The 144,179-nt window shown below is 39.2% G+C and overlaps 3 protein-coding genes, 1 non-coding gene and 1 pseudogene across 14 annotated transcripts in view; 3 read left to right on the forward strand and 2 right to left on the reverse strand.

Moving 5' to 3' along the window:
• Tnip3 (TNFAIP3 interacting protein 3) overlaps positions 1 to 15,981 on the forward strand; it is a 98,357-nt gene extending 82,376 nt beyond the window's left edge. For 5 of the 11 annotated variants that reach the window (XM_087659345.1, XM_087659349.1, XM_087659346.1 and 2 more), the window contains one exon: positions 13,780 to 15,981. In XM_087659345.1, the coding sequence (XP_087515471.1) occupies positions 13,780 to 13,811 (32 nt within the window). In that variant the 3' untranslated portion in view covers positions 13,812 to 15,981. The remainder of the gene's footprint in view (positions 1 to 13,779) is intronic. The other 6 variants (NM_001431918.1, NM_001431919.1, NM_001431920.1 and 3 more) reach the window with 3 other exon arrangements.
• A 26,876-nt stretch (positions 15,982 to 42,857) lies between these two features.
• LOC147994886 (uncharacterized) lies at positions 42,858 to 56,605 on the forward strand. The gene is made up of 3 exons (XM_087659544.1): positions 42,858 to 42,869; positions 50,996 to 53,663; positions 53,877 to 56,605. Exons 1-2 carry the CDS (start codon positions 42,858 to 42,860, stop codon positions 51,677 to 51,679), a joined length of 696 nt encoding a protein of 231 aa, XP_087515670.1. The 3' UTR covers positions 51,680 to 53,663; positions 53,877 to 56,605.
• Ndnf (neuron-derived neurotrophic factor) lies at positions 51,094 to 88,566 on the forward strand. The gene is made up of 4 exons (NM_001399535.1): positions 51,094 to 51,580; positions 79,191 to 79,379; positions 84,250 to 84,374; positions 85,806 to 88,566. The coding sequence occupies exons 2-4, from the start codon at positions 79,192 to 79,194 to the stop codon at positions 87,197 to 87,199; spliced, it is 1,707 nt and encodes a 568-aa protein (NP_001386464.1). The 5' UTR covers positions 51,094 to 51,580; position 79,191; the 3' UTR covers positions 87,200 to 88,566.
• An 11,246-nt stretch (positions 88,567 to 99,812) lies between these two features.
• On the reverse strand, positions 99,813 to 99,914 carry LOC120102726 (small nucleolar RNA SNORA17; annotated as a pseudogene).
• Positions 99,915 to 141,189: 41,275 nt separating this feature from the next.
• Trnal-aag20 (transfer RNA leucine (anticodon AAG) 20) lies at positions 141,190 to 141,271 on the reverse strand. Its single transcript has one exon. It is a non-coding gene; the product is annotated as a tRNA-Leu (tRNA).
• Between the last annotated feature and the right edge of the window lie 2,908 nt (positions 141,272 to 144,179).

The following is a 144,179-nucleotide window of genomic DNA, read 5'->3' on the forward strand; positions in this document are numbered from 1 at the left end:
GATTGTGCCCTGAAGGACAGGTGCAAACCCACAATCCCAGAGGCTCCAAGGCAGACTATTGTTTGTTCCGTTTTGAGACATGGTCTCACATAGAACAATAGCCTCTGTCTCATTGTGTAGCTAAGGATGAACTTGAGCTCCTAATCCTGCTGTGATGTCTTAAGAACCAGACTTACAGGGCTGGACCACCAAGCCCAGCAAAGCAGATGTTTCTAATGTCATTGGCAGAACCCCAAAGCTCAGAACTGCTTTCCCTTGGGATTTGATGCCAGACTCTAAGGAACAGTTCTGTTCATTCAGAGCTGTTTACAGCAACCTCCTCACATGGTGCTGGAAAAATACTAAATGCCATCTGTAAAATACTCACAACCGAAAGCGCCTGTAAGTCTTATTTTCCTTTGGTTTACTATTCTTCCCCTCTTTCTGTGGAATTAACCTTACTTTCTGCTTGTTTGTTCAGTGCCTTGAGGCCATCCAGGGATAGGTAGTATGAACTAAGTTATTCTTCTTCTCTTAGCCATTTACAGTCTCACATGACATACACTTACTCCACTTGGTTCATTTTCAGACATGGGACTTTTTCTAGAAACTTCAGTATAGTCTCTGTAGCTTCAACGTGGATTTGAAATGTTAACACATTTAATGCAAAGCTGAGATAATGATGTTCCACACTTCCAACTCTATCACTTGCAGTGGACAGAGCCTCTTTCTCAACCTGGCAACAATCCATGGCTACAGGTCTGCACAGCAAATATCCCATGTTCTTGGCATCTCTAATATCCCGGAGTCTCTCCTGCCACCTAGCTCTACCTTTGCGACTTCACACAATGTCCTCTTGAAGACTCCATTGCAGGGAGTTGGACCTGCCACACGTTGTCTGGGCTCAGCTGCTTTCTATAACCGTGAATGGACCAGGACTCCATGACACTTGCAACCTTGTCTTTCATGCTTCTAACCTAACACCATGTGAGTGACACTGTCAAGTTCTGTTCTCACCATTTCCTAGGATGCTTGGACCCAAGTTGCATAAGCTTCTGTGTGCTGACCTTGAGAAAGGTCTCTCCTAAGCTCCTGCTTTTGAGCAGGAAACTCCCTCAGCTGCTTTCTCAGTTTAGACTTTCTCCTTTCATGTAAATTTGCATTTTTATGGAGCCCTTAGTGAGTGGGTTTTTATCTAAAAGTCATCTTTTATATTGTTCCTTTGTTTGCTTCTGTGAAGCTATTCTCAAGAACAATTACGGCTGTTTTGTTGTCTGTACTCTGTGAAACTGTTCCCATTCCCTCCCCGGACTAAACAAATTAGTTCATTATCTTTAAGTTGATCTTTATGGAAGTTCTCGGGACATGGGCAGAATGTAGTCAGATTCTTTGCCAAAACGTCACATGAGTGCCTCCTAGTCTTTTTCTAATAGAGCTCCCATTCCACTTTGAGACCTCATGAGCCAGGTCCACATTGTCTTCATAGCATTTTTCTTTCTCAAGACCCCAGAAAAAAAGGGTCCCAGAAAATGGCTATTAAACTCTCTTCCAAAGCACTGAACTTGAATGTTTCAGTGATAACATTGCTCAAAGGACTGAAGAACCTCATTAGTGTGTTTATATTGCAATTGTCCCACTTCTTTTTTAGGTACTAATTTTTGTCTTAGTTTCTCTTCGGTTGTGATAAAATGATCTGACAAAAGAAAATTTAGAAGGAAGGGTTTATTTGAGCTCAGAGTTTGAGGTTATACTGTATGATTGTGGAGAAGCCACAGTAGTAAGAGTGTGGGACAGCTTCTCATGTTGCATGCACAGTCAATAAGCAGAAACAGAAATGAAGCCATGCTGCCCCTCAGTTCTTTGTCTCCATTTTTGTACAATATCCCAACCAGGGAATGATGCTACCCACATTGGGGAGTTCTCCCTATCTCAATTAATGTAACCAAAAGAATTTCCCCAGCCATACCTAGAGGCTTATCTCCCAGGTGATTCAAGATTTTAACACTAGGCATCATATATCATTACTGAGAGTAATAAAGGATGTAGGTTATATGAGCATCATAAAGAAACATAAAAATGACATAAAGATACATAAAAATGAATAATCTATAATAAAATGTCCAGATGTATTTTAGACACATACTATACTTGCTTTGATTTGCTTTCTACTACAGATAGACTGCAAATATAACTAGTAAGTTTTTGGTTTCCCCCCATAATGAAGAAGTGCTTTAGAAAGGCATCTTGTTAACCTAGGCTATTGTATAATGTTTGTAGTTTTGAAACCCATTGAATTGCTACATGGTATAATTTTCCACTTTCTACTCGAGGAAAATAAGGTATTATCTCCATGTGCTACAGTTTTAGTGATTAGAAAATAAAATTACTAATTCACTAGTCAGTAATCTATACATCCATAATGAGAACAAAAGAAGAAATATACCTGTAATGTACCAACTCAGGTAGTTTTAGAACATTGTTTATTTTAATCTTCTCAGAAAAATTATAATGTATGCTTATTTTATGCCAGCTCATATGTGAAGAAACTGAGCCTTAGAAAATTGCAGTAACATTTTAAATTTCACAGTGCAATTTAACACTCAATTTAGATTCTTTTATACAAAGGTTTGCAAGCCTTGGGATTTCGATTTCCATTACTATATTAAAATATTAAAAATGGTCTCTAATTTGGATAATTAGCTGGGTGATATTTAATTTTCAATAATTCTGTCTTCCTTTGAGCTCACAGCATGCATTATCTCTCCTTTTCATTCTGTCCACAATCCAGCCCATGAAATGGTACTGTCCACATTCAGAGTGCCTCTTCCCACGTCATTAACCTAATATAAAAATCCCTCACAGTGATGCCTAGAGCTCAACCTACTGTTGACCGCTCCAGTTGATTCTAGATTGTGTTAAACGACAACTTAAAGTGACCCTCACATACATCTCATAGTTTAATGACAGTAGTCCTTGTTTTAGTACATGATAACAAATTTATTTACTGGCCAACAATGTAGTTTGTCTCAGAGGACAGCCATGCTAGACTCATGTCTGCAAGCATAACAGAGAATCATTAATATTGTCAGGGGTTGGTGCTTGCTTATGGGCCATCTCAAGTTGGGGCAGTTACTGGTTGTCCATTCTCTCACTCTCTGCTCCATCTCCAGTCCCTGCATTTCTTTGTAGAGAGGATAATTTTCAGTAGGAAGTTTTATGGGTGGATTCGTGTCCCTATCACTTCATTGGCATCCCTGCCTGTCTCCAGGAGGTGGCCTCTTCAGTTTTCATACCCCCACTGCTGTGTCTCAGCAAAGGTCATCACCATTGATGATGGGAGCCTCCCCCATCTCAGGTCCCTGGCAAGTCCTCCAGATGCTCCAAACCCTGCCACCCCCAGCAGCTGCAGCTTTCCATTCGTTCTCCTGGCCCTCTGGCCCTCTTTCCTGCCTTTCCCCACACCTGATCCCAACTGCCCCAATTCCTCTCCCCATTTTTTTCTCCTACTCAGTCCCCACCCCCATCTGCCTCCTATGATTATTTTATTCCCCATTCTAAGTGATATTCAAGCATCCTTGCATGAGCCATCCTTCTTGTTTAACTTCTTTGGGTCTGTGGAGTGTAGGGTGGGCATTCGGTGTAGGGTAGCCATATTTCCTACCATCTAGTGATTACTATCATACACCCTTATGTTCTGAGATAAAAGAGTTTAGTTTTCTGATGTAGAAGAGAACATCTGGTGTTTGTCTTGTGTCTTGCTCATTTCACTTAATATAGCAACCTTCAGTTCTATTCATTCTGCTGTAGATGACAGGTTTCGTTATGTTGTGACTGAATAATATTCTATCATGTACATAATCCACATTTTCTTTATATATTTGTGTGTTAATAGGTACATAGGTTGAATCCTCTGTAGGTTTTGATACTGAGGTGTCTTTGTACTACACCAATTTGTTCCCTAGGTATATTTACAGTGTATGAAGTGATTTCAATCATCTGCATTTTTTGATTATACAAAGTTGTCCCAAATTAGAAAAATGAAACTGAATTTTTTCCATTTTTAATTGGATATTTTATGTATTTACATTTCAAATGTTATCCCCTTTCTCAGTTTTCCTTCTGGAACCCCTCCCCCTGTCTCATCCCACTCCCCCTGCTTCTCTGAGGGTGTTACCCCTCACACACACCCATTCCCACCTCACTGCCCTGGCATTCCCCTACATTGGGGAATGGAGCCTTCACAGGACCGAAGGCCACTCCTCCTATTGATGCTAGACAATGCCATCCTCTGCTACATATGTGGCTGGAGCCATGGGTCCCTTCATGTATATTCTTTGGTTGCTGGTTTAGTCTCTGGGAGCTACGGGGCGGGGGGGGTCAGGTTGGTTGATTTTGTTGTTCTTCCTATGGGATTGCAAACCCCTTCAGCTCTTTCAGTCCTTTATCTAACTCCTCCATTGGAGACCCCATTCTCAGTCTAATGGTTGGCTGTGAGCATCTGTTTCTGTGTTTGTCAGGCTCTTGCAGAGCCTCTCAGGAGACAGCTATAACAGACTCCTGTCAGCAAGCACTTCTTAGCATCTACAATAATGTCTGGGTTTGGTGTCTGTACATGGGATGGAACTCCAGATGGGGTAGTTCCATCCTTCAGTCTCTGCTCCACACTTTGTCCAGTATTTTCTGTAGACAGGAGCCATTCTGGGTTAAAGATTTGGAGATGAGTGGGTGGCCCCATCCCCAACCGGAGGCCTTGCCTAACCTTTGGATATGGTTTCTACAGGTCCTCCCTCCCCTTCATTGAGCATTTCAGTTAATCTCATCCCTGTTGTGTTCTGGGAGCCTCTTGCTTTCCTGGTATGTGGGACATGTTGGTGGCTACCCCCAGTTCCTCATCCCCCTTTACTACACACCTCTGTTCAAATTCCTGACCCACTCTATATCATCCCCGTCTCCTACTATACCTCCTGATCCTGCCCAGGTATATTGTTAGAAGTATGAAGATTTGACCATATGGCAGATATAGAAAAAAAATTTTCATGTGCCATTAATTGACACATGTGCTTTAAAGATCAGACAATAATGTTGCTATTAGTTTCCTGGTTGCTGACAAATTTATTTTTTACTTCTAATTAACAGAAGATTAATAGAAGTAAAAAATAAATAATACGTTATTTAATAAATTATTAAGTTATTTAATAAGTTATTAATAATAAATTAATAAGTTAAATAATAGGTTTTATTCATTACTTATCTAGTATCTTCCATTGTAATTATTCATGTCATGAAAATTAAAGCTAAAGTTACAGGGGTTTTTATACCTTGGATATTTATTTGTAAATTACTCCATGTATTTTATTTCATATTTTACAAGCAAGGCTACATTTAAAAATTTATTTTTAAAGTTAGTATAAACAGTAGTGGGTTTCATTGTGACATTTTAAAAACTATGGTTCATTATGTTTCATTCTTATTCGTTCCTTCCCTTGTTCCGACCTATATCTTCTTGTTCTCCCTTCTCCTCATGTGGCACTTGTACTCTGCTGTTCTCTCTTCCCCTTTCCTTACTTTTTGAAGACAATAGGTTTGTGGAAAATGCCTTTATTATATTGAGTTTTATTCCCCCAGTCATCATGTCTTTGGGACTTTTGTTATAAAGGAATGTCGATTGCATTTTCTGGGTTTATTTGATAATATTGTGTGATTTCAGTCTTGAAGTTTATTTACACTTATTGACTTGTGCAGCAAATGAAATGAATCCCCAAAATTAAGACTTATTGATCGTGGTGGATAATCTTACTAATGTGTCATTGAATCCACAAAAATATTGAGAATTTGTGCATATATGTTCATGAATGAAATATGACTATAGCTTATGCATCTGTAATGTCTTTATTCTGTTTAGGTGTTGGGGTAATATGGGCTTCCCTGAGTGACTTTGGTGTTGTTTCTTCCCTGTCTATTTGTAGAACAGTGCGAGAAATATTAGTGCTAGTTCCTTATTATATGCTGTGTAGGATTTGCTGTTAATGCATGCAGTCCTGAGTTTCTCATCATTGGTAGACCTTTTATTCCTTTTTTAAACCTGTGGTTTGTTTGGATCTTTTAGGTTTTTAAAAATATATCCTTGAAGTCATTTTGGTAGATCATATGTGTCTGAAAATGTACCTATTTTTTTCTAGAGTTTTCTGCTTTTCTTAAGTATAATTTTTTTCCTTATGATCCTCTAGATTTCACTGTCATCTGATGCAATATTCTCCCTTTTATGTATAATTTTTTTGATTTGGGCCTTCTCTGTACTGCTTTTGTTTAATTTGTATACAGTTTTGTCTTGCTTTCCACTTCTACAGCTTGATATATTATCTTTCATCCTTTGAGTCATAATCTGTAGGTGGTCTTACCAGTAAGCTGTATTTCCTGGAGACAACGGATGATTGGATCTAGTTCTGTAATTCAGTCATCCGGACTGGTCTCTCGATTGGTGAAGCGAGACCATTTTCATTTAAGGTTATCCGTGAGAGATATTTGCCAATTTCTGAAGCGCTATTGGTTATTTCTGCCTGTTTAGATTACTGCTTGATCTGTTCCTTCTGGCCTGTCTGGATCAAAGACTGGTTTGCTGCTTGGGGTGTGATAAATTTCCTGCTAGTTCTCCTTTGTTTAGCTACTCTTCTTATGACATTTATTCTTTCCTATGCTGTCATTGTTGAAGGGACTTGTGTTCGTACTTTCAAGGCCTCCTAAGGGGTGTAGTCACCCAGATGAAAAGATGCAGCTGTGGGTGTCAAGTAGACTGCAGGATTTCAGAATTTTCAGGTTCTACAGCAGTGATCAGAAATAGGTGGCTCCAGAGGTTGCCTGACCTAATCCTCAGGGCTATCAGACACCAGGTTATTTTCGTTCGTGAGATCCGCTCCTGGTAGTCCATCGCAGAGCTTGGTACTTAGTCTTGGCATCGTTTGCCAGCCAGGGCATCAAAACTGCCTTCAGAACCAGTCTATTGTCCTGTGGCAAATTATATTTAGGTGTCTGGGGTCTAAGGTCACTGGGGCAGCTGCTTTCAACAATAGGTTGTTGCTGTAAATGGCACCAGGCCTTTGTCTACCAAGCCATACTGCATTAAAAAATGAGATCCCTACACATTGCAGGAATCTCTGTCACACCAGAACCTGCAACTGGCTTTGATGTTGCTGAGGCCCATGGCTTGCCTGTAGAACAGAACTGCCAGTCTCTTTTTACAGAACTCTCCTGGCTGACCTTATGAAGGAGGTTCTGCTATGGGGAGCCACAAGGCTGAAACTATGGCTGACTTGCCCCCACAAGTCTTGCCTCTTGTCTTTTACTTTTAAAATATTCTATCTTTTTTCTTTTATAATACCCTATCATTACCTTTTTGAACTTCCAACTCTCTGTTTTTAAATCAGTCAATTTTTTTTTCTGATTCTTTCCTGTCACTGGGTCACACAGAGATTCATGTAGGGTGCCACCTTACATGGAAATACTTCATACAGTGTAAAAGATAAACAAGAGATGAATGGTGAAATTTTAATAGCATTATAATTCTTAAACATTCATCGATGGGTGCAAGAATAAATGCAAAGTTGCACATTATGAAAAATTTTTTAAATCACACTTGGAAACTGTTATAGACCATTCTTTACCTTAATTAGCATCTCCGAGATAGGCCAGAGTGGATTTAGAATGCTCTTTTTTTTTCTCCATCTTTATTAAATTGGGTATTTCTTATTTACATTTCAATTGTTATTCCATTTTCCGGTTTCCAGGCCAACATCCCCCTAACCCCTCCCCTTCCCATTCTATATGGGTGTTTCCCTCCCCATCCTCCTCCCATTACCATCCTCCCCCCAACAATCATGTTCACTGGGGGTTCAGTCTTGGCAGGACCAAGGGCTATTCATTGCTACCTATGCAGTTGGAGCCCAGGGTCAGTCCATGTAGAGTCTTTGGGTAGTGGCTTAGTCCCTGGAAGCTCTGGTTGGTTGGCATTGTTGTTCATATGGAGTCTCAAGCCCCTTCAAGCTCTGTCAGTCCTTTCTCTGATTTCTTCAATGGGTATCCTGTTCTCAGTTCAGTGACTTGCTGCTGGCATTCGCCTATGTATTTACCATATTCTGGCTGTGTCTCTCAGGACAGATCTACATCCAGTTCCTGTCAGCCTGCACTTCTTTGCTTCATCCATCTTATCTAGTTTGGTGGCTGTATATGTATGGGCCACATGTGGGGCAGGCTCTGAATAGGTGTTCCTTCAGCCTCAATTCTAAACTTTGCCTCCCTATTCCCTTCCTAGGGTTTTCTTGTTCCCCTTTTAAAGAAGGAGCGAAGTATTCGCATTTTGGTCATCCTTCTTGAGTTTCATGTGTTCTGTGCATCTAGGGTAATTCAAGCATTTGGGCTAATAGCCACTTATCAATGAGTACATACCATATGTGAATGGTCTTTCTAAGTCAGTTCTCAGTATTAGCATGAACCCTAGCTTCTTGCCCACAGGTGTGCTCTTTCCCCCCTTCTCTGCTCTATAGGGCTATTTTCCATGGGCTTAGAGACAGCACAGCTCACACAATCTGATTCTATCTCCACCCACCGCCATCCCACAAAATGTCTCCTGCAGGACCCCGAGTTATGCAGAGACTGGGTTTTTCCCGGAAGAAAGTTTAGGGACATTTGGGTAGGAATTTTGGAGTCAACACTTGCATACCAGAAATTAGTTTGGGAAGAAAAATTGCTCACACAGTGGGGTGGTGGTCATAGCTGGAGTGGAGCACAGTACCACCTGCATCATCTTCTGGTCACCTAACTTCCAGCCTTGATCTCATCTACTGTCTGGTTATTTTTGAATGCTTTCGAGGCACATTGAAGTCAATGAACCTTTCAAAAGCACTGGAGAATTTCCTGCCTCCTGACCAAACATCCCAAAACAATGAGCCTTTTCATGTGTGGGAATCCACAGATGTTAATGAGTGACAGCTCCTGTTTACAAAGGTGATTTTACAAAGCACATTTCTATCTCCTTTCATGTGCTGTTGGGGTGGGATGCAAAATTGCTTCCATATTTCAAAAATGACTATGGCATAACAGAATGAGTACATCTTGGAAACATGCTGTTTGTTTGCTTTCTTCAAATGAAGGAGCTCCGGCTGACTGCACTGCACGCCTGGCACTTGAGTGCATTGCCAACTTCTCAGGTGGTGCAGAATTAAAGTTTGCTTAATGCGTTGAGTTATGGAATAAGGAACTCTGAGAATGTGCTAGAAGTGGAGAAGAACGGAGCCTGAACATCATGACTGACCATGCGCTGAGTACTTAGCACTGACTGGATTTGTTTTGTAGGAATAGAAATACATACACCCAAAACTAGGTGGAAAGGAAAGAAACATTCTTCATAGTGGTTTAAAATTGGCGTATTGACAAGCTCACACTTCCTTAAAAACTTTAAGAGAGGTTCTTTCCTTTCCTCTTTCAACTTGGGGTAGTTCCTGGTATTCTGAATATTAATTGCTTTTTTTATCACTGTAACAAAATAGCTAACAAAAAGCAAAATTAAAGGGTTTATTTTGACTTAGAGTTTGATCCACAATGGCAGAGAGCACATGGTCTAGGGAACATGAGGCAGCTGATTTTCTTGTGCCAGCAGTTAGCGAGCAGAAAGAGGTGAATGCTGAGGTTCCACACACTATCGGTTTTCTTCAGTCCAGAACCCTAGCTCATGGGATGGCCCTAACCATATTCAGGTAGATCTTCCTAGCTCAATTGTATCTTTCTGGTTGTACCATCATAGACATGCCCAAGAGATTGCCTATTGAGTGAAGAAATATATAGTCAAGCAAACACTAGAACAGCCATTGTGGCCAAAGTATCTGTTTTCACCTTCACTTTGCCTGACCAACTTTCTCTGTGCTCATACTCAAATTCCCTCTTGCATTAAAAATATTGGTTCTATGGAGTGAGGGGTCACCCTAAGGAGTGCTGCCTTTTCTCTACCCAGCCACATAATCAAAGACCCCATGATATTTCCAGAACTTGTCACATAGTTTCAAGCTTTGGGAATTAAACATATCTTCTCAAGGGTATAGTTAAACCCATAATACTGACCGTGTGGCAAACATTATTCTAAGGGTTTTATATATACATACACAATTTTGTCGAAGCTTCATAGTCTGTTCAGTAAACACCATTATTGTCTATGTTTTTTTAAGTAGACAATTGAGGCAAAGATGATAACATAACTTCTTAACATGCTTACAGCTGGTTACTGGCTACCACATAGGAAAGCTCATGTAGCCTGAGAGCAAATTCCATATTAGGACCACCAAAAACATGAATGGTCCTGAGCTACACCGTAGATAAAAAAGAATCAAACATGAAGGCTTTTTATTCAAATAAATTATAATGATCTTATTCTGAAAGCCAGAATGTGTCATTTTAAGTTTCTATGTTTTTATAACTGCAATTATATTTCATCACTACAGATAATGCTTTTGCTAGTGAAAGTCTAGCTTACTTGGATATTTTTTATTCCTATCAATATGCAAAAACAAGGGCTCTACTATGAATAACAAGGCTTACTTTGAGATATAAGAAACAGGATGTTTACAATTATACTTAGTATAATATCCAAAACAAATAATTATAAAGTTTTCCTTATTAAATATATTTTTATTATTCTACTAGTACTTACTATACGAAATTGCTTATCAGTTAATGCAGCAATTTTGCTAAAGAAATAAGGTATACATATATAAACATAAAAGTATATGCATATACTTTACATGTACATACACATGCATAACAGTGATAAATATATTACTATTTAAGCATTGATTTGTAAGCAAATGTAAAACACTTTAATTAGAAACTACATAGATGTACCCAGTAGATAATTTTTATATATATACATGATAGATCAATGATGAATAGGTGGGTAAATAATAGAGAAATGATTGATGATAGATGGATAAAGAGTGGGTTGATAGAAGATAGGCGCATGGATAAATGATAGAGGATATATAGATATTAGGTAGATGTCAGATGGATTGACAGATGCTGGGTTGATGGATAGTAGATGGATAAATAGATGATATAAGCAGATAGATGAAAGATAGATATTAGAAAGATAATTCATAGTGAGATGATATATAAATAGATAATATACAGATAGATGATAGACTTTAAATATCTATAAAGATGAAGAGGGGCAGGTGACAAATATGTTGATAGATAGGTACATAGACAGAAAAACAGACAGATTGGGTTAGACAGCTTGATGATAGGTAATAGATGATAGATATATAGGTGACAGGTGCTTGGTAGATGGTTGAAAATAGATAATAAGTAGATTATATGTGATATATAAATAACAGAGATATAATGATTATAGTTGATAAGTGCTAGTTGATAATATTTAGACAATAGATAACATTATATAAACAGGTGACAGACAATAGATAAACGTACAGACAGCATACAGATAGATGATAGATGGATGAACAAGTATGATATATTATCAGTTACTTATATAGTAAATTTTTTATATTTGATCAAATAGAAACTAAACACTTTTAGGAAGGAAAACAAGCTGTATAATATTGTATGTCAACTGGAAAGGTGGTTGCTGGGGTTGGGGATTTGGCTCAGTGGTAGAGCGCTTGCCTAGGAAGCGCAAGGTCCTGGGTTCGGTACCCAGCCCCGAAAAAAAGAAAAGGAAAAAAAACAAACAAACAAAAGAAAGGTGGTTGCTTGCCTAAGTATTAGAAAAACTCTGCCTTCCCTTCAAATTTGCATCCTGCTATAGATTATTTAATGGCCACAACTCTTTCCAACGCAAGCTAATAAAGATCTCAGCTTTGCCTATCTCATAAAAGCACTGGCCAAATGGCAGGTGGACTATTTAAAGATGCCTGTAGACAGGGGCCATTAGTGCTTAGTCCTAACTGCCCTTGGTTATATCAGTAAATGATACTTCAGGGTTAAATTTATCTTCTGAATGTATGGAGAGCTTCTAGTTTGGGTTTCTCCACTATGACTTACTTGAATAAGTGGTGTGCCATACGACGTGATCACATGCCTCTTGTTTCTTGTTAAGACACGTACTAGATAACATTCCTGCATCTTGTTTCTGAGGGAGTGTGTGAGCACTCCTCTCACTGTCACGGCACGTCTTTAGATGGCCTTTTTATGATGGCCACACTTTTTGAAACATACTTTTTTATCTTTTTAAAAATAAAATATAGTTACATTGTGTTTACTCTCTTTTTCCTCCCATAAACTCTTCCCATGCACACCCTCACTCTCTTTCAAGTTCATGGCCTATATTTTTAATTGTTGTTACATATCTGTGTGTTTATACTCATAATAGAAACTTGTAAATATATAAGTGTATTTATAATATATTATATATATGTTTATTTATTCCTAATTATATTTATACACTTATATACATAAATATATATGAATATATATTCCTAAATACATAATTATAATCTGCTGAGTCTATATAATATTACTTGTTTATATATAATTTCAGGACTGACCATTTGGTATTGGATAACAAATTGGGCCCTGGCGAATATTACTTCTCCCGCTCTTGGTATACTTCGCTTGCCTATGGCTCTTCGTGTAGAGTTGCAGGACAACAAGCTTTCCCTCTGCCATGGTAGCATGCTCATTGCTGTCGTCTTTGTTCAGGGTATTTTAAGCAGGCATCCGATGGGACTTAATGTAATTTATAACATTTTAGGTGACACAGGCTCACAGCAAACTCCCTGTTCCTCTGGCTCTCCTAAGCCTTCTAGCCTTTCTCCTGCTAGGATCCCTCCATTTTACTTGCAGGCGTTGTGCTGTGGATTTATCTGCATTATCCCTTGTTCTCTTCATTTTGATTGGTTGTGGTTTTCTGGAATGGTCATTATATTGTGCAAAGGGATGGTTCATTAGAGAAAACATCTTCTTCATGGTTTTTCATTTGTTCTTAACCATGATGTTAGTTTCCCATGTTTTAGGTATCCTAAATTCAGGATATTAAATATAAATATTCAATATATCTTTATGGTATCATCACAAGACAGTTTCTTTCTGACATACTTTATGCCGGTTTCCTGTTGCCATGTGTAAGCATCTGATTCTGTCTTCTTTGTCATTCTTACTCACTGAGTTCTACCCAAAGCCTATAAAAATATGTCAAAACTTTCATCTTAGCCTTCATACCGCACTAACAAATCTTAAGAATATGGTAATTTTCCATGGCTTTACAATACAGCTAGTACCATTTTATCCTTCTTTTATTTTTTTTTGTTTTGTTTTGTTTGTTTTTTGAAACAGGATACTACTACTGTGTAGTGCCAGCTAGTCTAAAACTGGTCCTCCTCCTCCCTTAGCATCTCCATCACTGGATTACTGGCATGTACATGGCATTTAAGCATTAGCTTTTGTGTTCACTTGGCAAGTGCTCTTTCTTTGAGGGGTGGGGTGAGCCTGATTTGTAACAGTAAAAGTGACTTAGTTTTACAAGTCAAAGCCTAAGCCATTGGAATGCTGTTGAGAATGAGAATTCCAATATAGAACATTTTCCCCATTCATAACTAGGATTCGACCAGTACGGATTACCCCCTAATGGTAAGCATATGTTGGTACTTGAAACAATGACTATCTGTTTTCCACCTTTGAAAGCATGTGAGAAACTCGCGAGTAAAATATCTCCCCCTTTTGCCAACTCAGAAATTTACGTTATTATTCCTAAATCAGAAAAGTGAAATTTAAAAATTTAACCTGAATCATTTTCTTTCATAGGTTTCTCCTCAGAAAGCAAATTCAACCTGTAGAATTACATTAGCAGAGAAGAGAAGAAGGCTGTGAGCTCTCGGTTGTGACCGCTTTGCTTCTTCAGGACAGCTGTGAACATTCTCCTTCGAGATCTGCTCCCAGTTACCTTCACTGTGGCCCTTAAAGAGGAAAAGTCAGGACCAGCGGGACACAGTACAACTCCACAGACAAATCAAGCTTCTCTCCTCAAGTGACACAGGACAGATGATTACACACTGTTCACAACTCTCTTCAACTAACTACTGATGCATTTGCAAAGATGACTCCAGGATTAACATGAGTCCAGCTCTGGTGCCATGACACTGTATACTTATTCAGAACATGCAGATCTTAAGCCAGACACAGTGGCCCATCTGCTAATTCCATGGGAAGTTGCCACAGGAGGATTGCAGTGATTTCAAGGCCAGCCTGGGTTACCACACAAATGCCACAGAAGCCAATTTCTGCATCTTAAAAAAAAGTAATAATAAACTGTGTAGTCCCTAGGAGAAAAACCTATTTCCATAATGGCTAACTTAGTTCTTCAGTGGCTGACAGCTGAACTAGGTGAAATGTTCGTTATTATTGAACTTGAAACTACATGAATTTTAATAGACAGTTGAAAGACCCATAGACTCCTCTGACAAAAAAGAGTGAATCAAACTAAATAAAATGACAAGCATGAAACTCTCCTTCCAGCTTTTAAGCTTGTCATAGGGTATAAGCCCCTTTCATCTCTAGGTAAAAGACATTCTGAAAGGCTACTGTCCTGATGTCTCCACCCTCTGTCTATATGTAGTTAGCAAGAATTGCCAAATACATGTCTCTTTGCCTGTGGGTTTGAACCATGGTTTAAGAAACTTGACTATGACTTTTTGAACTAGTTAGCCTAAAAATAACGCATACATACATTTTATTGCAGTTGAATTACAATGTGACCTAGCAGATTGCTAAAAGCCAGCGGTTTTAAAGGCATTAAGCACGTCTTCCTCTGTAAGGTTTTCCTAGTGTCAACTTGAGCTCCTGTTTGTAAGGATGAATGTTCGTGACAAGAGTGTGAGAACTGCAAACAGCTAACACTTCTAGACGAACCTAAATAGACCACGGACATACAGGGCGTGTGCAAAGAAAACTACCGGATCTCTCTAGCTTCGCTTCCAAAATTATGCGGCTTGTCTAACTCAAACTATTTTTGTTTTAATTTGTGGGTACACACTGCATAATGAGGAGGTAAAAAAGTCCCCGGAAACTAAGCATTTCCCCTTTGGTCTTTATCTATGCTGTAACTTAAGAGAAGCAGAATGACCCGGCCACATTAGCTCCTTTTGCTTACACAACTGTTTATCAGAAAGATAAGTCATGGTTGGGTATCACTTCAAGTCAGAAAAACAACTGTCAGCTCTAGAAAGGCATCCTGCATATTGGAATTTTCCGTTTCTTCAGACTGTTAACAAGATCATTGTAATGCCTGTTTCTCCTGCTGAATTAAGTATGAAACAAAATATGGTTATAGAATTTTTTTAAAGTACACACAGGAAAACACTCTTTACAGATCGGTAACGTCTGCAGCAATAAAACATAGTTTAATTATTCAAACTGCCTCTACACTGTCAACAAGGTGCCAGACACTGGCAAGAATGCATAAATGTAACCTAGGTGGAGAATAGTCTACTAATAAGAACTAATTCCATTTTTCATCCAGGACTCTGTTTTTCATTCAGACTCAACTGTTACCAGAAAGATTTCAATCCCTCATTCGTCTTATGCCCCTTTCCCTGTAACATGTCTGGAGACTTCTCTGCCCAGGTTCATAATAAGGTTCAGACCCTCATCTGTGGGTCTATTTTATTTTTCACACAGAGTTTGTGGGCATTTGTGAGCAATAGCAGTGTTGCTTTGAAAGGAAAAGAGGTCATGACGCCTGTTTGAGGAAGGAAACTTGAAAGCAGGCATACTTCAAGAGTCAGGGTGATCATGGAGAATTTGATCTTTGACTTGAAGATATCACATGAAGAGAAACATGTGTTCACTTTGTTTTGGTAGCTACAACAGTTTAGAAGAAAACTGCAGGTCTGGTAACATCCGGGGCATAGGTCAGCCATGCCTCCTCCTTACTAGCTTTACTTTGTTTTATTGGCTTCAGGCTTTATTTTCTGTTTTGTGGTGTGTTCACTGAGCTCAGATACCAGCAAAAAAAAGTATAATTATGTTCTTGTGATGGGTGATTGATCTGAAGCCTACAGAGGCTCAGGCATCTTCCCTTTAGGTGACAGAGCCAAGGTTCAAAATTTCCTCAGAGGGGCAGCCCAGATATGTGGATGTCACAGCTCTGCTTTCTAGGTCCCCCCAGAAAGTTCTGTTCCTTGTGATGATCCGTTTGGTTTTCATTAAGTTCTATCAGAGGAGCATAGTTTTGAAAAAATTATTTAGAAAAAGTACTGCATGTTATGTAGAATTATTGTTACATCCCGAGTTAAGAGAAATATCTTATTTAGAATATGTGAGGAAAGAAATGTGCACAAAGTGTATGAGATAGTCCAAGTATGGGCATGTTTTATTTCTTTTAAATGGCTGCCCTCTTGCACTGCATGTGGGTAGATCCACATTCGGAAGCTACACGGCAGTTGCCAGCCCAAGACCTCTGCAACTTGAGGGTCCCATTTTTGCTTTTCTGTCTATTTTGTTTTTGTCATTTCTTATCCTGCTGAAATCCTCATGGTTAGAGTCTCTAGATTCTGTAGCACTAAAAGCTGCTGTATTGAGTTTTTTCTCTACCCAACTGCTTGTGTCCCAGTTACATATACATGCCTATATTTCTCATTCACAGTATTAATTTTCCCATTTTCTGCTCCAAGAGAGGAAGCTCTTGTACAAAGTATAAAGAATACTATATTAAGTTTGCTTCTGTCTTGCAGTGATAAAGCACTCACCAAAAGCGATTTGAAGAGGAAATGGTTTTATTACATTTACAGGTAATAGTCCATTCAGGGAAGCCAGAGCAAGATCTCCAGACCAAGAATTAGATGCAGAAACTGAATAGGGAGCATGGAGAAACACTAATTACTGCTGTGCTCCCCATGGCCACCTCAGTTTCCTTCTTATGTAATCCAAGGCCATCCAGTCATGTAGAACTATTCACAGTAGGCTGTGGACTCCAACAGAAATCAGTAATCAAGAAAACCTCCCAAATCCATGCCCACAAGCCAATTTGAGGGAGGCACTTTCTGATTTGAGGTTCCTTCTTCCCAGGTGACTCAAGTTTGTGTCAAATTGACAAAAACTAAAGCAGCATAGGCAATTACACTTCTTCTCTTTGTGATTCCACAGTAGAGGAAATATATAAATATATAAATATATATATATATATACATATATATATTACAACATACATTCACACTCCACATTCCCCATGATAATCACAGACACATACATGAAGCAAAGAACACTCTGTAACTCCCCCTCATCAATCTTGTATGCCAACCACTTTAAGAACTGTATCAAATAGTTATGGAGAGAATGGACATCTTTGTCTTTTTTCTGAGTTTGGTGGAAATGAGTTTTCCTGTTTAATTTGATTTGGGCTTTGGGCTTACAAATTTCCTTTATTATGTTGAGGTATGTTTCTTGTATTCCTTGTTTTTCCAGGAATTTTTTTTGAAGATTTATTTATTTATTATACACAAAGCATTCAACTTGCACGTATGCCTGAAGGCCAGAAGAGGGCACCAGATCTGTTATAGATATTTATGAGCCACCATGCTGGGAATTGAACCCAGGGCATCTGGAAGAGCAGCTCATGCTCTTAATCTCTGATCCATTTCTCCAGGATTTTTATTATAAAAGGATGTTGCATTGTGGAAGGCCTTCTCTTCATCTAATGAGATGGTCATTGGTTTTTGTCTTTTAATATGTTTATTTGGCAGATTAACTTTATTGATTATTGATTTACATATATTGAACTATTCTTTTGCCAAAGATCAGCCTCGGCTTGCCTTGGAGAGTGGTTCTGAGAAAGGAATCTCTGGGAGCTGTGAAAAACAGACTTGAAGTCAAATCCTAGGTTACAAACTGACAGCCTATGTTCTGCTAGAGGGACAGCTTTCCAGTTCTCTCTCTCTCTCTCTCTCTCTCTCTCTCTCTCTCTCTCTCTCTCTCTCTCTCTCTCTCTCTCTCTTTCTCGTCAGGTTTCTCTGAGGGTTTCCAGACAGCACTCTGCTCAAGTCATGTTTTTGTTTGTTCATTTGTTCGGTTGGTTGGTTGTTGGGGTTGTTTTGTTTTGTTCTTTTGAAATTCTAAAATTTCTTTGGATAGTTCATTTCTTGCAGACCAAAAACCTAATCTTTTATTTTAGAGTCATTACCCAAGGCTTTCTTTTGATTATCACCCCAGCTCCTTAATTCTCAGAAGGAGACAGCAAGTACATTTGTTTTTAATATTGCACAAGCACAAGCAATAAGATAGCTGGGTGGGACCCTGCACTGAAATTACCATTCCTATCACATGTGGGCTGGCCTGAACCTAAACTCCCTCTGTCTCAGGCTGACTTTGAACTCAGAAATCTGCCTGCCTTTTTAAACACAAGCAAAAAACTTAGCTGGGTGGAATCTTACCCTGTGATCACCACTCCCTAAACCTCCATTCTTAGTATCTTCCTGACTAGTTTACTCATGGTATAGTAGTCTCTATCCTTTTAAATTTGTGAAGCTCCTTATACAATTCATACTGCATCTTTATAATTTACAGAACTGAAAAATTACATATTTTTGAACTAATGTTTTCAGAGTTCTTTCTCACAGCCTTAAGGGCTGTGCTGAGGGTCTCAGTATTTACTATTTTGCTAAAATATAGACATACCCTCAAATCCTAGACTATGCTGATTCTAATTATAATGCAATCATTAACCTAGGCTGGGAGAATATTTTTTTATAATCGTGGCAGGGAGAATATTTCCCATATACAAACAAGCCTTATGCCTTGTTTACATGCCACAGCAACCATTGACACTTGTGGAAGCCCACACCCTGCTGGCCCTGTTTAGGGGCAGGAACTATGTCACATGGTCCTTTCCATAGCCAAGCTGGACTCAGCATCCCTTTGTCTTTGGAAAAGAGCCAAGTTAATCGTCTTTTTGATGTGTTCTTAGATTTGGATTGCAACTATTTTATTAAGAATTTCTGCATCTTTGTTAAGAAGGAATGTTGATGTATACCTTTCTTTTTTGGTTAGGTCTTTGTGTGGTTTTAGTATCAGAGAAGTAGTGGCTTGGTAAAAAGAATTATAAAATATTACTTTGATTTCTATTTTGCAGAATCATTTGAGGAGTACTGACATTAACTCCTTTTTGATGGTCTGATATAATTCTATACTGAATCCTTCAAGCCCTGGACTTCCTTTGGTTGGGAGATTTGTAATTACTGCTTCTATTTTGCTAGGGGCCATAGGTCTGTGTAAATTGCCTATTTTGTCTTGATTTAACTTCATTAAGTTGTATATATCAAGAAATTCATTCACTTCTGTTTGTTTTTCCATTTAGTTAGAATATAAATTTTCAAAGTATACCCTTTGGTTTCCTGAATTTCCTTGTGTCTTTTGTAATGTTCCCCTATTCATCTCTCATCTTATTAATCATATTTTCTCTCTGTGTCTTTAGGTTAATTTGGATTAGAGTTCGTTAATCTTATTAATATTCTCAAAGAATTAAATCTTTGTTTCACTATGTTTGTTGTCATTGTTTCATTACTGTCAGTGCTAAACTTGATTATTTCTTTCTGTCTATTCTTTTGGGTACTATTTATTCTTGTTTTTCTAGAATTTTCAGATCCTTAAGTTACTAATACTATATTACTCCAGTCTTTTTGTTGTAGGCACTTAGTATAATGAACTTACTGTTTAGAATTATCTTCACTTTGTCTTATAGGTTCAAGTATGTTGTATATTTTCTCTTATTCAAGTCTAAAAGTCTTTAATTTCCTTCTTGATGTTTGTCTTGACCCAATTTTTATTTAGTTGTAAGTTGGTCAGTTCCATGAGTTTGTATACTTTTTGATGTTTCTATTATTGTTGATATTAGCTTTAATCCATGGTGGTCAGACAGGATACAGGGTATTATTTCAATTTTCTTTTATCTATTGAGACTACTTTATATCCTAATATGTGCTCAATATTGGAGAAAGTTCCATGAGATGCTGAGAAGAAAGTATATTCTTTAGCGTTTTCACAAAATATTCTGTAGATATCAGCCAGGTCCATTTGATTTATGACATCATTTAGCTCCAGCATTTTTCTCTATTTAGTTTTTGTTTAGAGGACCTATCTATTGGCAAGAGTAGTACACTAACATCTCCCACTATCAGGGGAGGGTCAATGTGTGATTTTAACTGTAGCAGTTTTCTTTTATGAACTTGGGTACTCTTGTGTTTTGTACATAAATGTTTAGAATTATAATATCCTTTTGGTAGATATTTTTCATTTAATGAGTATATGGTATCCTTCCTATCTCTTTTGATTAGTTTTATTTGAAGTCTATATTTCAGATATTAAAATAACTATATTTGTTTCTTAGGTTTATTTATTTGGAATATCTTTTGCCATACTTTTAAATCAAGATCATAGTGAGATGTGTTTCTTGGATGCCACAGAAAAGTGAATTCTGTTTTCTACCCCACCATGTTGCTCTATGTCTTTTTATTGGAGAAATTGAGACTATTAACATGGAAAGTTATTAGTAAGCAGTGGTTTCTTTTATTATTATTAGTCCTGTTATTTTGTTGCTCTGATGTAGATATTATTTCCCCTTCTTTTGATTTGGTGTTTTTGGATTATTTATTCCTTGTGTCTTTATTGGTCTAGTTAATCTCTTTAGACTAAAATTTTCCTTCTAAGGCATTCTATAGAGCTGCATTTGTAAGTACAAGTTGCTTAAATTTGTTTTTATTCCTGAACAATTTTCTTTTTCCATCAATTTTGATTACTAATTTTACTAGGTCTTGTGGGCTGTCATCTCTGGTCTCTCAGAGCTTGTATAACAACTGTTCAGGCTCTTCTGACTTTCAGAGTTTTCATTCAAAAGTCAGGAGTTATTCTAATAGTCGTGCCTTTATATGTGACTCGGTCTTTTCCTGATGTAGCTTTTAGGTTTCTGCTTTGTTTTGGTTTGTTTTGTCTTGTGTGTTGTTGTTGTTGTTGTTCTATTCATTTAGTGCTTTCATTATTATGTGTAGTTGGGAATGTTTTTCTGGTCTTGTTCATTTGATGTTATATATGCTTCTTGTACTCTGATAGGTACCTGTTTCTTTAGATTGGGGAATTTTTATTCTATAATTTTGTTAAAAATATTTTCAATGCCTTTGTTGTGTGTTTCTTCTCATTCTTCTATGTCTGTTATTTGTAGGTTTGAACTTTTCATAGCATGCCAGATTTCCTTGATGTTTTATGCCTGGACTTCTTTTAGGTTTAGCATTTTTAGTGAGTGAGCTACCCATTTCTATCTGATCTTTAAGTCCTGAAATTCTCTCTGATATGTTGGTGAGAATTTTGTTTGACATCTTGAGTTTTTCATTTCCACTTTTATTTCAATTTGCATTTCTATTGCATTTCTAGTGATTCTATTTCTATGTTCATGTCTTGAAACATTTTTATTATTTTATTACACTGTATTTTCATAGTCTTTATTAAGGCATTTGTTTATATCTTCTGTAAAAATTTCTTACTTGTAATTGCTATTTTTAATACCTTATCTTGTACTTCAACTAAATTCCATTTCTAAGGTTCTATTGAAGTAGTTTCTGGCTTCTAGAGGTGGCATATTTTCTTTGACGGTTATGTTTGGGCTTTTGCTCTGGGATCAAGGCATCTGGAGTTACAATGTTTGGGATGTTTAGTGTAATCAGTGTCTGGTTTTGTCTTTGTTGAATTGTTGTTCCACTCCTTGGTTGTCGTTGACATCCTAGGCCAGTGTGATAGAAAAGTGTTCATGTGCCTACACTGGAGGTGAATGACCTAAAAGAATAGAGATGGGATTGGAGAAAAGGCTGAGAGGGGCATTTGAAGAAAGTTTGGGGGTGGGGGACCAAAGGGGGATGCTCTGGATCTGTACCAAGTGATTGCGTCCCAGGGAAAGGGGGTAGAGGAGAGGAGAGGATGCTCCAGGCAGGCTGCTGCAGTACTTGAAGTAAATCAGAAGAGGCCAGAACAGAAGACAGGAAGGGAAGTGTGGCAAAGGAATGGAGAGGACAAGAAGGCTGAGGGGAGTAGAAGAAAAGATCTTTGGGGACCTTGGATCCACACCATCAGACAGAGTCAGGTTTTATTTTCAAAGATCATTCTGCTTTTTATTTCTTTTTTTGATTCTTTACAATATCTTATCTATGCAATATCTTACTTCTTGTACCTCAGTATTTTGAAATCTCATCTTTTGGGTTGTATTTTCTTGTTAATGATGATGGTCATAGATTCACTGCTATAGGCAATTAGGTTGGTGTAGACTTAGAAAAAGATTGGTATTAGTTACTGGTATTGAGAAACAGACTAACTGAGCATGGGTCCATAACTTGTATGACTCAATGTGTCTTCTATAAAAAGAAGCATGCAGGCATCCCAAGACTAACAACACATTTTGACAACTCTAAAACATATTTAAATCAATAATAACCATAGTCAGTTTTGCACTTAAATACAATTGGAATGTATTTAAAAGCACAAGAGAAATATATTGAAAGATTGAACAAAATACTACACAACAAATCCACCAGGACCCCATAAATAAATTGGCATTGACTCTGTGACCATTAGACACTGATGTTTGGAAGACACATTGTAGTAGAGAGGTCAAATTTGTGCCGAAATGATTTCTTTGAAAAATTTGAAGAATTGATGAAGTTTTACTGTAGATAACTAATATTTTGAGAAGTTATCTGTCCTGCTTTATTACACTTAAAAAAACCCTTAAGGAATGTCTTCAAGGCCACAGACACTAAGAGGTTACAAAGGTAATCTGCCAATCTCATTACTGTTGGTGTGACTTCTGGTCATGAGACCCTTACTCTGCTGCACTCTTGTCTCTAGGTTCAGTTCTTCTGGTGCTGAAGCATTTCCAAGATGGTATATGCTCTAAAACTAAGAATCAAGTCTGGGTAAGATGTCCTAAGCCTCTTGAGAATGGTCCTGTAATCAGGGGCATTCATGTTTGAATCTGACCTTCTCCTTGTGCTAAACTACAAGGACCAGTGAGTGTACCCTCTAAAGACAAAGTAAACAGGAAACTAACCACTGGGACCAGCTGACCCTCCATGTTTAGAAAACACAGCTGCTAAGAGCTCAAAGCTGTCTAACTCACAGTACAGGCATAAAAGAACTCTAGTCAATCTTTCTTCATCAGATTATCTGTGGCTACCTAGATTGGCCTTATATGCAGAGTAAACAATGGCACCATCAAAATCCTGACATCCTGGAGGAGGGCTAATTGAAGTCTTTTTGTGGGTGTACAGTCAAATAATGCTTTGCACTGGTCTTAGCCTTTTGCATTTATATGGGCACATTCAAGACATTCACACCACATGAACCTAGCATATAACTGCAAGGGGGAACAAATAGGTTTCTTTTTTCTCCCAGTGAGAGCCATACTAAAGGGTGCTGCAGAGGCCATGTCACATTGATCTGGGCTAGGCTTTATTATACCATCTGGCTCCTTTTCTAGGGATATCCTTAACTAACTCATCAGGGCCTTCTCCCCTATACATCCGTCCACGTGAAAACAACAAAGGGAGTCAATTGTGCTGTTTCTCTGTGTGAGCCCCCATACCAGGCTTGTTAGCAGAAGCCTCCTTCACCCAGCCTGCCTAGCCTCCCTTTCTCAGTCAGGAGTCTTCATTTAAGTCCCTTTTAATGAGAGGAGCTGAGCACTAACTCAATAGTTCCAACCTTCCTCTTAAAGAAACTTGAAGGGTGAACTCCACCCTCCCAGCACAGCTACATCCAACAGCATTCCTAATAAGATTCTGTAATGTTTCCCTATGGTATTTATGCAGTGCCTACACAGTTTTATTTTCAGAACCACTGTTCTCCTTTTCAGAATAACTGTGTTATAAGAAACTTATTCCATTTGAAGTAGGACCCATCCCTTACTGCTTTCCCAAAATAGCTTGTGGATTTATATTATTATAACAACCTATGAGTAATATATACTGCTGGAAATAGTGGTCACTCTGAGTCAAATATTAGAAACCCCTTCAACCAACCAGCTTCTTCTACTAAGTCCTGGACTGACTATTACTTCATTGGGTAAAGCTTATTTACTGAAGAGGTATGTTTGGCAGTCAAAAAAGGAGGAACAGCTGTAGGAGTTAGTTGTGTTTCCATTGAACTCAGTGATTCATTTGGAACTATATAAGCCATTTAACCAAGAGGTATTTAAATAAAGTGTGGCCCAGGGTAGCTTGCTGACTTGTGGTGCTAATTCTTTTGATTTGAAAAGAATCCATATGGCTCTCAGACGAGTGAGTTGTGACATCACCGGGAAGTCTATTCTTCCTGTTCTTTTTGTCCTCGTTCCTGTCTTATATTTTCTTCAAATATAGAGTGTTTTGTTCAGTGATGTGTACAGGCAAATTTCACAGTGATTCATGTTGGGGCACATGACAGTCTTCAAACTCACCATCAAGAATCTTGTTATTATTAAATGGAAAAGTGAAACCAGTCCACATTTCCACATCTTTCCTTTACTTGGCACAGTCCAGTCAGGCTTGCTTAACACTAACAGTCAAACTTCTGCCTCTGCAAGACAGGGCTTAAACGCTGCTGCCGCTAACCTGTTCTGCATCAGACATCTTTAGAGGTCCACATGATTAACTCAGGGACTTCATCACAAGCTGTAAAACTTTGCCATTTCAATAATAATTTTGTCACTGTAACGAAGCACATCATTCAAGTTTACAAATGCTGTTCTCAAAATGATCACCAGCAGTAGCAGACCCACCTAGGGGCTTTCTAGAATTACAAACTCTTAGGCCATAGCACAGAATTTGAATACAAACTCAGTTTGAGCAGTTTACCAACCTGTTTTGACAACATCTCTCTGTGATGGTTGGTATAATGCCAACTTTCCCCAAAATAGAAGTACTTGAGCAGGGAGGCTCACCAGAACTGTTCTAATTGCCTTAATGGTTTTGAAAAGAGCCCCAGCCCCCAAGTGTGGCAGCACCATTTGGTAGCAGTCCAGATAAAAACAGATTGGGGCAGAAAGAAGATTATTTGCCTTCTCCCCATTGCTATTCCCTCTTCGTTGTTTGGACTTTTTTTCCTACTGCTGATTTTTATAGAGTTGTTCTGCTGCTAATTCCTTTGTTCATAACAGAACCAGTGTTTTAGACTCCCATTCTTGACTGAGGCCAGTGGCTCCCAGGAACTTCTCAGCTTTTCAGTTTCAGATCAGGACTGCTGAGGCACCCCCATCCCCTTGAAACAGGTAGGTGAGCACTATTTAGAAGCCTCTCGGTGAGCTACTATTTTAATGTAAGTTTATTTATTAAATTCTTTTAGAATATATTCATCCTATCAATTCTGTTTCTCGGGAGAACCCTGACTGGTCAAAGCTTCATTGACACATTTAGCAGAGCAGAGCTTACCTGCTCCTTAACCAAGGAAGTATTCACAAAGACATCTTCCACTTACTGTATATAACTCACAGCTTAAAAATAAAAGAAAGAAAAGAAAAATCACAGTAGCCAGACAGTACAGGACATATAAATAATCTTTTCTTAAAACCTTTGTCGTTAGTAGAAACATGCTGAATTTTAATATTATATTGTTCACAGTCGAATCCATTTCATCACATTAATCATAATCTTCTTTCTGGAAAGGGAGTGCTGTTGAAAGGGAGGGACCAGTGACGAAGCAGTAAGGCCATGCTGTGTATGGCAGGCATCCTTCCTCAGGTGCCTCTCAACTTAAAACCTGTACGTGTTTTAAATGTTTAGTCATAAGAATCTTCACCTGTGAGAATTTTTTACTTCTGCATTTCTAAGCTAAAGCACTTCTTTGAATGGTATCTCAAATGGCAAAGTTTCCACGGCCTCTCTAACTGGCTTTCTTCTCACATTGGTTTTGCTACTTTTACATTCTCCAGTCACCTTGACTGAGCCTTTTGGTCCTGTACAGTTTTCAGTCTGTCCTATAATTCATGTCTCTTTGTCTGTTTCTGCATCTATTTAATATCTGATAGTATCTCTTTTCTTCTGTTAGTCACAACTCTCTAGATTCAGAGTCTAGAAGAGCAGTAAGAGATGTGGGAAGAGCATTATAAAAGGGGATTCACTAGAATGAGCCTTGCATGCTAAAGAAGCTGAGACCCCAGTTACTGCTCAGTCCATGAAGCTGGATGGCCAGGATCGAAACCCCGTGAAAAATGCCTGGAAGATTCCTAGATAGCCACTATTCTTCAGGTTGGAATGTCCAAGGTGCTAGGTGGTGGCTGAAGTCAGCAGAGGTAAAAGTAGGAGCCACAAAAGGAGGGATAGATAATCTCACTCAGTTGGAAGCAAAGACAGGCAGGCAGGAAGCGCTGTCCTTTTCTCAGATCTCTTTGTAATCCAGACCAAATAGAGGAAGGCACTGTTAACTCAAAAATTCTCCTGAGTTAATCCTTTCTGTAAATGGCCCTGCAGATCAGACTAGAAGTGTGACACTTGAATGACTCCAGATCCTGTTAGGTAGACAATCAAGATAAGTCATCAGACCCCCCTTGTGAAGGAAAACCTTTAGCAAAGGTTCTCTTCATAGAAGAGTGTGTCAACAGATCTGGGAGAGTTTGCTTTTAACATACTGATTCGCCATTTCTGATTCTGTTTGCTTGTCATCTTTGCATATATCTTCCTGTCTCTGGCATAACTCATGTCTTTATCCAAGTTAGAAGTGGATGCTCTTGGCCAGATTAAGGATAAGATGATACAAACCAGAGGCCATACATAGACAGTGTCACCTACCTACCCCTCTGGATGGATATGATACAGAATATGGATATGTTGGTGCCCCCTCCTTGGGGAGGTTTAGCTTTGGATCTGACTGAGTATGAGGTGGGCTGACCTGAAAGCCCTATTCTCGTGCCACAGCCCACTCCAGTGCCTTTTCTCATGCCCAGCTCTTGTATAAGCTGATCCACAGCGCCCTGCTGCTTTCTGCTGAATCCAAAGCTATGTCCCTTAAAGCAACATTCTTGGTCCAGTTGTACTGTGAGCTAGAGACATGTTAAAACAAAAACAAAAAACTTTGATCTGCTATCGACTTGACTCAGGAAGCAGCAGTCTGTAACCACATCCTGCAAAGAAGACTGTGCTGGCTGCATGAGGGTCTTCGGGTACAGGGCAGGTCCTCAGTAAATATGAATATATAAGTACATTCCTCCTTCAAAGAAACCAAGCTTGAGTATGCTTTCCCTCTGAACCGTCCCTTCACTACATGTTTGCCTCCACCCTTTACTCTGTTCACGGGGCTCTGGACTACCGTGTGGTGAGATTTAACCACTGTGTAAAATCCTTAGCTCGTCTGGCTCTTCCGTGGCTTAACACCGGCACAGGAACTTGTTACTAGACTTCATTTCTGTTGACAGCGAGGAGTGCCCGGGCCAAAATAGAGACTGCAATGCATATGGAAGGAAGCAAAGAGGGAAGATGCAGAAACAAGCAAACAAGCCAAAGGAGACCCGCCTACCCGTCAGTTCAAAAGCCCAGGCCAAGAGACTGTCCTAAATAGGTACTGCTCCTTACTCCTTGATCACAAGTAAATCCGCACACTATGGTACAAAAGAGGAGATAAAAATTCATGATCACCTTAACACACAGAGAAAATGCCAGATAGGCTCGACATCCAGAAGATCACAGGAAACATTGTTTTTACTGGGGCAGCCGAAACGTTACCTGGTCCAAAGTGAGGGTTCTACCAAGCAAGGTGCCCATGTGGACTGCTTCTGTTCACCACATACCAGAGGTAAGGACAGGACAAAGAAATAAAAGTCTTTTGAATTGGAAAGAGCAAAGAAATAGCCTTGCTTATGTAAAAACCCTAAACCCTCATCATAAACAATGAAACAGCATAGAACTAAAAAATAGATTCAATAAAGTGGCCAAGTACGAAGTTGGAAGAATGAAAACCAGGGTATTTCTGGGTATGAAACATGAGCCATTCGAAAGAAAGCTAAGAGAAGAATCTTACTCATAATAGAAAAACAAGCAGGCAAGCAAACAAACGATGGGGAGGCAAAAACGCTCAGCAGAGTTTCTTACTAAGAAAGTCTGGACAGGTGAGATCAACCTGGGAGCCCATGGACAAGTGGAAGAAGAAACTGATTATACACAAATTCTTGTCTGATCTCCACATGTGTGCCACAACAGAAGGTCTGACCTATAATAATAAAAAATAAAATTAAATCAAATCCCAGACGGGAATCATAGCTCGAGTAACTGTTGTTGTAGTGTAATACCATGGCACAAACCAAGTGGGAGAGGAAAGGATTTATTTGGATTATGCTTCCACGTCACTGTTTATTGTTGGAGGAAGTCAAGACAGAAACTCAAACAGGGCAAGAACCTGGAAGTAGGAGCTGATACAGCGGTCATGGAGGAGTGATGCTTCCTGGCCTTCTCCTCATGGCTTGCTCAGCCTGCTTCCTTACAGAGCCCACAACCTCCAGCCCAGGGGTGGTACCACCCACAATGGGCTAAGCTCCATCATCAATCACTAATTGTGAAAATTTCCTACAGCTGGATCTCATAAAGGATTGTTCTTAATTGAGGTTTCCTCCTTTGAGATGTCTCTAGCTTGTGTGAACTTTACATAATGCTATCCAGTACACTGGATATGCTGATTCATACCTACAATTAATTCTGGCATTCGGGAGCTGAGGCAGGAGGCCTGTGAGTTCCAGATTAGCCAAAGGTACATAGTGAAAGACCTTGTCTCAAAACAACCTTTGTTCTTCAAAACAGTTCAGATAACCATTAAAAAATAAAATAAAAAGCTGGGTTTTTAGGGACAGGGTAAGCTTTATGGTAGAATACTTCAGTAGTCTGTGTGAGGCTCTGGGATTTGATCCTGAGTACCCTCTTTGGTCTGTAGAAGAGCAATTTCTATGCATTAGCAGTGGTGGTAACTAGTATTTCTCAAACCACTTACTTAAACCACTAGATTTTCCTATGAATCAACTTGTTTTCTTCACTCTGTTGTCACATCTGGATTTTATTCTTTTCTTCGTTTTGCTGGTTCTTGGGGATTTTATTTTATTTACTTACATGTGCCTCCACATCTCCCTCCAATTCACTAATCTGTAGCATTTCCCTCAAAGTTCTCTTCTAATGGCATCACTTAATGAGATGTTTTCAGGATTCAGAAGTATTCATGACGGTTTCTTTGCAACTCATATGTGGAAAGGTACCAACCAGTAACAAAGACATCCATCTAGCTACATATTGTCCATTCCAGTGAAAGGACTGGGCTGAACTCTTGAAGCTTATAGAAAAGATATCCAAGGACCATATCATTAGGAATGTAAGTTTGCAGGGTTTTTTTTGTTAGCCTGCAGATAGAGGGATCCTTAGAGAAACAGTGGCTCAATAAGCCTAAACCTAGGCTATAATTGTTCTCAGTACATAAAAAACAGATGCCATAACTTTTCCCTTAAACTGGGGTGGCCCTTCTGGTCAGGTTTCAGGCTGTGGCTTGAGTCATCTTTGTCCAGCAACGGAGTCAAGAAACATCATGTCTCCTCCAGATCTTGCCAAGAGAACTCAGGTTTGTACAATCTATTTCTATTGTTCTATTTTGAAACAAAATAGAAGTAAATAATAATCTAACTAACCATTTGAACTTTCAGAATAGAATTAATTCTGTATCTGTTTCATTGAATCACTCTTCCAGAGTTTAGGTTTTATGTTCACTGACAGTGGGTTAAGACAGGGGGAAATAAAGAAAAAATTCCTGTTGCTGCAGGGTTCTATACTCCCAGCATTCTAGTTATACTACAGGACTTCAGTTGACTTTTAGAGTAGTTAGAGACAACCAACATTCACCAGAACCAACCTAAGTTTTTCAAGTAGGTTAGTAATTTAGAGTCATTGGCATGGCTGGTGTTTGATTTAAACATCTGAACCAATTGACGGTTTCGAAGAACAGTGATTATTTGAGGCGAAGAGCTTTCTTCTTTTTTTCTTTTGTATGCTTCTCCATGGTTCACTTTGGACCAGAGTCAAGTTTCAGCATAAAGAGCCACACTTGAACCACTCTGCTAGAGCACACTTTAGTATCCACACAGTAACAGTAAACACTGTCCAAGTGAGTAATGAAGAAACAATCTTGTCCTGAAGTTTTTAGACAAGACACATTTTAAACAAGTTCCTTTGTTTCTGGTCACAGTCCCACTGGGCCTTTGTGTGGGTTTGACTATTTTTAGTCACAAATTATACAAATCTATACTAAGTATCGGTTTATTCCTAAATATGTGAACTTCTTATTTATAGGTAAATCATTTTGTTTTTCTGTTAATACCTTTGACTTTTCATTAATTATATATCTAATATTCTCTGTATTAGTTTCCTTTCATATTGATTTCATCAAAGAGAAAACATTTGGATTGAAAAGTTTGTTTCTACGTCAAATGTCCACTAGGTGGAACTATTGTCTCAAACGAATGAGACTAGAAAAACCATTTCCAACTTTCCCTGTTGTTAGGGCATAAAATCTAAAGGGTTATTTCCTTTCCTTTCTTTTTTTTAAATATAAGCAACATTAGCATTTAGAATGCATGCCGTCGGACAGCTGATAGTCAGAACTGCACCTCTATGAAGACCTCGGTTAAGATGACCCAATGCTCAACGCTTCATGGCACTACTGTGTTTCTTAGGTTTAATAATAAAAAATAAAAAGTACTTTGCTTAGAAACTATACCTTAAAACTAGAATTTTGGCAACTTCCTTAATAAGACAGTAATCAAAGGCTCACAGACATGTAAATAGAAATACGAAGTACCAACCAAAAAGTTGAGGAAGTCCTCAAGACTGGAAACATACCCAGAAGAGCAAATTCTAGTGTCTGTCCCATGTCTGTCAAATCCTCACAAAATACCATTGTGCGTTCATTCACACACTCGTACCCAGTGCACAAGTTACTTAAATTGTGCATCTTACTTAATGCAAAGGGCAAACAGCGAAGTTGCAGAGTGCATTTCGTTCCTATTTTTAGTTTCTGTCCTGAATATGAAAACCTCTCCCTTACTAAAATTTACCAGATTTGGCAGTAAATTAAATTGAAATACTTGACAATATTTAACATTTTTAAAGCTCTTATATTTTAAGTTTGAAGGTATAGTCTCCTTTACACTTGCAGTCAAAATAGTTTGCCCAGTTTAACCTAAAATTCTTAAAAACTAACAGGGATTCTCCAGTCTCCCTTTAAATCACTTGTCAAAATGGAATTTTGAACATAAGATTTTCATTTGTTGTTTTATACACAAAAACAAAAATAATGGCACTCAGTAAACTTCTCTATCCATTCTGTGCTTTGAAAAAACTAGAAGCTCACGTTCTGGGTTAGATGTTGGTGTCCTAAGAACTCAGAGGCCAGTGTGTTACTCCTGAGAACAGCATTGCTGTGAATGCAGACAGCAGGTCCTGGCTGGAGTCCCCAGCACCGAGGACATAAAGGATATAGGCCTCTGCCACAGCAGGCAGAGTACGATACTCACTTTCTCACCCATCCAGCTGCCTCACCAGTTATTAATCATTTCTATTCAATTATTTATGGCTTTATAAACACTCAACATTTCTATGTTTTTATTTTTAGTATAACATCATATCTTTTAAAACTTTTCAAAAGTTTCTTTCTTTCTGTCTTTCTTTCTCCTTGTATTTCTTTGCCTTGTTCTATTTATTATATCTATCTATCCGTTTATCATATCTGTCAATCTATCTATCAATCTATCTATCATCTATCTATTTATCTATCTATCTATTTATCTATCTATCTATCTATCCATCTATCTGAGATAAGATCTTGAATCACAGGCCTGGCTTTCTTGGTATTCACCATGTAGCCAATCCTGGCCTGGAATCTGCATCATCCCAAATGTTAACATTACAGCTTTGCTTCACCTTACCTGGCTAGATCCCATCTTCTTAATAAAGTTCAACTCAATTTCTAGTCAGGAACACCTTTCCAGTCTTTATCTTTGGCAGCTTTGAGTTGCCTTTCAGATCACTTATTGGTTCTATTTGAGCTGTTAGTGAGAGTTCAACTAGACACAAACTGGAGTCACCTAGGAAGAGGGAAACTCAGTTGAAGAATGATCTCCACCAGATTGGCCTTTGGTCTATTTCTGGGCATTTTTAAAACTAAAAATAGTAGGAGGACCCAGCTAACTGTGGGCAATTTTGGGCTGTATAGAGAAGCAAACTGAGTAATCCATGAGGAGCAGGCCAGTTAGCAGCACTGTCTCATGCCTCTGCTTTACTTCCTGCTTCCAGGCTTCTTCCTGTCCTCCTACCTTGACTTCCCACTGATGATGCACTGTGACAAGATGGCCATGTAAGCCACATGACTCCTTTTTTCCTCAAGTTGTTTTGGTCATGGTGTCTATCACATCCACAGAAAGAAAACTGAGTAACAATTGCAAATAGTCTAGTTTCCACAATAAAGGAAATGAGCTTGATAAATACTACTCTAACTATTCCTTGATTGAACACATTAATTACTCTAATGATTTAAAGGACTAAATTCAAATGCCTTCAGCTGGTTCTTAAGAGTGAGCATAATATGACCAAAACCCATTACCCTCAGCCATTTTCAGCTCAATATTCATGTGTGTTTAGCTTGACTTTCCTCAACTTACAGTGGACTTCGGCAGCCCTGGGTCTTTACATATCAACCACCCTTAGTCACAGTTCTCAATGCTAAGCATGACTAAGTTCTCATTTATCAGAATTTTGAGCCTGCACATCTTCCACAGCTACTAGCATTGTATCTTTGTCCAGAATGTTCTGTATCCTTCCAGAAGCATCCCACACTTTATAGACTGTAATTGGTTTTATCCATTTCCTCCCCATCTGCTAATAAATTTGTTTTTAAAGACTGTGTCTATCTCATGTTCAGCAACTATCAAACTGTTTTGAACACAGCAAAAAACACATACTTAAAAACTCTGTGGGGATATAATATGTATATATTATATATGCACATGTACATAATATTTAATAAATACTTATAGTGATCACATTTATTAGCTTTTTGGAGAAAAGAAATTCCATGGTTGTCTAGATGGTTTCTTATTTTATACTCTATTGCTGTAAACCAATTATAATGCCATGTAAGCAATTCAGTAATAAGTCGCATGTGTAGACCAATTCTTTCACATTTTGTTTCTGTAAGTGCACAGATGGTGTATCTATGCTGATTGTCATATCGTGACATTTATGTCATTCTCAGGTAACCAACAGTGATTCTAGAAGTGATAGAATAGATGCACTGGCCCAGAAAAAGTCTGTGCATTGGCCCACATGTATTAACATATCTTAACGCTTACATTAAGAATATGCATTTCTCATTGGTTAAATGGAACTCTTGGAGAAATCCCTTTACTCCCTGCTGAACTGCTCTCATCATTCACAAGTTAAAGTGGTCATTGTGGTTCAGCCTAAAGACACACATCAAATGGAACACATCTCAATTATCTGAAATAATTAACCACATAATACAAATCAATGAACAGCAGTTTGGCAACTTACTGAAAGTGTCTGTCCTAACCTGGACAAGAGCTAGACACAGGGTCATCTCTTCCACTTCCCGGTTTTACTCATAAGGCCAAGAGAGGTCCAAGAGAGGTAAGTAGCACTTTAAAGTATTTCCCAGCTCAGTAGTAGATTCCCCATCTAGCATGTGCAGTGTCATTTGTCACTCATACTCCCTTGTGTGATGTCCATTACACCCTGTTGCTTTCCTGACTACTCCCTTCCCATAGTCTGTGAGACAACCTTTGCTGGCCCCTCATGTTACAATTTCTGTGACAACATGGATGTTTTTAATATATATTTTGTGGGGTCGTAAGCAGACAAACAAAGATAATGAAGTGTTATATTGAACTGCAATATAAAATAGAATGTCAATGAGCAGATTTTTTTCAGGAAATATAAATCTTCTTTGTTAGTACAGCTTCACTCAATGCGCTTCCAAAGGACCCAGATATTTAAGGAGAAAATTCTGAAAATAGAGAGTTAGAGAAGAGGCTATCTGCTCACAGACATTCTGGATTCTGTTACCCAACCAGTCAAGTGCTACCCTTGGGCACAAAATTGACTGATATAACAAAATATACTTTCACTGAGGCAAGCAAAATATACTTTCACTGAGGCATGCTTTACCTGTTTTAACCTAACACACTGGTTATATGACATTTCTGAACCTCAATTTCTCCATCTGCAAAATATATATAAAACCCAGTGCCTGCGGTGTTTGTTTCATAGGCTTCTTATTAGTCCCAGAGGGAATTATGGGTATGAAAGGCTTTTAGAAACTGTAAAAAGCAACCCAAATATGAATTGAACATATGGTTTATTTTACTTTTAGGAGATAACACACACACATTAATGCTGCATAAACTTCCAGGTTTGCAGAATAAAACCAAATAGTAGGCAAGTCTCTCCTGTGAGTTCTGAGCCATTCAGATAGGCTCTCTTGGGACAAGACAAGTGATAATGTTCTTGTTTGTCCTCCCATAGGGCTACATATATGCAAGTTACTATGGAATTCTTCATAAAACACTTCTAATGCCCCCTCCATCTTTCTCCAGCCTGGGGCTCTTCTTCCAAATTTTAAAGGGTGACACCCATGGCTGACACCCACAGCTGGTCTTCTTACATGGTCAACTCATTTATTGTTAAGAGCTTTTCAGTCAAGAAGACAGAATCTGTCTGCAAAAGACATTATTCAATACACACAGGATCCCCAACCTCACAGGAAACTGGGTCAAGAAAACCCAACACGGTGGATCTCTTCTGCTTGGAACTATAACTAAGCTGTGTCTCTCTCCCCCACACACTCCAGTGGTGAGTGAACCTTAGTCTCCAGAAGTCAGACTCTTTTCTTCAATATGCCCTTGCTTGACTTAGTTGAATATAAAAATTATATATTTGTATTTCCTGCTATACTTGCTTGAAACAAAACATTTTTGAAACTATATTTTAATATTGTCCTGTGAAGTCGAAACTTAAGGTTTCTTTGAAAAGTCAGTTGGAGGATGTTTTACTGCGCAAACATATGAATTGACTTTTAGCTGAAGTGGACACAAGATGTAGGGAGACACATGAAGGAATGTTTCACTGAAGTAGACACATGAGAAAGAATGTCCTACTAAAGCAAGCACATGATGATGAAGGATATGTGATGAAGGATTCCTTGCTAACTACATGCATGTACTGATCTACCTTATGTTGTGCAGCTGAGCTGCATTTGTCGGGACTCCATAGAGAGAAACATACCAAAAAACTTGTGGTCGTGTGCTGCAGTTCCTTGCCTCTTCTAGTACTCAAGATGATTGACAGAGTGATGTCAGCTGAGACAGACAGACTGAGGGAAGACCTGCAGAGAACATGTGGTGTTTGGAGGGTATAAGAAGGGCTTGGTGGGCAGTGACAGAGGCTGTGCCAGGCTTGCTTATAGAGCTCACTATGCAACACTTGTTGGTCTCACATCTCCATCGATCTTCACTTTACTGAGAGAGGCACAGCTGAGAACTTCTCCTGGCATTTCTGTTGGTCCCTTCTGCAGACTTATGCTGAGGCTAAGGCCTGGCTGTATTTGCTAGGTAACACCACCACTGCTAGTTCGTGTTTGACATCTCAATTCTACTGAACTGGACTGCTTGTATATCTGTGAAGTGTTTGCAAGTGAACCAAGTTGCCACGGCTAACCTGTGAACTGAGCTTTGAATTTCCAGACAACACAGATGGGAGTTGCTCCAAAGAACCTTTCTAAAGAATTCCACTCCCCTGCCCCCATATTCTTTCTTTTCCACTTCCTCTGGTGGGTGGTGGGCTAAAAGGGTTGTTAAAAGTTTTAAGAACCATCATTAAAAATAGGCCTTTGAAAAAAAATTAAAGTTACAGTCCTGGTTTATGGGATCCTATTTATTTCACATCATATTCATGAGAGTAATAAGCAGATTTGCAGTCTACCCTTATGTTTTGTGTGTGACTATAATATTACAGTGTATCTAATCATAAAACACTTTTAGAATTTTTTTAGTCTCATTGCTTTCCCTTTAACTGTGTATGGTTACCAAATAAAAAAAGTTCACCAAAGTATAACATCAGGTTTTAATGTGCTTCTACATTGTGAAATCACTACACAAGACTCATTTCATTACACATATTATCTCAAATATTTTGTGTTGAGAATATTTAAGATCTCCTATGTTAGCTCCTTTTAAGTTGTGTATCGTTTTTTTGCAATGCATGCACTGAGCTCCAGAACAAATTCATTCCACTGAACTAAAACTCTGTATCCTTTGCCAGCCTTTCCTCCTTCCCACCATAACCCAAGTCCCAGGGAGCAGCCATTCTACTATTTTATTACAACTTCTCTCTCATTGAAACATTGGTGTTCTTACAGGCTCCATATGAGTGAGATCATCTCTGGCTTATTTCAATTAGTAGAATGTTCTGGGGGATTGTTAGAACATGGCCCATGTATGAAGCTGTGTGAGGAGTATTCTGAGAGCTTATGAGGGAACTCCAAGAACACAAGACTAGATAGAGTCTTGTGACCTCAGGTTCTTCAAACTGCAGAGCTGTTCTCGGAATGTACATCCATGCTCCTTATAGATGTAGCAGATAGGAGCTTACTCCAGTTATTATTCATATTTATTATTCATGTGCCTCTGCGGGGGGCATGTTTTTGTCACCTGTGGCCTTGTCCTTGTGATCTTAAAATTTATTCAGGTGAAGATTCTTAACTCTCAGAGTATAAAATGTCTGATGCTCTGAATAAAGTTGGCTATTGCATGAGAATTCAGTCTGTCTCATTTCTAGACCCCGTTCCCCCAGGCTCACATCACTACCTAGAACAACAGCAGAGGATCATCCAGGCTGCTGTGAATGACTGGCTAGATTTCATTTTTGCAGCTGCATGGTATTTTATTGTGGGGGGCATTTGTGTGTTCACATTTACTTTATTTGTGTCTTGGTGCCATGTCTTGACTGTTTGTAAATAGTGGTGCTACAAAAGTGAGAGTGCTAAATTTTGTGAGGTTCCTTTGTCCCATGTTTTTGCCAATGGTTATTACTGTCTGCTTTTCATAGTAGATATTTTAAAGAGTATTAGATGGTATCTTCTTGAGCTCAGGACTTTCTTTCAGTGATTAATTCTGTTCAGATCTTTGCTTGTCTGTTGATCATGTACGGTCCCACTCTTCTGAGAAACATCAAGCCCCTTGACCATGTTTAATAGGGTCACATATCATCTTGCTATTGAGATTTTTGAGTTCCTGGCATATTTTGAAGGTTGACTCCTTATCAGTTGTACATTTTTCTCCCTTTATACAGAATGTTTTTACTTGGTTTTTCAAATGATTGGCTGCAATTCAATTTAGCTATTGTTGCCCTTCTTTGGAAAGGTCATATCCCCCACATCATTGATCATATCAATGTCAAAATTTGTCCTTTTATATTTTTATAGTACCATTAAAGTTTCAAGACTGGGGTATGGAGCTATGGCTCAGTAGTTAAGCACTAGTTGCTCTTCTAGAGAACCTGAGTTCAATCCCCAGTACCAACACGGCAGCTAGCATCCATCTGTAACTGCAGTTCCACGGTCTCCAATGTCTTCCCTATAGACACTGTATACAGGTGGTATGCAGATAAGCAGGCAGCCAAAACACCTATGCAAATAAAATGAAAATAAATATATCTACAAAAAAGTGTCAAGATTTCTGTTTGTATTTTCAATCAACTTTAGTTACAGGTTTTTAGTATATGATATGACATATGAGTCAAATTTTATTCTCCCATATGTATTTTCCCAATACTATTTAATAAAGCTATTTTCTACCATGTAACCTTGGCATTTTTGGTTGAAGATCAGTCAGATATGTGCCTTTCTCACCTCTGCATTTTTATGTCTTAATGCCTTACTGTACTCTGTTTTATTAACAACATAGTTCATATAGTAAATAATACATATCTATTGGACTCCAATCTTAAGACAGAAGGCATAACCATTTTTAAGACAGGATTTGTTAGCAGAATTAAAAAGAAAAAGGTGGTCACTACATAGCCACACAGGGTGACCCTAGGAAAGCAGTTGCAACTTGTGTGATGAAGGAGAGAAAATGCCAGAACCCAGAGTCTTAGAGAGAGAGAGAGATGGAGACCCTGTGAGGTGCAGCTCTGATTTTCAAGGCTAGGGCATTGTTTATCTATCTCTGTTATCTCTGACCTTGGAAAGAACATTGGGCCTCTGAGGAGAGGGCACTGGTCATTTGTTATTGAAGTCTCTGAGGAACTCCCAGGAGGCTGGGAAGCAAACAACAAACAAAAAGTATCAACTGTAGCCAACTACTGTGTCCACAAAATATTGCCACTGCCTGAAAAGCCATCGATATAGAGAGGCAGATGGCAGCAGGAAGTAAAAACAGATTCAAGAATCCAATGGAAGGAATATGCTCCTCCTTCCTCCAGCCTCATTCCTCCTCCATCCACCCATTACCAGAAAATTCTAACAGAGCCGGCAATGCAGAAACACATCACACAGAGCTCATAAACATAAAATAAATAAAGGACACTTTCCAAAGTAGAAATAAAGTTTAAAACAAATTATTTCTTTTTTGCTTTAGGCAGACTTGGGGACTTTCTGTTACTAGTGAAATGTTGACACTGTCAGCTTTTTCTATGCTTCTGATGTGTCAATAGGAGTGTTCAGTGAAGTACTGTTATATTCATTAATTCCATGCTCAGGAATTAATAAGTGATAGCCAAGTTAAGCTATAGCTGCTGCTCTACTGATCCTTTCTGGTCAGGTAGCTAGGGCAACAGTTTACCCCATGGAGGGTCTTTAAAAACACAAGGTGTGCTAATAATGAACTGAACCTCTGAACCTGTAAGCCAGCCCCAATGAAATGTTGTCCTTATAAGAATTGCCTTGGTCATGGTGACTGTTCACAGTAGTAAAACCATAAGACAGATACCATAAAGATATACTACACCTACGTGTACAAAAAAAAATAAAAAATAAAAACACAAGGTGTTTTTGTATTTTATTCAGATTGAAATAAACTAAATTGACTATTAATTTGGTTCTTTCCATTTGTATTTTAAGTATGGTCTTCCACCTTACATAAACAAGATAATACCTCGAAGTTGTGAGTGTATGTCTACATGTAAGTGAGGATCTGAGATTAGCATCATCTACTAAACAGATAAAACTATAGAAATATCCTCCCCACATTATCTAATTCTGTAAAGCAAGGCGTGTCTCCAAAGGAATGGGGGAATTGGCTCTTTGAGTTATTAAAACCTCTTTCCAATCATGCTGCTGATACTGTATTCAGCTATACTGAGCTTCTAGCATATGATTATAGGAACTTGAGTAGATCAAATGTGACCACAAAGTTTTTGTTCTTCTCTTGGAGGTAGAGTCAAATTTCTTATGTCTGAAATCGAACCATCTTTGTCAGTTTCTTTGAACAGAAAGGGTACAGAAGGAATCAGTCCTGTCTATTTTCTCTACTAGACTTCAGGGGCCTTTCTCTTCAGCTCCATCCCCATCACCTCAGCCGTGCCCCCACTGTAGACTCAGTACTCTGTCCATAGCTCTGTATTTCTTGGTTCCTTAAACTTTTTCAGGGACTTCTCATCACTGCAGAAGCCAGACAGGAATTCCTCTACTCTCCTCTCAGCCTACAACCATCTCACCTCTAATGCATATAAGAAACAATGGCATGAGATATTTTAAGTGATTCCATTTTTTAAAATGTTTATTTTAGTGTATATGAGGAAAAGAAAAAAACATAACCAGCCTATGACACTGATATTGCTGTTTAGGTTGTTAATTTCCTTCTAAAATAAGCTATTTTATATAGAGAGGGTTTATATCTTAAACAAATCAATCACATAAGTAATAGTAGACGTTGTGTTTAAATACAGAAAACCTTGGGGAAATTCTACCTTAAGGCAAAATTGGCTTAAATCCCACTTGGTTCAAATCCACAATCTAATTTACTTTCTCTCTTTTTCACTGAAAAGACTCTTCTGACTCCAGAGTTTCTGCGTCTCCATGTTCTGAAGACCTCATTTGTCCTGTCATGCTTGCAGGGCCTTGAGTTTCTATTCTGTGTTCTTGTTGCATCAGTGTGAGCCTAAAGATGTTACTAGGACATTCTGGTTAAAGGTTTTACAGTGGTATTACTTCCCTATGCTGTACCTCTCTGCCATGTCTGTCTTTCCCTCCCCTACCCCACATTTTCTATTCTCAGCATGCTTCTCTGCCCTTTCTGTCTTCCCCACCCCACATTGCTGTCCTATGACCCCCTCTATGCCATATCCTTCTTTCCCTTATTCTACATATGCCTTTCTGCAATGGCTGCCTTCCCCTCCTCACCCCATATTTCCTATTATATGTACCCTTTCTGCCATGTGTGCCTTCCCACCCTCCCCACACTTTGCAATCTGCATGTCCCTTTTGTCAGCACTTCCTGTGGTGCTGACAAGCTATGTAGCATTGTTTTCTTTTGAACTTGTTAGTTGGCATGTGCTGTTGATGATGACGATGATGTATTGTGACTGGGGTGAGCTGAAATCTCAAAGTAGTTTCCATTTCCATTTCCCTGATGGATGAAGATATTTAGCATCTTTTCATTTATTTATTGGCTGTTTGTACTTCTTTTGAGAGACGTCTGCTCGACATTAATTTGCTCATTCCTGGATCTCATTGCATGTTATTTTGCCATTTCAGTTTGCATTTCCTTACACATTCTAAATATGAATCCATGTCAAATGAATAGCTGTCGAAGAGTTTCGTCCATTCTGCACACTGCTTACTTCTTCACTTCATTGTTTCCATTGCTGCGTAGACACTTTTTAATTTCATGAAATCCCATCCATCAATTCTTAATACTTTAGAGCTCTGTTAAGAAAGTTTCTTATCTATGCCAATGTCTTGAAATGTTTCCCTGAGTGGTTTGAGCTACTTCTTTGACCTTTATACATGGTAAGAAGAGGTGTGGGAGAGGGGAGTGTGTGGGAGAGACTTTAGCCTTTTCCTTATGTTTCTTAATATCTAGTTATTAAAGAGATCATCTTTGCTTCATTTCTACACATACAAAAGAATATCAGTTGCTGATGGTTTTACCTACTGTCTCATAACTACTGTAATTTCTCAATTATCGTCCCCTTTTCATCCTTCCTACTCCCTTTCCCCTTTGTAATCTGTTATGATCCACTGGGATTATTGTTGTCCACTTTGTGTAATGCCTTGCCTTGAAGTGAGGATGAGGAAATCGATTCACAAGTGTGTCTGCCGGTGAAAAGAGAAAAGGAGTCACACTGCTGTGGTTCTGATGTTGTCTGTATTTAAGGCATAGCTGGAATCTGTGGCCTCCTCCTTTGAGAATATCACACCCAGTATTAAAAGCACTGCCCCAAAGCTAACTGGCTCTAAGGTGGTCTCCAGTTCCTGAGTGACATTCCATTAAGCACTACTTGCTTGTTGCTCAGTAGGTGATTTGCAGTTCCTCACAAAGGTGAGGCGTTTAAAGTTTTTCTTCTTTCCTCTTACTTTTTCTCTTCATCTTTCTTTGTTTCTTCTTCCTCTTCCTCTTCCTCTTCTTCCTTTCCAAATTAAAATGCCTTTCCCTTGCTTTCACAGACGAACAAGTAAATTTAAGTTTCCTGTCACCTGAGTTTCATACCTATTTGGATTCTCAGTTTGCTACTTTCTTTTCTCAATTACTAGAAAACATCCTACCGTTGTATATGAACTAGGATCCCCTGGGGTTTTGACTGAGCTGTTTGAGCTTGGAGGCAAGAAGTGATAGAACATCAAGATGGTTGCATTACTGGAAATTCATGGCTTCAGAAGCGCAAGAACATATAGGAGAACAAGACCAGGAACAGAGAGATATTCAGGATTCACACTGGGGCAATGACAGAATTTCAGTGATTTCAAATGAGAGGGAAGACCACAAAGCTAAATAAATCCGTATGGGAGATTTTGACTGATTTAATCTTCTAGACTTGTGGTCTAAAAGGTTGTGGCTAGCATGATTATATAACACACAACTGGCAGAAACAGTACCTGGGATGAATTCACTTTTTATCAGATGCCAACAGGGGACTCTCAAACATATTTTGTGGTAAAGTTTTTTCTCTTTAAGCCTATTAATATGAGAAGATCAAGAAAACAGAAATGAATCTAAAAACAGTTGATACAGCAGCTCCTGGCAACTTCCCAGGACTGACACAATTGGTTGAGAACACTGTATTTGAAGTTATGCTGAGTGAGACTCGGATCCTGGCTCAACCACTGATGGCTGGAAGCCTCAGTTTCACCATCTGAGAAGTATAAATAAATATGCCTTTCTCACAACCTGTGAGGGATGTGGGGTCAACCTTGTAGAGATTGGAAAGAGGTCTCAGTGCATCTTGTCAAACCTAAAGTTATCATCTGGGTGTCCAGTGTGCCAGAGTCAAGCAAGTCCTTCCAACTTATTATTCCTTTATGTATTTTTATAATCTGGATGAAGTAGATGTTCTGTATGTTTAATTATTTACTATGTGCTTTAATTGTCAAAATCGTTTAATGCTGCTAATAACACTCTGGGGGGGATGTTACTTCCCCATTTTATAGATGAGTGAGGACAGCCTCTGAGAGATTCAATTTTTCAAGTTCACACAGTCCCATAGCCATTAGACTTGTGGTGTGTAGGATACAGTACCCAAACTCAAAGGCCTGTGCTTTATTTTCCCACTCCATTTGAATCCATTCAGATATATGACATTTAAAAATAAGTAGGCCTTGTGTCTGTGTGACCTTAAGGCAAAATGACATCACCGGTAAGTAGCTCTGAGGGTCTGGACCCAAACTTCTCACGTGAAAGACACTTTTTTTCTTCAGCTTCATCTAAACAAAATTGATCAAATAAGGCATCCTCGCATGAATTTAATTATAGAAACATTATTTGTCACACAATCCCTGATCCTACTTTCATGGAAGGGCACGCCGCCATCCAGTTCTCTCAGACCTCTTTATGCTCTAGACTGGCACTGTGTTTTTCTCCTCTCTTATTTGTGTGTGTGTGCCTATCCTCACACAGACCTCACAGAGATCTGCTAACTTAGGCTCTCATGGTCGGCCTTTGTGTTAGTAACACAGAGCTAGACTAGACCAGAGTGGGAGGACATCACAGGCTTCAACTCTGCCATCGCGGAGTCTAGAAGAGAGAAGGCTCTTGGGAAATATGATTCACATTAAAAAATATTTGAATGATTTTTTTACCATGTAATTGATAGAGTATAATAATAAATTAATAAAAATGTCCACAGGAAATGAGATGAAAGCAAGAGTATCTGCTTTGAAGTGGAACACATAGGAGTTTTATGTGTGAGAGTACTGTTACTTGAAAATAAAAACTATCTCTGTTATAAGTCACCAGGGTTCTTCTTGAGTGTAGAAAACGATATTTGTTTTCTTGCTTTTTATATTTAGGTTTTGTGCATTGCCAAGAGGATGAAGCCAAAGCTTTTAACATGGTATTTCCAGTGTGCCCAGCCTAAAGAACAATTTCTTCTTCTGTTATTTCCTCTGACAAAAATCTATTGCAGCAAAATAAGTCTATCAACTGCCTCTCAAATGTGCCTTACTACTTCCTGTCTCTCTCTTCTGCATATAGCTTTCAGGATTTCTGTACTCCCACTCTCTCCCCTACCCAGTCAAACAGTTCCCAGTGGGAACAAGTCATATCCTGTGTTCTTACTCTTCTTTGCAGTTACCATTTGCTGTTGGAGGCTGTAACCAGTAGTTAAAAGCCAGCTAGTCTGTTACGTTGTGTGTTCTCTGAAGACAAAAGCGACTCCTTTCGAATCCTATGTTCCAGACTCTGTAAGATAATTGATGCCTAATAGGCATTTATTAAGTGTCTGAAGGAATGAAATAATATATTTCTAATAGCACTTTACAGATTTCTGGGCAAAGTGTTGTTTTAGATATCATTGCATCAAGTAATTTGCATGAAGTACGCAGTTCAGCACCTTAAAAAATAAGAATTAAAAACTTTGTATGGAATGCCGAATTATCCCTGATTCACTATTTAATAAAATATTAGTATATTTTATTAATATTAGTATATTTTATTAAATATAGTATATTATAAAATATTAGTATATTTTATTAAATATAGTATAAATAAGATTGTATTTGAGGTTTTAAGTTTTTAAAAAATAATTTTTTGTTTTTAATGAAGTGATTTTTTTCCTAGAAGGTAATAGCATTCTGATTTAAAGTAAATATAATTGATTATACCATAATGTTTTTTAAAAAATCTTCTAATCAAATCAAGAGTCAATGAAATATGTTATCCTCATATTTGATATCTGATGGTTTTCTATAGTAGCGGTTAATTTTTCCAGTTTGTAAGAGTCTTTGAATGTGTCAAAGTCTAGGCTGTTTCTTGTTCTTTTTTTTATTATTATTAACTTGAGTATTTCTTATATACATTTCGAGTGTTATTCCCTTTCCCGGTTTCCGGGCAAACATCCCCCTCCCCCCTCCCCTTCTCTATGGGTGTTCCCCTCCCCAACCTCCCCCCATTGCCGCCCTCCCCCCAACAGTCTAGTTCACCGGGGGTTCAGTCTTAGCAGGACCCAGGGCTTCCCCTTCCACTGGTGCTCTTACTAGGATATTCACTGCTACCTATGAGGTCAGAGTCCAGGGTCAGTCCATGTATAGTCTTTAGGTAGTGGCTTAGTCCCTGGAAGCTCTGGTTGCTTGACATTGTTGTACATATGGGGTCTCGAGCTCCTTCAAGCTCTTCCAGTTCTTTCTCTGATTCCTTCAACAGGGGTCCTATTCTCAGTTCAGTGGTTTGCTGCTGGCATTCGCCTCTGTGTTTGCTGTATTCTGGCTGTGTCTCTCAGGAGCTTGCACCCCAACCCCCAATTGTTGCTTTCTTTAGCAATCCTTCCAGGATTTCACCCTCCCAAGCTTCCCCTAGATTTGCATAGCACCTCATTATTTCCCTCTACCACATGGGAATTATATATATTTCTCTTCTAGACTACAGGTTCTGCAAGGAAAGAGACTCATTTACTCTACCCCTCCCAGCTCAATAGTGTGCACATAGTTAAGTGCTGAGTCTGTTGACTGAACTTCCTCAGAAAGCCTGAATGTTGGCTAGGGTTTATTTCTCCTTGGCATTGGCTATATGGGTCAGAGTAATCAAATGATCATTTAAGTCTTACAGAACTGAAGAGAATGGGTTTATGGCCCCTGAGGTAGAGAGACAGTGTATGGTACTCGAGACAAGGAAACTGAACGCATAAACAGGTGTGAGTGACATCTGCCAGCAAGACCAAGAGTAAGATTCTATTTTATCCAAGCTTCAAGGCTTGGAAGATGGTTTGAATTTGTTTTCTTGTCCCACTGCCCCTCCCCCCAGAGGCGAATGTCAACTCTTACAATGTAAAGAGTTGAGCTTATTGAAGATAGACTTACATTTGGTGGACAGGTAACAAATGATGATGATGCTCAAGCCTTGAAGACCTTTACAATCCCCTTTTGTGACTCTGTTTCTTATCATGTGGCCTTCTTCACTGTAGAGTGGTCCTTTAATCATTGAATATGATAGAGGACTCTGAGGCGCTCTAGTTTCTTGAGTTATTTTTATCAATATGTATATTCTATAACTCAGAACAGAAAATTTAAAATATTCATTTCAAAATAACTTACAATAAACTTAAGCATATTAAATAAAAGCATGCTCTGTAAAATAACCATATTTTTCAAAGAAAACAGTGTAACCAAAAAGGGCATTATTTTTTGTTCTTTAAAAACCTCTTTAATGTTGGCTTACTAGAAAACAGTTGCATATCATTTCTGTATACAACCTTTGCAGTGCTTGCTTTTGTTTGAGGTAAATGAGGAGATTCTAATTTTGTACAGGTAACTTCTTCAGTAATTCAGGGTATTCTTTAGTGTTACACCGAAACCCAGTGAGAAATAGTCTCTTTAACCTGGTTACTGTAATGTGAATCCGGAAGCTGCTTCGCTTTAGCTCCTAATGCTGCTACATCCAAGCCCAGTGGTTTATTTTGCACTTAGAAAGACTCTTTCACTCGGGGCTTATTCTAGGATGCATCATTTAGAAAATACTGGCTCCCTGTTTTATACAAATCTCTTGCAAACAGTGATACATCTTGTTACACAAAAACCACCTCAATTTCAGGACAAAGAGCTACCGGGTTCACTGGGACTGACCCAAGTTCTCTAAATATTCAGATTTTGTTTACATTGAAAATAGATGCTGCTGGTTACTACCTTGAAGAGACAGGCATTTCATTTTTAAAAAAAGTCCATCAGTATACAAACTAAAATAGCACAGAATGTTTGTCAGTTACTCTTTAAGTCTATATTCCATGCAAAAGGCAACCAGTGCAGCTCAATTATTCAAATATGTCATTTCAGGATAGATACCGTGTGCAGGTTAGTGTGCAATGGAAGGGCTTATATGCATTGTCTCTTTTGCTACAGGGAATATTAAAAAGAACTAGAAATGAAATTTCAATATGTGAATAATTTTTGTTGTTTCATCAAAGGCATCTTTAACGGTAACTGACATTTTGACAATAAAACTGAAATAACCATGAGGAAACGTTTCAGGGCATGGCTTCTTTCAATCCTGTGCTAGTAGGTTTCCCCACCAGGGTCTTGGTGTGCTTAGTACCAACTACAGGACAAAAGGCAAATCAGTCTCTTACAACTGACCTGAAAATAGAAAAGATCACCGCTGAAAAGGAACCAGGGACACATTTGGGGCACTGTGTCTAAGACTTGAACTAGGAATCCTCCCAAATGAACTTAATGCTGACTCTGCATTTTCCAATTCACTGGGTATGAATTTTGTAGTTTTTACAGTAAATTTGGGCAAAAATAAGCAAATACCCATCAAATGATTTAATATGTAAAGCTATTCTTGGAAACATATGTTATTAATTGTTCTATTTTTATATTCTCAAAATATTAATGCTCAGAAAATTTTTGCTCTATAATGAAAAGTTTTCAAGACTAGAATTACATATGACTGTCAGGCTTAATAATGCATATTATATCTAATACAACTCTCTTTAAACATACAAAGATTCCATAAATGTGAAAATGCAAAGCACTGGTTTCACTGACGATACATTTCTTTTTGAGAAAATAAGTATATTGGTAAGTGCAAATCTTGAATTTCAGAATGAATATTTGTATGAATTTCCATTAAAAACATCTTTCACATGTTCTAAAAACAGAGTTTCTCACATGGACCCATGTCTGTGTATAAGAGACAGAATCAATAAGTGACTTTAATGCCTTTTAGACTGTCTTCCTACTGGAAGTTTAGAATAATTCCTCTGCTATGGACTCACTTGGGTACTCTATCCATCCTGTAAAACTGATAAGGCAGAACACTGCCTACCTGCCACTGAAGTGGGAACTGACTCTCAGAGGACTAGCAGGCACCTCTGGGGCATCCTCATCCATTCCCTGCCCACACCTTTTCCTCAGCCACATGTAATCCAGACCAGGTAACTCACATAAGATAAACAAAATGACAAATAGTCCTTGAGAAGGCCACAAAACAATGTACAGTCTTCTATACATCTCCATTGCTGTCTGCCTTCCCTTTATTTCCCAGTCACTCCCCTACTCTTACTTTATTACCATTTATCCTCCACCGTGTCTTTATTTCCCACTAAGAGCTCTTCCTGCTACCTTATGGTTTCATTTCTAGTCTTGTGATCCATAAACATACACATATGTAAATGCATACATATCTGCATACATATGGACAATGTCAAATCTAGGTTCTACATATGAGCAAAACCACAGTACTTATCTTTCCCAGTCTCCTCATTTTGCTTAGCATAACGAATTCCAGTTGTATCCATTTTTCTGTGTCATGATTTCATTTTTCTTTATGGCTGCATAAAATTCCATTGTGTGTGTGGGATATATATGTATATATGTATATATATTACATTTTACTGTCATGTCTTAACTCTAGTAAAGATAGATATCTATGGTATGTTGACTCAGAGTCCTTTGGGTCATACTCAAGAGTGGTATATCTGGGTCATAAGTCAATTCCATTTTGCGTTTAAAATTTTAAATGTATTTATTTTTTAATATGTATGGGTGCTTTGTCTACCAAGCATGACCAGGCACCACTTGTGTACCTGATTGTGGGTCCCCACACTTATCTGCCATTGGGCACCAGCTGGGAGGGGCTGGGGAGCAGGATCTCAGGACCTGGTGAATACGGCAGGTATGAGCAACCCAGTAGACTGTTTCAGAGGGCAGCCCCTGTATTGAATAGGAGGGCTAGCATATATAGCTCAAGTCAGGGAAGGGGAGGACCAAGATCAAGGGAGGAAGTACTGCAGTGGAGTCAGGAAACTTCCAAGCATATCAACTAGATTAGCAGAATGCCAGTCACATGGTTTCTCCCTTGTCTGCTAGGGAGACAAAAGGCTAACTGGCTTTATCATGGCATGACCTTTGTCCTTATGGAGTTGAGTCGGCCCAAAGCTAATTTGGCTAGGGAGTGGCCCCACTTCTGCCTTGCTCTCTGAGAGATGCGCTAGACTTGCCAACACTCTCCTGTCACTTATCTGGTTCAGAACCTCCATGTGATGCATAAGGAGACCAGAAGAAGGCGGGGAGGTGGGAGGGAGTCGATGGATGGGTGGGTGGGGGAGCACCCTCATGGATGCAGGGGGTGGGGGGATGGGATGGGGGGTTTCCGAAGGGGAAACTCGGGAAAGGGGATAACATTTGAAATGTAAAGAAAATATTCAATAAAAGAAAAGGAAAAAAAAGGACTATTCTTATGTGCGTACTGACACAGATGCACACCACTAATTATTAACAGTTTACAAACTTTAAAAGAATTACTTTTCCTGTTAAGCTAATATTTTAAAATGAAATCACATTTCGTGGGATTATACTGATCTGTCCAGGGCCAATCCCTTGTCTTCTTACCCTTGAAGCCTTCCTTCTTCCTCTCAGACTTTTAAAACACCCGGATGCTGATGATCCCTGATGCCAGCCTGACCTCTCCAGAAACCTTCCTCCCTCTCCAGCTGCCAACACAATGCTGAATTCAGACATTACCAGCACCCTTACTCCACACACATAAAGCAGAAAACATTACCATGTATGTACACAAATATACATGTATATATCTATACCTACCTGCGTATTTCTATATCTATAGCTATTTCCCTTTATTATTTCTCCTTGCTAATGGCACCAACACCTGTCTTGTGCCACCCAGAAAACTTAGAATTAACCCTCTTCCTTCACCTTCCTTTAAGGGCTTACTAACCCCTGTCAGCAAATTCTAACTGTGTCTGAAATGACACCAGCCTCTCAACCTCGTTGGTTGAGACCTACACTTCTTTCCACCTTGTAGAAGTCTTCTCATTATTAAGTCACTCCAATTTGTCTTCCTAAGAGGTGTCAGAGTGACCTTCCTAAATGTGTACCACATGATACAAACCTTATGATCTGCTTCCTCTTAACCACTTTAATCATTTTCCAAACAACAGTCACCTTCAGAAGTTCTGTCTCGATGATCCTGGAGCCTGGGGTGGGAGACCTTGCTCAGTGCACTGGCAAAGCAGCCACACCTAGCACCTAACTGTACTCTGTTCCCAGGCTCCTCTGTACTCTGACACTTATCTGACCTCTTCAACAACTTCTGTGTGTGGAATGCTCGTCATCTTCCCTTCCCTCATCCTTATTTGCCCCGACTTCTTCAATCCTCCAGAGTTCTGTACTGAAGTCTATACCTGAGGACCTTCTAAGCCTTTGTGGCTCTTATGAAGACTAAGTCACAGCATGGACGCATTTAACAAATCCACCAAGAGAGCAGTCTCCCTGGCCGCAGGGAAAAGTGGGCTGGATTGCATTCTGCAAGATGCTTGCTATTCAAAGGCATTTAGCAGTGTCCACAGTTCTAAATAAGGGTTCAGTAAGGTTGAATTTCATCTTATCTGTACTTTGGTGAAAATGGAAATAGATACGTGTTTTCATGTTTTCAGTGCTGACACTATTAATAAATCCTGTATGGTATATTCTTAGAACTTGATACCCTAAAAACCAGAGTCTGAAGAAAGAAAGAAAGAAAGAAAGAAAGAAAGAAAGAAAGAGAGAGAGAGAGAGAAAAAGAAAGAAAGAACAAGAAAGAAAAGAGACTTGCTAGTCTAGATTCTCAGCCACGAAAATGAGATTTCTAAATATCACTCCATAGCCCTACACACACCCAGGCTCAGACCAGGTTGCTAATTAAGAAAGTTCTTACCATAATTACCTAGTCAGTCTTAATGGCCTTACAAGTTTTGCCAGTCCTCACTGGTCCTGTAGGGTCATTTTTTTTTTCCAATTGTTAAAACAGCTGCTGAGTTTCAAGCCCCAGAGGCTGGATTTGCAAAGGCAAAAGCTCCCTAGTGAAAGCTGGGGCAGGCAGTCTGTGAGGAGTCGCATTCTCCAGGGTTCCAACTGAACCTTTTTGCATCCCTAACCAAGTCCAGAGTTCCTCTCCATTGTGCTCCCTTGGCTTCTGGACAGTGAGATGGTCCCGCGTGCGCGCGTCTGGTCGTACAGCTTTGTTGGGGGTCTCAAAGGCGCCCTCCCACCCCTCTCCCCACCCCCTGGTGGCAGGGACCTAAAGAAAGCAATGTGTCCTTTGACACTGTGACACCCCCCAACCCCAGGCCACCGCAGCCCCACTAGGTTCTTGTGTGAGGAGCTCTGGGTCGCTGGACCGGAATGTATGCGAGAGAGAGGCAGCAAAGGAACGCGCGCGCGCGCGCGCTTGAGTGTGTGTGTGTGTGTGTGTGTGTGTGTGTGTGTGTGTGTGTGTGTGTGTGTGTGTGTTGCACGCTGGCGCGCAGCGGGAGAGAGGGCGCGAGGCACGAAGGGGGAGCGGCGGGCAGAGGAAGGCGGGGCAGCGGGCAGCGGCGGGCGGGCTGGGAGGGGCAGAGGCTCAAGCTCTGCAGTGACATTAGGAGCCAGCGCACACTCCTTGCCCGGAGCGGCGAGAGAGCAGAGCTTAGTGAGCCGCGTACAGCCGCCGCCTCTGTCGCCGGTGCACCGGACTCTGCCTCTGCATCCCGCGCGGGCATTCAGCGAGCCAGCCTGTCCGGCAGTGCCAGCTCCATTCAACATCCCCCCGCCACCCGTCGCCCGCATCTGCCTGCGCTGTCCCGCGACCCCCGGCCCGGCGCTGCCGCCTGAGCCACTTCGCTGCAACTTCTGCGGCCGCGTGTCGCCGGCCTTCTGCCCGCCTTGGAAGTTTGCAGCGCTCGCCACAAAGTTCGGACACTTGGGCATTTCATTTTGCCCTAGCGTGCAGGTCCCCTCGGTTGGTGGATCCTGGTACTTGACATCTTGGTGGGATCCCGGGACCTGGGTTTTGTCCGCACAGCACACTCCCGGGGAGAAAAAAAAAATAACCAACCAAACAAACTTTCCTCTTCCCGCTAGAAAAAACAAATTCTTTAAGGTAAGGAGCAAGATCGAATCGATCCTCGCCTCCCCGACCCTCGTGCGCCTTGCGGACCTGGCCCGACTGCGTTTGCACCTACGGGCTGGTGTGTGGTAGGGGTTGAGGTGCATCCTCACACTGGAAGGGAGCGATCAGAGGTTCTCTAGAACGTGGACGTGGGCAGCTCTCGCTGGGCTTGTCTGGGTGGTCTGTGGCTGGGTCAGAGATGGATTAGGTAGGCAGACAGCGCCAGTGCTGGGGAGATGGACTCTGCTTCGGGCTGGAGTGGGTCCCCGAAACCGCTGTCTTTATCCTAGCCCTGTCTAGACAGACTTTGGCCTGTTGGCGGGGGTAGGGGGGTGGGGGTTCTTGCTTCTCTTCCCGGGTTCGAAGTCCTCCTCCATATATGCTAGTTCTGCCGGACTGTGTGTTGGGGCGGGAGGTATTCGGGGGCAGTAGCGTGGGTCTGCGAGGCTTGCAGGACTCGCGGAGTGCAGCACGACGGTGGGATCCCTGCAGAAGGTGGCTGCGCGGCGGGCGGTGGCAGGAATCTTCTGGGACTAGCCTAGCGACCCCGTGCTCTCTCCTCATTTGTCCTCTGCCACGCAGACCAGTATCCTTAGAGAAGCTTCCCTAAGCTGGGTGGTCTAGGTCCGGCTCATACTTTCCACAGCTTAGCAGAGTAGCTACAGAGGTCAGGACACCCTCCCGCCGTCTCAGCGGCCACTCTGTGTGGTGACCTCTCCAGAGTGTGTGGCAGACCGGACTCTCTAGTCCGAGCCACCTTTCTCTTCGTCGCGCAGGGAGCCTCCAGAGTTAAAGTACTAGCTTTCACACCCGCTCCGCTCTTCCCGGGAGCTTCGCAACTGTGATTTGGGGTGCTCTTTCACTTTGTCACTCGAGCTTCATTCCCACTCTTCCTCTCTTCCCAGTCCCAGGCCGAGGTGTGAGAATTCATGAAGTCGGTCGCTCCAGCTGCAGTAGGGTGGCTCGGAGCTGGCTCACCCCAATCCCATAGGTCACCGCCCTCCTCCTTGTCCCTGCAGAGCGCTGTCCATTATCTGCTCTGGGGACCGTTAGCTCCCTGAAACCAAGACCTGGAATCGGAGAATGAACCTTTAAAAGTCTCCGCTTTTGATTTTTTTTTAAAACGGAGTTCTTTTAAGCAACTTAGCGTGGTCATTTGTTTAATTCTTGTCTTTAAGTTCCGCTAAAGTGCTTTGTTTATTTGCCTTGAGTTGCGGGGGGGGTCTCCAAACCATTACCTTCTCATTCTTTCTCCACCCTCCCCCTCCTCCGCCACTTGCTTTGTGGCCCCTTTTTTTCTTTTTCTTTTTTTTTTGAGAGTCTCTATTCCTCCCCATCTCCTCCACCGGGTTTCTGAGTGCCTGTGAGAACTGGGAAGGGGAGTCATCAATGGCAATAAACAGGACCCCCACGACATTCCCTGTCCCATTGAAACTAAATAAAACCCTCCGGAGCTCACAGAAGTGGAGATAAAACAGATAAGACAGCCCTCCCTCCCGAGAGAGCAGCTGCTGAGGATTGGATGCTGCGTTTGAATTGTTTTATTATCCTGAAAGAGTGATGGATGGATGCAAGAAGCAGTACGCATTCTGAGCAGAGTGTGCTGGGGGACGGTGGTATTTATTATTATTCATTATTAAGTATTAAGAGTGCTAATAAGGCCATCACCCCAGCTGAAGTCTGTGTTTACACTCACTTGGTTTTATGTCAGGCTCTTATTACAGTGGTTTCGGAAAGGGCCAACACCACAACTGTATTCATTCCCCACACTCATTCCGCATATGGAATTAATCAAACTGTCAAAAAAGATACTGTCATTTTACCAGTTTTAACTCTGGAAGTTGTAGAGGCTGCAACCCTACGAAATGTCATTTTCATCGCTTTGATTTTTCAGAGTTTAAAAAACTTGGCAACATAATTAATTATGGTCCCAATTCCCATTTTCAATCTAAACCTATATTCAGGATTGTATTAAAATATCCCACCACTCATTCTCTAAAAGTGACTCTTGTGAAATTAAATTCCAATTTGGGGGATGGTGGAACAACTGGGAATGTGCCCCCCCCCCCACAATGTAGAGAGATTAGTACTGTTTCAAATTTCCACCAAAAACTTTTCTTCCAAGGGTTGGAGTGATGTCTCAGAGGTTAAGAGCTTTTAATTCTCTCACAAAGGGCAAAGGACATCAGTTCTGTTCCAGCACACACGCACAGACACACACACACACACACACACACACACACACACACACACACACACACACACAGAGAGAGAGAGAGAGAGAGAGAGAGAGAGAGAGAGAGAGAGAGGGAGAGAGAGAAAGAAAACTTTAAAACCCTTCTTTTTCACTTAGAGTAATTCTTTTCTCCACAGCTCTTTCGTGACTGTTCTTAATCTTCACCATACACTTGAATCCCAACAGCTTGCAACTTTATATCCCTATTTTAATTTTTATATCAGAACGTTTTATTCATTAAACCTTTATGTCAAAGAATCAGGCAGCATTTAATTAGCAACCATCATAAAAAAAAGAAGCTAGAACTCTCTGATGGGACTAAATTGTTATGAATTATATGTGGCTTATTATGCATTTATTTCAGTAGAAATGACAGCATCCTTTAATCACTTGCACACAGAGCTTTTATCTCTGAAGATGTCACAAAATGTGTAATTGCAAACCTTCCTTGTACGAACAAAAAGTGCCCGGCTTTTAGTTTATTTGTCCTGGGTCTTAGCATCCGTGTGCTAAACTAGGAATCTTAGAAAAAACTCATAATATTATCATATAGTGCAAGAGGATGTAACATTCTAAGCAGCCAAAACAGGTCATCTTCATGTAATTTAGGGACTTTCCATTGACATCATGAATTTGGCCTTTCTGACTTTAGGCTTTCTCATATGGACTTATGAGCAGGACTCTGTGGTGGAGAAAGCCATGTATTTTTAAAGCTCTAACAAATTATTAAGAAAGATCTCAGGGCTGGTTCCTTAGCAGTTCTATTGTGCCTAACCAGAGGTCAGAATGCTCTATCTGTTTTCAAACTGGTTGACTTAATACCCCAACCTCCAATCACTGTGGTGAGAATGAAGCTTTTCAGGTTAACATGAAAACAGATTTTGAGTAATTATCAGAAAGCACGAATGCCATGTGAATCCCACATAGTTGCACAGATTCCTTTATTTTAGTGTCTCGTCCTCAGTTCGCCTGTGATGAGATGCTTGATACGCTCTCGTAAGTGTTCATTTCCCCCGTTTTCTTGTCATGTCGTATTGGAGGAACAGTAACCCGCTGAAGCACAGTTACAGAATAGTCCTTGCTAATCACCAGGAGGAACGTATATGCGCAGTTCCTTGTTCTGCTTCAAAGGAATACGAAGTCACTCCACTGATTCATTTCTATGTTCCCTACGTTATTTTTGGAGTGATTATTCTGAAAAATATAATTTGTCCATCCTCAGTTGGCTCATTTCCTGGTTAGTAGACACAGCACAGATGAGTTGTTTAAAAATTAACAACACAAAACATTGGCTTCAAAACTGATTTTAAATCACAACTTTGCTAGTATTTAAATATTCCCCTAAAACACACTCTATATTAAGGCTAGAGAGGTGGCTCGGTGACTAAGAACACTTGTTGCTCTGGCAGAGGACCTGGTTTCAGTTTCCAGAACCCACCTAGTGGCTCACAACCCTCTGTGATTCCATGTCCATGGACTCCAATGCTTTCTTTGGACCTCCAAGGGCAAAAGACACATATGTGATGTGTATACATATGTGTGGGCAAAACTCTCATACTCATAAAATAAAGACTCGTAAAAATACTCCATGTTTTATGCCCTGGGTCCAGATAGCTTTTATTTCTTCCCTATATATTAAAAGTGACATACACACACACACACACACACACACACACACACACACACACACAAAAGACAAATAAAATGGCAAGATGTATAGAGTCAAACCTCTTGGTTGAGTTTCATCTAGGAAGAAAACTAAATTCAGGAAATATAATAGTTTGTTATATTTCACAGTAGTACATAGACCATAACCTCAGAGTGTGGGGCACGGTATTATAATGTGTTTGTGCATGTTCACATATTTCTTAACACATTGAAGATATCACCTGGCACTTGCAAAGAGGTCCATTGTAAGCTCTCTTTGTAGAATAATAATAACAATAACAATAATAACAATAACAACAATTAATAATAATAATAAAAACTGCAAAGACCAACTCCACAAATCTCACTCTTCTGAAAGATTTGAAAAGCGTATATTGTATATAACATAGATGTCATAAATAAAACCATTTGCTTCTTTTGCCCTTTAGAAATTAAGAATAGAGCATCTGATGGGTGCAGAGAAAGGGGAAGCATAGGTCTGCGTCCTCATCCTGTAATTGAAGGAACAGGTCTGACCACAGAACAGCTGAACACTGGGCCCTGCAACAATGCCATTGTTGCCGGGAACTCACGGAGCAAGGCTCCATGTAAGCTTCGCTCTAAACGTCCTCAGTGCTATAACAAAAGCACAGGGAGTTCAGGATTAAGTCTTGTTATTCTTTCAAACTTTTGGAAATAGACTTTAGATAGTTGGTGAATAAATTTGAGCTTTTGTCATTTTTTATTCCAACTGCAACTTTGAATAGCACGTATTTGCCATTTTATATATTTTCCTGAAGTGTATTAGACTCACACATAAAAATTCTGAAGCAATTATCCCCTTTATTTTTATTTTCTTTTATTAAGTTATTTATTTACTTTACATCCTGATGGCAAGAAACATGTTACAACCCCAAAGTAGTAAAATGTATATGGTTAACATAATTAACTCAACAAACATCTGCTTTAGGTTTTGTTGTTGTTGTTGTTTTGTAAATAATATGTGGCCCTTTTGTTGGTTGAGAATGATAAAAAGACTTTTAAAAATAACAGGTTAGGGGTTGGGGATTTAGCTCAGTGGTAGAGCGCTTGCCTAGGAAGCGCAAGGCCCTGGGTTCGGTCCCCAGCTCCGGAAAAAAGAACCAAAAAAAAAAAAATAAAAAATAACAGGTTAGTAAAGTTTGGAAGGCCGTCAAAATTTGATTATTCGTTATTAGAAATCAACTCATTAAAGCAAAATTCTTCGACACTGTGCAGCATGGAAACTTTTAACATGGCCAAATTACAAACCTGTGATTCCGTGCCGCACAGGCACGTGTACCTGCTTCCCCACTGCAGCAGAGACTGCCGATGCCACAGACAGTGGGGATGCAGTGCGGTGAAGATCGTGCTGTTTACTCCAAGAGGACTCCGGGTGAATGCTGTCTTCCAGCTGCCGTGTCTGTAACAGTTTAAAGGCACTGTAAAAAAGATGTATTTAAGTGTACATTTTACCCATAACTAAAAGTCAGTATTTCTGGTAACTTCCCTAAATTCGTGGCCTTGTGGGCTTATCTACAAAGATGAAGGTATCATGGAACGATACAATTAACATTTTATCTTTCCTTTCTTTTGTCTTTTTGTTGTTAATGTTTTTGTTCAGTTCGTTTTGTTTTTGTTTTGTTTTGTTTTGTTTTGTTTTGTTTTGTTTTGAGATAAAGTCTCACGATGTTGCCCTAACTGGTCTAAATTTGCTATATAGACTGGGAGGTTCTACAATCTCACAGAGATGCATCCGACTCTGCCTCACGAGTGCTGAGATTAAGGGCATGCACTGCTGTGCCATGCCTGGCTGAAGTTTTCGTTTTATAAAAGGAACAGTAATCTCTGAGCTCATAATTAAAGCAAACTGTAGAGGATTATTGTATCCTGTTTTATCAAGGAGCGTGCGCACTTTTAAATTATAACAATATCAACTGAACAAAGTGTTACACGTAAAGAGTTCTACTCAGATCACTGGCAATGAATATTCAGTGTTTTGCTATTTACTGCCAGCAGGCGTGTTTGAGAAAGAGTGCTAACTTTAAAAGGCCTATTTGTTTAGGATTGGTGGTCTCTCCAGCTTAGATGCAACAAGTATCAAGAGACTGTTGGAAAATGAATAGTTACAGGGTATAGAATATTGTGGTAAAGCACAATCCACAACCAGCTTATACATCTTGGCAGGTTGCTGCTGCTCCTCATTTGCACACAAAACATATAGGCATGGCCAAGCAGAACACTGCAGATTTTACTCCAAAACTAGGATGTATCTCACAGTACCATACAGGGCAATTTGCACAATATAAACATACAAGATCCATTTTAGCTTTCAAATTCATCTTAAAGCCCGTATACTAAATATAGTTTGAATGGGAGAGATGTAGCAGCGTGTGGTTACATGGCTTCCCATAGCTCTAAATGTCCTGTGCTAGTCAGTTTCATCAAGTGTAAACATTCGCCGGACTTCATTATTGAAAGGTTTGGGTTGGGATAGATTCTGACATTCATGGACCAACTAATTGAAGAGACATTTATTGCCACAATAGTGACAAAGATCAGGGGCAGGGGGTTGGCTCCCTGATGGGCAGCTGGCTTTGTTTTTTTTTTTTTTTTTTTTTTGCTTTATTGGTGACTGTTCAAAGTTTGTGGAAATCTGTTATGAAAATTTAATGGGTTTTATGGAAAAATGAAGTTGCTTCTTAAATAGCTATCGACACTCACAGCATCGGGATCAGGATTCTCCCTTAACAAATGAGCTAAGAGGTAGTGATCTGAGGAAAGTGTCCCTGCCCAGCTGTTAACAAGGTGGAGATAAAAGGAAAAAGAGCTTTTTATTAATTTAAAAGGAAATTTATTTTTCAGGGCCTTCTATAATAGTAAAAATACCCCAACAGTAACAATAAAATTATATCATAATTATAATAATAAAAATTATAAGCTAAGATCTGAAAGGATAAAACCAAGTAAAAAAGAGACCAATATAACACTGAAATTTAGAGAATTGAACATATATGCATGTATGTGTGTGTATTCTTTTCTTTCTTTCCTTCTCTCTCTCTCTCTCTCTCTTTTGAGCAACCTATCTTTCCAATAATTTCCTTTGCTAATAATTCTACCTCTTGGCCATCTTCATGGGTCACACATACAAATACAATGACCTCATGTTTGGTTGATGCCCTCATTAAATTAATGATGCTCTTCATTCTGATCCCAGTTTCTCTTCTTTCATTTTCTCCCAGATCCTCCCCACCTCTGTACCTATCCAACTCTCTCTCTTTAGAAGACAAACAGGCAAAACAAAACACAAAACAAGCAAACAAAAACCAGAATGAAGTAAATAGCACAAGAAACATACATACATACGTACACACACACACACACACACACACACACACACACACACACACTCCATTGAAACACAAAATTGGAAATCATAGTATATAAGTATATATTACAGTTTGAAATCACTTTCCACTTTTTCATGCACTACGTGTTGCATTTTGAGCTTTTCCTTGAAAATTTGGTTTTCTACAAAGTTGTCAGTTATTAACTGATATTAAAGTTGTTCCTGTATTTTGAATTTTAAACATGGATGACAATGTTTTTACTCATTAATATTATTAGTCTTCTATGTAAGATTTGTTGTTTACAAAACATTTCCAAGTCCCTTGATTTCTGTAACATCCTCCTGCTAATAGGAAGTCTGAGGCATCAGCTCAATGAAGACACACAAACTCACAGGAACTTTTAAACATAGCACTAATTCTTTGACTCATGAGCAAAGTTGATTTTTAAAATTTTACAAAATTTGAGTTGAAATTAATAACTAAGTTAATTTGTATAGATAAACTTTGCACATTTTTATATTTATTGACCCAGGAATGTTATTTTCTTATAAAGTCTGAGGCCCTGGGTGCTAATTCTGGGGTCCTACATAGTGAAAGGAGAGGATGAAGCTTACCAAGGTGTTCTCTAACTTTCATGTTAGACATGTGTACATCACACCTTCCCCCCCCATGCACAAAAAAATAAAAGTAAAACATTTAAAAATTATATTTCTAGCTTAGGTTGCAGGATCACAGTGTTGAGCTGTTTACTAAATGTTTTGTTTGGTTTAGGGATGATTTGTTAAATACTTTTAAGAAAAAAAAATTAATTGCTTATGATTAATTTATCTTTAGTTTGAAAGTAAAAAGTAGTCATTCTGGTTCCAAATAGCACAGAAGGTATCTACGGTGAATAGACAAATGTTGATTCATACCTATCTTTCTAGAAACTTAGCTTGTTTTTTAGACAAGGGAAATCAACTGAAAGTAAAATGACCTCTATGTGCATTCTGACATAATCTTCAACATCCCCTACGCAATATTGAAGCAAATAAGTCTTCATACACGCTGCTCCGTGGGGAAAGGCATAGCAAATTTCAGTTGCTGTTAATCCACGAGTGTTTGGGAAATTGATTCTTGAAGGTGTTCTATTTGTTTCTTCTTCCTCCTCTTTGCTCTCACTGACCAGCTTTGGAAGTCTCTGGGTATTGAGTACTGCCAGATCGCTATTTTTTTTGCCTGTCCTCTGTGTTTCTTTATGTAAATGTCTACATGAGTACTGCCAGACATGCTATTTTTGAGTCAGTTCTCTGCATTTCTTTATGTAAGTGTGGTCTTATATGAACATTCATATACATGTATGTATAATTGAGAAAGAAATTCAAATACCTTAGCATTCATCGGGGAGGTAAGAAATAAAATGATTGTTTTAAGTAAGTAGAAACTAATAAGAAATGTTAGGATTAGAAAAATGAGTTGGACATTTATTTGAGACATGTAGTCTACAGTACTGAGATGTTTAAGTTTTGTATAGTAACTTTATCACTGGAAAACAAAAATACAACCTCTTGCAAATTAATTGTATTTAGTAGTTCAGCAGATATTTTATTCCTTTAACTGTAGTGTTCTTAAGACATAGGACTAAAGGTAGGTCAGGTCTGTGATTAAACAAGAGTTTAAATAAAGTGACTCTATTCGAGAGGATAATGCCTCTCCCAAATGTCCTATGCTTTCAAAGGAGAAGCCCAATGCTCTGTGTAATAATTGCCTTCGCTTCAAGTTGTTAACCAGTGGGCAGACTTCCAAAACCAATACAGACAGGTTATTGTGTTGTTCTTAGTTACTATCCAGTACTTGATAGTAAGACCCTGTGGTGTTGAAGACACCATAGACTTGAGTCCTGAGATACAAAGCAATTCATCTGTCATTGACCTGGGAGCTTCATCTTTACTAGAGAGGTTTACATAGTGCTGGAAGTTGCTACTAGGGGAGAAAAGTCATCAGTTAGCTGTGACCCATGCAAGCTCTGAAAGTGAATAGCCTCGGCAAGATATACGTATTGGTATAATAGTGTCACAAATATAGGAGTAACCAATGATTTTCCAACTAGATTAAAGGCTTGCAACAGAAAATGGAGGCCAGGCATGTTCTTTTCAATATGCTAAGAACCTGTACCTGGATAGGCCATAGACCCCCAAAAGAACTTACTACCATTATCTAGCTAAATGGACATAGTATTCATCCCTATCCTAAACATTTACCTTTATACCCATAAATTAGTGCAGCGCTCAACCTTTGTCACAGGTGCTTCTTTTTGCAATATATGGCATTTGATACAGAGACTTACAATTGGTCCAAATGCAGAGAATAAGAGACTGTGAAGTTCTTAACCCTAAGTGGGACATTTTTATCACTTGTTCCAACCTCAAAGATTAGGGACATCACAGACAAAAAAAATGGTAGAATATGTAAGAGTCAGGAATAATAGAGGACCTTTGTGACAGTGTCTTCCGGTCATGATAGAAATGTACTAAGACATAGATCAGGTATGACTTAATGCTCTAAGACTCCACAAGATCAAACCAGCCAAAATTCCAGCATCAGTGGTGGTCGGGGACTCAGGCAGCCCCTCCCCAATATGAAGAGCTATTGGCAGTTGATAGTTGCTGTGGGAGGGAAAATTAGATTATTTCAGATGTGACCTCCTGACAGGCAACCCATATTCAAGCAAATGGCCCTACACCATTACACAAACTGATAACATGAACGGACTTAGTGGATTTAAAGTGCACATGAATGTGGGAGGGAAGAACTGGGGAGGAGAACGAAGACCTGGAAGGGAGAGATAGAGGGGGTGGATTTTACAAAATCCAATAGTTTCATATATGAAATCCTCAAGCAAAGGGTTTTCCAAATTAAACTTAAAAGTACCTTTTAAGTGCATAAAAGCTTTTTAATCCAAGTTACTAATACATAGGGGAATTAACTTTTTCCTTTGGAAAAATAAGGACATATATCATTTTCATTCTGTCAGATGAGTGAGAGCATCGGCTGTAAGCTTGTCGGATGAGTGAGAGCATAGGCTGTAAGCTTGTCGGATGAGTGAGAGCATAGGCTGTAAGCTTGTCGGATGAGTGAGAGCATAGGCTGTAAGCTTGTCGGATGAGTGAGAGCATAGGCTGTAAGCTTGTCGGATGAGTGAGAGCATCGGCTGTAAGCTTTAAAGCACAGATGTAGATGAAGCTGCAGGGAAGAGCTCTCCTGTGAAAACTGAGCCCTTTTGACCTACTATTACGTACAATTATGTCATCTTTGATGAGGAGGAAAAATCATATCCATGGTTACAAACACACACACACACACACACACACACACACACACACACATACACACACACACACCTAGTATCTTGACCCTTCTGCTTCTATACCATGTGTAATTGAATAATGACATAGCCATTTACCTGACAGGTAAGCCAGCAAAGATAGATCAGTTCGCCTCTGAAACTCCTCCTATGTGCATTTATTAAGAATATGGTAAAAACATGTCTTTTCTTATTTAATCCAGTTTGATGCTCAGTGGCAGAGTGCTTGCCTAGTGTTAATAAAGTCCTGGGTTTCTTCCCCAGTCCCCAGTGTGTGGAAAAAGATTCCATTTGTACAGCTAGTCTAAGCAGATACATTTACACGATATGTATATAAATCGAGAGGATCTTTAATTTAAAAACATTTCTGTTTAATCTGAGGCATCTTGGTCTCCATAGTAGATGAGGAAATGAAGACTGAGGCTCAGAGTTACACTCAAGTTCAAGGATTAGCCAATTCTTCCGCACCTCGGATCTTTTACCACATGTTCAGTCCCACTTTTCTTTTCTTTTCTTTTCTTTTCTTTTCTTTTCTTTTCTTTTCTTCTCTTCTCTTCTCTTCTCTTTTCTTTTCACTTTGCTTTGACAGCCTTTTAGCTCTCCAAACTTGAATGAACAGAAATTTGCGGGAAAGGTAGAGAAGGATGAAAAAGAACAGAGAACAGGCCTAGACTTAAATCTGTAGGAGATTTTGGTCTTGAATTGATGGGAAAACAAGATGTGGAAGGAGTTCACCTGAGAGGCTGGATGTGAGCTAGATGAGAGAGCTAAGTAGAGAAAGTAAAAGAGAGCTGTGTTTGCACCAGGTTCTCTAAATGACTAGGAGGCCCGGAACTTCCTCCTCAGAGGATATTATCTCATCTTTCCAAAATGTGCCTTTGTTCGGGGAAAGGGGCTGGACTTCTGTAAAAGAAAAATATATATTTAACAATTATTACTTTCAGATTCTTTTTTAAAAAGGTAACAAGACACATTTCTACGTTCTCTTCTTTTTTTTTTTACAGACAACAATTTAGAATTTCACCAATTTTAACTATCTAAAGCCTCCATTTATTTACTCAGTCTCTACGGCATTCATTATCTTTATTTTACTCACTTTGAGAAGATGATAGAGATTAATGTTTTGAAAGTTTCAAAATAAAAATTCATGAAAATCAAAAGATTCAGAGGGACAAAAGCAGCTATACCTGAGTGTTTGGTGCAGCCCAGGAGTTATCAGCATCCTTAGGTTACAGGACCAGTCTGAGGACACACCCCAGACCTGCTTAACCAAGATGATTTGCGTCTGTTAGTTTGAGAAGATGATACTTCTTTCCTCAGATCAGAATGTATTCCAATACAGTTTCAAAGGAAAATAATAGCTACTCCCCACATAAATACTGCTCTATTTACTGCCAGAGTATTTCTATGTTCTTTAGGAGAAAAGACATCTTTCTAGCACATATCTGGGTCATCTTCCTCATGCCCCTCTGGACACAGCAGCCTTGCGAGTGCCTGCCTTTTTGATATGTACCTCAAAATACTAAGGATATGCTTCTAAGCTACTTCAGGTTCATATAACAATCTGTTGTACATTTGGCAAATTTTAAAATTGTCAAAAGCAGACGTTCCTTTTTTCTCTTCAGCTCATGTTATTACTTGGTGAAAGAGCTCTATTTAATAAGGAACCCATTTCAATATTCTCATTTTCATTAACTTATGTGTTCCTACAAAATCAGCTTGATGCTGTGCTCTGTGATTAGCATTATTAGCTGTTGAACACTTGGGGATCTCATATATACAAACAGAATTTAAGATGGTTGTCAGTAAAAGTGTGTGAATGGATTTCCCTGTTGTTATCAATGTTCTTACAGAAGGTACGTTTCAGCTCAGGACTAGCCTGTGCTGGGAGTATAAAGCAGGGTGGGAGAAAGTTGGAGAAATGAGTTTTTCAGAGTGAGTAGGAGCTAGAGGAATAGACGCCCATACAACTGGAATTTTAGCTTCACCGTAATAGAAAACAATCTGGCAAACAAATTTTTGACGTGGTTGTCATGTGAATATTGTGCAGAGTATAAAAGCAGGCCAGAGCATTGATAATTTTTGGCATTGGCCATTTGGATAGGAGAAATGACACATGAAGTAGGTGGGTTGACAGGATTTGATGGTTAACAGAGCATGGATGTTCTCAATTGATAGCTTCAAAGACTATTGTGAGTGAGGCACACTCTTCCCTTAACACAGCATATCACTCCTCCAGCTGCCTAATAAGGACTTCCATGACCTAATACTGGACTCTGAGGCTCAGAGCAGGGCCACACATTCCCTACAGTCATAATGGCACAGGAATGCTCTGCCAGAAGAAGGAGATTCGAGTTTGACTTTGGAGCCTAACTAGAAGAAGTCATCACTATGCCATTTTCCACTGCTGGGTGATCAGAACGAACATGGGTCTGAAGTTCAGATTGAGCTGAGAGGCTCTAGCAAGCTGCCATCCCTAAGTTCCTCTCACATGATAGAAACAATTGGGATTTTTCTGATAGGAAACAGTCTAGATTGCTTTGGTCTTTGATATTATCATTTCAGAGGCAGACATTATAACTCGGCAAATATTCTGTGACCATTTTGTGCAAGCAAACTAAAAATAACCACCTAAGGATGTCAAGGTAAATAAAAAGAAATTTATTCTCATAAACTTGTGGAATTAAGTCTCATGAGAACACTTTTAGAGAAAAAATACATATAAAAAGCCTTACAATTCAAAAGAGATGGGATAGCACAATAAGAATCAAATTCAGGATTCTTCCAAAGACTGTGATTCTGCCTTATTTACTTCTGGAGCACCCTCCCCCTGGGGCAGAGGACTAACAATAGGAACCAAACAAACACAAGCTGCTTTACTGACATGTACAGAGAAGGCTTAGATATCAAACCCTACAAGTGAGCAGCATCTTGCTGCCATCCTGAGACTCCTGGAGTCTACAGAGCTCTGTTTTGTTGTCTGGCTCCAGAAGGTGGGAAGGCATCCTTGGACTGTTGCAATAGTTCTAACATTAATGGTCTTGCCAGGAAATATTGTTCTTACTTCACTTAGTCTCATCTGCACTTCCTTCTGGTCTTTGGGATGAGTTGGGGGTGGGGGGTGGTTCCCTTTGCTTCTGATATGTGTGGTAATGGACCTTGGAGTCGCTTTGACTCCAGCCCATTATTCCTCAACTGATCTGAGCCAAGACCTGTTTTCCTGGCTGTGTTACCTACTGTAACAGCTATGAAACCATTTCTTCCAAGACTGAAACATTCCATCATTCAGGAAAGCTCCTTAAGTCAGAAGGTAAGTAACTCAAAACTGCTCCAGGAAGTCCCTGAAACTGATCAGATTCAGTAGACTCCTCCCTGCCACAGGAAGCAATAAAGGCTAAGAGTCCCATTCAGATGGAAGGAAACTGAGTTGCAAAAAATGGTCTCAGAGAAGTTAAACAACAAAGGCAACTCACCACTGTCCAGATGCCTGAAAGAAGCAGAAACCATCCAAGCAGACTACCATAGGTTGAGACAACCAAGGCATCTAGAAATGATACTCTAACCTGTTGAGCTGCCTGAAGACTGTGCAGTGTGTTCCAGGTTTCCAGTTTTGCTGACTGTCATTTATGCTGGGGTGGGCTTGGATGATGAAGCTATCCTTGAGTAATTTCAGCTCCTGTAAGTAAGCCCTCACCCATATTCCTGTAAGAAACCCCAATAAAACTCACTGGAGCACCAAGTTGGATTTAGGTGCTCCCTCTCTGGAACGAGTTTAATGCCTCCCTGGGAAAATTTCTATCACATAATACTCTTCTTGACTGGTAGTTGCAGTTAACACAGATATGGACAGATCCCTAAATATAAGACCTGAGAGATGACCAACAGTGCTGCCCATATTCCTCAGGTCTGAAGTCCCTTCTAATTCCAACACCCCCAGCTTTGCATAGCTTCCTCTTTATTCTAGCCTTTATTAAGACCCCTGCTGAGATGTTCTTCCTCACAGCTGTCCTCTCTGTCCTCAGAGCCTGGAAGACCCACCATATCCCTATGTTCTCCAGCCCCTTTGGTGGGTCCATTTTCTGTTCAGGGTCCATTGTTCTCTGGAATTGGCATATTAATCCAATCTAATTCTTTCCTTGCTCTTTGTCTCTCTAAGCACAGTGTGAGCCTGACAGGTGCAAACACTTCACAAGAATTGTTCATTGCTGTTTCAGGGTTCCTCAGCCAGATCTTAGCGAAGCCTCTGTACCCAAGCAGTGCTTGGCCAGTTGCCCATTGAACACTGTGGTTCCACCATGCTTGCTGTTCTAAAGCAGCTTCTTCTTGTTGGTGGGGCTTGCTTTTAATTTCACCACTAGGAGCTGGATTATAAAAGCTTTCTTTGATCAAAGCGTTATGGAAGATGCGGCCCATGTGTTTAGCAGACACAGCTGGAGAATCACCAAAGCAATTTTCAAAACCAGGTTTGTCGTAGAAACAGGAATATCTTTGAAGTTGAATAATTTAAATACCTCCTTCTTTTTGGAGATTAGAATGTTTCTGGTCTTTTGAGAAAGTGACACAGATTACCTGAATTTGACAGAAAGTAGGTGAAGATTTAAGGTTGTTACTTATGGATGAGAAGAGAGAAGAGTCCGTGTGTTTTTGTAGACTCTTCTTTCCTGTTATAGTTTTTCTATTATTCTAACTGTCATTGTGTTCTCACTCACAAACAAGACTAGCGTTGTGTGTGTCTAAGTACAGAGGATTCAGTATTCAGTCCATGAGGCCCAGCAAGACCAGTCCATCTCAGCATAGGTGATCCGGTAGCTAGCCAGTTAGGCCACTCAATCCAGCAGAGCTTAGTTAGCACCTGGCTCTACTACAAAGCATGATTTCCCATTTGGGACTGTCCACCTCCTCAGTGCATTGCCATTCCATGAGGCAGCCAGTTGATCCTTTTCTGTCTTGGGCCCTGATAGCATTTGATCCCTTCCAGTCTTTATGAGGCAGCCATCTGCTTCCTCAGTGAAAATCTAGTTCTAGAAAGCCCGATAGATCCATGTCTCCCCACACAGCCTGTTCTGTGTGATTCCTCAAACTGGGACTGCCTATATAAAAATGCTGCTAAGTACAAGTTAAGTGACATAGGGCAAATACTGATTTGTAGGTGGGCTCCTAATTTTTTTTTTTAGCTATCTGTTAAGACACAGTCAGGAAGAGAGCTGGTGTCTGTTATGTGCTTCAAGTCAGTTTTCTTCATAACATCTGTGTTCATTTTTCTTGTTTGTTTCTGACTTACTAGTATTACACTAAGCTAAGATACAGCTTAAGGGCTCTTGGTTCTCTGTGTCTTTTGATAAATTTGATAAATTAGAACACCTGGAGTATTTTGCATCCCTCCACTTGAAATATAATTTCATTAGGTACAATCATGTGTGTGTGTGTGTGTGTGTGTCTGTGTGTGTTCATGCATTCTCAGTATGTCTCATCAGCCTTTTCTATTTCTGGATCCTATTTTGCATTATGACAATTGAAGTCAAGACTTTCACTTTTTTTAGGTCACACATGTCACCACTGCATACTTGAGTTTTTCCTCCCCTCCATAGAATTCTCATCACATTTTATTTGGCATAAGAATTACTTAGGCTTGGAGAGATGGCCTTGTGGATAAGGTGATGACTGCCAAAGCTGACTATCTAATTTGATGCCTGGAAGGACAGTAGAAGAACGGAATTGACCCCTGCAAATTTTCCTCTGACCCGTCCACATGCACTCTGTGGCAAGCACAAATAAAAAAAATAGATGTAAAAGTTAAGAAAAGAATTAGATTTAAAAGTTGCATCTTAGATAGGTAGTAATTTATTATGACATTGTATCAGTTCTACCTAATTTAAATTCTCTCTGATTTCTTAGGTTGCACCCTAGTATCATATCCTCAATTCTTCACCATAATCCTGTCTTCACCTCCTCTGTACTCTCTGTAATCTAGTTTGTAAAACATATCCTAAAGCTGCTCCATTATTCTTTGTCTTTCCCTCCAAGTCACCTATACTCTGCCACTGGCATCCACTAGAGCCTCTATGGTTTTAAGAGACTAGATTGAATTTTTTTTTAATTTCTATAGTCACCCTCCCCTTACAATTGGTTCCCTACACAATACAGAGTTATTGTTAGATGGATAGATGGATGAATATAGAGAGGTAGGTAGATAGGAAGATGATAGATAGTTAGACAGACAGACAGACAGACAGATGATAGACAGACAGATAGACAAATAAACAGATAGTACAGATTAGCCCAGGGACTTGTTCTACTTACAGAGCTTTTTATCACATTCAGAATAGAATCCAAAATCTTTGATATGGTGGTGAGGTTTTTGTGACCTGCGTTTTGCCTCCCTCTGTCTCCCTCTTCCTCTATGTTCCACCAGTGACCTTTGCCTTTGTCAATACCCCAAGCTTAGTCCCACACAGGACCTTAGCTGCAGACATTTCTCTGTACAGGATGCTCTTTCCTTTGGCCTTTGATTCTCGGGCATTCTCTTTCTGTTTAAATCTCAATGTAAATGTCATTTTCCCCATGAAACACTCTAAACACTCAGGATGAAGTTGCTTTCACCACTGTTCTTTAATACAGGCCTATTCTAATTTTCTACATGGCAATGAATAGCAGCCAACATTGTTTTCCTGTTTGTATTTGTGTGCTATTTATTACTCTGACTACAATATGCACTTTATGATATGTCCCCATGTGAGAGAAAATACCAATGCTTTTGCATTTGTAGGCGATTTTGTTATCATTGTTGAGTCCCTTCATCACCCAGCTCAGTTTGGAGTACTAAGTTAGCAATTGGCAAGGCACTTATTAGCAACTTGGCTTTTTAATATTAGTTTTTGTTCATATTTCATTTTTGGTAAGTCCATGTCTCAGAAGTAACTATGAAGTTAAATTGAGTGTGTGTGTTGCTGTCTCTGCTTCTCTGCTGACATGTGCTTGGGCTAATGGTCTCTGTCCCATGGGTCTCTGCAGAGAACGAGATGTGCAGGGAATAGACTGCTTGGGAACACTGTACCGGAAGCCACTTTCATTCTGCTGCAAACGGACAGGAAAATAAAAAGCAGCATAGCTGTCAAACACAAGCAAGAAAAGCAACTGCATACTTCTTCCCTCTCCACAGGTTCTCTTCAGTCTATGAATTATTAGCTGCTCCCGAGAAGGCAGGAACTCACCCAGTTATCTCCCATCCAGAGGACGTTTTGATAAGGATACAGCGTCCTCTCCTTTGTTTCAGTGTTACTTTTCATTATCCTACACACTGTCCTTGGACTTGGCCATATCTTGTGGTCCCCCATCCACTGCAGTTTAAATCTTCTTTCATTTGGTAAACTAAGTCTGGTTTCCCACATCAAAGACTATGGCTGTTTAAGGTGCATTTATTTGGGCCATTTTTGTTGCTATTGTGCTCTTTTTGGCCTTAACAACAGTAAGAAGGCAAGGTTACTTAATTTAAAATGTGTTCTTCTCTCAAGTAGTTCTGACTCTGTACCCTTGGCCATTTAAAATTAGAATGCCCTTGACTTTGGCCCTGTCACTAACTTCTTACCAGGAGGATCTGAGCGGATGATAACCGCATGGAGACTTTATTTAAATCTTTGGCAGGTTTTAATTTTACAGTGCTTCTTATATTAATTCAATTTCCCTTCAGAAAGTTGGCAGTCACTGGGGGAAGTGCTTGAGGATGTTGGAATCACTGGGGTAATGAACTCTAAAGCCCTTCATAATTGTGGCTCTACGGAGTGACAGCAGATTCTGTTAACAGGGATGTCCCCACAAGGACATCTTTGCATGGGAGCACCGTTGTCATCTGCTGAGACCACACCACAGGACACACTAGGAGCCTCCTATGCAGGACTTTCTTTTTACATATGGAAATCCCAAACTACAGTGCATTAATTTCTTTAATATTCAACCAAATCAGGGGATATTTTTGTTTTATTTTGTTTTTTATTTATTTTTACTTTTATTTATTTATTTTTTTTGCAAACTATCAACTAACTTTAGTCAACATTTTTGTTTTTTGAAAAGACAACAAAATCAAACCACTTCTAGGAATTTAAATATTACTTTTTGCGGTTCTGTCTTGAAGGGACTATTGCATCCAAAAGACAAGCTCTGGCACACTAGGGTACCAGAGCAGTCTCCTTGCTGACTGCCTGCAGGTTGGTGCAGACACAAGGACCAGTCCTTAGACCAACACCACATTTTCCTTTACAGCTAGATCAATCACTTAAATATATTATCACTTGAGCTTAGATGATGTAAATAAAAACAAACGCCCTCTAGTTTAATAATAGAAATTTAAATGACTAAATATTTGCATGAAAGGAAAATAACAGAAATCTTTGTGGAGTGCCATTCCTTAAATTATCCTCACTCAATTATAATCATGCACTTTCTACTCTGTAATTAAACATTAAATTTCATTTATTCCAGATGCATCTTCTTCAAGTCATTCAGGATAGTCTTCCCTTTGTGGGGCTTGGAGTTGCTTTGAATTTATTTCAAGTACTATAAAGGAAATCTCGATGTGGGTGTTTTAAAATTGTATCCTTTGTGCAGCCTGTTTACACCAGGAATTTGATGTTATGATTTATAGCACAGAATGGCTATCATCACCTGATGCCGTTCTTTATAAATATGTTCATGTTTTCTGCAAAGATATTACAGACTTTGATTACCATCGAGGGAAGTTGGACATGTTCGCTTTCATTCCAGTAACACCACTGAAGAGAGCTGTTGGTGGCAGTCCTGAGGAAGTTTCGTGTCTTCATTTACATCATGCTGCCACTTAGTAAGAAATTCTTGGTCGGATTTATCACAAACCACACAGTTTTTATTTACCAGACTTACAGATTACCGCCAACAATAACATAACTAGCAGTAGGTCTTCTGATTAGTTCGTAGCTAATTTAACCCAAGCTGGAATCATCTTGGAAGAAGGGAACTTAATTGAGAAAATATTTCCATCTGATTGACCTGTAGGCAAGTCTTTGGGAACCTTTTGTTGATTAATGATTGACCGGGGTAGGGCCCAGCCCACTGTGGAGTGTCACCCCAGGGTAGAATGCCCTAGGTTATGGAAGAAAGCAAACTGAGTAAACCATGAGAGGCTAGCTGGTAAGGAGAATTCATTCTTCTATGGCCTCTACTTCAGTTACTGCTTTGTGGTTCCTGTCTTGAGTTCCTTCCCAGACTTCCCTTCATGATGAAGTGTGACTTAGAGTTATTAGCCAGAGGAACCGTTTCTTCCACACGTTACTTTGGTGATGGTGGTAGGACAGTAGTCTATAAATACTAAAGCAAGACTTCTAGTCGCTTAAAATGGTTTCTACTCAAGATTGCTGTTAGAACTTGTGGTTAAAATCCATTGAATGTATTTGTATAGCAAAACCTCATCCAGTGTATTTGCTTTTTATTACTGTTTAAACAGGTTAAATAGTAAATAGTGTTCGCCTAACAAGCCAATGGTTTGCTCAGGACTGGCAGGTGGGTGAGTCCACCCACGGGCTGTATGTAGATGCTCTAGGTGTCAGACTGCAAGCTTCACTTGTTTGCGTATGGAATCAGTTGTGGACTTGGGCTTAGACAGTGTGCTTTAAGGTTTTACTTTGCTTATGTCTGGCCATTTAGCATTTCTCCAAGTTTATAGAAAAGAGGGATCAGTTTGACTTTATTTTTACTACACTAAAGGATCCATAGGATAAAAATTTGAAGGTCAGAAAGATGGCTAAGTTGGTAAAAGCTCTTGCTAGCAAGCTGGAATGTTTGAGTGGGATTCCTGGGATCCACATGTTAGAAAGAGGAAACTAAGTCCTGGACATTGTTCTCTGGTCTCCACACATTCATGCAACAACACACACGCACCAAGACATACCTATCCCCACACATAGACAGCACCCACATACACAAATAAATGATTGAATAAATATTAATAAATCAAAATTATAAAAGGAGAATTTCAAATTAATGTTGAATGTCTCAGACTAAACGGTGCATCTTCAGTTTCCCATTATTTGCCCTATTCCTTAGTTTATGTACTGAAAGCAGCTCCTATTTCTTCATTGGTTGTGACTGGAGAGGTGTCTCAGCAGGTAAGAGTGTGTACTGCTCTTTCAGAGAGTTGGAGCCCAGAACTAACATCAGGTGACTCACACCTGCCTATAATTGTAATGTTATCAAATCTGGCCTCTGAGGGTACCTGTACTTATGTGCACATACCCATTAAACAGACACACATGTCCCAATAATTGAAAATAAAGCATCTACTTATTTATTGACTTCTTCTTTACAACCTGTCTTCACCTCATCCTGTACTCTTCCGAGTCCAGCAAAGGTGAAGAAAATGAGATAGATGCATGTCTGCACCCAAGTTCTAAAACAAACTATTATCACATCAGCCTCACTGTAGTGTGTGCCTTCTCACCACACAGCAGCAGCAGATGCCACATTTTGCATTGAACAGACTCATCCTTTAGGACAACTCCTCATTGAGTTTCACTTCTACATCACCATATATTTCTACATACTTTGACCTGAAAAATATATGCATGTGCTTACAGCACACAACTAAATATAGATCCTATTGTGTATTCTTCTTGGGCTCTCCCCATCATTGTCAGTATAGAATGCATGGTAATCTTGAGATGATATTTCAGAACCAATGTATCTTCACTCATCAGTTCCTAGGAAAGAGCTGGATAGAGCTGGGGCTGACAGACATGATGGAGATGAGATGGAGATGAAGGAGGTGGAACAGTCATAGAAATAGTGATAGAAATAGAGGTGGAGTCACGGATAGAGAAGGAGAAAGAACTAGAGATGGAAACAGAAATGGAGTGAAGAAGATGAACGGGGGAGTGGAAGAGGAGGGGAAAAGAAAAAGAAACCTTTTTTTTTGTAACTTCTAATCTGACATATATTGTCCTTCCAGACAATAAGATTATCTCATGTGTTTGTAGCCTGTAATCCCAAAGACTTTGGGACATCCAGACACCCAGATTCTTTCTTTAGTCTCCACAGGATTTAAAGGTGCATGCTGTTAAGGTGAAAGGCTTTCGACAATGTAAGCATTGGCAGAGAATTGTTAACATCTCTCTGATCTAGACAACAGAAACTTCCAGTCCATACCGTGACAGCAACCCTACTAGGTATTTAGAATAGCAGCGTGCAGTTTTTCTGGATTGTTAGTCGTCATACAGCCATGTCAACTGACATTCTTAGTGCAGCATATGCATGTGCATGATTGCATATGTGTTTGCATACATATTTGAGGTAGATGTGGAACCATCCTGGCAACTTTTTACATCTGATTGAGCTATACACATGCTGTGGTAGAAGGAAAACAAGATTCCTTGCTACACATGGTCACAATCCACACATTACCCTCCAGATGGCCATGTAAGAAGTCATTCTGAAAGTGAAATTCTGACAAGTGAGTTTTTAATTATTGTTGCTTGGGGGCTTGTGTTGTTTTATTTTGGGAAAGGGAGGGATGCTATTTTTGTTTCTGTGAGTAAAAAAAGTCTCATTGTAGCTTAGGCTAGCCATAAACTGTTATGTAGCTGAGGGTGAACTTGCAGTCCTGACCCTCCTACTTCTATCTCCCAAGAGCTGAGATTATATGTATATGCCTCCTTGCCTGGCCTGGTTAATGCTACTGAATTCAAACTTTAAAGCTCTGGCTATGGAGAGATAGCAGAGAAGCAAAAGAAGTTATGCCATTAGAGGGCACTTCTGTAATTTTAGAAGTCTGTTCTTAGAGACTGACTTAGCAAGGCTTCCTCTGAAAAGGAATGCATTTCCAGTTGTTTATTTAAAGTGGCTAATTGCTCACAAGCAACATGAAAGCAGGATGATAAGTTGAGGAAGGAAGGGGCCAGGAGGATGGGAGAAGAGATGGGGGGTGCCTAGAATGATGGAAAAGTGTAAGACAACATGTAAGTGAGAGTCTGGCATCAAAACCTATTATTTTGTACACTATTTTTTTTAAATTGAAGTAGCTAATCCTTAGAATGAAAGTTTTAGAGAGAACACATGGGTTAAAGAACTATAAACTTTAAGCCTTCCATTTAAACAATCTCTAAATAAGTCCATTTTCGATCAGAGTATAAATTATGCATTAAATTCTACATATTATGTTTGCAAAATAATGGTTGATTGCTCCTGGCTCTTTCTCAAAGTGTATTTTATTAAAAATAAATCCTGTCTATAATCTGATAACATTGAGAAAATGACTAATATTCATCACAGGAACTTTCCCCTTCCCAACTATTTCATGTCCATTATCTAACATTTATCTAGATCTAGCGTCTGCTTTTATTTATCAAAATATCATATTTTCTTAATATAGTTCTACCAGATATGTTTTTGGTTTCTGACACCCATTGTATTTGTCATGTCAATTATGATGATCGGGGCAGACTGGTTTTACAGAGAAGAGTTTGAAATGAATATAACCTCAAAACACGGAATTTATATTATGTCACACACGATGGTTCAAAAGTCAGTATTTTAAGCATACTTTATTTATTTATTTATTTATTTATTTATTTATTTTGTGTGGAAGTTTCTACCATTGGTGTTCTAGAGAATGGACTTAGGTTGTCCAATTCACTGATCATCCCATATTTTAACATGGAAGAAACAATACTGAAGATGGCAAAGCAAAGTGGATATGTATTGAAATAATTCAGTAAATGCATCCTACGAACTAGAAGAAAATGTCTGAATGTTCCCGACATACGTGCATAATAGAAGTTTAAGAATATAAAAATGTTAATTATTCTGACTTGATCAGTGTATGTTACATACATGCATCAAGTTACCATCCTGTTTGTCTTGAATGTATATAACTGTTATGTGCCAATTTACTTTTTAACTTTATAGAGTTAACTCTGTTTTCTCTTGGTTGGAGTCTATTTCAATATTCAAGCTAATAATTAGTTTGTCATAGTTAATGTGGCTATCTAAGGAAGGAGCAAGATTCCTGGGCTAGCATCCCCCAGAGGTGCAGCCTCAGCTCTAATACCATTGTCTTCAGGTGGCTTCCTGACCTGTGACTCCTACAGATGAAGAAGGAGGCAGCTAGGTTTAGGGAGCCCTCAGCCTTAACCACTGGCAGTGACTACTCTCACTTTTGTATCCCAAGGCTTTATCCTCCAAGGATGCTAGGTTGACAAGTCCCTGATCAAATCAAACAAACAAACAAAAAACTTTGAAATGCTTCTAAAACTTTTTGAGCCCCAACATGACCTCACTCATCAAAAATTTCACACAAAAAACTTTACTTCATGTACAAAATCATTAATTTTTCATGCGAATTTACCATTTATAAATTTGTGCTATTTCTAATAGTCATGGAATGCAGCTTCTCTCCATCCCAGACTTTCCTAAACAGACAGTCAGCCTAGGTTCACTTAGTGGAACTGGACAGTTGACAGCTTCATGGGCAGGCAAGGAGGCTACTGAGGTGTGCTGCCCTGGAGTAGTCAGATCCTCACATTCTCAAGACACTTAAGCAACTGCCTCTGGGGAGGCAAAGTTTAGGAACTGTACTACGAAAAGGAATGTCCAAATATGTTTTATTTGGTTAAAATAGGCAATCTTCCTAAGCACATTTTAAATATATTTCTTAAAGATTTATTTATTTATTTTATGTATGTGAGTGCTCTATCTGCATGTGCACCTGCATGCCAGGAGAGGACATCAGAACTCATTATAGATGGTTGTAAGCTACCATGTGGTTGTTGAGACTTGAACTCAGGACCTCTGGAAAAACAGGTTCTCTTAACCGCTGAGCCATCTCTCCAGCCCCTAACCACATTTGATTTTGTGCTTAACAAATACCAAATGCTATTCATGTTTTCCTTTCAGTGAAGGCAGTAGTAGGGAAGAGCGAAGGAACAAGGCACCTATCCATCTCAACCCACCATGTCCCTGTTTGCTAGGGACAAGCTTCATGAGTTTGACTTGGATTCATTCAGTTGACTCTTGTAGACTTCTATCAGGATCTCACATAAGCTTGTACTTATACATCAGTGTCCCTTCTGTTCCCTTTGACAGTCACCTTAGTATTTGAGAGACTTTTTTCTATTTATTTTTCTTTAATTTTGCATAATATCTTTATTTTTCCATAATTTTTTTTACTTTACATGTCAATCTCAGCTCCCTCTCTCTCCCTTCCTCACTGTCCTGCCTTTACAAATCGCAACCTGTGTTACCCCGTCCATTCTCTGTGGAAAAGAGGAGGCCCCCACTTGTGAACCACACCACTCTGGAACATCTTGTTGCAGCAGGGATAGGCACATCCTCTCCTACTGAGGCTCAACCAGGCAGTCCAGGTAGGGGAAGGGGATCCAATGGCAGGCAACAGAGTTAGAGAGAGCCACCGATCTAATTGTTAGGGGATCCACATGAATACCAAGCAGGCCATCTGCTACGTATGCATAGGGGGCCTAGGTCCAGCCCCTACATGCTCTTTGGTTGGTTGTTTAGTCTCTGTGAGCCTCCACGAACTCAAATTAGTTGACTCTGTAGGTCTTTCTGTTATGTCCTTGACCTCTCTGGTTCACTCAATTCTATCCTCTTCTCTTTCACAAGACTCCTTGAAGCTCAGCTAATGTTTGGCTGCAGGTCTCCGCATCTGTGTTCATCGGCAGCTAGATAAAACTTCCCAGGAGATTGGTATGCCAGATTGTTGTCTGCAGTCATAGCAGGGTATTAGTAACAGTGTCAGAGCTTGGCTCTCTCCCATGGGATAGCTTCAAGCTGGGCCATTCCTTGTTTGGCCATTCCCTCAATCTCTGCTCCACCTTTATCTCTACACATCTTGTAGAAAGGACACATTTTGGGTCAAAGGTCCTACCTCCTTCTACTGAAAGTCTTGCCTGGCTACAGGAGAGATACCCAAGGGAGCCTGGTGTTTTCCCAGTGTCATCTAGTTCAGGTGATGCATTTAAGGCTCACTAACAGAATCTCTGTCCATTCTGAGTTCAGGGATCATCCATCAAAACCCTCCAGAAAACTGAGTTCCAGAGCAGTTGAACTGCCTAAAATCATACATCTAGTTAAAGACTAAAACTGAATGCTAGCTTTTTCAGTTCTCTGTCAAGTTTTCCTTCAATTATAGTGAAACTAAGTAAGGATAGACAATTTAAACAAAAAACGAAAAACAAACCCACAGCATTCTTGAGAGATATTGCAAAGTTTAGATTCTTCGGCCAATTCTACCTGAAATTGGATCCCTCTCTGGCAATGTAATTGAGGTTTCATTTGTATGATAATACAAATACTATATTTGTATTGACCTACTTCATACTATATAATGATTCTGACTGATGTAGTAACCCAGTGTAGGCAAAACTTTCATAACATTTACTAAATATAGTAATGAAAGCAGCAAACAGGGCATTGCATGTAGTAACTCCATTACGGCAGACATTTCGAGTGGCAAAGTAGATACAAAGCAGGCAAAAACATGTAGAAGAAGTTAGAAGAACTTTTTGAGCAAGACGACTGTCTTATAAACTACTTATATCCTCATTATAAAGATTACTGTTTTCAAAACCCATATTTAGATATCTAAAAAATTTTAAATGTTTTTGTGTGTGTGTGTGTGTGTGTGTGTGTGTGTGTGTGTGTGTGTCTGCAAGTGAAGGCCACAAATGTGTGGGTGTCTCAGAAGACCAGAAGCATTACATTTGGAGTTACAGGTTGTTATGAGTTGCCCTGTGTGAGTGCTGGGAATAGAACTTGGCTCCTCTAGAAGAACAGTAAGCACCGTTAACCATTGAGACATCTTAGATGGTATGGATGGTATGGAACTTCAAAAACAGAGAGACAAAATTATTTCAAAAGTATATATTTGACTTTCTCACAATGTGAAGTACTTAAGTGGAAAAAACCTTTATATTTTTCTGATACTTGAATTTCTAAGAAATAATTCTTTATAAAATTTTGTAAGAAAAATATAGTACAGTTAACCAGAGGAACTGAACCTCACTTATCATGTCAACACTTCTTCCTATCTAGGCCACCCTACAGAAAACAAGAAAGACAATGGTCTTAACAGCAGCCTTACATGTGTGGGCAGTAGAGAGTGAGGCCCTTTATCTGATACAGAGCCTTGAGAGAAGTCAGTGATAAACACCACAATACAATTCAGTTGGAAAGATCCTTCAGGAAGTTAAGACCAAAGACTTAAAGATCTGAGTAGCTTGTTCTACAGCTGATATCTAAGCCCTGGATCTCAACATGCAAATTTGTATGCAAATGTGCTTCTGTTAGTTGTAACAATTAGATATCAATAAAATCACTTCCTTTGAGTCTTTGAACAAATTGTTTACAGATGATAGAGCTGAGCATTTTAATCATTTTTTAACAATTTATGAAATTCTAGTGTTAAGTAAAATATTATAAAAATTTCTGAATCAATTTTTCAACAAGAATTTTAAAACTGTGTAAAATATTTCTGTTTTTCAGTGGGTCCCTATGGCTTAGGTTGGGATTGCTTGTTCAACTCTGTCAGTGACTAGTAACTTGGTTTCTGAGCAATGGCTCTGACCAATCATGGGCATACATTTTGTAAAACTTGAAAGGACTGACCCTTGATGATCCTCCAAACTTCTGGACACTCACAGGATGTCTTTAGTAAGGATCACATTGGCTTCTGTCACAATGAAGTGAGGACTTTCTTTCTTAGGACTTTGGGAAGTTGATGCATTAAAAAAAAGTCCTTTCATTACAAAACATTTTGTTTAATGTCTGGGATTCTAGTAAATCTACTCTCAATGTTATGAAATAGCTTAAATGAAACACAGTTGAATTGCTTCGAAATTGTGTGTGTATGAGACACGTGCTATATCACTGATTCTGTGTAAACGAAGAGTTCTGACTTGTCAGAAAGTTTCCTACCAGCCCCAATATCTGCTTGCAGGACTAATTGAAAAACTTGTTTCTGTTGCCCAGGATGGAGCTGCTCTACTGGTGTTTGCTGTGCCTCCTGTTACCACTCACCTCCAGGACCCAGAAGCTGCCCACCAGAGATGAGGAACTTTTTCAGATGCAGATCCGGGATAAGGCATTGTTTCACGATTCATCCGTGATTCCAGATGGAGCTGAAATCAGCAGTTACCTATTTAGAGATACACCTAGAAGGTACTGTCCTTGTAGTGATTAATGTCTTAAAAGAGGCTGCATAGAAGACAGCAAGCTTTCAAATGGAGTTCTGAAAGGCAACTTATTAACTGCATTGTGTAGTTTCTCTAAGTAAGGCAGGCATAGGGGTCATGCAATGTTTGCTCATTGGGTGAGGCTGGCTCGGCCTTCTTTCTTGTGCTCTCTTTTTTGGTGCAGAAGGCAACACTGGTATTCATATGTTGAAATGATTGCTTTCTAATTTCTATGAGAGTAAAGGATTATAAGAAAGGCTCTGTAGGATTAAACGGAAATTAATTCAATGTGTTAGAATGGAGAGAATAGAGATAGAAGGAAATTCTGAGAAACTCAAATACTGAAAAACTGACAACTACTATGTCTTTCACTCCACTGTAAGCAACTGACCTTCTGCTCTGTTTCTAAATATGCCCATCTTTGAAAGTTGTATACCTATATTCTATATACCTATATGATATGCTTGAATTAGTACATTTGAAGTTATCAATCTGTCATGCTTTAACATTTCTTTGCCTTTCATTGTAAATCTTTTGAATTAAAAGAAAAAAGATGTCCTATGGGGTCTGAGATGGCTTGGGATTCCAAAACATAGAATTGTGCCACATCACTAACCCACTTTCCAAAGACTGAGATAAAGGATCTTTATATCGTATTTTCAACTTCATGGAGGAAGAATTGTATTCTAAGCCTCTTCTATTTAATGCCCCCATTATTTCATTCTCTGATCAAGAATGACCACAGATGACCTGTTTCCAGAGGTGAAACGCGCATTGTTTCAAACCTGTAACAAAGTAACTTGTGTGAAGGAAGGCAGCAGAGTAAGAACTGGCTGGAAGTGTGAATAATTATGAAGCCTTAAATGGTGTTCATGAGACTGAAGCCATAAGATGAAATGTTTACGTAGTACATGGAGCAGCTGGCTGCCCCAGTCCTCACAGAGGCTCAGTCTGTGAGAATAAGGAAAGATACCCAAAGCCATGCATGACTTTAGAGGAATAGTAACTGAATTGTCATTGAGCATAGTTAGATTTGTGTCCTTGAAATATTTTAGTGAAGGAGACCAAACCAAAATTTTTCTTTAGGCGTGTCTTTCTTTTCCCAAATATACTTGGGTTCTGTTCCTTTTGTAGCATTCTTTAGATATAGCTTACCAATTATATAATCACATCACTTAATCAAATAAATGACTTACCCCTGCTCTTCTAAAACTTAAGTAAGCTGTACTTCCAAGGGTGGTATTAAAAATAACATTTTCTTTAAAACAGGTTTTCATTATGTGGCATTACAAAACTGTCAATAAACATTCCTTCCCCTTTCTTCCATTTACTAATTTTTTTTATTTCCAAAAAAAATATTTTAAAGGCCCCTTGTATCTACACCTGAGAGAACCGTTTGCTTACACTAGTTAGGCAGAGTTATAGCTCCAAGAAGCAACGTAACTTCAGAACTGGGGTTATACAGTGGTGTGTGCACACAGCCATGTTGATGTTCTACCTCGGATGATTGTCCTAAGGAGTAGAAAGAGACACCACATGTACATTGTTCTCATGTTTACATATACATTGCAAGGGTGGGTGGTTTGTGGTGTTCATCCCTCCTTATCCATACTTTACATCCATTCATATCATTTCTACCAACCTTACTTGGCAGGCCATGTCCTATCCCTTCTTATTGTACCTCTCTCTGTTTTATGTGCGTTTTGTGTGTGCTTAACGAGGGATGCATGGTATATGGCTGGGTCAGGTTCTCGCTGGTCCCTAACTTTCAAGCTTTCAGATGAAGCATTGCCTTAGAGATGTCCTGCTCCTGTACATGCATGATGGTCACCCTGGGCAGTGCAAGCATCCTCCTTTCTGTTAATAGGTACAGTCTGTCATCAAATTACTAATACACCATTGCTTAGCTAAGGAAAGAAACCGCTCTCTGAAGGAAGAGAACAGCAAACACATCAGATTGTGTTTGCCTCTGGCATTGCTAGCCTGTGCTGCTCCAATGAAATCCAAGAAACAAATCATGAAATTCCACACACTATTTGATACTATGTCTCCTTTTCTCTGTGATACGAAAAGGCTCAGCTTAATATCTCTGCTAAAGGATTAAAAAAAAAAAAAACCCTTCTCTTCAGAAAGTAGTCAGAACTAAATGAAAACTATTCTGACACATGTATGGGTGGCCATAGTAAGTAGTGTATCAGACTTCACACAGTAAACAGTTAAATTATCAAGCTGTCATTTTAGATAATTGTCCACTATTATTTTTAAGACACTGCATGAGCTTAATATGTTTCTCACTCTGTCTTTTCTTGCTTCTCATCACCTGCCATACCTAAATTTATCTCTGCATAGTGAAGAGAAAAACTATTTTTGTTCCAATTCTATGGATTCAGATAGAAAAAGATTCTGGATATAATGTCCTCAGGCTAGACTAATGAGATTGCTGTTAAGATTCCTGAGTTAGCTCATTGACTTAGAATTCATTCATTCGAAATTGTCCAGCAAGTGCTTGCTCTATGCAGAAATCTGTGCCAGCATGCTGAGAACAGGGCACATTACAGTGACATTGAAAATGAGCCCTAAGTGAGCCTTGGGGGGAATGTGAGATCAAATAATCACACAAATGCATACCGGCACAAATTGCAGTAAATGTGACAAGTGGAGAGCATAGGCCCTGAGAGAGAATTTGCAAACCTCTTCTGGAATAAATGAGGAAAAACATTTCTGAAGAAGTAGCATCTAAATATGAGTAGAGCAGAGAGGGAGTTTTCAAAAAAAAACCACATCTCAAAGACCCTGGAATGGGAAGTGTTTCAGAGATCACCAGAGTCCTCTGTGGTTACCACACCAATAAGCTGAAGGGATGGAGACAAGAGCAGAACCTGATGAGGAAGGTAGGACCTCACTGAGGAAGCTTGACCCAATTCTAAAATCTGAAGCTGTGAAAAGGTTCGAAGCTGAAAAAGAAAACTTATGTGGTTTACACAAGTACAGTGCAAGGGGCATGACAATGATTTGTCTCCTTCTAGGAAACCATAGCTTAAACATAAGGGCCTGACAACTGCTATTGTGTGAAGGATGTTTTTGAGTTGTGCTTGGGGAGTGGTGTGGAATACCTGTGAGAAATAATAAGGCTTAGACATAGGAAAGGAAATCTGACGTCATCAGTGATGAGTTGATTGACTTTTTCCCTTCTACTGGGAAAGAGAAATTCTACATACTTCATTTTCAATCAGTGGTAAAAGTTGGAAAAGAATGGTTCTTTCTCTGGTCACCCAGTGCTTCACCAGGTTCTAGAAATTTGGAATAGAACTTTGAATAGAGATTGCTCCTGTTTCAATGGAAAGAATAGCTGGAAGTAAAATGATTTAACAGTGGAAATCACAATTGGTTAGTTGACTCAACAAATATTTTTTAATTATTTCAGTGTCTGAGTATATACCAATGAAATAAATGAATACCCACTTGTAGCTGTCAGTCTAGTTGAGGGAGACAGAAAAATTAAAAAGGAATAAATGAAACATAATATGCTAGGTGCCAATAAATACTTTAAAAATATAGTGAAAGGGACACTCATTGGCAAGAAGGAAATATTTTACATATGGAGTTGAATGGATGTTCATAATGGTACTGGAGTAGAGAGGAGAAGTAAGAGCTTGAGCACATCCTGGCCTCTGTCTCAAAGAGCACTGCTAGGTGGGGGAGGTGTAGACCATACACATAGGAAATGGCATACATGCACCACAGACAACAAAGCACAGAGTGAAATGGTGGCAAGGCACATGCAGTTGAGTTGGACCAGGAGGGGACTTGATAGATACCATAAGCTCTGTGGGTCTAATTCTGCAGCGCACAGGTCTCAGAAGGTTTTCAGCCAGGGGAAGTGCAGTGTTTGAGGTTTACAAAACCAGGAGCCTGATCAGGAGGCCACAGCAGGTCTCAGGCAAGAGGGACACTCATGTGAATGCCCAGACTCACTAGAGAGACTGGCTGCAGGAGAGGCGATCAGAGAGAGTACAGTAGGAGTTGGGTACTGTGGTCAGCCTGGCATATGTGTTGGGGGTGGGCATGCGGAGAAGAATATCTCAAGGGAGGTTGAGTAATACAGCCTATAGGAAATAAAGCCCATCCACCTCCTTAACTGTAGAGCATGTGAGCTAGCCAGCACCTCTAGCAGTTTCCCTGATTTGCAAGGTTACAGCCAATGAAAGATAAGTAAAGTTATGAAGGCAATTTAAAGTTAGAATTTGACCATTTTTATAGGTTACTGATATTTTTATTCTCCATGAAATATCTCCTGAGGTACATGAAAAATGTCTAAGGTAAAAACAAAGAACAGAATGCTTTTATTTTCTTTTTAATTATGCTTTAAAATTCTTAACACACTTAATTCAACAGGACATGTTGGTAATAAATAAATGAATAATAAGTACACATGCTGTGTTATCTTGCAAGCCAACGGTACTATGGTTTTGGGACTATGATGTTGGAAACTGATCTTTTGACGTAGCAGGTGACGTGTCAGAGTACCATCAAGGTAACACAAACATTTGTCAAAGCATAATGCTATAGGGCACATAGAGAAGGCTTAGTGGCTATGACTTATTTCATGGTGGGGGCCCCTACAGATGGACAAGAGTTCATCTTCAACCCTGAACAGTTGGTTGAATCTTCCTTTGTTACCTTCATTGTATTATTTGATATAAAGTGTGGTTGCCTATTTGAATTTGAGCTTTAAACTCATGGACTTTCTTTTCTCTGAAAAGTATTAAATGAATAAAGCTGAAAACCAAGTGCCTTTTCTGATAAGACTTAATTGTAGTTATTAGAATCATCATAGAGTCTCAACTTTCCCATAGGTATTTCTTCATGGTTGAGGAAGATAACACCCCACTGTCAGTCACAGTGACACCTTGTGATGCGCCTTTGGAATGGAAGCTTAGCCTCCAGGAGCTGCCTGAGGAGTCCAGTGCAGATGGGTCAGGTAAGCAGCAGAATCCACCTAGCGTCAGAACTCTTAAAGTTAGTCAAAAGCCCACATAGGCTTCTGAAAGTAACAACCTGGAGCCTGAAATGGAAAAATGGCATGAGATGATACTGATCCAAGTGAAAGAAAAGAGGCAAATGGGGGTGTGTAGGTCAGTGGTTTGGACAGCCTCTGTGTCTAGTCTCTGCAGGCCTGTCTACTTACTTGTAACATCTGAAACCTTAGGTCCTTGAGTTCAGCCTCAGATGTTCATTCTGGCTTAGTTGTTGTAAGGTCTAAAATCTCTCCATAGCTGTCATTGAGGCTCAATGAAGATGAAGAGTGTTTCATCTCTAGGGAATAAAAGGTGCATTAAAGAAGTAGAGAGGCATTTAGCAGTGTTTAATGGCCAGAATGAAAAGCAAGTTAGTAGGAAAAAAAAGAGTTAGTCACCTAACAATGACAGAAGGTGGAAAGTAGATAACAGAAATCGAGTGAAAAACAGATATAACTCTTTCTAAGGGAAATTTAACTGAAAGATAAAGGCCTGCCAGATGTGCCCATGAGAAGGAAGCTTGTGAATTATAGTACTCCAGCAATTTTGGAAGAGCCCACGGGCAAACAATAAGACTTATAGTACAGGATCTCTGAGAATAACAGACATGGTAGTTCTGTTCTTCCCAGAATCGTGAAATAAGTTCATTCTGCACACTTTTAACTTATGTTAATAAGCTGGAAAACAATTATTTGCACTGCTCACCCAGTGTTCTACCAAATTCTAGAAATTGTATGCTTATATCTACATTGTGTTGATGTTAACAACAGCTTAATAATTTTTAATGGAAAAAATAGACTTCCTTTGTACTATCTTGAGAAACAATTCTGAACACCGGTCCTTAAACTCCCTTACTGGGCTTTATATCCTATATTTTAATCAGGTCATCCAGATCCACTAACAATCATGGAATTAAAATAATGGCTGACCATCTGCCAACATGTTTGATTCATATCTCTGAAATGTTTGGTCTTTGACTTAACTTTTCCTCAAACCTAACTGGATTCTGTCCCAAAGAAGAAAAGTCTTGCTCATATGTGGGCATCATTTACAATAATAAAAGATAAACTGATAGTATTATTTTATGACATAAGCCAAAATAGGGTTCTAAAACTAAAGAGTTGTGTAGATTTATATACGTACAACAATATATTTTATTGAGCTATTAATTGTCCTCAAAAATGTAGAAGAACAAAGACTGGAAGGATGCACAGGAGTAAGAAGCTACTCTGTGGTGAGAAATTAGTGACTTCATGTTCATCTTTCTTCCATTGGTGCCATTGTCTCTGTTAGAAATATGTCATGTCTTAGACATGAAGATATGATGTTTGAAAACAGTCTAAGACTGGCAATCCACAGTAACATGCAGCCTATATTTCTCCCTTGTTCCCCAGGTGACCCAGAACCACTTGACCAGCAGAAGCAGCAGATGACTGATGTGGAGGGCACAGAACTGTTCTCCTACAAGGGCAATGATGTAGAGTATTTTCTGTCTTCAAGTTCCCCATCTGGTTTGTATCAGTTGGAGCTTCTTTCAACAGAGAAAGACACACATTTCAAAGTATATGCCACCACCACTCCAGAATCTGATCAACCATACCCTGACTTACCATATGACCCCAGAGTTGATGTGACCTCTATTGGACGTACCACAGTCACTTTGGCCTGGAAGCAAAGCCCCACAGCTTCTATGCTGAAACAACCCATAGAGTACTGTGTGGTCATCAACAAGGAGCACAATTTCAAAAGCCTTTGTGCAGCAGAAACAAAAATGAGTGCAGATGATGCCTTCATGGTGGCGCCCAAACCTGGCCTAGACTTTAGCCCCTTTGACTTTGCCCATTTCGGATTTCCAACAGATAATTTGGGTAAGGATCGCAGCTTCCTGGCAAAGCCTTCTCCCAAAGTGGGGCGCCATGTCTACTGGAGGCCTAAGGTTGACATAAAAAAAATCTGCATAGGAAGTAAAAATATTTTCACAGTCTCCGACCTGAAGCCCAATACCCAGTACTACTTTGATGTCTTCATGGTCAATACCAACACTAACATGAGCACAGCTTTTGTGGGTGCCTTTGCCAGGACCAAGGAGGAGGCAAAACAGAAGACAGTGGAGCTCAAAGATGGGAGGGTCACAGATGTGGTCGTTAAAAGGAAAGGGAAAAAGTTTCTACGGTTTGCTCCAGTCTCCTCTCACCAAAAAGTCACCCTCTTTATTCACTCTTGTATGGACACTGTTCAAGTCCAAGTGAGAAGAGATGGGAAGCTGCTTCTGTCACAGAATGTGGAAGGCATTCGGCAGTTCCAGTTAAGAGGAAAACCCAAAGGAAAGTACCTCATTCGACTGAAAGGCAACAAGAAAGGAGCATCAATGTTGAAAATACTAGCCACCACCAGGCCCAGTAAGCACGCATTCCCCTCTCTTCCTGATGACACAAGAATCAAAGCCTTTGACAAGCTACGCACTTGCTCTTCAGTCACGGTGGCTTGGCTTGGCACCCAAGAGAGGAGAAAGTTTTGTATCTACAGAAAGGAAGTGGGTGGAAACTACAGTGAAGAGCAGAAGAGAAGAGAGAGAAACCAGTGCCTAGGACCAGACACCAGAAAGAAGTCAGAGAAGGTTCTTTGCAAGTACTTCCACAGCCAAAACCTGCAGAAAGCAGTGACGACAGAGACAATCAGAGATCTGCAACCTGGCAAGTCTTACCTACTGGACGTTTATGTTGTAGGACATGGGGGACACTCTGTGAAGTATCAGAGTAAACTTGTGAAAACAAGGAAGGTCTGTTAGTTACCTTAAGTGAAGATCAGTAGAACTCCCGGAGAGATATGGAATCACACTGCCTGTTACTGACTACTCTCATGACAAACAGAAGTTGTACTTGAAAGAAAGGATAACAACATGTGTACATTGATGCCTGTGTAATGTAACGTGGAGACTTGTATTCACGCACACCTGTGGTACTTAGGGTCCATCTGTCTAATGCTGGCTAATGTCAAAGGAAGAGAGTATCTTGATGGATGCCACTCCTTACTTTGACCATTGCATGAACTTCTTCTAAATTATTTTATTACCTAAAATTTTAAAATATGCCATTCGTTGCACACATTCACAAATGCAAATCATTCCTCTCTATAGATGTTAGGGGAAATTTATATATAAATATATAAATATAAATTATTTTATAAAGTCTGTTTTAAATGTTGGTGTTTCTATTATTGTAAGCTATTAAATTTTTTCTCTGTTAAAGTATAGACCTAATCTAAGATCGCATCATCCTCTAAGCAGTAATATTGTTGTAAATTCTTATTTGTTCAGTAAAACATTTAAATGCTGTCAGTATGTATCCCATGTAAAAACTTGATATACAATATATTCATGTACATAAAATTAAGAATATTAGATTATTACACTATTCATTTTTCCAAGCAGTACTGTGGTATATTCAATCTCTTACCTGTCCTTAAAACTGCTTTTCTGTAAGTTGGCACCAAAATTTAGTCTTATTCAGTAGCTAGGGGAAACGTTGCCTGTCTTGACATTGACTCTGCAGGCTCTACCAAAGCAGCATGAGGGCACTTTTATCCTCTACAGACTTTACTTGGAAATCCCAAGGCATCATGGAACCACAAGATTCAGAAACACTGGTCATTGTTAATCACCTAAAACAATATGACTTTAGGAGGATGTTACTGCCCACTATTCCCTTTCCCATTGACAAAGTTAAGGAAATGGTAGGTGTGGACACAATGACACCGTGAAATACCTTCTATCATAAGAAATTGTCATTTGTAAAATCCTGACTCTAAACCCTTGTGTTCTATGGCTACAGTGGGGACAGGCACAATGGTGCTGTCCTCTGCATGCTGGCACAGCCTTGGCTGTCAAGAGTTCACCAGCGTCATTGCTATGGAGTATAGGAATACTATGGCTGAGACAGGGCTACTTATAACTCCCTATGATGTGTGCTCTACCTTACCTTAAGAGAAAATAGACTGTTGTGCCATACTCTCTAACTTCTTAGCAGTAACTTTCAGCAAAATTAATGCATCCATGCGATGCAGGAACAACATCTGAACTAATTTTTTGAAAGCTGACGACTATATACCAATGCTTTATTTAAGTAGCTTCAATAAATGGAGAAACTGACAAATGAACACCCAGAGAAATTCTTCATCTACAAATGTGGGGAAAACAGCTTCCTAATGTTGCTGAGGAACTTGTAAGTGGGACTGCAGTGAATCAGATTACTGTTGCTCTGAAGGTCTGGGATCCTGGATACTGCCTAACTCCCAGCATCTGGGAACCAGACTGAGCTGATCTAACCAAGCTTTGAGTTTTCTGCTAGGTGTGATGGTAGTTTCTTCATATTGTGGACAAATACAAGAATCCTCTACTGACGCTAGGGAGAAAATTGCCTTTTAAAAGTAAGGAAAACCAAACACATAATGAAAGATCTACTGCTCACAACAAAAGGGAAATACATGAAAACTGTGCCTTGCTACACATTGATGCACTAAGATTTCAAGAGCATCCAGGTAGATGAGGGCCAAGACTCATTCATTCCCACTTTAGAAATAACTACAATATGCTAATATGAAAGCAAAACCTGGCCGACGCTGATGTCTGAGTGAGCAATAGGTACTGAGGGAGATGACGCCCAATGCCGTGTGTAGACAGACATTGAACAGAGAAGGTTTTGAGATATTTAGCTCATGATCTTTCCTTTTCAAGTGCAATGACTGAGAAAGAACAGAATATATTTAAAACAAGAGAAAAAAATAGGAAAGTTTCGCCCAAGTGTGGTGGTACACAAATGTGTACCAGGAGACGGAGGCAGACAGAGTTTTGTGAGTTTGAGTTCAGCCTGGTCTATTTAATGAGCTACATCGTGAGACTCAGCCCAGAAAAATGAAACAAAGCAAAACAAACAAATGGTTTTAGAGTTGCAAGAGGTAAGCACGTTACTATGCAGACTGAAAATGTTTTCCAAATACAAGTCACCAATTTTTGGTTGAAACGAAACATTCATTTATAGGTTAGTGTTTAAAAAGTAGTCTTTTAATGCCATAATTTCTTAAGTGTCTTAAGAACTGATGACTGTAAGTGATCACTTCGAAGTTCTAAGAAAAGAATTTTGAAGATTGGAGTATTTCTAATATGTTTGCATGTACAAAGTTAAGATCAGAAGTTTATTAGTCCATTAATTAACATGTATGCAAACATGCATTCTTCATCTCAAAAACACATAACAGAATTTTAAGAATTAATTTGTAATCAGTATGTAGATTAGTCAGTATGCAGAATATTTTGTCTGCATGCATATCTCTGTACCAAGTGTGTGCCTGGTGCCTATGGAGGCTAGAATTGAGTGTGGATCTCTGAGGACTGTGGGTACAGACAATTGTGAGCCACCATGTGGGTACTGGGAAATGAGCTTCAGTTCTCTGGAAGAGGAGCCAGTGCTCTTAATCACTGAGCCATCTATCTAGACCCTAAATCAATTTTACACATGTATTCAAAGATTAGAACTAAAAGGACATATGCAATGTTTGATTTTGTTGCCCAAAACACATCTGAAGTAGCTAATATTTCTATGTCCTCAATAGTCAAGTGAAATGATGAGTTCAGTTTAAACTGACAAATTACAGAATTCAAAGTACAGTTAATTCTTCTTTTAAAAGTTTAAAAATATGTTTGTGTATGTATAGAGGCTCTATGTGCATACATGTTTCATGTATCTGCAGAAGACTGAAGGGGGCATTGGCTCCCTTAGAACTGGAGTTACAGGCAGTTGTGACCTGACATGAGGATGTGGGGCGTTGAACCTGGTCTCCTGGAAGAGCAGCCAGTACTCTGATCCACTGAGCCATCTCACCAACCTGATAACCTAGTGTTCATTGCTTACTTTGTGAGGTTGGGGGTGGGTGCACTCAGTGAAATCAGACACAAACACATTTTGGCATACAGTTTGCTGATTAGGTGGACTTTAATCCAGAATCCCTTCAGTACTTTGCCACCACTTTGCATAGGTAAACTAACCCTGCCATCTGCCTTACAATGGGGGTCTACTCAGGACACCAACCCATGTTTCTTAACACCTTGTCAACAGTTCAACAGATCACCTAGTGATAACATCCCACTTTACAAGGAGGAAAGTGATGTCTCCCTAGGACTGGAACACAGCTTCCTTTATTCCCAACTTACTGCTTTCTCAGGACTTGGTTTTAAGCATGAGGTTTTATCATAGAGATAAAATCCTGCTCTCAGCTTCTCTTCCCAGGACCAAGCTGATAGGGTTCCATGAAGGTGTCAGCTGTCATCTATTTTTTCTGGGTGGTCTGGGAGACATCAGGTCACCCAGGGAGCTTGACTCAGAAGAGTATACAGTACTCTACTACCTCAGCCTTTGTTGTTGGTTTGAAAACAGGAAGTACCAAAGAGAAGAGCAGCCCAAACAATAGAGTAGAGAAGGAAGGACAGGTTTATCCAATTTGCTTCTCTCAGAGGCCCAGGAGATGAAGAGAAGTGAGAGTTGTAAGACAATTCTATTTTATTAAGATTTTGCATGCTGTCCCACATGCAACTCACCCTGGAAATTCTGACCCAAGTCACCATCCTATGATAAAATTGTATCCCACTGACAGAAACTTAATTTCCTAGGTGTACCAACCGTGTGTGCAAACATGATTGATTTGAGTTACAGTCTTTCAGAGCCTGCCCATATTTCTTTCACAGATACTTTTATAGTATTCTTCTCACTTGCAAATAAGAAAGAAAGGTTGTTGATGCACTGCCTGAAAAAATAATTGGCCCACAATTGAAAAGCTGAGTCGTAGGCATACCAACACTGCTTCACTGTCCCTGTGCAGGTCTCCATACAGATAGGAAGGGACCAGTTTTGGTGTGGGAAGGTGCCCTGGGTCCTAGTCAAATCCAAGGATGTTTATACTATTCTGCACTACCGTGTTTCATAGTTGTAGGGATTACATCCAGAGGTATTACAGACCAAGGATGTTACTGGAACGTAGCCACTACTCACTATGCTGCCCAGGAGAACTTTCCGGGAAAAGAGCTGTTCTTGAAACTTGTTAGGAATGTATTTAGACTAAACCAAGGGCAGACATAATAAGGCAACCTCCCAGAACAGAGTCTTGCCCCAAGAGATTAGGTAAAGGATTTATGTTTGAGTAAACACAAAGGTGTAAATCAGAGGGATTGGAGGAGATCAGGGCCGATTGAGGGTGACAGGATGCAGATATTGCAGTCTAAAAAACAAGACCAAATTGAAAATGCAACTGGAATGGGCCTAGCATAAAACTGGGCTATTTAAGCAGTAGTTTCAAATCACAGTCTCTGGTTGTTTTGATTTGCATTTTCCTGATGAATAAGGATGTTGAACATTTCTGTAAGAGCTTCATTACCATTCCAGATTCCTCTGTTGACAATTTTCTGATTAGCTCTGTACCCCATTCTCTAATTAGGTTATTTGGGTTCTTGGTGTCTAACTTCTTGAGTTCTTTATAAATTTTGGATGCTAGCCCCCTATCAGATGTAGCGCTTTTTCTTTTTTTCCCAATCTGTAGGTTGCCATTTTGTCTCATCCTTACGGATGCTTTCGGTTTCACGTGGTCCCATTTATCAATTGTTGATTTTAGAGCCTAAGCCATTGGTTTTCTGTTCAGGAAAAATTTCCCTGAGCCAATTCATTCAAGGCTACTTCCCACTTTCTCTTCTATTGGATTCAGTGTATCTGGTTGTATATTGAGCTCCTTGATCTACTTGGACTTGAGCTTTGCGCTCTCTACCTCTTTTTCTCCTTCCTTCCCCCTTTCTCTCTCCCTCCCTTTATCTCTTTAAAACCTTCTGCTTCCTCTCTTTTATCCTTCTCCCCCTCACTCCACCTTCTCACAAACTGCCTAAAATTAGTTCCCATTCAAATTATCATGATTTGGACATAAGCAAATATGTAGTTCTTTTATGTAATTGCCTCTTGGTATAATCTCTCGACTGTGAAAACATGGTAGCACCGGATAATATAAGCAGTTTTCAGGGTGAACCTTTCAAAATCCCAAGGTATACATAATTAGTCATTATTATAAAAAGGTATTCCTTCTGAAAAAATTTATCTATACTAAGCAGAACCAAGCATATAGTACTTGGAACACAGAAGGTTGATTAGAGTGTTCTAGAAAATGCACCCTGGACTCTGGACTGTCAAGGAAGATTTAGCATAGGAGTGCTTTTATCACAGTGTCTGGAATAGTCATACAGTGCTAGTCAGATACCCAAAGAAGCACAGGAGAAGGTCTGCTCTGAATATTCTCTGTACCTGAGTCTGGGGAAGTGGCTCTGAGGCTAAAACACCGACTGTTCTTCTAGAGTATCTAGTCTAAGTCCTAGCACCTACATGGCAATTCACAACCATTTGTAACTTCGGTCTCATATCTAACACCCTTTTCCTGTCTTTGCAGTCACCAGGCACAAATGTGGTACACAGACATCATGCAGACAAAACATCCATACACATAAAATAAATATATTACTTTAAAACTTGTCTGAATGCAAAATAACCAGACTATAATTTACCCATACCCATAGTAATGACAATAGGCACAGCTAGCTACAAGCAGTTAATAGCACCTCTGTAGTCCAATGCTTGGTTTCCATGTGGGTCAGCAATGGCTAAGCCTTAGAACATTTCATGCTTTCTGCATTTTCTGGATATGGTAAGTGCTTTAAGTGGGACAAACAAGCACACATATATTCGCTTAAATACAGAAATAACATTCCAGCCATTTTATCGTGATGAGTGTTTTATAAGGCATTTTAATTAGTAGCATTAACTTTCTATCTCCTTACAGGAGCTTACCATTTCTGTCTCCCAGCTATAAGGTGCAGGTTGTTGAATTCCTCAGCCTTTCACCAACATAAAACTCAATGCTTGGGTACAGAGAAATGACAGGAATCTGAAAGAAAGGTACTGAGTCACAACACAAACAATTCATTGTTGTACAGGTATGAGTGACTAATGATAGACACTGGACGGTCAGTACAGTGGTGTGCTGGACATATGTAGCTGCTCTCAGTATCAGATGCCAGTTAGTTAGCAGCTCCCATGGGCAGGCATTCCAGGAGGCCCAACTTAAAGTGGGCAGATGTATACTGTGTTCTAAAGATTTGGGTACCAAAGCATACAGAATGTTCATGTTCTGCTGTGGAGATCTTGGAAGAGCAGAACTACTGTTTTTAAGAGTTCTTAGATTGCGATTGTCCTTCATGATGCTCATTCCGACTTTTAAAGTCTCCATGGCTTATTCATGTGAAAAAAAAAGAAAATATTCCTTTATTCAGCTAAACTGATATAATACTGAGAAGTCATATAAATATACTGAGAAGTCATATAAAGAAAGAAGGAGAAATTAGCATGCTTGAAGCTCGCCTGGACATTGACAAAACATCAGTGAGATGAATAAGTGTGGGCAACCTGAAACAGAAAAGAAACCATTGGCAAATAGTTGCTGAGTTCTTTATAATGTATAGAATTTTCCTATCTTATACTGTGTGATACGCCACCACAATAAACTGGTTGGTACTTGATCCCATCTATTAGTCTCTAGAATTTGCTGTGATACTCATATATGGTATGAATGTCTGTGATATGCATTAATAAAGGTTTCTTTAATGCTCCGGTTCAGTACACAAGCAGTTATCTGTGGTTGTCATTTCTGTCCTGCTGTGTGTATATTGCTTTTCTCTGTCATTGCTTTCTTTAATAGAAAGTATTTGGGGATTTTTCACTACATAGCTGCCAAGCCTTGTGTTGAGGGCTTGGCAACACAATCCAACACTGGACGGATTGGTTTTGATTTGCTTCCTTGGAGAATGATCATCCAACTGCCTTCCATGAAGCTCACTAGCTCTAAGTTTGTTAGGCCACTTCCTTTTCTAGAAGACTACCTCAGATGACCTATCCTGAGCTTGCTGGAGACATTCCCATTTGCTTCATTGTGCCTGTGTCCCCACACTCTTCCATGCCTGACCATGCTTGATTTAAGGAGCTCACACACAAACACTGCCTTTGATCTAGGCCGAACTCGGGCTTGCATGGAAAAGGAGAAGGCCAGAGACAGGATTTAAGCACAGCCTTTGCAGCTTTTGAATCCATCACTGTGGTTTAATGGGTTACTTTTTCTGGAAAACGATAAACACAGAATGCTGACACATGGCTGCCTTTCTTGCTCTCCACAATTGGAAACCATTTTTGATTGATGAAGTGTATGTAGTAGATATGTGCAAACTATGTCATGCCCCTAGTGTCAGAAAACTTGATTCTTCACTTTAATTCTTCTCCACAAAGACAGTTATTTTAGCAGTTCAATTTGAAATCTGACACTTTCCCTTCTATGCACACACATACACATACACACGCATTGCAATTTTAGCATATATAAAATTATACTAAATAGACAGTTCTTCTGAATTTTCCAGTTTTACATGATACTTTGACCCATATTCTATTCCAGTCTGATTTCATTTTTAAGCAATCTCTTTTTCCCTTCCCATTATTCTCATTCATTCACACCATGTGTGTTTTATGACCACATGGTGGAGGCCTGAATCAGTCACATTTCTAACCAACCTCTCCTATGCTCTAACCAACCTCTCCTATGTTTGGTAACAGAACCTTCTTCTGCAGAGAATTAAACTACTTCCAGAAAGTGCATTCGTTTTCAGTCTTTTAGCATATTGGTAGGGATACTTCTCTGACAATGATTCTTAAAATCAGACTTCTGTGCTCAGATGTCAAATCTAAAAAAATTACCTGAAGGCCCCAGTTCAGCGATTTTTACTTTAACATTAAATTACATTATTGCCTGCGGTGATCCTGTGTCTCTGGTTCATACTAATCAAGTTGGCATGTAAAGTTGACACTTTTGGTTCCATTATCTCCTGTATGCCTGTGACTTAGATGCTGAGGTAAAAGCAGGCCATCCCCTGGCTTCTCGTTCAACATTCACAAAGCCTCTACGTTGCACCCAAATACATTCCAATAAGGGCAAAACCATGCTTTTTATCTCTCCATTTTATTTCACTGTGGGAAAACACTCAATGTGAGATCTAGATTCTTAGTGATTTTTTTTTGAGGCTAACCATGTACTATTGTTAACTATTTGTACAGTTTTGAGTAGCAAACCTCTAGAATTGCATCCATCTTGGTTAACTGGACTTGACCACTGATGAGTGTCTCTCAGTGTTCCTTCTCCACAGTCCCCGGTGTCCCTCCTTATGCTCTGCCTTTTGTGAATACTCCTAGTTTAGCGATCTTATAAGTACAATCAATCACACAATTATTTTTTGAGGGGGAAGCCTGGCTTTCTTTAACTTAACAAAATTTTCATAAAGTTCACTCATGTGGCTCTATATTGAAGAATTTACTTGTTTTCCCAAGTTTGAGTCACGCTCCCTGACACAGACTTGCTACGTCATGCTTATCTTCATTGATGCCAGGGTTGCCTCAGTGGCTCAGCTGTTTTAGCATCCTAAATGACCAGAGGCTATGGTCTCATTAACACCCTTTCTTTCCTTTTGTAAATGTAAAATTACATTTATTCATTGGGAGATAATGCCATGTCAGGTCTGTTGAAACCAGAGGACAAAGCCAGAAGTTAGTTCTTGCCTTTTACCATGTGGTGCCTGGGGATCAAACTCAGGTCACCAAGCTTGATAGGAATCTCCCTCCCTCTAACATCCTTTTAAGGCCTGTCCTCTGCCTGCATGCTAGTTTCTGGACTGTTCAGGTGAGTGGCTGATGTGTGTAGAAATGCAGCCTCACATGTTTTGGAGGTTAATGACATACATCTCATGACTTCTACGACTGTCGAGAGCGTACATGAAATGCTGGCCTACACTGCTTTCTATTGCTGAGCACCATGACCAAAGCAACTTGGAAAGGAAAGAATTTCGTTCGCCTTACAGCTCTCGGTCCACTGCAAAAGGATGGTAAGGTCGAAAACCCAAGGCAGGGACTAAAGCAGATCCCACATAGAAACACTGCTTGGTTTTTGCTTGCTATGGCCTGTTCAGCTTGCTTTTCTTATGCCACCCAAGATTACTTGTCCAGGGGTGGCAATGCCTCAGTGGACTGGACTCTAACACATCAATCATTAAGCAAGAAAACACAAGGCAGAGTTGCCTACTGGCCAATCCGATGGAGGCACCTTTGTGTCAAGTTGATAAACAACCAATAGAGCAGAGGCCTTTAAACTTCCCATTTCATGGCCCTACTAAAGTTGAGTTATGTAAAGGGACAATGACATAGTAAGCAAATGTGCTCTTGAGAAAAACTCAGAGAAACCTGAACAGTTGAATAAGAGTTATTTAATTGTAAGCACTTCATTCATTTTGAGTAAGATAAAATACTAGATGTTAATACTATCATAGTCTGTTAACAAGTTTATAAAAAATACTTTTTACATAAGCAGAGGATAAAAATTCAGTCATAAAATCTCATGTGGAATATGATAGTTGGAATATCCTTGACTTGGAACTGTAATTTCCTGGTCCAGGACTATGATGTCTGTTGGATTTTGTTCCTGATAGTGCTTTTACTGTTTTTAAAACACTCTTGTTAAAGAAAATGAGTGGAAACCAGTCTCCTAAGAATGCCTTAGTTTTACTAAAATAAGTTTTGAAATGGCTTATATTCTCATACTTTGAGATATTATCACTATTTTTATTAATATTATTTTTATTATTTGAGATGTTATGGCTCCATTATTCCATTATTTTGATTCTCTCTTATACTAGTTTTCCATTTTTAGCTTAAAATTTTAATTTATATTTTCTTTAAATTCTGTTACTTTCAAGTTCATTATTCAGAAGTTATTCTTAGCATGCTCTAGTCTTTATGTGTGTTCTCTATTAATGACTTTTTTCTTGTATTGCTTTCTGCCTTCTTTAAAGCTTCGTATTGGCTCTTTGTGAATTTCACATCATGCACCTCAATCCTTCCCATCTCCTTTTCCCCTTTTACCTAACCTCCACCCTTATATTCTTCCCCCTAACAAAAGAGAAAAAAGTTCTGTCTGTGGAAGCTGTTATGTGTCACACTGTGTTCCACAGTACACTCTTGTATCCACACTGTTTGCTTGTTTATGTTCATTTCAATGATTCCTTGGTCTGTTAGGAAGCCTCTGGATTCTGCTACCCAATCAGTACTGGAACCTCACTTGGACTCCTCTTGGACATGCTGTTGTTGCACTGTGTTGTGCAGTTAGACTTACTGGACAAGTCTCCTCATGCACTCCAGTGGTTCATCAACTGGATAGATATTGAGGTGGCCAATTCAAAACCCTGGATGTGGGACTGAGAGGAATTTGAGCTGGTCAGCCCACTGGCTCTCCTGCTTTCCAGGTTGGCTCACCAGTAACCCTGCCACCAGAGTCAGCTCTAGTCTGCTCTCCATGCCATTGCAGGGCTTGCTCTCCCAAATGTTGCAGCTTGTGAGGTACAGGGCCAGTTCTCCCACTCTCATCTCTCCCTCCTCTAAGCCACCACACACCAGAAAAGAGGCAGGGCTGGCTCTCCTATGCTCATGTCCTCAGGGGTGGCTCACCCTCAGCCCATACATTCAGATCCATTTGTATTGTGCTGCCCAGGCTAGGTAGAGCCTCCTGAGTTCTGAAGAAGGTGACAGGCAGGGCCAGCTCTCCCTCTTTGATAACCTCAGGGCCTGCAGTAAGTGGCAAGGAGCAAAGAGGGGCATCTTCCCCTCACCCATGTCACCACATGGCAGATAAGTGGTGAGGTCAGCTTTCCCACCATGTCCTTGCCACCCCACTCTGGAGTGCTATAGCTGTCAAGGAGCAGGACCAGCTCTCCTGCTCCCATGACCTCAGCACCAGGTCAGTAGTGATGGGAGGAGGGTATCTCTCCCTTGTTCATGCCACCATACAGGAGACCAATGGCAAGGTCTTCTCTCCGATGTTCATACCTTCTGGGCTGGCTCACACCCCCATGACAAGCCTTCCCACATGCCCAGGTAATGGGTGGGAAAAGTTGTGCACAGCCCTCAGACATCAACATGTTCTTGGGTGGCAACCCAGACTAGGTACATCTACCTGGACTTTGGTGGTAACAAGTCCCTGCAGACTCAGAGGTAGACCCCAGTAGCATCAAAAGCTAGGACTCCATGCTCTCAGGCATCACCAGGTACACTCACGTAGGATTGTTCCTCACTACCTTCAACTGTCCAGTTCTGTCCCTCTTCATTGTGCGCACATATCCTTCTGTTTCTCTTTCTTTTTCATTTATTTACCACTTACTTGTTCCTCTTAGTGGCACCCCAGGTCGCTGAGTGTCTGGTGTCACCTCAGGAATGGTTTTAGGAGTACTATGTCCCACTCATGCATTATGGCACCAGGCAGTAGTCATCTCGGGCATCATCTTCAGTCCTCTCACTCAGGCCTGCGTGATGCCCAGCGGGTGGTCATCTCAGGCTCACTCCTCACTTAGACTGCTCACGTGGCCTCAAGAAAGGGTTTTCTGTTTTGGAGGGATTCTTCTAATCTCAGGCTCACTCCCATCCTGGAATCCTGTCTGGGTCTGCAGGACTGGTGGTCATCTCAGGCTAGCTTCCTGTCCAGGCCCCTGAACAAATATTTAATGGTTTAAATTGTCTAATATTTATACCAATAATGACATTGGAGTTATAAACTGAGGCAGCGAGGTAACTTTATTTTCTTAACTATATACAAAATATCTAATTCTGATGTTACAACTACACTGCTAGCTCTTTAGAAATCTTTATCTGTGTCATTCTATCATAGGACCCTTTAGCTCTCTTTACAAGAATACTGTTTTACCTGCATCCTGTCAGTTCTTCTCATGGTTTTCCTGTATGAAGAGAAAATCCCCATCTCTGACCTGGAGCTCCTTCCATGTAGGCTCTTCCAAGCCAAAAACAAACAAACAAACAAACAAACAAAAACCAAAACCAAATAAAACAAAACATGAGAACACTTGGCAGAAGAAACTACGTTACCATCATGGTGGGTAGGGGGTCCAAGCCAAGTCAGTAGAGGCTGAACCTATACAATGGGGTAGCTTGAAACCACATCAGACTTTGCTTCAGGTCATAGAGCAGAGACCACAAGCCCTCTCCCAGGCAACTTGCCTTAAAATAGCTAGAGTAAAAGGCTTTAGTATTCTTATCTATGGAGGCTTTTGGAGCCACACCCAACTACATCTCTTCAGGGCACACCTAACTGCATCTGACTAATGCAATATTTACTTAAGTTTTTATAGTTTGCTAACAATTAGCTTTTCTGTGTACAATAATCAAATATCCTGTAACACCCTGGCACCGGACTGTTGGTCATCTCAGGGTCTTTTTTCAGGGAGTGTTAGGCTACTAATCATTCAGAGGTTTGCAGGTCAGAGCACTGAGGACAGACAGAGCTCCTCTCTGCTCTGCCACATCTGTAACACCTCTAGGGACAGCTTCTCCACTTTTTAAAACCTCAGGAATTTGTCTGCTTCTTTTTTTTCCCAGAGGGTTAACAATGCTCAGACTGACATTCAGATAGATTATAGATAGTAGAAGGTAGCTCTGGGAGGGAATTAACAGAGAAGATGAGGCAGGAGCAAAAATGAACCACTGCTAATACATTAGAATCACAGACATGTACTGTGCTTAAATTAATATTAATGTAGATGATTCCTCATAAAATGCTTGTCAGTGTATACACACACAATGTCCAGGATATATACACTAGTATATGTCCATATATTTCTATGCTATCACTTAAGAGAACATAAAATAGCATACCTTGACTTCTGAAGGGTCATAGTACAATGAACATACCCAGCACCTAGAGTTTTACTTTTGTTATTGTTTGTATTATTTTTAACTAATTAATCCATCTTTTATAGATAAATTTATTTGTTATCATATGAAAATGGAATTCACTGTGTAATTTTTCATATATGTATCATTATATTTTTCTTATCTACCCCATTGTCATCTCATGCTGTTCCTTCTTATCTTTTTCTTCCCCTTCATCCCACAAATAACTCTCGCTCTGCTTTCATGACATATATAATGTATATATACATATGTATGTGTATATATATATATTATGTGTGTGTGTATTCTCACATATAGACACACGTATATGCATTCCCTTACCCTTTTGTGTTCCTCATTCCATCTTAGATTTAAAGGAGAAAAGCTAGGACAGAGGATAGAGAGCGTCTTAAGATTAATCCCCCTAGGCATGTCTGTGAGAGCATTCACAGAGAACTAACTGATGTGGGAAAGCCTATCCTGGGTGTGGCAGACATCATTCACAGACTGGGTAAAAGGTCTGAGTAAAAAGGAGGAAGAGAGCTGAGCAGCACTAGTTATGTCTTTCTCTGCTTATTGCTTTGGATGCAGAATGGGTCATTTGTTACACACATACACACACACACACACACACATACACACACACACTTCTAAATTCTACACATGAGATAAAACATTATGCCTGTCTTTTGGAGTCTAGCTTATTTTGCTCAATAAATGATTACTACTTCCACCTATTTTCCCCTGAATATCATTACTTCATTTTATTTTACACTTTTACAACAAAATCCTATGGTGTCTATGTACTATACATTCTTTATCCATTTGTCTGTTGATGGATAGATTCCATACCATGACTATTGTGAATAGGGAGGAAATAAACCAAGGTAGTGGTCTCTATCATTATTCTGAGAAGAGGATTCATATTTCTTGGAGACAATAATTTCAGTGACCAACACAAGAGAAAAAAAAAGACAAGAAAGAATCACCATAAGCTACCACAAAGTAAGAATGTCTTAAACAGTGAGGAAGTCAAAACTTCACCATGGTGAGGGTATAGCAAGCATAGAAAGCAGACAAAAGATGTTCAATGACGAACCTAGAGTGATTATTAAGAAGCTTTGGATTATACAGCAGAGTATAAGCCATTAGCACAAAATCCATACTGCTATGAGTAAAGGGTCAAATGAATTACCAGGCTGGGGATAAGAGACAATTCTTCCAGGAAAAATCTTAAATAATTTATGTGGATAGTTTTCTTTTAGAAGATAAAGACACTTTCCTACTCGTGTGTATGGTGGACGATGACTTCCTTTCAAAAATATTGGCTGGAAAATGAAGGGAAAGCAGTCATAGTAGAAAGACCGATAAGCCTACCATGGTTGGATGAAGATCAACATCCAAGGTACAAAAAAGCTTTGAGAAAGTTTCCTGGTGCATGAAAAGAGGGGAAACCACAGTTACTTTTGTGCTCTTCCTAAGGCCAATCAGCTAATATTTTATTGCCATTTATTTATTTGTTTATTTATATGTGTGTATAGAGGTCAGAAAACAACTTGTGGGAATTGTGTCTCCCCTCTCAGAAGTTGAGTTCTGGGGGGATCTGACCCAGTCATCAAGCTTGGCAGCAAGCACCTTTACCTGCTGAGCTCCCATCTGCCAATGTAATCATGAAAAAACAATTCAAATTACAACTGAAAGACTGTAAAACCTCTGACCATAATTTTCAAGGTCATTCAGTATAGAACAACCTGATAAAAGCAATTGAAGAAGGGGAAGGATAAAGAGAAGGTGGCAGGGGTAGGGCATTTAGTTTGATGCACCAAGTGTATTCAAGTGTAGATAAAGTGTAGAAGAGACCAGAATACTCAGCACAGTTCTGTTTTTTAAGACGCACCCCTCCATTTCTGAGGCTCTCTTACCTTAGCTTCAGGAGACTCTGCCTGCTTGGATTCGTGGATCAACAAGCTTACAGCATGGCCTGCATCACATGAGTCAATCAGAAGTACAGATAGGCCACAGCCTCAGGTGTCAGAGGTCAGAACCAAGGACTGGAGGTATGTCTTGGTAAGATGTGAGAAGCAGACAGCCTTCTGTGTTGTTGCATTAAAGAAAGAAGCAGAGTCTTCTGGTAAAATCAGTGACTACACGTGGCAAGTTCTCTATATGAGACATACATTTTTCCCAATTAAATAAAAGCTAAATTAGAATAGGCTTAAAGTCAGATAGACTGAAATTTCACATGGATGCTTTCGTCTACTAACTGTGTCGCCTCCAGTAAGTTGCTTTATTAAAAAAATTCGAGGCTCGGAAAGGTTAAGACAAACAGCAGAGCTCACACAGCAAAGCTGAACTTTGAACTCAAGTGGATGTCCAATCCCAGGCTCAATCAGCCTCCAAACTTCCTTCCTGAGCGGAGTGCCCAAGGGCCTGAGCTATGTCACTACCAGGATCAGGGTTTCTTCCTCGTCAGAAAAATGCTGAAAGTGGATATAAAGGTCTGCATCTTGGTGAAATAAAGTGTTTGTTATCTTAGGACAAGAGACTTGGTCATTGTGCAGTAAGAGCCTCTCTCAAGTCACAAGTGCCTCTCACTACTTAAAGAAAATGAAAATGAAAAACAAGAGTCAGGTCCTAAGGTTATTTTTCAGTCAGCGCACTCTTGTTCTGGATTTTTCATTTTACTGTCCTGAACTCATCAGAAACTGGCTCCTGATTGACCTTATTGACCAATATGATAATATTGTAGATAGCTAAGCATATATTCAGATGTACTATTGAGCTGGTTAATAAAAGCATACTTTAGGTTCTTGAACAATAATCTTCACAGAGAAAGAAATAGTAATATTAAAATATACTTCTAAAGAAAGAAGAAAAAGTAAGATATAAGAAAATAAATAATAAATGATAGTTTATTTCTATAATGGGTCATAGTTTCAAAGGCTTGTTTCATTTCATATGTGAAAAAATATATAAATTTCTGGGGTACCCATCACCTTGATTTCTCAAATTATGACTGCAGTTCCTGGCAAACACTACTTCTTATTTAATTAATTAAAGATCAAAAGTGTCTACACACACAAATTTCAGACACACATATGTGCATACACATACAATCACACAGAAAGACATATTCTCACACACATGTACACACATAAATACACATGTACCCACGTATACTCTCTCTCACACACATACACACATGCACACATACATGCACTCCACAAACACACACACACACACACACACACACACACACACACACACACACACACACACGTGCCCACTGGGTTCAGAAGCTCTAGAGAAGTTTGTGATCAGCACTATTACCAAGTGAAGGGCCCTGTGTTCTCTCTCATGTGTTGTTGATTGCTTGGAAAGCCAATATTTCCAGTCCATTTACTCTAAATTCATTCCACTCCAAGGTGTTATTTTGCATGGCCAGCACTCTTGTGTTACCCCTGGCACATCTGTTGATTTCTCTGTAATTAAAAGCTTTCTGGAAAGGCAGAAATCTGGCCTTTACATCATTTTCTCATTAGTTGAATTTTTTCATTCCCATTGGTTCATTGTTCAGGCTTGTCACAGCAAACTCTTCATTAGTCTTTTGGCTGCAATGTTGTTTTAACAGAACAAAGGGAATTTAGAAACCCAAACAAATCAATATCTTTTTATCATTTTCCATGGATAAAGGAAAGATGTGACTACCAAGATAGTTTTAACTGATAGGATATGTGTCTTCACAATTAGGAGAACTATCATTTAAGAAATGTCCATGAGTGTTAAATCAAACTTTAGTGGAGTCGGTTGAGTTTAATTACTAGGTATAGATTCAAAGATGTCAGGAGCTCAAGAAGGAAGACTCTAGCAGTGCAGATAGCCTCCATCCATCAGTCAATGAGTGTCAGTGTGAAGAGTAGGATTAACGTTCCACAATTGCCCTATGGAAGAACCCTGTAATTCTATGTCTTTACTTTTTTTTATGTCAGCCCTCTCCTTTGGGCTCTTCAGGTGCCAACTTAAGTCTCTACATGAATGACTAGGAAAGACAAATGTGTATGTCCATATTCAACAGCCTGATGGTTGCTAAGCCATTCTGGGGTGAGGAAACTAGCTACATCTCTTCATAGTTGTGTTCTGGGTTGACCCACGTGTCTAGGGAAGCCTTGTACCAGGCTTTAGCTCATAGCTACATCATAGGCCCAGGCCATAAATAAACTCAAGGTTGCTAATACTGTTGCAAACAGCAGGATCAAATTTTAAAAAAAAGTCCATTAAAATGAAACAACCCGATTTCAGATAAAAGACATCTTTGGCCTCCAAGCTCGTTCCTTTGTGTCAATGTTATTCCTCAAGCTTCCTCTTGCATTGGCTTTGCTTACTTATAAACCTGACTGAGTTCTAGGAAACACAGCTGTAGCTGTGAAATGGGGAAGTACAAGCATCCTAAGATTGTACAAGTTCAATGACTTCCCTTGACTACATAGCAAAGTAGTCATAGAGAATGTTATCAATTTGATTTAAAAAAGAAAGAGAGAAAATTCAGGCTAACAACACTGCCCATGTACCAGGAGCCAGCAAGTCCTGCCCTTTGCTTTGTTATCCAAGCATTACATCTAGCACTGAGAATGCCTCTTTTCACCAGCGTGTAAATACCACTCTTTCAGTTCTGCTTAATATAACTTGCACTTCTGTGGCTGGTGTCTTTAACACGTGCTGTTCTGAAATGCTTATGTAATGCTCCATTGTTTCAGTTTTAATGCATTAAAAATGTTCTGTGACCATGCACATTTGTAATACAGATAACACCAATGCTTTTGAAACTGGCTATAAATCTGTATTATTATGAAACACATGGGCTGTAATGATGAAATGAACAAGATGACTCATATTTTCAGAAGCAAAATGGAAACAATCTCACTCTTCTACACTTAGTAGTTGCTTGAAAGTCATAAAACCATAGTTACCGAATACTCTAGTAAGCATGGGAGAGCCCTTGCATCTAGTCTGATCTAGCATCTTCATTCTGACTAAGGCTGGAAGCAGTTATAAACATTGTCTCTACATACATTCTTACTTGAAAGTCTCATTTTAGCATGTTTCCTTTGGCACTTCCTTCCACTGACACAAAAAAATTAGTCAATAAACTGTGGCCCAACAGTCATAGTTTTTCAAAGGTGTCTTTAATTATTAAAATTCCATGCAAATCAAAACTTCAGACTTAATCATTAAAAGTAGTAGAAGTAAACCCTTACATTCCTCTGTATTGTTGCAGCTTGCAGTAACATTCACCATTAGAAATCCATACAAAGAGTTTTACTTTAGAAATGCCAGATAACAGAACCAAGGAAATGACTTGGTTGTCCAAATGATTGCTACCCAAGCATGAGATCTTGAGTTTGGATTGCCAGCACCCCTATAGAAAGCTCGGTATGACAACATACATCTATAATCCCACCGATGGGGAAACAGAGAGAGGAGAATCGCTGGAGCTTACTGGCGAAACTCTGGAAATATTGGGAGAAATAATCCATAAAGACCCACAGTATTGATCTTTGGCCTTCATATGCATGGACACAGACGCAAATAACATCCATCAATATAAAGTAGTAACTTAAAGACTGGCCTATAAATCAGTTTGTTAGTTGTGCTAAACATAGCCCATGCCTGATCAAAATCTAATTTCTTTCTTTTAACAAGCCTACTGCGGTACTGCAGGGCTGCTTCTCCAAGGCCATATTGCAAGGCTGTCAAGGCCTTCTTAAGAAGTCCCACCCTTGCAGAGTGTGATCTGGGTCTCCTATATAGTGCAACCAGAGCTGGAGAGAAGCTGAATGAAATAGAGTCTGAGATGTTTTGCTGCTCTGCTGAATTCACCTTGAACTGCAGAACCTGGCTGTTCAAAGGGAACCATTGAAGTGACAATTACTACATCTGGAAGTAAGAGCAAGCTAAAAGACAGACTTGGGAAGACTAAGCTGAGAAATGCCACAGCTCTAAGGAATAATTCTCGTGCCACCTTAAGGAACTATGACTTCCTTAATTACAATGTGCCCTGACCAAGGCATCCTGGGGACTTGGTAAAGGGGAATAAATACCTAAAGGGCAGATTAATGAATGGGAGCTAAGCTGGTAGTGAGGATCAAATGTCAAGGGCCAGATACTTACTCTCTCTCTCTCTCTCTCTCTCTCTCTCTCTCTCTCTCTCTCTCTGTGTGTGTGTGTGTGTGTTTGTGTGTGTGTTTGTGTGTATGTGTGTGTTTGTGTGTTTGTGTGTGTTTGTGGTTAGAGAGAGGGAGGGAAGGAGGGAAGAAAGGAGGAGGAGAGGAAAGAGAGGGGGAGGGGGAAAGGGAGAGGGAGAACTTGATTATACAAAACTTGGTCTGGATAATGGTTGATATTCCTTGGTAGAGTAAATGGATTCAGAGTGACAGCACACCCTCTTTATGTGGGTAAGAACACTAGCAAGTAATATTTGAGGAAAGGTTTATATATTGAACAAGGTTTCAGGATACCTCACATTTAACAGAATTTTAATATATCTGTCAGAATTTAAGAAACCTACTTTTAATGATTAGAATCTAATACCTTTCTGAGAAAACAAGCATCTGAGCTTTATCAGAAAGCCCTTTAATGTTCTCATTCACAGACCACAAGAGCATTATTGGACAGCACAACCTAATATAACGAGAACAAGGCACGTCTGCCTTCATATCACTCTGGGTGTCTAAAGGATTCTGACAACAGGGATTTGAATACAAAAGTCTCTGGTTCTTCTATGGACACAGACATGGTTCAGCATAAAAACAGTTTAACAATATTACCCTCTGACTTGAAGAGACTTGCATTACCTCATTTATACATTTAACAATGAAATAGCCTCTCAGAGCACTCATACACCTGTTGTTGTTGGTTTTTTTTTCTTAAATCTTCACTGGCACTGTTAGTATTGTGTTGTATCAACACTTCAGGGGAGGATACAAGAGTTCAAAGATATAAGCTGATATCCTAATACCCTCATGGTTACAATAACCAGAGTTGTGACTGGGTCTCCTTTCCTTTCCTTTCTTTTCCTTTCCTTTCCTTTTTTTTTAAAATTAGTTCTTTGAGAATTTTGCATAATGGAGTTTGAATGCATTAGCCCCCTACCCCAGTTCCTCTCCCAGATCAATATTCTCTTTTCTAATGTTGTGTTCTCTCTCTCTCTCTCTCTCTCTCTCTCTCTCTCTCTCTCTCTCTCTCACACACACACACACACACACACACACACACACACACACACACACCAATCAAGTATAATCTATGCTGTCCACTGCTGCATGGTAGACTTACCAGTGGCAATACACTCAAAGAAAACTGACTTTCTCTCTCCATTAGCTGTCAATAGCCAATAGCTCATTGGTTAAGATAAGCCCAATGATCTGTTGTCAAATCTATTTTGGTCTCCCTTTCCTTTTTAACCAAGTCTGTGGTTCTTTAGGACCCATTCATAGTGGGTTTTTGTCGTTTATTTATTTTTGTTTGTTTGTTTGTTTTTGTTTTTGCTTTTGGTTTGTTTTGTTTTGTTTTTTGTTTTGTTTTGTTTTTTTGTTTTTTTTTTTTTGGTTCTTTTTTTTGGAGCTGGGGACCGAACCCAGGGCCTTGCGCTTCCTAGGTAAGCGCTCTACCACTGAGCTAAATCCTCAGCCCCTGTTTTTTTTTTTTTTTTTTTTTTTTTGAGGCAGGGTCTCTTACTGGGGCCTGGTACCTGGGACCAACAGATTGGCATTGGCTGATGGGTCAGGGAGCCCCACAGGTCTACCTGTCTCCATCTCCCCAGAACTGGGATAGCAAATACATGGCACCATGCTCAGCATTATTTGTATAGTCTATAGCGATCAAACTCCTGCCCTCATACATGAGTGTAAGCAGTTACCAGCTAAGCCACTGCTCCACTCCTCTGCCAGCATTCTTTGACCTCATGTCAAACTCTTTCTAAGGACTTATCTAATTCTAGATTGATTACCATTTATGTGAAATGTTTGAGACTGTGAGAAGAAGGGCCAGTTCAGGACATACAGTAGTTACCTGTCTGTTATCTTGACAAAATTCCATGACTCAGACAACTTATGGAGTAGAGAGTTGATTTTGGCTTCTGCTTCCAGAGGGATGGCAAGGAGGTGTGGCAGCAGGCAGCAGGCTTGACAGCAGGTTCAGGAAGCTGAGAGGTGGCACCCCTTGCTATATGCTCAAAGCTTACAGTAAAGAGAGTGAAAACTGGAAGTGAGGTGAGATGATAAATGCTCGGACCATCATCAGTGGCAAATTCCTCCACTAAGATGCCATTTCCAAATGTCCCACAATCTCTCCAAATAGTGCTCCCAATTGGGGATCAGGAGTTCAAATGTGGAGCCTCTGAGAGGGACATTTCTCATTAAACCTATCACAAGACTCTGACGGCATGCTGTTAAAGGGATGTAGAGTGAATAAATTAATTAATGGAATAAAATAAAATGTAAAACGAAACAAAGATATTTCTTGTCTTCTGTCTGTTTCCCAGCCTCCTTGACGTGAGCAGAGTAGCTCTACCACAGTGTGTCTGCCACATCTTAGGTAGTCCCAGTACTGAAGCCAGCAGACCACAGGGTAAACCTTTGAAACCATGAGTCAAAATAAATATTTTTCCCTTTAAATTCCTCTTCCCCCAAACATTTGGTCACAGAGATGAAAATTTTAGGAGAATTATATAATGTTATTTTATGACCAGATCCATCAAGCTCAGATACACATAATTATTAAAGTCTGTGCTGTAGCTACAAATCTTCTAGGTAGGCTTTGTGATACTGATTCAAGTACAAGCAGAAAACTAGAAACCTGCCTTTTGTCCTCTGGGCAGTGTCTATCCACCCTCTATAAAATGCAGCCCTGGCAGACCTTGGGAAAGTCCTTTCTCCACATATAATTTCCCCATCACAGGAAGATTTTGAGCTCTAGTGAGCTGAACCCTTATTTCCTGTTGAATCTTGATACTTTCAAATATTTTTTCTACTCAATGCTAATATCCCAGAATTCTCCCTTCTCTGCCTAAGGAAAGAAATCGTTTCTTAATTGTTTGAGCTCTGTAAGAAAATTGTGAAACTTCCTCCTTAACAATTCTGACTTAGTGTTGTTGTACCTAAGAGTTAGAAGTCCGGGGTTGGAGACATGGCTCAGTGGTCAAAGTGCTTGCTGCACAATTGTAAAGACATTAGCTTGATACTCAGCACTCACACAAGAGCTCAGTGTGGAGATGTGCACCTACAACCTCATCCAGGAGTGAAGGCAGAGACAGGCAGATACAGAGGCTTGGTGGCCAGACAGTGGCTTCCACATATGCTTGCATAAGGTAAGTACATCTATCTACACACATGTGCACAATTCACATTACACGCATTGGGTGGCAGCACCTAAGTATTAAGCAAGTTATATTTACTTCAATCGCTTATCTAAATTTACCATTAGAATATGAGCTTTTACCCAAACTAGTCAATTTTATCACTAAATTAAACACTGCCAAAACTGCCAAGTAACAGGAGCTGAGCGACTAACAGTCTGTGCAGTCAGCAAGCCTGCTTGTTTCCTGGCCCCTGCCATGCTAATGCTTTACAACCAAACACATGTCTCCATCTCTCCAGAAACTTGCTTGAAAGATGGAAACAAATTAAACTTTAAACCGTAACAGTGGAGCCTCATTTAAAGTCTAATGAGCTAAAAATCTCAGCTTAATGATCTCTCTTGCTGCCACTCAGGTCAAACAGCATCTCCTGAAATGATTACACTCCCAGCCACTTCAAGAGGAGGATCCTTGGGCAGATTTTTAAAAATGGCATCATTAGTAGCCAAAGATAGGCCTTGATCCCCGGGGGGGGGGGGGGGAGCAGGAGGAACTGGGAAGGTGACTCAGATAACAAAGACTTTAAGTGCAGACTGTCCAGTATCCATATAAAAATAGTTTAGGGAAATGGTGTATGCCTATCACACCAGGACTGGGCAAGTCATGGGGGACAAGAGGGAGGGCAGAGACAGATAGGTCCTCATGCCTGCTGCTTAGACAATGTAGCTCAAACAGTAAGCCCCAGTTTCAGAGAAATGCTGTTTTAAAATATACAGCAGACAATGCTAGAGGATGCTCCCAATATGGCCTCTGTCCTTCATATTCTCACACCCAGACTCATTCACACACACACACACACACACACACACACACACACACACACACACACACACACACACATAAACACGTACACACACATGAGATAAACACAAAAAACCCACACATATTAAAATCAGAGAAACAAGAACCCATGAGAGCATTCAAAAAATGCATTGCTTAAAAATAATTGTGGTCTCCATAAGCCGGTACAGGGACATACCAACTGATCTGCAGGTTAGCCAACTGCTTCAGTGTGTTATCCACAGGCACGTTCTTAAGTGAAGCATGCTGTTGAGACATCACTGGCTATGTATCTTGAAGGGGACTGCTAAGGTCATGTCCAGGATATGCTTGTCAACAGCATAGTCCTGGCAAAACTGTAAAGAAAGGAATGGAAACCATCAAATTTCAAGGTCCCTTTGGACACTTACAACCCTGGTTGACCTACAATTGGACAGTGAATATATTTCCCCTTGTTTACTCGGGATTAAATGAGACATTTTCTTGAAGAAAAAGGCTCTTGTGGCAGTGGAAAAATATTTGATTGTTGTTGTCTTGTTTGTTTTTTGTCTCTGGTGTGGGGAAATCTAAATACATCCCTCATCATCATAGGACATCCATTTCACAGGAACTCTCCCTACAAAGCCGCCTTTAAAGGCTTCTACTAACAAAAATTGTATCTACCATTGTCATGAGAAGTAGAGCAAAGGAATGAAACGCTACAACTAGAGTAAACAATGTTTCCAATCCCTGGGCTTCCCCCCACCCCACACTGGCACTTCACAGTTTTAACAAAGTAACCACCTGGGATTAATCAGCTTCTACCTTATGAGTAGTGGGTAACTCTGTAGTAAGGAATTTCATCTTCAATTTCCCCTGAAAGTTGATAGGACCAAGCACAGCAATGAATTCAAGCAGTCTTAGCATATACAAGCAGAGGCATCACAACATCCTACCGTGGATACACCAAACAACTCAGTCCAGAGATCATAGCTACTGGAAGAACGTTGCTCTGGAGCTTTGCTAGACGGCACCAGGCACTGTTGACATCATCACCATGGTAAGCTCCTAGTCATTGATGCTTAGACCCATGTCCTCAAACTGTCAGAAAATCTTAAGCAAGCAAATATTCTTAAGACTCTTCCAAAGAGTAGACATCCAGAACAGGCTTGTCTTGTCAACCACAGATCTTTAGGTCCAGCTAATAACAGTGGCTCCAAGGTGATACAATTGTTCATTATTCTGGAATTAGTATTTTCCTGCTTAACATTCTTTATTGTTAATCTTATTTGCTCTTGGATTTTATTGACACCCTGTGACTTTTTCCAGAACATTCATCAGTACCTTTTTATGTATGCTATCACTTTTCAAGATAAACATCACTTTACCATCAAAAGTATGAAAACCTAACAGGTTATTAGACTTTGTGTCCAACCTGATCCTGAGAGCAAGGCTTAACAGCTATCTAGGTAAAACATTAGAATATATTTCTCTCTACTGCCCTCTTCAGGTACCTGAAACCTGAAGTTTCCTTTCATTATAAAGCCCATCTTCAAACTTTATAAAAAAAAATCTGAATTTAACCAAGAAACACACTGAAATGCATATAGACCCATCAGTAACATTGACTTTGTGGTTGTCTTAGTTGATGTTGTAGTTCATAATAATAATGACAGAGTGGTATAACTCATAAACAGGAAGGGTTTTTTTTCCTCAAAGACAGGGAAGTGAAGTGACAATAAAGACTTTCTTGCTGTATTTTACAAAAGCAGAATGGACAAGAGAGAGCTAGCTAAGAGCTGAGTACCCTATGTAGTCTTATCCATGGGCAGGGCGGGGTGGGGTGGCGGTGGGATCCTTCTTTATCTTTGAAGGTCCTCCTCATGCTATTACATTAGCAACCTTTGAAACTGGAATAGATGTGCTTTAAGTCACAGCAAGCACTAAAAATAGACATAAGTCACTGCGCTGTGGTGGCTCACACCTTTAATCTCAGCACATGGAAGTCAGAGGCAAGTGGATATCTGTGAGTTTGAGGCTAGCCTGGTCTACAGAGAGAGTTCCCAGACAGTCAAGGCAACACAGAGAAACCCTAGACATAAGTCTATCATTTTTGGATACAGAAATCATTTTGTTAGTATTTTTATTAAGATTATTAAGTGTTTTTCAGGAATTATTTACTTACAATAAAGCAATCATTCAGCTAGTGTAAGAGACCAATAACAAATCTACTCTGATTATACTAATTTGCACACTATTATAACACTAATTCTTGTAGCTGTGTGTATGCATGTTTGAGTATTCAGGTGCATGTATGTATGTGTGAGCTTACGTGTGAGACTCCAAAAAAAGGCTCAGGTATTATTCCTCATGTGCCTTCAACCTTGTGTTTTGAGACAGGGCTTGCATGAACCGGAACTCACCTGTGGTCAAAGCTGGCTCACTAGAAAGCACTAAGGCTCTGCATAACTCTGCCTCCTCAACACTGGGATTATAAGCGTGTATCACCACACTAAACTCTTCTTTCCTTGTTCATATGGTGTCTGAAAGTTAACTCAAACACTTTACCAACTGAGCTTTCTTCCCATACAAAATACAATATCTTTCTGAATATTCTGTTAAAGAGGCACACAAAGGATTCTCTGCTTTCCTTTTTAGTTCTTAGTGTCTTGACATTATTAGTAAGGAGTAACTAAAGTTGGAGGTTGGAGTCTGTCAATTAACCTTCAAAGTAAAAGTTTTAATACTTTAAAAAATTCTTGCCATATTAGGAAGTATATTCTAATCTAGTACACTAAAAGTCTGTCAATGAAATACTACTTACACTTAAAATGCGTAATAGACAATAATTTTGTCATATTTTAAAATTATATTTCATTTACTTTGAAAATACTAGACATCACATAGTAAACTGACTTAGTACTAATGGGTTGTAACTCAACTTGTGAATAGTATGTTACCAGACTGGTGATACTTTGTAGGACATTTTAACCAAGTAGAGTCAGTTGAACAAAAAATTTATGTTTTGGGAAAAAAGTTTTTGCTTTTTTTTTCTAAAGAAGCCTTGGGAATAGCTACCACAAATAATTCCCTCTGAGAATTGCAATTACACACACAGAGATTCAAACAAGTTAATCCCAGATGTTTCAATACTAAAGCAAAAGCACAAGAAATACAAATAAAAAGTCCAAGGCAATGTTACTCTTTTGAAAACTACTAAATCCACAGTTAAAGAACTCCAAAGAGTGGTAATTGAATGAAATATCTAACAGGGAATTTGAAAGATTGATTATAAGAATGTTCAATGTAATTTTTTAAAGGACACAAAGATTCTAAATGAATTCAATGAGCTGAGGAAAATAAAGTCAATAAAGGATCTGAATTTATTATCTGAATAAATAATAAATTCAAATAAATTTGAATTTAATAAAGAAATATAAATGCATCAAAATTCAAATTGAAAGTTTTGAAATTAAATGTTGAATTAGTCAAATGGAAATCTAGTGAAAAGTTTCTGGTAGAAAAGATCAAGTAGGAGACAGACTTTGGGCTGGGTGACAACGTTGAAGTGTCAGCGACTTCAGACAATGGCAAAGAGGAAGCACCGGGGAAGCATGGACAGAATGTATGAGATTTGTGCAACACATGAAAATGTCAAATAACTACACATAGGAGGTTAATTCACAGGCACCAAATAGGCTTTATTTTAGGAATGGGAGAGTGAGCTAACATAGAAAAAAACAATAAATGTAAGACATCTGATGAATAGGCCCAAGGACGAAAACCACTTGGTCACCTTGATAGAAATAGGAAAGGCCTTTGACAAAGCTCAATAACCCTCTAAGATAAAAGCCCCGAGAGTCTGGGGAAAGATTCAGGGAAAAGACTCTGAGAAAGAAGGAACATACATTTTTTAAAAGTAACCAATAAATCATCTTGTCTCTCCTGTCTTAGTGCAAGTCTTGATCATACTCAAGATTTGATAATAATTTGTTTTCTAGGTATTAGCTGCTCCTCAACTCTTCTCTCTGACTCTAAATTGCTCCTTTTCTCATTAATTTATTTACTTACTCACTTTACATCCCAATTACTGCCCCTTCTCCTCCCAGTCCCACCTTTCTACCTCCTTCTCCAATTCCCTCTCCCCTTCTTTGAGGAGAAGGGGAGACCCCAGTTAACACTCTTCCCTGGCACATCAATTCTCATCAGGACTAAGCACATGCTCTCTCACTAAAGCCATACAAGGCAGCTCAGTTAGGGGAAAGAGATCCAAAGGCAGGCAACAGTCAGAGACAGCCCTTCCCCTATTGTTAGGGGACCCAAATAAAAACCAAGCTGCACATCTGCTACGTATGTGTAGCATCTTAGGTCCAGTTCATGCTCTTTGATTGGTGGTTCAGTCTCTGTGAGCCCCCATGGGCTCAGGTCAGTTGGCTCTGTAGGTCTTGTGTTCTTGACAACTCCGGCTCCTTTAATCCTTTCCCCTCTCTTCTACAAGACTCCCTGACCTGTGCATAATGTTTGGCTGTGGGTCTTTCCATCAAATCCTTGATGAAGGCCTCTGGTTCCCACCTGTGCTGGGGACCAGATCCACAGCCAGACCAAATCACATGTAGCATACACCCTGGTTATAGCTCGACTCCCCAGGTATTCTAACATATCCAGGATCACAGGATTGCAGTTTCACAGGATCACAGATTCACAAGAAGAGCAGGCTCCACTCAGAGACAGGGAGGCCAGATAACAACAGAGATAGTCAGATGGCATGAGGCAAGCACAAGAACATAAGCAACAGAAACCAATCTTACTTGGCAATATCAGAACCCAGTTCTCCCACCACAGCCAGTTTTGTATACCCTAACAAAACCTGTGAAGCACAATTCAGATTTAAACTCTCATTTCATGAAGATGATAGAGGACTTTAAGTAGGTTGTGAATAACTCCCTTAAAAAAATACAGAACACAAGTAAACAAATAGAAACCCTTAAAGAGGAAATGCAAAAATTCCTCAAAGAAATACAGAAGAACACAATCAAACAGGTGAAGGAATTGAAGAAAAGCATCTAGGATCTAAAAATGGAAATAGAATCATTAAAGAAAACTCAATGGGAGATAGCCATGGACATGGAAAACCTAGGAAAGTGAATAGGAGTCACAGATGCAAGCATTATCAACAGAATACAGGAGATAGAAGAGAGAATCTTGGTAGCAGAAGATAGAATAGAGGACATCCATACAACAGTCAAGGAAAATATGAAAAGCAAATAGGTCCTATCTCAAGACATTCAAGAAATCCAGGACACAATGAAAAGACCAAACCTGAGACTAATAGGTATAGATGAGATTGAAGATTCCCAACACAAAGGGCCAGCAAACATCTTGCACAAAATTACAGAAGAAAATTTCCTAACCTAAGAAAGAAATGCTATAAACATATAAGAAGCCTACAGAACACCAAATTTCTCTCCTCACATAATAATTAAAACACCAAATGCACAGAACAAAGAAATAATATTAAAAGCAATAGGGGAAAAAGGTCAAGTAATATATAAAGGCAGACCTATCAGAATTATAGCAGATTATAAATTATATCAGAATTTATAGTCTTAACAGAGACTATAAAAGCCAAAATGGACAGATGTCACACAGACCCTAGGAGAACAAAAATGTCAGCCCAGGACATTTATCTAGCAAAACTCAAAACTAACATATATGGAGAACCAAGGTATTCCAAGACAAAACCAAATTTAAACAATATTTTTCCACAAACCCAGCCCTACAGAGGATAATAGAAGAAAAAGTCCAACACTACACCCAAGAAAAAGCAAGAAATTAATCTTTTCATAACAAACCCAAAAGAAAAGAAACACATAAACATAATTTCACCTCTAACAACAAAAATTACAGGAAGTAACAATCTTGGGCCCTAATATCTCTCAACATTAGTGGACTCGGTTCCCCAATAAAAAGACACAGGCTAGCAGACTGGATACATAAACAGGGTTCAGCATTTTGCTGCATACAAGAAACATACCTCAGAATCAAAGACAGACAGTACCTCAAAGTAAATGGATGGGAAAAACTTGACCAAGCAAATGGTCCCAAGAAACAAGCTGGAGTACTTATTCTAATATCCAACAAGATAGACTTTCAACCAAAAGCAATCAAAAGAGATGGGGAAGGACACTACATCATCCCTCCCCATCATGATGGGGAGGATACTCATCAAAGGAAAATCCACCAAGACGAACTCTCAATGCTGAACATCTATGATCCAAATGCAAGGGTCCCTCATTTGTAAAAGGAATGTTACCAAACCTTAAAGCACACATTGAACCTCACACAGTAGTAGTAGGAGATTTCAATACCCCACTCTTATCAATGTACAGATAATGGAAACAGAAACCAAACAGAAGCACAGTAAAACTAAAAGAAATTATGAACCAAACGGATTTAGCTGATACCTACAGAACATTTCACCCTAAAACAAAAGAATATACCTTCTTATTAGCACCTCATGGTACCTTCTCAGAAATTGAAGATATACTCAGGCAAAAAACAAACCTCAGCAGATACCAGAATACTGAATTAATCCCATGTATTCTATTGGACAACCACGGACTAAGGCTGGACTTCAATAACAATGAAAACAGAAAGCTTACATATACATTGAAGTATATACATCAATAAGATCATCCATCATGATCAAGTAGGTACATTCCAGGAATGCAGGGATGGTTCAGTGTATGAAAATCCATCAATGTAATCCACTATATAAACAAACTCAAAGAAAAACACTACGTGGTCATCTCATTAGATGCTGAAAAAGCCTTTGACAAAATGCAACACCCACTCATGTTAAAAGTATTGAAGAGATCAGAAAGTCAAGGTTCATACCTAAATATAATAAAAGAATATACAGCAAACCAAGAGCCGACATCAAACTAAATGGAGGGAAACTCAAAACTATCCTGTTAAAATCAGGAATAAGACAAGGCTGCCCACTCTCTCCCTACCTACCTATTCAATATAATACTGAAAGTTCTAGCCAGAGCAATTAGACAACAAAAAGAGATCAAAGGGATACAAATTTGGAGGGAGGAAGTCAAGATTTTACTATTTGTAGATGATATGATAGTATACATAAGTGACTCCAAAAATTCCACCAGAGAGCTCCTACAGCTAGTAAACAACTTCAGCAAAGTGGTTGGATATAAAATTAACAAGCAAATCAGTAGCCTTCCTCTACTCAAAGGATAAAATGGCTTAGAAAGAATTAGGGAAACAAAACCCTCCAAAATAGTCACAAATAAAATACAGTATCTTGGTGTGACTCTAACCAAGCAAGTGAAAGATCTGTATGACAAGAACTTCAAATCCCTCAAGAAAGAAATTGCAGAAAACCTCAGAAGATGGAAAGATTCCCCCATGCTCATGAATTGGCAGTATTAATATAGAGAGTATTATCCTGACACTCTTAAAGAATTCAAAATTCTTTGACACTTATCAAAATTCAACTCAATTCTTCATAGAGTTAGAAAGAGCATTTTGCAAATTTGTTTGGAATAACAAAAATCCCCAGGATATCAAGATTTATTCTCAACAATAAAAGAACTTCTGGTGGAATCGTCATCCCTGCCCTCAAGCTATACTAGAGCAATAGTGATAAAAAGGGCATGGTATTGGTACAGAGACAGGGAAGTAAATCAATGTAATAGAATTGAAGATCCAGAAATGAACTCACACACCTACGGTCACTTGATCTTTGACAAAGGAGCTAAAACCATCCAGTGGAAAAATGACAGCATTTTCAACAAATGGTGCTGGTTCAATTAGAAGTCAGCATATAGAAGAATGCAAATCAATCCAATCAAGGAATGGAGACATCAGCAGGAGCTCAGGGAACTTGGGGAGTTGGCAAAAGGATTGGAGGGGAAGAGGAGGATCACAACCCCATTCGAAGAAAAACATAGGCTGGCCTGACCACTCAATTTTCCCAGAGTAGAGACCACCAACCAAAGAGTGTACCTGGAAGGATCCATGACTCCAGATACTTATGTAGTAGAAGATGGCCTTGCCTGAAAGCAAGTCCTGGGAGGCTTGATACCCTAGTGTAGAGGGATTCTGGAGTAGTGAAGAAGGAGAGTCTGGGTGTTTGAGGGAGCACTCTCATACAGTACTAATTTTTTTATATATAATAAAATAAAGAACAAATGCTTGATGAAGCCTCTCCAATGACAGTTGTGCTAGGCTCCTGTCTATAAGCATAGCCAAGTATCTTTAAGAGTGTCAGGAGCTGACTCTCTCCCATATACCTGGTATCAAAATTATCCTCAACACTGTGCTACCTAGAAGAGAAGTGTGTAAAAAGCTACACAAAAACTTTACAAGACTCCCGAGGAAGACTAGGTGAGTCTGAACAAATCAAAAGGTCATGTTCCTCACAGGAAATTTTCAACATCTGATGTTATTGTATGCTTAATTTATAAATTTATGTAATAACAAGAATGCACTTTAAAAATTCTCAGAGGCACACACTTATTATTTTTTTCTTCCACACTAGTCATAAATATCTGAGAAGAGATAATGTTAGTTGGGAAAAAAAACCTCCAGCAAAATGACCAATAGGAAGGCCTGTAAGGCATTCATTTTCTTGATTAGTGGTTGATATGGAAAGGCACCCCACTGTGGAGGGGCCACCCTAGGGAAGATGATCCTAAGTTGTATAAAGAAGGCAAACTGAGAAAGTCATGGGAATGAAGCCAGTGAACAGTGTTCCTTCAGATTCCTAACTTGAGTTCCACTCTGATGGACGATAAACTGCAGACTTATTAAACTTTTCCCTCCCTAGATTGCTTTTGTTATAGTGTATTGCCAGAGAAATAGAAGCTCTAACTGACCATGGAGAACAGAGAGATCATTGCCCAGAGGGATCTTGTAAAAAGAAAGAGTTGTCCTACAGACATAGTTGATATGGCAGGGTGGGGTTGGGAGTATTTGACAATGGCAAGAAAGTTTGGTAGTTGCAACAGAAAAATAATCCATTACCCACGAGACAATCCTAACAACAGTTACACATATGTACATATAAGCTGAGAGTCCCGCATCTAGAAAATCGGGACTCAGAATTATTTTAGGTTTTCTATTTGTCTCTAATGGGGGGTAGGAGAGCTCTTGAGCTTAGAGTCCTGGAGTACTGCCTGCTACCCTCCTCACCCCCTACCGCAAACTGCCTATAACAGTGGAGGGAAAGAGCACTGAAAAGGTAATAAGCACAGGTTTTTTTTTTTCAAAAATACCTTGAAGGAAAATATAAAAAATTCAGCATCAATTTTCTCATATGTGATGAAAAACATTAAAACATCTCCATGAAGGTTATAAAATTTTAATCTGTCTGTCCAATCTGCTGGAAAAGCATTAATCCTTGATGGTTTAGAAAAATGGTATCAAACGTTTATGGAAAGGATGATTCCGGTATTGTTTTGACTGTTTCAGAAGAGAAAAACTTCCTGATTGTTCTGGTTTTAAATAGTAGACTAATTAACAGTACAAAACAATGATTTCATTATGACTTTTTCATATATATCGAAAACGTTCTGTATTCATTGTCCTGTTCTTCTCTCACATCTGTCCTGACTTCCCCCACCCTTCATCTTCCGGTCCCCAATAGTCTCGGCTTTATATTCAGCTCTGGGCAGATAACTCGACAGTTATGGATGGTACTGCTATAATCAAGGACGTGCAGGGGTCTCTATTATGTGACTTTGACCCATGTGCCAGTTCTATTATTAGCTTTATATGGAATCTGTGTGGTGATCTCCTCAGCTGTTGAATTACATTCCTACAAAGGTACACAAAGGTTCTCCTTTCTGCACATCCTCAGTAGCATGTATTGCTTGTTGTTTCTCTGCTGGTAACCACGTTGTTTTTCATCTAAGTTAGGGACTTGCTCTGGAGACAATACTGGCGGTGAACTGTCTCTTCCTCTCCTTCCTAAAGATTATAGGCCAATGATCCCATTTCTAAAGTGTCACTATAGTTTAGATTCGCATGTTCCTAAAGACTAAAGATGTTAAGAAGATTTTTTTCATGTAATTTTGGTTATTCACACTTCTTCAGAAGAAAGTCTGTTTATTGTTTGGATTAGTTGTTCATTGATGTTTATTTTTGAGTTCTTTATAGCCTAGATATGAATCCCCAGCCAGATAAATGACTGGCAAATATTCTACTTCCCACTCTGTCGGTGGCTATCTCTTCAATCCCTTATCTCCTTTAATGTGCATATTGTTATGTGTTTTGAGGACATAAGGATAGCAATACTGCCTGAACCCTCATGACAGTACAGAAAAAGGAGCTTTCTAACTGCCATGGCTCTCAATAGGTTTTATGACCCTGTTTCCCCACAAGTTTCCAATTTCTATTAAACCTAGTATACAAAACACTTAGTCATCTCCTTAGGAAGGAGATCATGTCACATAAAACTGAATAAACTCATGCCTTTCTCTTGATAACCCATACAGTTTACAGAATGTCAGTTGACTAATTTAGGGAGCAGAAGTCGTTATTTTTCTCCTTCATTAGCATGTTAAGATATACCTCTTAAATATATACCTAGTATCAAAATTAGCCTCAACACTGTACTGCCTGAAGAGAAGTGTGTAAAAAACTACACAAAGACTTTAGAACAAAAACTTTACAAGACTCCCAAGAAAGACTAGGTGAGTCTGAACAAATCAAAAGGTCATGTTCCTCACAGGAAATTTTCAACATCTGATGTTATTGTATGCTTAATTTATAAATTTATGTAATAACAAGAATGTACTTTAAAAATTCTCAGAGGCGCATACTTATTATCTTGAAGCTTATTCTATTTTAATCCTGGGATTATTATTTAGGAATAAGCAAAGTAAAAATGACTAGGAAATTTGGAAAATTTGAATGGCTCCATTAGTTATTACAATAGGCTGGAAAGCTTTGGGAATGTACTAAGCATATTTAAGTTTCTGGGCTCCCTCTCCAGTGCTAAAGTCAACAATGAAAAGACAAAATACAATTCTTCCACATATAAGACATCCTGAGACTAGGGAAAAAAACAGATTGGGTTGATTATTTAATTAAGAAAAAGAAATTCCAACAGAAAAAGTAGAAATGTGAATGCAGGTGGCTAGGCTATCAAAGGCAGCATCTTCTATGTAGGCAATGATGGTCATGGCATTGGTTCAGTTGCTTTCAATTCTTTCAAAGAAGAAATGAAGTTTGGGTCTGACTTTTGCAATCAATTCTAAATGAGTTTTACATGCAAATATGAAATACTAGAATTTCTTATATATTTATTAGTGAATTGCTCATCTTACCCAGGTAATCCATTTCTCAAAGTCCCAAATGAGTGGTATAAAAAGAACATATAAAATTGACATTAACATCTGACTTTAAAAACTAGACCAAATACTTACAACAAAGTACACTTGATTTCAGTTTTAAGTCAAACTTTTATTGGGCTTCACTCTGAAACTATGTTAAGCAGAGAATGAAACCACACACAGTTGCACCAAGAAGAAGGGAAGAGAAAAGGAAGGAAAGAGAGGAGACAGGGACAGGGGTGGTGTTGGAGAAACACAGGTGCAGTCCTCTGATTTTTACTGAGGAAGAAAGAGTCCTTGAGTGGAAGAAGGAAAGAGAGGGTTGAGGTAGTAGATGCTGCCCTCATATCAACACCTAAGAATACAGCTGACCCTAAACGTTAAGGTACATGTACGAACTACCAAACACTGATCGCCCAAAGGGAGGACTTCAACTACAAGGTCAGAAGAGAAATGTTTCTATTTATTTTTATCTTGGGATGGTAGAATGAAAACTAGACTTTTATGCATAGCAAATAAGCATTCTATTTGTAAGCTATATTGCAGCTCAGTAGGTTAATCATCTATTCCTATAATCTATCTATTTATCTATTAAAATCTTGAATGTGTGAAAATTGTGAACAACGTACCTGTTGCTAATATGAATTAATGGCTAAGACAGGGACTGGAGAGATGGCTCAGCAATTAAGAAGGCTTCCTTATTTAAGAGGACTGGAGTTCAAGTCCCAGAACCCATGTCAACCAGCTTACAACTTTCTATCTCTTCAGGGGTCAGATTTCCTTGCCTAGCTTCCGTGAACATTTCAGTTCACATGCACGCACAATGCACATACTTTAAGAATAAAATAGGGGTTGGGGAATGATTGAGTGTTTCCGAGCATTTGCTTCTCTTCCTGAGAATCAGAATTCAATTTCCTCCATCCATGTCAAGTGCTTCACAACCACTTGTGATTTTTGTGCCAGGAGATCTGATTCCCTTTTCTGAACTCCAAGGTTACTTGTAGGCATATATTGCATGCACATAGATTCATGAGCATATACATAGTTAGATGTTTTTAATCTTTAAAACTAAATAACTTTTTAAATAACTAAAAAATGGAAAAAAGCTCTTTAAGGTCATCTACCAAACATATGTTCTGAATTAAGCCATGGTCTCACCTTGCATAATAGACAAATAAACAAAATAAAAAGATAGAGATAAACGGTAAAATTGGGCTCAAATATAAGAGTATCATTGAAATAATAAATAACTATGCAAACACTCTCATATTTAATGTGCGGTCCTGGTAGGTGTACGGTTCTTCTGTGTGCTGTCTCAGTTGCAGTAGAGATGGAGGTAGGGACATGCCAAACACTTTTATACACACACACACACACACACACACACACATACACACACACACACACACAGAGAGACACACACACACACACACTAAATCTCATCTCACACACGAGTAAGAGGGCTGGGTAGCAGAATGTATTGAGTGGGAAACAAATGATCAGACTAAATTACAATTGTCTGAGAGCCCACCACAAGTTGGATTCCTAATAGATGATAAGTAGCAATCCATGGGTCAGGGTAACATTGAATTGCGAAATTCAATCTCACAGGACCATGGAACTTCACACTACGTCTATTTTCCTTTTAAAATATGTATAAGTTTAACTTGTTTAAAAGGAATGTTCAATAACACCAACTAAGAAGAAAAGGAGACTGCTAAAGGGGTGTCTCAGAGGAGTGGGAGAGGCGAGAAAGCTTTGTTATTTGGTGGGGTCTTAAATGTCAATCACAGGGCCATCGGTCCCTATAGCCTTTTGTTAAAACCATCTGCTCTTCTCACTTCCTTTCCTCTTGCATAATGCCCTCATGGTTTCTATGGAGGCAAACCTTCTCTTTTCCAGCAAAGTATACATGACCCTGGGCTTTTGCCATGATTTATCAAACCTTCAGCTTTGAGCCCTTTGAGATAAATTGTCAACTTTTTGTGGACTTCCATAAAAAGAAACTTGACCTTCCAGGGTGCGTCCATTGTTATAACTTTTAAAAAAATGGCAAAAGTTTTTGTTCTAGCATTGTCAGAACAGTTTTGTATTCTTCATAAAAGCCAAAACAGCATTCCATTCTTGTGTCTTTCTCATAAGTGGCCACCATTCTGTTGCCAACAGGCCCATGTGAAAATCTAGGATTTGTTTTAAATATGAATACAAGAAGCTATCATTTCCAAAGGACCAGATTTACCCACAAGTGACTGGCATTTAGTCATGGTAGCTTTTTGAACATTACTTCATGTGAAAATAGACCAGTTCTGTAGAGTGGCAGACTAGATGCTGCCTCTGTGTGGTTGGGAGAAGAACTGTCATCGTTATTGTCGTCATCATAGTAAACAGTCTTTTTTTTTTTAAAGATTTATTTATTTTTATTTATGAGTACACTGCAGCTATCTTCAGACACACCGGAAGAAGGCATTGGATCCCATTACAAATGGTTGTGTAAATAGTCTTCATTCCCAACAGAGAAAGAGCCCCAGAAATTCCTAATAATAGTGCTAGGATGACTGAAAAGTACAGAGAAATTGGACAGTAATGTGGGAAAGCAAAGCCAAATGACACTGAGCTCCACTGACCAAAGCACCTTAGTCACCCCACAGCATATATGCCCAGAAGTTTTAGAGAGTGAGATAAACTTCCCAGTCCACAGAGTGCAAAGCTAACTGTGCCCAGGAAAGGACCCCAGTATACAAGAAAAAAGACCAGAAGGGGCCAAGATAATTTTAATGCACTTTGGAACTGTACTCAGTATAGATACAACACCATCAGCAAATGTTAAGAGGACAGCCCTGCTTTTACGTCATGTTTAGAAGTGGCAGTTTCAATTTTCTGAAGACCCAGAAGTGTCCCCAGTATTTCATTCTTTTCCTTTTGCCCTAGGACTTTTTTCCTGTTCATTGCACTTTTAACAGTGTTATGGTATTCTCACTTTTTTCTATTTTTTAACTTACATTTTTTTATTCCACTCACATAATTTTATTTATGTATTTTTCATGATTGGGCAGTCTTTCTTCTCTTTCTTAGTTTCAAAGTTTGTTTTTACCTACAGGGTTCCTCCTTTTTCTCTGCAATTTTTTTGTAATATTTTGACTTTATTGTAATGGAATATTTGGTTTGGTTTTATTTTTTCTTAAATGCATGTTTTTATTTTTATTCTCTTTTTTGTGTTTATCAATGTTGTGACTCATCATTATTGGGAAGTCTTCATCTGTTTTCTTTTACATCTACTCTAATCTCTTACTTCACCCTGCTTCCCTATGAGATTCATTTCTACTTCTCCTTTTTATTTATTTATCCTCACCTCCCTCTAGTTTCTCTTTCCCATTCTACCTCAGATTTTCCATTCATTTTCTATTTCTATACTTCTCATAACTAAATTATCATTTCATAGTGTATTCTACATTATTTGCCCATTTTCTAATGTATGGTCATTAGTAATGTGTTAGTGGGTTGTATCATTTCTTTGTATTATTTGGTATACATTCAGTTTAATAATGTTGCTGAATGTACATTTCTTTCTTTTTGTCCCTCAGTGGCTTAGAATTGAGTACTCAGGAGGACGCTAGTCAGTAGGACGATCCTCAATTCTCTCTATCAGATGCAGAAAAGGCCTTCGGTAAAATCTCTTCATGAAAAATGTACCAGACAAGCTATGAATTCAGAGAACATATTTTAACATAACAAAGACAACACATTGGAAGTCTATAAAATCATCAAAGTGGGAAAAAATCAGAAACAAATCATTTGAACTTAAAAAAATCAGAGATCCACCTGCCTCTGCCTCTGATTCTACCCCTAAATGTCTGGTATAAAATATTTTAAATGATACAGTATGGTAACAAGAAAAAGAGCATCAGCTGAGATTATGGCAAAGTTAAACATGAATATCCTGATGTTTTGTAGCCCTAAAATTCCATTATTTTTGAATGTTAAAATTATGTACTTAAAGTTTGTTATTGTTTGTGGTTATTATCATAAACTTTCAATTTATGATATATTAAATATATTTATCAAATAGCTTAATCTTTACTATAGACAAATATAAAATAAACAAAGTATTAAGCTCATCAATACATGAGAAATATAATCAGTTCAAATATTTATGAAGTACATTGTTGCATCTATTTATATTTGTTTTTTTTTTTTTTTGTTTTTTTTTTTTTTTTTTATTAACTTGAGTATTTCTTATATACATTTCGAGTGTTATTCCCTTTCCCGGTTTCCGGGCAAACATCCCCCTCCCCCCTCCCCTTCCTTATGGGTGTTCCCCTCCCAACCCTCCCACCATTGCCGCCCTCCCCCCATAGACTAGTTCACTGGGGGTTCAGTCTTAGCAGGACCCAGGGCTTCCCCTTCCACTGGTGCTCTTACTAGGATATTCATTGCTACCTATGGGGTCAGAGTCCAGGGTCAGTCCATGTATAGTCTTTAGGTAGTGGCTTAGTCCCTGGAAGCTCTGGTTGCTTGGCATTGTTGTACTTTTGGGGTCTCGAGCCCCTTCAAGCTCTTCCAGTTCTTTCTCTGATTCCTTCAATAGGGGACCTATTCTCAGTTCGTGGTTTGCTGCTGGCATTCGCCTCTGTATTTGCTGTATTCTGGCTGTGTCTCTCAGGAGCGATCTACATCCGGCTCCTGTCGGTCTGCACTTCTTTGCTTCATCCATCTAGTCCAATTGGGTGGCTGTATATGTATGGGCCAAATGTGGGACAGGCTCTGAATGGGTGTTCCTTCAGTCTCTGTTTTAATCTTTGCCTCTCCCTTCCCTGCCAAGGGTATTCTTTTTCCTCATTTAAAGAAGGAGTGAAGCATTCACATTTTGATCATCCGTCTTGAGTTTCGTTTGTTCTAGGGATCTAGGGTAATTCAAGCATTTGGGCTAATAGCCACTTATCAATGAGTGCATACCATGTATGTCTTTCTGTGATTGGGTTAGTTCACTCAGGATGATATTTTCCAGTTCCAACCATTTGCCTACGAATTTCATAAACTCGTTGTTTTTGATAGCTGAGTAGTATTCCATTGTGTAGATGTACCACATTTTCTGTATCCATTCCTCTGTTGAAGGGCATCTGGGTTCTTTCCATTTTCTGGCTATTATAAATAAGGCTGCGATGAACATAGTGGAGCATGTGTCTCTTTTATATGTTGAGGCATCTTTTGGGTATATGCCCAAGAGAGGTATAGCTGGATCCTCAGGCAGTTCAATGTCCAATTTTCTGAGGAACCTCCAGACTGATTTCCAGAATGGTTTTACCAGTCTGCAATCCCACCAACAATGGAGGAGTGTTCCTCTTTCTCCACAACCTCGCCAGCATCTGCTGTCACCTGAGTTATTGATCTTAGCCATTCTCACTGGTGTGAGGTGAAATCTCAGGGTTGTTTTGATTTGCATTTCCCTTATGACTAAAGATGTTGAACATTTCTTTAGGTGTTTCTCAGCCATTCGGCATTCCTCAGCTGTGAATTCTTTGTTTAGCTCTGAACCCCATTTTTTAATAGGGTTATTTGTTTCCCTGCGGTCTAACTTCTTGAGTTCTTTGTATATTTTGGATATAAGGCCTCTATCTGTTGTAGGGTTGGTAAAGATCTTTTCCCAATCTGTTGGTTGCCGTTTTGTCCTAACCACAGTGTCCTTTGCCTTACAGAAGCTTTGCAGTTTTATGAGATCCCATTTGTCAATTCTTGATCTTAGAGCATAAGCCATTGGTGTTTTGTTCAGGAAATTTTTTCCAGTGCCCATGTGTTCCAGATGCTTCCCTAGTTTTTCTTCTATTAGTTTGAGTGTGTCTGGTTTGATGTGGAGGTCCTTGATCCACTTCGACTTAAGCTTTGTACAGGGTGATAAGCATGGATCGATCTGCATTCTTCTACATGTTGCCCTCCAGTTGAACCAGCACCATTTGCTGAAAATGCTATCTTTTTTCCATTGGATGGTTTTGGCTCCTTTGTCAAAAATCAAGTGACCATAGGTGTGTGGGTTCATTTCTGGGTCTTCAATTCTATTCCATTGGTCTATCTGTCTGTCTCTGTACCAATACCATGCAGTTTTTATCACTATTGCTCTGTAATACTGCTTGAGTTCAGGGATAGTGATTCCCCCTGAAGTCCTTTTATTGTTGAGGATAGCTTTAGCTATCCTGGGTTTTTTGTTATTCCAGATGAATTTGCAAATTGTTCTGTCTAACTCTTTGAAGAATTGGATTGGTATTTTGATGGGGATTGCATTGAATCTGTAGATTGCTTTTGGTAAAATGGCCATTTTTACTATATTAATCCTGCCAATCCATGAGCATGGGAGATCTTTCCATCTTCTGAGGTCTTCTTCAATTTCTTTCTTCAGTGTCTTGAAGTTCTTATTGTACAGATCTTTTACTTGCTTGGTTAAAGTCACACCGATGTACTTTATATTATTTGGGTCTATTATGAAGGGTGTCGTTTCCCTAATTTCTTTCTCGGCTTGTTTCTCTTTTGTATAGAGGAAGGCAACTGATTTATTTGAGTTAATTTTATACCCAGCCACTTTGCTGAAGTTGTTTATCAGCTTTAGTAGTTCTCTGGTGGAACTTTTGGGATCACTTAAATATACTATCATATCATCTGCAAATAGTGATATTTTGACCTCTTCTTTTCCGATCTGTATCCCTTTGATCTCCTTTTGTTGTCTGATTGCTCTGGCTAGAACTTCAAGAACTATATTGAATAAGTAGGGAGAGAGTGGGCAGCCTTGTCTAGTCCCTGATTTTAGTGGGATTGCTTCAAGTTTCTCTCCATTTAGTTTAATGTTAGCAACTGGTTTGCTGTATATGGCTTTTACTATGTTTAGGTATGGGCCTTGAATTCCTATTCTTTCCAGGACTTTTATCATGAAGGGGTGTTGAATTTTGTCAAATGCTTTCTCAGCATCTAATGAAATGATCATGTGGTTCTGTTCTTTCAGTTTGTTTATATAATGGATCACGTTGATGGTTTTCCGTATATTAAACCATCCCTGCATGCCTGGGATGAAGCCTACTTGATCATGGTGGATGATTGTTTTGATGTGCTCTTGAATTCGGTTTGCCATAATTTTATTGAGTATTTTTGCGTCGATATTCATAAGGGAAATTGGTCTGAAGTTCTCTTTCTTTGTTGTGTCTTTGTGTGGTTTAGGTATAAGAGTAATTGTAGATTCGTAGAAGGAATTCGGTAGGGCTCCATCTGTTTCAATTTTGTGGAATAGTTTGGATAAAATTGGTATGAGGTCTTCTATGAAGGTTTGATAGAATTCTGCACTAAACCCATCTGGACCTGGGCTCTTTTTGGTTGGGAGACCTTTAATGACTGCTTCTATTTCCTTAGGAGTTATGGGGTTGTTTAACTGGTTTATCTGTTCCTGATTTAACTTTGATACCTGGTATCTGTCTAGGAAATTGTCCATTTCCTGAAGATTTTCAAATTTTGTTGAATATAGGTTTTTATAGTAAGATCTGATGATTTTTTGAATTTCCTCTGAATCTGTAGTTATGTCTCCCTTTTCATTTCTGATTTTGTTAATTTGGACGCACTCTCTGTGTCCTCTCGTTAGTCTGGCTAAGGGTTTATCTATCTTGTTGATTTTCTCAAAGAACCAACTTTTGGTCCTGTTGATTCTTTCTATGGTCCTTTTTGTTTCTACTTGGTTGATTTCAGCTCTGAGTTTGATTATTTCCTGCCTTCTACTCCTCCTGGGTGTATTTGCTTCTTTTTGTTCTAGAGCTTTTAGGTGTGCTGTCAAGCTGCTGACATATGCTCTTTCCTGTTTCTTTCTGCAGGCACTCAGCGCTATGAGTTTTCCTCTTAGCACAGCTTTCATTGTGTCCCATAAGTTTGAGTATGTTGTATCTTCATTTTCATTAAATTCTAAAAAGTTTTTAATTTCTTTCTTTATTTCTTCCTTGACCAGGTTATCATTGAGTAGAGCATTGTTCAATTTCCACGTATATGTGGGCATTCTTCCCTGATTGTTATTGAAGACCAGTTTTAGGCCGTGGTGGTCCGATAGCACGCATGGGATTATTTCTATCTTTCTGTACCTGTTGAGGCCCGTTTTTTGACCAATTATATGGTCAATTTTGGAGAAAGTACCATGAGGAGCTGAGAAGAAGGTATATCCTTTTGCTTTAGGATAGAATGTTCTATAAATATCCGTTAAGTCCATTTGGCTCATGACTTCTCTTAGTCTGTCGACATCACTGTTTAATTTCTGTTTCCATGATCTGTCCATTGATGAGAGTGGGGTGTTGAAATCTCCCACTATTATTGTGTGAGGTGCAATGTGTGTTTTGAGCTTTAGTAAGGTTTCTTTTACGTATGTAGGTGCCCTTGTATTTGGGGCATAGATATTTAGGATTGAGAGTTCATCTTGGTGGATTTTTCCTTTGATGAATATGAAGTGTCCTTCCTTATCTTTTTTGATGACTTTTAGTTGGAAATTGATTTTATTTGATATTAGAATGGCTACTCCAGCTTGCTTCTTCTGACCATTTGCTTGGAAAGTTGTTTTCCAGCCTTTCACTCTGAGGTAGTGTCTGTCTTTGTCTCTGAGGTGTGTTTCCTGTAGGCAGCAGAATGCAGGGTCCTCGTTGCGTATCCAGTTTGTTAATCTATGTCTTTTTATTGGGGAGTTGAGGCCATTGATATTGAGAGATATTAAGGAATAGTGATTATTGTTTCCCTTTATATTCATATTTGGATGTGAGGTTATGTTTGTGTGCTTTCATTCTCTTTGTTTTGTTGCCAAGACGATTAGTTTCTTGCTTCTTCTAGGGTATAGCTTGCCTCCTTATGTTGGGCTTTACCATTTATTATCCTTTGTAGTGCTGGATTTGTAGAAAGATATTGTGTAAATTTGGTTTTGTCATGGAATATCTTGGTTTCTCCATCAATGTTAACTGAGAGTTTTGCTGGATACAGTAACCTGGGCTGGCATTTGTGTTCTCTTAGGGTCTGTATGACATCAGTCCAGGATCTTCTGGCCTTCATAGTTTCTGGCGAGAAGTCTGGTGTGATTCTGATAGGTCTCCCTTTATATGTTACTTGACCTTTTTCCCTTACTGCTTTTAATATTCTTTCTTTATTTTGTGCGTTTGGTGTTTTGACAATTATGTGACGGGAGGTGTTTCTTTTCTGGTCCAATCTATTTGGAGTTCTGTAGGCTTCTTGTATGCCTATGGGTATCTCTTTTTTTAGGTTAGGGAAGTTTTCTTCTATGATTTTGTTGAAGATATTTACTGGTCCTTTGAGCTGGGAGTCTTCACTCTCTTCTATACCTATTATCCTTAGGTTTGATCTTCTCATTGAGTCCTGGATTTCCTGTATGTTTTGGACCAGTAGCTTTTTCCGCTTTACATTATCTTTGACAGTTGAGTCAATGATTTCTATGGAATCTTCTGCTCCTGAGATTCTCTCTTCCATCTCTTGTATTCTGTTGGTGAAGCTTGTATCTACAGCTCCTTGTCTCTTCTTTTGGTTTTCTATATCCAGGGTTGTTTCCATGTGTTCTTTCTTGATTGCTTCTATTTCCATTTTTAATTCCTTCATCTGTTTGATTGTGTTTTCCTGGAATTCTTTCAGGGATTTTTGCCATTCCTCTCTGTAGGCCTCTACTTGTTTATTAATGATTTCCTGTGTTTCCCTAAGTGTGTTCATGTCTTTCTTGAAGTCCTCCAGCATCATGATCAAATATGATTTTGAAACTAGATCTTGCTTTTCTGGTGTGTTTGGATATTCCATGTTTGTTTTGGCGGGAGAATTGGGCTCCGATGATGGCATGCAGTCTTGGTTTCTGTTGCTTGGGTTCCTGCGCTTGCCTCTCGCCATCAGATTATCTCTAGTGTTACTTTGTTCTGCTATTTCTGACAGTGGCTAGACTGACCTATAAGCCTGTGTGTCAGGAGTGCTGTAGACCTGTTTTCCTCTCTTTCAGTCAGTTATGGGGACAGTGTGTTCTGCTTTCCGGCGTGTAGTTTTTCCTCTCTACAGGTCTTCAGCTGTTCCTGTGGGCCTGTGTCTTGAGTTCACCAGGCAGCTTTCTTGCAGCAGAAAATTTGGTCTTACCTGTGGTCCCGAGGCTCAGGTTCGCTCGTGGGGTGCTGCCCAGGGGCTCTCTGCAGCGGCAGCAACCAGGAAGACCTGTGCCGCCCCTTCCGGGAGCTTCAGTGCACCAGGGTTCCAGATGGTCTTTGGCTTTTTCCTCTGGCGTCCGAGATGTGTGTGCAGGGAGCAGTCTCTTCTGGTTTCCCAGGCTTGTCTGCCTCTCTGAAGGTTTAGCTCTCCCTCCCACGGGATTTGGGTGCAGAGAACTGTTTATCAGGTCTGTTTCTTTCAGGTTCCGGCGGTGTCTCAGGCGCAGAAGTCCTGTCGCTCCTGGGCCCTCCCCCACGGGAGCCCAGAGGTCTTATACAGTTTCCTCTTGGGCCAGGGATGTGGGCAGGGGTGAGCAGTGTTGGTGGTCTCTTCCGCTCTGCAGCCTCAGGAGTGCCCACCTGACCAGGCGGTTGGGTCTCTCTCTCACCGGGTCTGGGAGCAGAGAGCTGCTGCGGGCCGGGATCCGCGGGTGTGGGTCTATTTATATTTGTATATATCTATATAATCTCTTTAATTTCTAAACATAAATATAAAGATAAATTAATCATTAAATATTTGACCTTTTATATCTTATAGGATGATTAATATGGGTGGTACCTAGATCCCCAGACAAAATTTATGTATAGCTCTAGTACACAAAGTCCTGCAAGGTGGTCTTTGCTGCTTCATAGCTGGAATATGTCCCAAATAATCAACCATTAAGACAATCACTGCACCCATTGTGACAAAGGTCTCTGCTGCCTATTTCAAATTTCATCTAATTTTCAGCTTGCAAAGGATCTATTTTATTGTTTTCTGTCTATTCTGCTTCAAGTATAGTATATACAAAAGAAGTCTAGGATATTAGAATATATTAGCTTGGACTAGGGATATACATGGGAAAAAACATTTGGTGGAAAGTGAATTAGAAATACAGTGTAGAATAACAGTATATTTCTTTTGGATAGGGTATTCACTATAACTTGATTTCTGATAGTGCTATCGAGAGTCCACAGAGAGGACCACTCAAGCATAGTCTATAGCCAAATGAAAGTCATTATTTCAGCCTGCTGGGACTACAGTCGGGTATTCAGGACCAAAGCGTAGTCCTGAGCATTTAGAAGAAGAGGCTTTTAAAGGCAAAATCCAGAGTCGCTGTCTTACTCAGCAGTTGCAGCAGCAGATTTTTTACAAACAAGCAGTTTAATAGAAGCCAAGATAAGCTGTTAGCTGGTGAGTGTGAGGGAAGTCTGTAAAGGCAATCAGTTTAACAAAAGCCAAGATAAATTAGGTGGGATATCTTGATCTCAGGATATCATTTAATAATTTCCCACAAGATTCTCCGTCAAACAGATCAAATTCAAGTTAAACATAAAATGGCTTCAGCAAAAGTGTAAGATGGGGAAAACTCTGTCCTGTCTTACTCTATCATGCAGTCACTAAACAAGTTCAAATCTATGATGTGGAGGAGAAAACAAAGCAAAATTTAAAACAAACAATCACCCATTCTTCTTTAAGATGGGAGCAAATTTACAATGCCCTACTGCAGCACAAAACATGATTCAGACTTGCTCCTTTGCAATTTGTCAGGCTTCCTTGGCAGTTTCATGGTTCAAACATGTCCTACTGTGAAGCAAAAACTGACAGCCTTTGCTTTGCCGTTTGGTTTGGTTGGTCTGTTTATTTGTTGCTTGCTTATTAGTTTGGCATAGGATCTCTTCAACCCTCGTGGTCTAGAACTCTTTATGTAGTCTAGGCAGGCCCAAGTGGTGAGTTTATAGGCATTGTCACTAGTGTCTAACCACTATTATACTGCCATTAGTGTTCAGGTGGCTATAAGCAGGTTTTCTTTAAGAGTAATTGTTTCTTATTACATTTTTTTCCTAATTAAAATAAACTTGTATCATTCCCCGTTCCCTGTGTTTGCTTCAACCCCTTTCATGTTTCCACCCCATTGCATCTCAGGTTTATAGGATGTTAGAACAGAAGTTTGAAGAAAGATGTTTTAAAAAAGAAACTAGTTTATATTGCAGCATCATAGCTATACTTTGTATAAATTTCTCAATTTCTTTTTATCTAACCAGATCGTTTATAATGTATGACTAATTGTGATACATAAATGATTAAATGTTTTAATACTCTATAATTATTTCATTTGTGCATTTACTTAATGTAGAAGATCAGTTCTAATGCTTTGACTCAATCAGGAATCTGCAAGTCCAAATGCTAAATGTCCCAGTTGGTTTTTGATTGATCAATAAAGATGCCAGCAGCCATTGGTTAGGGAAAGGCAGACAGGGCAGGGCCAATTTCCCAGATTGGGCCTGGGGTCAGGGTAATGCTTATGAGTGCCCAGTCTTTGAGTTAGCCAAGACATTTAAAAAATACACTAATGTGTGCATCCATCTTCATTTATGAAAAGTGGTGTAGCTAAAATTCACTGCTATAGCTTAAAGCACTTTTGATGGACCATTGTTGTGTAGCATAATATCTTCTGTCCTGAAGAAAAACTTCTTGAAACATAGACTATAAATGGAAAGTACAACAATTGGGTGTTTACAATGCAGTGAAACTACAGGATATTATGGGGCGAGGTGAAATACTCCATCTTGCAAGGAAGAGCATTAAAACAGAAAGTAAACAACTTAAAATAGCTCCAGGAAGTCCCTGAAACTCAGCAGAGTCATAGGTACCTCCCTCTCTGATAGCATATAAGCAGTAAAGAATGCTCAGAGTCATTCTCAAGAGAACAAAGATGCATAGTCAGAAGCCAGCTCAACAGCCTGGAAGAAACAGAGACCCAGAGATCTGCCTAAAAAATGTTCAGCACAATAAACCACATAGAAAGAACACTCTCCAACTTGTTATTCTGCCTGCAGGCTTTGGAGTGTACCCCAGGCTCCCAGGTTTTGTGAGCTGCCATCCATGCTCAGTCAGTGCTGGTAAGTAGCCCCAATAAAACTCAGTGGTTCACCAAGTTTGACTTTGGTGGTATCTGTACTTCAGTATTTCGTAGCCTCCCTGTCTGGGTTAGGTAGATATGTGTATGAAGTGTTGTGTATTCCCAGGAAAATTCTGTCTCACAACAGTCATGCTGTTTTTATCTGTTTTGCCAGTGATAAGGCTGAGGCATGGGGAGGAGGCTTAGAAGCCACAAATGTATTCTCCTGAAGACATCAAATCATGAGGATTTAAATTTTTTAACTGAAATTTGGATTTTTAAAAGAATTTGAATGCCAGAAGTAAAAATCCTAAGACGAACAATCTTACAGAAGTCTCCCAAAGCTATTAGGGTTTTAACGGGTGCTGCTCCTTGATTAATAAGGTATTTTGTCCCTGAAGGGAATTTAACACAATAGGATGGGGAAAGGCCTTATCAATCTTCAGTGTTCAGACTTGGGAAATGGAAATGAGATTTCTTTCAGTCCTAGAACTTGCCTGCCATTTATCACTAAGCAAACTCTAAGGCCTGACTCTTTCCTTGAGGAAAAAAGAGAGATGCAGAAAACAATATTTCTTAATTCACATTGTTGGTTCTAATAAAGAATCTAAAATGTTCACATGATTTTTGGGGGGTGGGGCCTTTCCATGTTAATATGTAGAATCCCTAGTGATTAAACTGAATATAAAATCTTAAAAAATACAGTTACCCTCTATAGATCTGCGTCATTTCTTTCCTTGTTTTAACATAAATTTTGATTACATGTGTTAAGTACACTGTGAAATCTATAATAAAGACATACAACTGTATCATTTACTTTAATTATACTTGTCCCTTCTCTTCTCCCTATCCCCTTTTGCTCCCACTGTCCTCCTTCCCCAGATATTCTTACTTGTACTTTCATGCGATATCATTGCTACTTTTCATGTCTCAAGTCTTTGTGCATCTATATAAAATCTAGAAAGAACGGAATAACATGCTTGTTGCCTGTTTTCTAAGTTCCTTATTTTAGTATTAGTTTTCCGATTTCCTTCTAATTTCCGACTGTTGGAAATCTTCCTGCAAAGATTTTCTTCGTGACTCACTAAAACTATTGTGTCTACATACCTCATTTTCTTTACTTATCTACTGTTGTATGCTTAGAATTATTCCATAATTTGGTTATTGTGAATAGCACTCCAATAAAGATAGATGTGCACATAACGCCGTGATCTTCTTATAGAGAAGTGTTCAGCATTTGTACTCAGCAGTTCTATAGATGTATCACATGATAGCTTTACTTCTAATTTTTGGAGGCAGCTCCCTGATTCCATTGTTTTGGATGAAGTTGCTTTACCTGCCACATATGTTTTTTTCAACATCCTCAACAGAACTTGTTACTTCTTTTCTTGATGGTAGTAATACTGACTCACATGGAATATAATCTCTAACTTGATTAAATTTTCATTTCTCTAGTGGCTTTTGACATCTGCATTTCAGCTTTTGAGAATTCTACATTCATTTTATTGACTAATATATTTATTGGATTATTTGGTTTCTTAGCATTGAGTATTTTACTTGTTTATATATTGTAGATGTTGACCAGATGCACAGCTAGCAAATTTTTTTCTCCCACTCTATAGGCTGCCTCTCTGCCCAATTCTGTCATTTGCATTGTAGACACATTTTAGTTTCATGGAATCCCATTTATCAATAGTTGGTTTCATTTTCTTAGGTAGCCAATTCTAGTCCAGAAAGTCTTTGCCTATGCTTAGATCTTGGAGATCCTCCCCACCTAAGTTCTATTTTTTATTTTTTTAGAGAAGTTTTAGTTCTTGAGTTAAGATCTTAGATCCATCAATTTGAATTAAATTTTTACAGGGTGAATGATAGGGATCTAGTTTCATTTTTCTGCATGTTAACATAGAGTATCCCCAACATCATTTGCTAAAGAGATTATTTTTTCTCCCCCAATGTAGGTTTTTGACATCTATGTCCAAAATCAGTTGTACTGCATGTAACTCAGTGCTAAAGGGCTAGCCTAACATGACTTGCAGCCCTAGATTCAATCTCATCGTTGGAAAACCTAAAACAAAATAATTTGGCCTTGTGGTTTGAATGATCAATGTCTCTAATAGGCTCATGAAATTGAACACCTGGTCTCCAGGTGGTGGTGCAGTTGGGAAGGTTACAGAACCTACAAGAAGAGAAGTCTTACTGGAGATAGTTTTGAGGTTTCATATCCTGGCCTCATTTCTGGTTCCCTTTTTCTGTTTCGTGCATGTATATGAAATGTGATTTCTTTGCTTCCTGAGTTCCGGCTTGCTTCATACGCCTGATGCCATGCTTTCCCCATCACGATGAGTTAAGTCTCTTTTGGAATAAACTAAAACAAACACTTTCCTCCTTTAAGTTGCAACTGGTTGTGGTATTTTTAATGCAGCAAAAATAACTAATATAGTTGTAGTTGTGTAGCTTTACTCCTAGATTATCCATTCTATTCCATTGACCTATATGTCTGTTTTAGGGTCAGTATATTGCCAGTTTTGTACTATATAGTTTTGTAGTATATTTGTTCTATCGTATAGTTTTGTTCTTTGTACTCAGCATTTCTTTGGCTATTCTCAAGCATTGTGCTTCTGTATGGGTTTTAGAGTTTATTTTTGTTTCTATGAAGAATGTCATTAAAACTAAGATAATGATTTCATTGAACCTGCTGGTCAGTTAGCATTATGACCATTAAAAACACTGCTAATTCTATCAATTTGTGAACATGGTAGGACTTTCCATATTAAATGTTTTCTTCAATTTCTATGTTCAACGTTCTAAAGATTCACCGTGGGAGTCTTGTACTTTCTTAATGTTATTTGTGGGGTATGTTGTTGTTTTGAAGCTAATATGAATGGGATTTTCTTTCCAATTCCTTTCTAAGCATATTCATCATTGATATTTTATATGTTGGCTTTATAGGTTTCTGCTGTACAGTGATTGTTCATCAGTTCTGCGAGTTTTCTGGTACAGAATATGAGGTCCCTTATACACTAGAGCATATTGTCTATAGATAAATATTTCCTCCTTTTATAAATTCCTTTTATGTCTTTTCTTCTCTTAGTACAAGACATTATCTCAGATTTCTGAGATAGATATTTTAGACAAAGTTCATGAACTGCTGAGAAAAATGGGCATTTTCATGTACTGGGGTTGAAAAGTCTATTAAGTCCACATAATCTGCTATGCCAATAACTATATTTGTTTATTTTATGGCATGGATGAAGTGTAAATTTTGAGAATTGTACCTTTACATCTTGCAGGTTTTTTTATGACAGTGTCACCTGTGCCTTTACATCTAACAATATTTATTTTAGGAAAAAGCCAATGAGCAGCATGTATATGCTGAGCGGTTATAGCCTCCTAGTGAACTACTACCTTAACCATTGTAAAGTAGCATTGTCTATTTCTTCTAACTTTGGGTTGAAGTCTAACTTATCAGAGCCAATTATGGCTACAACTGCTTTTGTTCTATCCATGTACTTGAAACACCCCATTTCTGTAATCCAGAGAAGGTGTTCTTCTTCAGGGCTACAAATAGGTGGATATTGTTGGTTTTAATCCAATTTTTTGATTTGAGAATTGAGGACATTAACATTCAGGATTGTTGTTGAAAAGCATGCAATAATTTGTGTCCTTTTGTTGTTGATTTTTGGTGTTTTTGTTCTTGTAATGTTTGGTACTTTCCCAGTCCTCATTTGCAGTGTTGTAGATAACATATAGTGTAATGTAATGCACTGAGTGCTCTGTTCCTTGGTGTACAAGATTATTTCAAGTAGCTTCTACATTTCTGGATTAGTGGCCATAAACTCCTCCAGTTCATGCTTTTCAGAAACTCCTTTCTTTTCACTTCAGCAGAATCTTTGCTAGTGATGCAGTGATCTGGGTGGCAGATCTGGTCTTTCATAGCTTGATTGCATCATTCCATGCCCTCCTAGATTTTAGAGTTTCTGTTGGGGAGTATGCTGTTATTATGATGTATTTGACTTTTTATGTAACTTGAAACTTGTCTTATCTGAATTGCAGCATTCTTTTTCTGTTCATCATGCTTAGTTTTAATTGTCATGTGTGGAGATCCTTTCAGATCATGTGTATTTGGTATTTTAACACCTCCTGTTATTGGATATCTGTCTCTTTCCCTGGATTTGGGAAATTGTCTGATATCATATTGAATGTACTCTCTGTTCCTATACATTGCCATTCTGTCTTCTAGCCCATAATTCATAAATTGTGTCTTTTAACGTACTTTCTCATTTTATTTTTATTGTTACCCAAATGTACTAAATCATTCACCTTGTCTTCAAGTTCTCATACTCTGTTTTCTATTTTACTCGATCTGTTTTTTTAATAGTGCCACGGATATGCTGGTTAGTTTTGTTTGTTTTTGATAGAAGCTAAGATTATCTAGGAAAAAGGAACTTCAATTGAGAAATGCCTTTATCAGACTTGTCTGTAGGCAGGTCAGTGGGGAGGATTTATTGATTAATGCTTAATATGGGAAAATCCAACCTGTGACCCCAGTGTGACCGCTGGACTGGTTGTTCTGGCAGGATGGATGCAGGATGGATGATACAAGACACCCTGGTGTAGCAGTGGCACAGATGGGGCTGGGGATTTAGCTCAGTGGTAGAGCGCTTGCCTAGGAAGCGCAAGGCCCTGGGTTCGGTCCCCAGCTCCGAAAAAAAGAACCAAAAAAAAAAAAAAAAAAACCAGTGGCACAGAGATTGTGGGAGTAACAAATCAATATCTAACTTGACGTAAGGCCTATTCCATAAGATGGAACCCATATCCAACACTGCTTGGGAGGTCAAGAACCTAGGTCAGGGACATAGCCAAAATCAAATACTACTGTTCTGCTAAAGGAACATACAATCAAATGACTCCTACTGTTATACTCAAAGATCCATGTCTTGCTTAGGCAGCCTCAGAGAAGCTCCCTCATACAGTGGATGGGAACAAATACCGAGACCCAGAGTTGAACAAGGCACAGACAGTGAGAGACCTTGGACACTCAGCCCTAAAGGGATGTCTCCATCAAATCCTTCCCTTCAGAGATCAGAAAACTGTGCAGAAGAGGAAGAAAGATCCCCTCGGTCTCTTAGACTCTTTTTTACCCTCCATCAAGGAATCAAACCAGGGCACATATAAAATCACAGAGACTGGCAGAATGCACAGGGCCTGTTCAACTCTGGGCCAGATGAGGGCCCAGGACAGAGAGAAGGAATTGACACATGCCACGATTTCTAACTCAAAAGTTGGCTTCAATTGGTAGCCATTTCCAAATGAAAAATTAGTTTTCTCCCTGGGAATTTCTCTGAGAAAACAAACAATTTTTAAGGATAGACCCCATGCCCAGCAGTAGAAGGCCAACACAACTAGAACTCATAATTTTGGGTCAGGGCAGGCTTTCTTTCTTTCTTTCCTTCCCTCCTTCTTTCTTTGTTTTTTCTCTACAGATCCTTTGCATTTATTATGGCTGGATTCCACATTTGTGTTTTTATATGGGAATCCTGTCTATGCAAGCATGCATGTCTCTGCTTCTGTACATGCTTCTTGTATTTTTCCCCCTTTGGCTCTTTTTCTTCTGTTTATTTTGTCCTATCCGATTTGGTTTTGTTTTACCCTATTTTAGTTTATTATTATTCTTTTACTCCTTAGATCACTATTTTCTAAGGAAAAACAAGATATGGATCCAGACATGATCGGAGATGGGAAGAAACCGGGAGGAGTAAAGAGAGGAAACTGTAATCAAACCATAATGTATAAAAAAACATAATGTATGAAAAAATATTTTTAAAGAAAAAAAAGTTGGCTGGAGCAAGCAATGGAGGTCAGTAAGCAAGTGCTTTTCCATGCCTTCTTCAGATCCTGCCCTACATACATATAAGTAACATTATACATACTAAGCAGGTGGTATTAATGTGTGCATATGTATATGCATATGTATGCATGTGTATATGTATATGTATGTATGTATGTATATGTATGTATGTATGTATGTATGTATATAACAATAATTCATGAAAATACAGGCCACAAGAGCAAGAGGGATATATGAGAGTATTTGTAGGGAGGAAGAAGAGGCAAAAAATGATACTATAATCCCCAAAATAAATATTAATTAAAAGATAGAAGCTCCTTTGTTTAGCTACTAGGAAGAAAAAAATCTGGAGTAATCTGATGTTGATCAATTCTCCTTTTTTATTCTACAATTTCATTGTACCTGCTCAAACTTCTTTACAAAGGTATAACTAAATTCTTCAAAATATATTTTTATTCTTTTTTTTTTTTTGTTCTTTTTTTCGGAGCTGGGGACCGAACCCAGGGCCTTGTGCTTCTTAGGCAAGCGCTCTACCACTGAGCTAAATCCCCAACCCCCAAAATATATTTTTAATGATGGTTCTTAAGCGCATTAACCTCCCTTTTAGCCCACCACCCACCAGACATAGTGGGAAAGAAAGGATGCAGGGGAGGTGAACCTGCCTAGAAAGGTTCTTTGGAGCAGCTCCTGACTGTCTTTTCTGGAAATCAGCAGTTCAGTTCCCAGGCCAGCAGTGGCAGCTCGGTCCACTTGCAAACAGTTTATAGATACATCAGCAGTCCAGGTCAGCAGATAGCAATCACAAATCAACAGCGGTGGCATTACCTAGCAGAGACAGCCAGACTTCAGCCTCTACACAGTCAGCAGGAGGGACCCGAAGGAACTTCAGGAAAAGTTCTCTCAGCTGTGCCTGACTCAGAGAAGCGAAGATTAAGTGAAGTGAAGATCACCGAAGACTTGAGACCCACAAGAGTTGCACAGCTGGTTCTATAAGCAAGCCTGGCTCAGCCTCTGTCACTGTCCAAGTTCTATTTATACCCGACCAAACATCTCGTGTTCTCCATGGGCCTTGTTTCAGCAAATGAGCCTGTCTCAGGTAACAACATTCCGCCAATCAGCCTGAGTCTGAGGAAGTCAGAAGAAACTGCAGAAGTCTTTGGTACATTTTTCTCTATGAAGTCCAAAGAAATGGAATTCAACTAGACAATGTAAGGTGGACCAATACACGTGTGTGGTTAGCGAGGAATCCCTCATCACATGCTTGCTTTAGCAGAACATCCTTTCACTTGTGTCTGCTTCAGCTAAACGTTCCTTAACAAGTCTGCCTTAGTATTTTACCTGTGTCCATTCCAGGAAAACACTCCTTCACGTGTTTGCTGCCGCAAAACAACATCCAAAGATCCGTTAAGTTTTCATTCAAAACTGCTGTTCTTCCTTCTCAGAAGAGCCTTCTGTTGGATAGAAAAGTTACCGATAAACTCATGAATCACTAGCCAAAGTCAGATAGACTGCTTAGCTAATGTGTTCAAGTTTGCTTCTTGACATAGCAATTTGTAGTGGTGGACTGAATTGTTGAGAGCTGGGGTGATTCAAAGCTTTCTCTGAGGCTGTGAATTATGAAGAGGGAAAATAATTCCATCTCTAAAATCATAAATTTGTTCGGCAGACCTGGTAATGTCCTGGGGGTTGCGGTCTGGGGGAGTTTCGGCTTCAGATCCTGAGTGCTCCACTCTTCCCACTCAATGGGGCTATGGCCATTAGTCCTAAGGCCACTGTGTGCTCCATCTGAGAGACTCTTCAGGTACCTTCTAGTCTCTTTGTGCAACATTAGTTTATTAGCTTCTTGCTGACTTCATCGTATTGGATGAGAGTTTCTGCTGACTTTGTCTCATTTCTCCCCTGCAAATAGTACATAAATAAGACACTGTACTTCTTAATAATCTTGCTTGCTATAAAACACAGCTTGTGCACTATCTCCTGAGCCCACCTGTTCTATCTTGTTTCTCTCTTATAACCCTAGATGACCCTAAAATGGTGCCTACCACATTGTAGTTTTTTTTTTCTGGCTGCAATGTTAGTGGTAGTAGTTACATTAAAATTTTTATTTTGAGGTAAAATGTATACATCTTTTTCTCGTCATTTAATTTTTTTTCTTGTTTTAACTAAAGCCTCACTTTTGTGTTTAAGTTTTGTCCACTACTCAGAAGTTACTAACTGTCTAAGCATTAGGCCCCACAGAACCCAACTCCACTCCTGGCAGCCTGTGGAGTGTGCCCACAGCAAGGCCCTCAGCATTTGCTGTCCTTCATGACTCCAGCATCTTTCTTCACAAAGGAAAGCTTCCCTCAGAGGTAGAGGTGTTCAAATCTGAGAGTCAACACTTTTTTTGAATCTAGACTCAAATTTCTCTTGCTCAATGTACAAAGTCTTCACTTTTTTTCTGGTTCCAAATTCCCTTTTACCCTATATTTACTATTTTAAGTATTGTCCTCAAGTTCTGTCTTTGATTCTGCTCTATGTTTTATTTCTGATACATTTGTTAAATTAGTTTACAATGCTCAAAAATTCTCAAGAATAGTCTCAGAATAATAAAATAAAGCAGATTTGAAAAGCATAATTCTCAATGGCATTTTAATAACAATTATCAAAGTGATAATGGTTATTCTGATTTTTTTATGCATTTCTTTATATTTTAAGTATTCTTGCTTTCAGGGGGGAAAAGCCAAAACAAAAGAACAAAACGAACTTAAGGACTAGCTAGTTCAGATATGTGTTTTATGTGATTGCTTTCACAGAACTGAAAATCCTTGAGTAAAATGTATGCCTTTTAGAGTTTGCAGTGAGCCATTCTTCAGAATGTGGTCCTCTAATTGCATATCCAAGCAGGCACCTGGCATCTCTGTGATCTCCTACAAAACTGGCATTGACTTATTCACCAGTCTTAAGCTCATCTTTTAACTTCTTAACTCCCTTTGGAAAACACAGATAATAGCCATTCTTGGAGACATACAATAACAAAGTAGCTTAGGTTGGTTAAGCATGTTTCAGTTTAGTCTGGGTATTAATACTTTTGGAATTTGGGATATTATTTAAGGCAATAATGAGAATGGTAATTATTTTCCTCAAGGTCTGCTCAAACAACAACAGAAAGAACTTACACTGTATATAACTAAGATTTGGAAAGGAGACAAACTAGCTTGATGCAGGTCTTGGAGTCACCAATTGTTTCCTTTAGAAATTTCATTTGTTTGTTTGGGGGAGTGGTTGATTGAAGGCTAGAGAATCTAACATGACAGAAAATACAATATTCCAGAAAATATTAGTTCAAATGTGAGCTGGATGCAAGAAAACACATAAGTAAATTGAGCAATTATTTGAATCAAAGCCTCTCTTTCATGTGGTAGCGTCAGCAGCAGCAGGAGGAGCAGAAGGCCAACACACAGCCACCAGCAGTCTGCAACAGAAAAGA

Source organism: Rattus norvegicus, chromosome 4 (assembly GCF_021556685.1).
Source record: "Rattus norvegicus strain SHRSP/BbbUtx chromosome 4, alternate assembly SHRSP_T2T, whole genome shotgun sequence".
NCBI lineage: Eukaryota > Metazoa > Chordata > Mammalia > Rodentia > Muridae > Rattus > Rattus norvegicus.

Coding starts and splice junctions, on each gene's coding strand:
- Ndnf (NM_001399535.1), top strand. CDS start 79,192: ATGGAGCTGCTCTACTGGTGTTTGCTGTGCCTCCTGTTACCACTCACC. Junction 79,380..84,249: donor TTTAGAGATACACCTAGAAG/GTACTGTCCTTG, acceptor ACTTTCCCATAG/GTATTTCTTCATGGTTGAGG. Junction 84,375..85,805: donor GTCCAGTGCAGATGGGTCAG/GTAAGCAGCAGA, acceptor CTTGTTCCCCAG/GTGACCCAGAACCACTTGAC.